A 127410-nucleotide genomic window follows, 5' to 3' on the forward strand; every position below is an offset into this window, starting at 1 on the left:
AGGATAGAGAGTGACTTGGCAGAGTGACTTGTAGCTGCATGTGTGTCTCAACGCTGCTTGCAAGAACTTTGTCAGTGGAGATGGAAGGTGATGTGAATTTATAGAGCGCTACTTTGGAAGAAAGAGAGATGTCAGTCATGTTCCATGTTCCTACTCACAAACTTCTAAGTTAAAGTTATTCTATTTAAGGCAAGGCAAGTTTATTAATTTAGCAAATTTCAAAAAACTGCTGTCATTCAAAGTGCTCTACGAATGAAAAACTTCAGTCAGAGTGTTAAAAAAAGTAAACGCAAATAGAAAAACAATCAAAACATGATTAAAACAATACATTTTAGGATCGATATATAATCAAATTAAAACCTGAATTAGATTAGGATTAAAAAAATCATCATTAGAGAGGAAAAGGGTTTAGAAATTCTAACAGTGTTTAAACTGAGCTGAAAACTGCTCAAACAGGAATGTTTTGAGCCTGGATTTAAAAGTGTCCAGTGTCGCGGCTCTTCTAATGCCCTCTGTCAAGTGGTTCCATTTAAGAGAAGCATAGTAGCCAAACACTGACTCTCAGTGCTTAGTCTTTACCTGCAGCAAGACTAACTGATTAGCTTCTAATCATCTGGAAGTTCTGCTCGGATCATATCTCTGCAACATATGAAAAAAAAATGCTGGTCCTGCACCATTGAGCAATTTCTAGACTAATGATAGTATCTTAAAGCCAGTGTAAGGATTTAACAATGGGGGGAGGGGGGTGTTTTCCTTCTTTTACTCTTAGTGCATCTCAGGCAGCTGCATTTTGAATCATCTGAAGATGTCTGATTGTTTTTTTGGGAGTCCAGTTGGGAGACCATTACAGTGATCAATACTGCTAGAAATAAAAGTGTGGAAGATGTTTCCCAAGGTCTTTTAGTCAGAGAATCTCTGATCTTGTTGATGTTCTTAAGCTGATAAAAAGCTGATTTAGTAACTGCTTTGACATGTTTTTTTAGTGATGTGCTTAAGGCGCTTACAGAGCGAGTCAAGGAGTCATTTTTCTCCATTTAACACGTTTTCCATAACCACCAAGTCAGAATCATCTACAGCCACATGCATATTTTGTGAGTGAAAACGTTCCAGGCATGAATGATTGCAGCATAGCACACATTTCAAACTAATGGCGTGGAACACGCATGGATGAATAGTGTAATCATTTCCAAATTCCCCTGACAGTCAGAGTGTAAAGGACACACACGAGACAACTGACTTGAGAAATTCAACACAGCTGACGTTGGCTTCTTGTTTGAATTTCCCATTCCACCTTAAAAGGTGCGTCTGTCACTTCCAAACATGAAGCTGTCAAATAACAAACAAATCTCAGCCTTGGAGAAGTTCAGATGTGAAACAACATTTAGAATTCAATAAAAGTAAATGTGCAGAACGCTGTGACAGTGTGAGCAGTGGTGAAGAAGCCCGATTTTGCCTGTACCTGAATCTGCACTGCAGCTTTAAAAAACAGAAACACTCCACACACTTTCACCTTCAGCTTAATGCAGTTCAGCGCACCATGGTTCAAAGGATTGTTTGTGGATGCACACACAACACCACCCCCACCACCACCATTTAGACACATTTAGACAAAACACCTGCACACACAGGTTTACTCATTTAAATAATATCTTTACCCTATTAAATTTACCCTATTCAATTGCTCACTAATAGAATGTGGGGATAACTGAGAGTTACTGATAAATGGAATGTAAGTGGTTAACTTCATTTATGCACGTTTTTATTTATTATTATTCAGAATCTCACAATCTTTTGTTTCACAAATATATTTGGGCAGCAAATCATTAATGGAACTTCCAGTCAAGGGTTGCTTTTCAGTTGGATTTCTTGTCATCACAGTAATTGATTTTGGGTTCTTAGATTAACCTTTGACTGTTTGAAAACCCTGCCACTCTGTGTCCACTGTTGATTTTTGTGCAGTATCATGACAATGTTTAAAGCTATTAATGGCATATATGTTGTTTTTTTTCCAGTCAGAATGTTTATTACAAGCTAATATGTGAAAACTAAACTTAAGCATAACTTTAAACATAAGCATAAGTAAAATATATATATATATATATATATATATATATATATATATATATTTTTTTTTTTTTTTCAACAGAGCTTAAAAAAATTCTGCTTGCATAAGTATTCAACCCTTTCAAACTAGCTCTCAGTAGAACCACCTTTTGCTTTGTCTTCAGTCTGTTAGAGTCAAATAGTATCGCTTTCGCACACTTTTTGGGAGCGACTGGTTGAATGACACTTCAAAAAGTGTGTCAAGGTCTCTCGATTGTACTAGGATCTGGACTTTGACTTGGCCACTGTTCAACCACTCCTGTGTTGATTTTGCCTTCTGCTTGGCATTACTGTCCTGCATGAAAGGTAAATTTTCTCCCAACGTTGAGTGTGTTTAGCAAACTGAAGCAAAGATTCTTATAGTATCTCCTTGTATTTTGAACCGTCCATTCTACTTTCAATTTTACCAAGATGCCCAGTCCACCACTGAGGAAAAGCATCCCCACAACAGGATGCTCCCCACCCTACACTTTATTGTTGGAATTGTGCTTGATGTGGAATGGGCTGTATTAGGTTTGAGCTTGGCATGTTAGGTAAACTTGGAGCTTCCACAGCTCAGAAGTTGAATACTTATGCAAGCACAGATTATTTTCTAACATAAAACCAAAACCAACTCACTCGCAGGTGCCCTCTGCTGTTTCGCAGTTACGTTTTTGATAAAACAAACGAAAAAAGCCAGGCTCCTCATAATGATGATGATGCTTTATTTACCACAAACTACATCTGGAAAACAGATAAGCTCATTTTGAGATATTGATGTTATTGTGGCTTAGATATGCATTTAGCTGTTTAGCTGACTAGAGAATTATACCAGCTATAAACATAACTTTGTAACTATTTTAACTTCTTTCAAGATGTTAAATCCATTTTTTTTACAACTGATTTCTAATTTCATCTGAACGTAGCAGACATTAGTTAAACAACTTGCAGTTTCGTTGCAGCTAGCTAACAGATTGGTGATAAGGAACAAGAATGCTATTCTTGTTTTCTTTGAGAAAGCAGGGAAAAAGATGGACTCACTCCTTTCTTCTTCATCATGACGTCACATTGCCTTGTGGTGCGTGGATAACAGTACATGCAAACTGTTATTGCTTTTATTACTGCTGTGGACAAGTAGCTGGTCCATGTTCCCCTACCACTTTGCTCAATGTCTAATCCCTGATGTCCATGTCTGGTAGTTGTTTACATTTATGGCATTTTGGCTGACGCTCTTATCCAGAGCGACTTACAATATGATCATTTTACATAGGTAGGCCAAGGCGGTGTTAGGAGTCTTGCCCAAGGACTCTTATTGGTATAGTGTAGGGTATTTGCCCAGGTGGGGATTGAACCCCAGTCTACAGTGTAGAAGGTGGAGGTGTTTCCCACTATACTATCCCAACCACATTGTTGTTTATTGTTTAGTGTTTGCATAGTTTGTATTTCTTGTCTGTCTGCAATTTTGCCTGCTGCTGTTCTATTTAAAAACATCTAGAGAAACCACATTTCTTTCCTCTCTCAACACATTTGTGACAATAAAGCTGACTCTGAAAAATAAATCACATTCTATCTCCTCCTGCCTACTAGTTATCTGTCTCACCTGTCTCAAGTCTGTAGCCCCGCCTTCTCAATAGCCCGAGGTACTTGTGTTCTGTGAATTTATTTATGTGGTGATATGCATAGGTTTACATATGCACTACACTTTGCACTACATTGTATAACTTATAACTTATTTTTATTTGTTTAATTTTCTCCCCAATCTACTACCAGCCAATGCAATGTAATTTTGTTCTAATGCACACTGTACGGTGTAAATTTGTACGACAATAAAGTCTGTCTAAGTCTAAGTCTATAACCCTGGTTGCTTGTCTTATGTTTGCTATATGTTTTGTTTCACAGAACAAAAGGCCTGCTTTGCTCGTTTCGTATCATTTATGCTCCCCTGACTTTTGCTTTCTTTATATTTGTGTTTAAATGAGTTTGTCTTACTCAATATGGCAATATTCCATATAAGGAAAGACAGAATGATTCAGGGTCACTATCTGTGCACATTGTGTGTTCACCAACAATAACAATCTACCCAATTGTGAGCTTTTATGCATTAGGGTGTCAATCAAAATGGTACACTGTGACACAAACAAAAACTCACAGCACTGTCAAATCATATTCTTAATGGAGAAGAGTACATTAAACGACAGAAACAGAGGTTTTATTTTGCCTTGGTATTAAAGGGTTCACTAAGAGTAATTGATAACAAGTGAGAGTGCATAGGCCAAAGCTCAAAATTGAGCTGAGAGAGACCTCTGGACATGGGGAAGGGCCTCCCCAGATGCCTTATACACAAATCTCCTTCTCCCATATGTACACACTCAAACCTTTTGAAGGAGGGTAAATATATCGCTGCTGTCGGAAGAAAACCTCGTATCTCCATTTTTCAGTTTTTGACATAATTTCAGAGGACCTGTTGTTCTTTACATTGTGGGCAAATTTCATGATGAACGGATCAAAAGAAATGACCCAAAATGAATTGGAAAGACATTTGGTTCCTTTGACTTACATCAAAACTACAGTAGGTTTTTTCTTTCTCCTGTAAAGTTAACCATTTGGAGAGGGAAAAAAACCCTTATTTTTATTGCTTATTTTTAAAGAAAGAGCATATTAGCTCTGCTCAGCTTAGCATTTATTGCAGATGGAAGGCCTATAAGGACATTTTGGTTGGTTGATTCCTTTGTCATTTCATAATTATATCTAATCTACTGTATAAGGCCTTCTGCACAGATCCTGAAGTCCTAACCAATGAGTAAGCTTGCTTGGCTGTATCGACCTAGATTCCATTATACATTTTAAGTTTGTAACCCTTATGTTTTCAAACAAAACTAAGTGAAGTAAGAATACTACTTCTACAGTACCATAAAATTCAATGATTCTGATGATTATGTGAGTTAAAAGTTAACTAAAAACAGCCTACATGTAATTTCTCAGTTCACAGAAATCATTTGGTCTCCAATGGGTTGCTTTCTGCTGTGCAGCTAATTTGACATATGTTAAAGATTTAACAGAATGCAGGAAAATCAGTGAATACATTGCTTTCAGAAAGTTTATTTAAGGGCTTTCTTCAGGTATGACATACCAGAAAGATATTATTTGATATCATATTCTTTCTCTTGAGCAAATTTGGAGGCATAGTAAAAGCAAAAGCAAAGAAAAGCTTGTGGAATATTCAGCAGAAATAATGACTCATTCAATGTCAATGGCCACATTTATGTAGTACAGCCGAAGGTGGTGAGATACTGAGCGAGTCCAGTGACACCCACATATTTCTCCCTGTAGGTTTGAGTTTGACCTTCTTCTCTTGTGGGCCAGTATTCAATCCACGTCTGCTCACCCAGGATGTACTGCAGCCTGATAACAAATATGACAACAATGAGGACCCCCACACATACATCACAGTAACAAAACACAATAACTTACATGTTCAAAACTCACACATTAGCACAGTTCTATACACAGCAACCCTCAGAAGATCCTTTAAGCTGTGCCATCACCATATATATATATATATATATATATATATATATATATATGTACACACACATATATATATATATATATATATATAGGACATACTATATATATATATTAGCCCGTATTTTAACCCCAATTTGCCCCTTTCAAAATTTTTCATAGTCTGAAGCCATTTTGCAGGTTGCAACCTTGATCAGAAGTGACAGACAGAATTAATGATCTGATAAACAAGCCAATTTTGAGCAGCAGCAAAATTAATTTAGACATCATGCGTTTTCTGAATCAAGTAAAGTTCTAACTTCTAACCTGGTCCTGTAACATGTTTAGAGGGCAGTGCTAAGTAATGTATGTTTATTTCTTTGCTATATATATATATATAACAGAATAATAAATAACTTTATTTTAAGTAGACTTATTTTAGTAGAATTCGCCAAAATTTGTTCTAAAAAGGAAATACAACAGAATATATGGTTCTATGAGTAAACAGCGACACACGCTGGTTGGAGGGAGTATTGCGTATCCTATAAAGCAGCCCCTACCGTGTCCGGCTCAGTTCGGTTCTGCCACTGAAGGGATGTGGTAGGTTCAGACGTCTCCTCCTCTCTGTTTAAGTACTATGAGTTTTACTGTTGTGCTTTCAGGAAAAGAATTGGTGCGTTGAAGTAACACAGTGTGTACATTTCAGTTTCTGTCCGTGTTGCTTTGTTGCATTGTAGGAGAAAGTCGCTAAGCACGACTTGTAACCGCTTTTCAGTCACAGCTAGTTACGCTAGCTCTGTACGCCATGTGGTCTGAATGCTATAAACTGATGCGATTCCTTTCGTGCCTTATAGCTGCTGAATTCCCTCTGACTACACTCACAGGTATGCACATTGTATTTTCTTTAGTTTCATGTAATATTTCAAGTTGTATTGTGTTCTTTTGTTTTTACTGTTTTTGTTGTACAATCAAATGAGCTGAGCTGTTTGATACTGAAAAGCTGAGTCAATGTTGTAAAGATGTATATTGCAATTGCTGTAAGTTGGGTTCGGTCCTGCCACTGAAGGGACGTGCTGTAAGATTGGAGAAGTCCGATACTGACTAGCTGCTGAATTCCCTCTGACTACACTCAAACAGGCTCCAGCAGATGAACTCCAATAAAAGCTCAGAACCAACTTGTTTGGTTGATTTACTGAAGGACCTGCAACCAGGGGGTTACAAGGGGTTTGTGTCCCGAAGGTTACAAGGGGGCCACGAATTAGGAAGTTACATATATATATATATATATATATATATATATATATATATATATATATATGTGATGTTTTTTTTTGTTTAGATGTGCTTTTTTGCTGATATTTCCACTCTTATAAGAAACATATAGCTTTGCTCGACTCTACACATAATCCTGTGTAAAAGTATATATTTATGTGAGTGTGAGTACTGATTGGACAGTACAGCCAGTCTTTGATATAGGTGTATATAGCTAGCGAGTAAGGTGGCTAATCAGTCAATTTGGCCACTTTAGGCTTGTTTTAATAGTTGCATCCAATGAAAAGGCAAATACACTGTTAATCCCAATTATTTCCATGAGAATTATCTAAAATCGAATTATTATGACAGCCCTAGTGCGTACACTCCTGTTTTGTGTCATGCTATGTTTTTACCATGTTTTTCTAAAGTATTTATGTTGAAATAAACATAAATGAAGAAGAGTAGATTCTTTTGGTACACAACTTATATCTAATGGAAGTATTCATTAGACAGCTGAATGTAAAACTTTAAATAACACTGGTTAAATACTATAACATGTGATGTTATAAAACATCGAACCACCATGTTTCTAACCACTTTGCAAGTATAATTAATGTATAATCTGCATAATATAGATAGTATTTTAAGAATGTACAGTAGAAAAGTGTTAAGAAAGAACATGCCACTAACTGTAGACGTCTTACGGTCATATTAGAGACGTATGCAAACCAAAAGCAATTCTCTTGCATGGGAAGATATTCATACATAAATGCACCAATGATACCTTCCATCTATCTTTGGTAGGTCAACGCTTCGGCCCATGATGAGGTATGTCTTGTCTTTCTCTATTCCAAAAGATTCTCTGCAGTTAGCGTGACCCATAAAGCTTCTCTCTTGTCCTTCCACGCCTGTATCAGTGCCTACATACAAAAGCATTAATAGACACCATAGTTTATATAAAGAGTACGGTACAATTGTAGGAATTGTTTCGCTGACATACTCCTCACTAGGGCCAGGAAGATATTCACTTCTCTGGCCATTTGTATAAATCAAGAGTCAACTCCAAAGCTTTGGACTTGATTCCACACTTGCATGCACAAGGAATTTGAGATACACTGAAGACATCCTGTCTGGAAAAAGTATCCTTCCACAGTACACCCACAGATTGTACATTAGACAATGTACAGTGTACAATTTGTCCTTGAGCAAGACACCTAACCCCCAATTGCTCCCCGGGCACCATGGATAGGGCTGCCCACCGGAGGTGGAATTTCCCCATTTGTGGGATTAAGAAAGTATAACTTATCCCATAATTTCTAAGGAACTGCTCCTGCATTTAACTGCCACTTCAGTCGGGAAATTCAGTGCTAACTTGTGACCACACTGTTTCTGCTATATTTCTGTTAAATGACTAAAAGTGCAGGTACAGTACTGTGCAAAGGTCCGAGACATACTTCATTTTGTCATGGGACATGTATAACAAATATTTCTAAAACCTTATAATTTCTGTACACTGCCCATGTCTTCCAATGTGTGGGGCATATGTTCATCTAAATGTCATTATATTTAATGAGGTGAAATATTGGTCCACTTTATAACTGTGTAGTTACAGGTAAGCAACATATGCAAAAACAATCTAACTACTAATGACTTAGTCACTGTTACAGATGGATTACAGAAGTGCACTTTATGTAACTACATATGTGTATCTTGATAGTTGTATCAGCCTATTCTCTCTCAGGTAATTACACAAAGGTAATATTTTTTTTTTCCCAGCAGTAAAAGGGATAATCTAACATTACTTACACTGTATCCGCCAGCTTTCCTAACATTTAGCCAGCATTTACATTGCTAGTGCTGTGACACTGTAACCAGTTTCAGCTTTAAACCAGTCTGTAATGTGTCAGAACAGCAGACGTCCCCCTTTATTAACATGTTACATTAATTAAATATGTTGCATTTCCTCCAAAGCAACGTCTATATTACCCCTCCATTACTACACAGGACCTACATAACAGCTACACAGGACCTGCCCACTTATTAACTGTAATTCTACACTAGACAGTTCCTGTGTAGAAGATAAACTTGTGTAATTACATCAAGCAAAACTGAAGTTGATACACTTGGGCTATACTTCTTTAATCCATCTGTAACCATGTCTAAATCATAAGTAGTTACAGTGCCGTGGCAGTTTGTATTAATGTGTAACTAATGTGTAGTTATTAGATACACAGTATAAGGTGAGACTGAAATATTTCATATTTTCATTTCATCAAGCACATATCTGGTTTAAGCAATGCTCAAAACGTGTTCTGTTGGCATCTCGATGTAGGTAGGGTTACATCAGGGATCAGCTTTGAGCCCCTTCTTGCTTGCAATGGTGATGGACAGGTTGACAGATGAGGTTAGGCAGGAGGCTCCATGGACCATGATGTTTGCAGATGACATTGTAATCTGTGGTGAGAGTAGAGAGCAGGTGGAAGAGAATCTGGAGAGGTGGAGGTTTGCACTGGAGAGGAGAGGAATGAAGGTCAGTAGAGACAAGATGGAATACATGTGTGTGAATGAGAGGGAGGCAGGTGGAAAGGTGAAGATGCAAGGAGTAGAGGTCGTAAAGGTGGATGACTTGGGTCAACCATCCAGAGCAATGGACAGTGTAGAAAAGAGGTGAAGAAGAGGGTGCAGGCAGGATGGAGTGGGTGGAGACAGGTGTCAGGGCTGATGTGTGACAGAAGGATAGCAGCAAGAGTGAAAGGGAAGGTTTACAAGACAGTAGTGCGTCCTGCTATGATGTATGGTTTGGAGACTGTGGCTCTGTCTAAAAGACAGGAGGCTGAGCTGGAGGTGGCGGAGATGAAGATGCTGAGATTTTCGTTGGGAGTGACAAGGATGGACAAGATTAGAAATGAGCAGATCAGAGGGACAGTGAAGGTGGAGCAGTTTGGAGATAAAGCCAGAGAGGCCAGGTTGAGATGCTTTGGACATGTGTTGAGGAGGAATAGTGGATATATGTGTTGAGGAGGAATAGTGGATATATTGGGCAAAGAATGTTGGAGATGGAGCTGGGTAGAAGGAGAAGAGGTAGATCTCAGAGAAGGTTTATGGATGTAGTGAAGGTGGACATGGAGATGGTTGGTGTAAAAGTAGAGGAGGCAATGGATAGGGCAAGATGGAGGCAGATGATCCCTGTGGCAACCCCTAAAGGGAGCAGCCGACAGAAGAAGAAGAAGAGTTCTCCAGCAGTTGTTCTCTGGTCTTATTCTGAAGACTCTTATAGAGAAGATGAGGCTAGCCTTCCTTTGCTGTGTTCATGCATTAGAACAGAAAGAGCTGTCAGAGGGAACTCGGAAGCGAGAGTGCAGACGTGAGCTGATGCTAGAGTGAGCCATCAGCCTTGCTTTCTGTACGGCATGGCTGTGGCCGATTACTCTTTGACAAAGCACAACAAATAGTGCATAAGCTGTGTTTTCTTTCCTTGTGGCAAACAATATACAATGTTTTCAGCGTATCAAAGCTCCCAGCATATCCTTGTTTTGCCAGTGTAAGGCGCACAGTGGTACACAGTGTTTCATCGACTTACAACACAGCTTTGGGTGTACACAAGCCACTTTGATGTGATTGATGGTCACACAAACTGCTAATAAACAGGCAATCAAGGAGTCATACCTTCTTTCAGAACCTGTTCAATCTTCATGGTGTAGTAGTCTGTGTATGGGGTCAGGTCAGTCTTCACAACTTTGACTCTGTAAACTGTGAAATGCACACAAAAGCACATTTCATTTGTTCAGTTATTGCACATATACAATCGTGTCATTCATTATTACAACATGATACATAAACTGAGAAGGTGTGTGGGGTGTAACTGTATGTGTGCCACAGTCAGTTCTAAGTCTTTACCGTAATCCAAGCCAGGTTCACAAGCCTTTTTCTTACGATCTTTTTCACCAATTTTCTGTTTCTTTTGGATGCTGCAGTTTTCTGTGGAGATATTGAGTGTTTAGACTTTATTTAAAATGGGAATCAGTTTGGACCACTTAAAAGTGACTGTCATTTATACGGAATAATAAATAAATATGTTAGTTCACATGGCTGAATTGCTAAATAGAAGGAATACAAAATATGTTACTGCAATTTGAATTAGCCAGATTAGTGTTGGCAGCATTGCTGTAAATGCCCATACCTTCAGCACAACGGCACAGATTCTGTTGATCATTGCACAATCTGCTCAAAGCTCCGTCTTTCTTGGTAGGGTGGTAGAACTTTGTACAGCGTTTATCTGTGATGACACAGGCATTGTTATAGAAGTGTGTTTATGTATGTGTCAGGGCCTCAGGCGCCAACTTGGGTTGTAATCTGATGACAGACATTTAATTTGAGGACACTGAAGTAAGTGCAGGAATCATGGGTGAATATTTGTAAATTATGAATTATTTATTTCATTTTTGTTATACACTTTTGTATTAAAGTACATTATGTGATAGATTTGCAGTGCTGTCATCTTGAAATATGAGCAGATCACAGACGTGGACATTTTTTTTAGCAGAGTGGTTGATTTCAGATGGTGTAAACATCTAAACATCTGTTATTATACAAATATATGTTTTTCCATGGCTGCAGTACATTTAAGGCACATAGGCACCCAGTGACTATATAAAATCCACCCACAATGCACTTTCAAACCAGACAGAAAACTGGACACTTGCATGACAGAGAAAGAACCTATAAGAGAAACATGCAGAAACATGCAGCCTTTCTGCTTGCTGTAGTTTTCCTGCAACTTAAAATCCTTATTGTTAAAGACCGCTTTAGTACAGCAGCTGTATTCAGACTGCTCTGTGCTGTTTAACTACTGTGTCTTTTTTTGAGCTTTGCGCTAAAAAGAAGGGCACTGGACCACCTTCTTATGTGACTATGGCTTTTAGTGGTCTGGTTCTAAGCTTATGTTAATGCCATAATGGAGAAATTATGAACAGCAGCGCAGAAAGTCATTGAAAAGCTGTGTAAAAATAAAAGTTCTGAGTTTTTGGACACTGGATGTTGTTTAGTATGTGGTTATGTTAGCATTGGCTTCTGCTGATTGTTAGCCAAGTGAGTGCCTCTTTCCATACTTACTAAATTTGGTGTAAATTTTGTGCACATCAGTCGAAAGAAAACTCATTTGTGTCATATTGAGTTACACTGATTTTATGGCGATCCATACAGACAGTAGGAGATGGTGGGAAGGTCTCTGGTGACATGGACCACTGCAGTGGAAACTGACTCTTAGCACATGGAATGTAACCTCCGGGCGGGGGAAGGACCCAGAGCTTGTGCAGGAGGTTGAGAGCTACCAACTAGATATGGTTCACAAGGTAGATAGATATGGTTCCAACTAGATCTTTACTAGGGGTTAATCCCTCTCCTACTCAGGAGTTGCCCAGGTTATGAGGCACTGGGCAGGTGTGGGGATACTTACAAGTCCCTGCTTGGTTGCCATGCAGTTGGTGTTTGTCCGTGTGGATGAGAGGGGTCACTTCAATATGAATTAAAATTTCAGGGAGGAAAACTGACTGTTGTGTGTGCTTATACACCAAACAACAGTTCAGCGTATTCTGATTTCTTGGAGAGAGTGGGTGGTGTTCTGGAAAGAGCCCCTACTACAGACTCTATAGTCTTGCTGGGAGACTTCAGTGCTCATGTTGGCAATGACTGGGAAACCTGGAAGAGGGTAATTGGGAAGAACAGCCTGCCCAATCGAAACTCAAATGGTGAATTGTTATTGGATTTCTGTGCGAGTCATGGATTGTCCATAACAAACACCAAGGTTGAACACAAGGACAGTAATATGTGTAAATGGTACCAAAGCTCCTCGAGTCAGAAGTCAGTGATCGATTTTGTTTTCATTTCATCTGACTTGCAACCATAAGTTCTGGACACTCAGGTGACGAGAGGTACTGATCTGTCAGCCAATTACAATCTGGTGGTGAGCTGGATCAGATGGCAGGGAAGACTGGTGGTCAGGCCTGGTAGACCCAAGTGAATAGAGAGGATGTGCTGGGAATGACTGTCAGAGGCCCCTGTTTGGAATGATTTGAACTCCCATCCCCAGGGGAACTTCTCATGTTTAGGAGTAGGTGGGGGACATAGATTCCAAAGGGACCCTGTTTAAAACCTTCATTGTGGAAGCCACCAGGCATAGCTGTGGCCAAAAGCTTGGCAGTGCCTGTCAGGACAGCAACCCAAGAACGCCCTGGTGGACACTGGTGGTGAGAAAGTCCCAGACAACTCCCAACTAGGTAAAGGTAAAAAAGACAGCAATAGAGGCAGTGGCTGAAACAAAATACAGAGCATGGGAGGAGTTTAGTGAGGCCATGGAAAAACTTATGGTTGGCTTCAAGTTTCAAGGATGTTCTGGACAAGTGGCTTCGCTGAGGCAGGGTTGGCTTCAAATGAGGATATGGTTGGTCAGTGGAATTTTGTGGATTTTGCTAAACCCAGGAGTCATGCCTCCATCTGGTCCATAGGCTTTTGGCTCCATTTCCCTGGTAGAGGTCACTGAGGTAGCTAGCAAGCTCCTCAGTGGCAAGGCACTGGGGTGGGATGAGATTAGCCCAGAAATGCTTAAGCCTCTGGATATTGTGGGGCTTTCACAGCTGACATGCCTCTGCAATGCGACATGGACCCAGGAACAGTACCGTTGGACTACCAGACTGGGATGGGGGTCTTTATTTTTAAGAAAGTGGACCGGTGAGTGTGCGCTAAAAGCTGAAAAGATGGATGAGTTTAAGTATCTTGGGGTCTTGTTCATGAGCGATGGGAGGTGGGATCATGCGATTGGCCACAGGCTGGGACAGGTGGCAGCAGTAATGAGGTCACTGTACTGCACAGTAGTGGTGAAGAGGGAGCTGAACCATATGGCAAAGCTCTCTGTTTACCAGTTGGTCTACATCCCAATGCTCACATATGATCATGAGCTTTGGGTAATGACTGAAAGAATGAGACTGATATAAATGATGGAAATGAGTTTTCTTTGCAGGGTGGTGAGCTACACTCTACTGGATAGGGTGAGGAGCTTGGTCATCTGGGATCTCATCTGGCATCCGGGATCTCAAAATACAACTGCTACTCCTCCACATTGAAATGAGCCAGTTGAGGTGGTTCGGGCATCTGACCAGGATGTCCTCTGACCACCTCCCAGTGGAGTTTTACCAGGCATGACGCTGTGGTTGTCCTAGGACCTGCTGGAGGGATTGTATCTCCAAGTTGGCCTGCCAAGTTGGCAGCTCAGGGTCCCCCGGAATAAACCGGAGGGAATTGCGCGGGACAGGGTCATCTGGGATTCTCTGCTCTTCACACTGCTACTGTGACCCTGTCTAGATTAAGTGGTTTTAAGATGATCATGATGATTTTATGGATTATAACAAGACCCATAGGGCCCACAAGCAAATTAAACCAGATACCCTGTCTGGGACATTGTTATTGCTAGCTGACCCCCATAACCTGTAACCATCCCCCATAAATAAGTTTGTGTGCCTACTATAAACTTACCTGGAGAGTAGTACTCATACACAGTGATGCCAGCAGGTTGAAGCATAGCCACTTCAGTGATCTTGTGCACTCTGAAAGCAATCCTATCTACCATCTCATGAGACACCTGGTGAGAAGCAGCAATTTTACATCCTAATGTATTTTCAATGTAGTTTAAAGTACCATGTATCAATAGTGTATAATATGTAAAATGTTTACATGACACAAAACTAAAAAATGTTGCATTATACATGCAGCAAAGTTGGCTTTAAAAGAATGCAAGGTAAAAATATGGTAAAGCACTGCTCAAAAAACAGCTGAATTTGCTGAGCAGACTTATCTGAGAACTGTTCGGGTGCGGCCTAATATTCTAATGAGCATGCCTGATTGACATCCCTTTATGCAAGACTCTTAGTTTGCTGTGCTACTCAAGCAGAAGTATAAACAATAGCACAAATAAAGAAGGGCATGTGCAAACATAGCCATGCAGATGTTGTGTTTGCTGGTGAAAGCATGCGTGTGGAAAACAGGTCATTCCACAGTGGGTTCACTAGTATTGACGGAAAGCTTTAAGTGTTTTCTTTAGGGGTGTAATGAAACATTTGGCCCACAATATGATTCTCAATTCTGGTTTAATATTTTCGCAATATTTTGAACAAAATTTGAAAGAAGAAAAATGATGTTGGATAGTTTACTAATAAAAAAACACTGGAGTGAATTGTTTATTAGTGCTGGTTGTTTGCAGATTTTGGCATTCAAAAATACACTATATTGCCAAAATTATTCACTCGTCTGCCTTCACATGCATATGAACTTGACTGACATTCTATTCTTAATCCATAGGGTTTATTATGATGTTGGCCCACCCTTTGCAGCTATAACAGCTTCAACTCTTCTAGGAAGACTTTACACAAGGTTTAGGAGTGTGTTTAGGGAAACTTTTAACCATTCGTACGGAAGCACATTTGTGAGGTCAGACACTGATGTTGGATGAGAAGGTCTGGCTCACAATCTTCACTCTAATTCATCCCAAAGGTGTTCTGTGGGGTTGAGGTCAGGACTCTGTGCAGGCCAGTCAAGTTCTTCCACACCAAACTGGCTCATCCATGTCTTTATGGACCTGCTTTGGGCACTGGTGCTCAGTCATGTTGGAACAGGAAGGGGCCGTCCCAAACTATTCCCACAGAGTTGGGAGCATGAAAATGTCCAAAATCTCTTGGTGCTGAAACGTTAAGAGTTCCTTTCACTGGAACTAACGGGCCGAGACCAGCTCCTAAAAAACAACCCCACACCATGATCCCCCCTCCACCAAATTTTACACTTGGCACAATGCAGCCAGACAAGTACTCCTGGCAACCACCAAACCCAGACTCGTCCATCAGACTGCCAGATTTGTCCCTCCAGAGAACTCGTCTCCAGTGCTCTAGAGTCCAGTGGCGGCGCTTTACACCACTGCATTCAACGCTTTGCATTGCGCTTGGTGATGTAAGGCTTGGATGCAGCTGCTCGGCCATGGAAACCCATTCCATGAAGCTCTCTATCCTGTTCTTGATCTGAGCTGAAGACCACATGAAGTTTGGAGGTCTGTAGTGATTGATTCTGCAAAAAGTTGGTGACCTCTGTGCACTATGCCCCTCAGCATCCATGGACCCCACTCTGTCATTTTACGTGGCCGACCACTTCATGGCTGAGTTGCTGTCATTCCCAATCGCTTCCACTTTATTATAATCCCACTGACAGTTGACTGTGGAATATTTAGTAGTGAGGAAATTTCAAGACTGGACTTGTTGCACAGGTGGCGTCCGATCACGGTACCACGCTGGAATTCACTGAGCTCCTGAGAGCGACCCATTCTTTCACTAATGTCTGTAGAAGCAGTTTGCAGGCCTAGGGGCTTAGTTTAATATACCTGTGGCTGTCATGGTTGGCTCCCCCCACTACTCCATGTGCTCCTCTGGTTTGGTCTTCCATGTGTGTTTTGTTTTGGTTTAAGTCCTGCCCCTTGTTTTGTAACTCTGTCCCTGATTGTTTGCACCTGTCCCTCGTTTTCCATGTGTACTTAAGCCCTGTGTTTGCCCCTTGTGTTTGCCGGTCTTTGTTCGATGTCCTTGCCTTGCTTCATGTCTTGGTCTCTGTTTGCCATGTTTGTATTCTGGTTTTGTCATGTCTGACCCTCGATCTATCCGTGTTGGCTCTATGACCCTGGACTGCCTTGACCATGAACCTGGATTTGCCCTTAATAAAAGTCGCTTACCTCCGCATATGTGTCTGCCTCCTCGCTCCCGTTACAGTGGCCATGATAGTCATGCCTGAATTCAATGATTTGGATGGGTGGGTGAATACCTTTGGCAATATAGTTTATATATATATATATATATATATATATATTATATGCATAATTAATAAAATGCCTTATCTCCCCAGTGCTTATTATATGCTACATACCTCTAGATGATCTCTGTTCAGCAGAGCATGGCATGAATGCCTTTTTCTTACAGTAATAAAACCTTCAAGGGAATAACCACATTAGGGAATATGATGCAGATGTTGCTGAATATATGGTTGATACTGCAAAAAAGGGGACCTTGTATAGACTGAGAGTTCATTTGTACATGTGCCTGCACCCAATCTCCATTGAAATCGGAGAGGTTTTGGTGAAGAACATGTAGACATTCACAAGTTATTCGTGGGACTTTTTACATGAATGTGGTGTGCCCACAAGACCAACATTAACCTAATTAGGGCACAATCACAAACTGGGGGTACAATGAGGCTGATAAAGGGTTGTCTTCACAGGTACCTTATCTAGGTAGAGGATGAGGGAGCCTCGTTCTGAAAGCTGTTTATCCATCTCAAACTTCTGAATATATTTGTCTCTCCCGGTGGTTAGCTGTTGTGAACACAAGAAAAAAGTTAAATACTTGTTTTAAATATGTGAAAGAATTACGCCAAATTCTAATAAGTATAGGATAGACTACAGAATAACGCTTGAGCACAGTTGCTGGAAATGTGTTTTTGCACAGTTTACAAGGTTTTGCACTCCAGAAGTTAACTTGTTACAATCTACACAACAAACTAGCCCTGCTCAGCAAAACTGAACTCTCTGCTGAAAATGTTCAACCTTTTCCTTAGTAGCAGTTTCAAACATTCCATTCCACTACATTTTGTTTAATTCTGTTGCATTATTATTCGTTTTGGGAATGATACGCTTAATTTTATGTTCTTACTAGGTTTTAAAATTTTAATGATGTATAATCAGCTAATTTCCTTACATCGGTGAGGTCAGTTTCATCCACCACAAATCCTGTCAAAAGGCCGATATCCAAAATAGACATAGTGGCATCTCTGGTTCGACTCTTATACCTGTGCAGATGAATAAAAACATTTAATTCATACATTTTAACAGTTCAAAAATACAATCAATGAATACATAATCTCATATTCCATATTTGCTGAATCCAAAGATAATAGTAGATACAATGAACTGTGTACACGTCAATCCATGTTGTGATATACTCACAAGGTTTCAATGGTGAGCAGATAACTTTCTTTAGCACCTGGATATGATACTGAAAGGAGAGAAAATGATTGAATTAAGTTGTTTGGTTCTGTGCCACAAGAACTAACCTTCCTCATAGAGACACAATGGGTCAAAATGAATCTTACTATGACGTTGTTTTTCCATCTTAACAGTAAGATCAAAATCTTTGCAGTCACTTTCCTTCTCAGTGGGTCTGGCATAGTAAATTGTTACTACCTATAAGAAGGATATTTATTAACAAATCAACAAATTCAACTATAAATGCAAAACCTTCAAAGACACAAGACAGTTGTAGCATGTGTGAATACTCACTTTGAGAGATCCCACACCATTTCCTTTAGCAGTAACAGTAAATTCCTGCTTGAGCTGAACCTATAGAGGCACAGACACAGAAGCCTTTCATTCAATCTAAACAATTTCATAATTAAAAGATAAAAATCATATTCATGCACAAGTTCTTTGGATAAAAATGGCATATTCAGTATTCTTATCCTTCTAAAAGGGCTTGAATTTATATTCACACCATCAATTGTGTACATTAGTCACACACCATCCATTCAAATCTCAAACACAAGGCAACTTAATACCACTGAGAAAAGTTATGTGTTGATTTTAATGTGTACATTATCTCCATATGAATAAAATCCATCAGCACAGTCTTTTCGTTTACTTAGTTTTGACAGTAATTTTGTCAATGTAATCTGATGTATAACTATGGAAACTCTGTATAGATTTGAATCGAGTTAACTTACTTTTACCAACATGCAAGGAACTAAACAATAATGATCATAGAGAAAGTACATGAAGAGCATTTTTAACCTTGTCTGAACGTGTGAGCATTGCCATGTCCTTTCTGAAAACCCATATCTTGGGTTTCCTTTGGCCACTCACAGCCACCTCCACATTCAATTCCACATTCTTAGCGCTCCTCACTTGCTTGTAGTACTCAGCCACAGATTGGAAGACCATGATAGTTGCCTGGATGACAAATAAACTAGAGTCAAACTAGAGTTCACTGTCTTTCACTTTGAAGTTTCAAGCAAGTTAAATAAAACCAAACACGTTTCAGCAACCACAATCACAGGAATTTAGTATAAATTCTTTTCCATTCAGTTGAATTCACTTCTCTCTCAGCTTGTATAATATTTAGAAGGTCATCACTTCTAGTTTTCTCCAAATGAGAGATAGTAATGATCAAAGCTCATCCCCATGTTTCATATGGTTACAGGCAAAGTCTTGCTTTGATGTGCCACTGTGTGACCAATGGAGCTTTCTTTGAATGATGACCTTGATGCACACCATGATGAAGAGCCCTCACAATGGTCTTCCTTGTAACTTAAAGTCCAGAAGTTCAGCAACAATCATCCTTGCAGAGATCCAGGGGTTGTTAATGACATTTCTGATATCTTTGATATCTTGTAATTGCAACCATAGCAGGTTTGTTCCTAAATGAATTTTTCTCCTTCTGCTTTGCGATAATGCAACATACTGCTGTTCTGTACAATGTGAAATGCTTGGAAATGGCATTATATCCATCACCTTTTGGATAGGCACCCACTACTTTCTGAGGGCCAGACTTATTTCTTTGCTTTTTTGACATGAAGAAATTATTTGTTTCAAATCATGTAGGAGTGGTGCTTCTCAATCTAGCCATCACATGCCACCAGACCTGTTCACTAAAGTCCATTTAATACAGTTCAATGCTTATTGATTGCACCAATCGAGTTAGATTGGGCTTAGATGTGGTATGAAGGCTAAATTTTTTAATTTGCTAATGAAATTTGCTTTAAAAATTCACACAGGGCCTGCACTGCATACTTTGTTAGCTCCATTTAGGATTCCCACAGGACCACCACAGAGCAGGTATCATTTGAGTGGTGGATCATTCTCAGCACTACACTGACGCTGATGTGTTATACTGGTACATTTCGGGTAGTCTTTCACAGGCATTTCACAATAAGTTGCTGGAATTTTGGTCCATTCCTCCTTACAGAACTGGTGTAACTGAATCAGGTTGGTAGGCCTCCTTCCTTGCACACGCTTCTTCAGTTCTGCCAATACATTTTCTAAGGGATGAGGGCAGGGCTTTGTGATGGCCACTCTGTTGCCTTCGCTATGTTGTCCTTAAGCTGTTTTGTCATCCCTTTTGAAGTAATGTTGGGGTCATTGTTCATTTTCAAGACCCATTTACACCCATGCTTTAATTTCATGGCTTCAGTATTTCCACAATTTTTTTCTTACTCAAAGTACCATCGATTTTGTGAAGTGCACCAGTCCCTCCTGCAGCAAAGCTATGATGCTGCCACCCCATGTCTCATGGTTGGAATGGTGTTCTTTGGCTTGCAAGCCTCCCTCTTTTTCCTTCATATTTAATGATGGTCATTGTGGGATTATTGGTTATTTCAAAAACTACTGGACATTCAGCTTTCCTGTACATACAGTAGTTGCACAAAAGTACATACAATAGCTAAATTAGCTCGTTAACTATGAAAATAAAAACTTAATCTGAAACATAGTTTTTATGTAAACAAATGCTACCAGCTTTTCCTGGAAGCCTGTTCACACATGGCTTATCTAGTGAACTTGTGTAGCACAAAATAATGAGCAGGCTTGAAGTATCTGTTTATTTTTTCCCCCCATGGTGATATTTTAGCTCTTGGTGAGCAGTACCTCAGGTTGTCAGAACGATGGCATATACTTTATTGCTACAGCTACTTCTGTGTTCACATTGCTGCAGCATTCCTCGAGGCCACAGTTAAGCCAATTAATGTATTCAGTCAATTAATTAACAATAATTGAATATCAAAATATTTGGTTTTTGCAGCCCTTTTTGTAACACTCTGTAAATAAATGTAGATGTATAAAAGTCTACAATGCTTATCCCGGTTTCTATATTCAGTGTGTGTCAATCAGCAAGAGCATCCCAGAATTCCCAAACTGGTACATCCCTGCTTTTTGGACTTGGAATTTTTTTCTAAATGTTCCTTGTGAATAGCATCACTTTTAATTTAAGATTAGCCCCTACTTGTGGTATCAGGGTATCAGAGGCATGAATAAGGCTTACCTGTGTGGTGCCGCTACTTCCATAAGGACTGGTCTGCCTGTTGAGCCAGTTCACGGCTTTCCCTGCTGTGTCAAATTCCTTCACCTTTACCAGAGCCAGCAGGGCATAGGCTGTGGCTTCCAGGGAGAAGTGGTGTCCTCTAGTGACTTCCCAATAAGCACCACCTGTTCATGAGAAAAAAAGAAGCTGTAGAGCACAACCAAGTTTGTCTGTGAACTTCTTGCAAATGATTAATTCCTTCACGTTGTTTCTTCTCAGCACTTAATTTGCAGTCTATGTAAGTGTTGCCTAAAACATTGCATTCATTTGAGCTTCACTGACCTCCAGAGGAATACCTCATCAGGAGAGCTTTGTCGAATTTGCCAGCATTGGCCATGGCATAGGAGGTCATAGCAACAGCATAAGGATTGGTCAAAGAGGGAATTCTACGTTCCAGATACTGAATGGCCTTCCACATACTCTGTGCAAGACTCTAAGTGAATAAAACAAAAGGGGACATGACAGCGATGTAGAATCCATTACCTTCTTTTATTTTTGCTCATAGCAGATTGATTATCACACATCAAATCTGACTTACAGGGACTGACTTGGCACAAAGTTCATTTCCTTCTTGCATGGCAATCAGAACGAATGCTGTCAGAGATGCGTCTGCATCCTTTCCTTGCACATCTCCCTGGAATTACACATTAAAAAATGCCTTCACTAACACACATGATTTCACTGAATAAATAGCTTCAAGGTTTAAAAGAGACACCAGTCAAGAAGACATATTCAGCCGAAAGAAAAAAGGTGATTTCAACTTACGACCATCTCCCCATGATACACAGGTGCGCTTTCTTTAAACATGCCATCTGGCATCTGTGTCTTCAGAACCAGCCACTTAATAGCACTGCAGAGAACATTCTCCTGAATGGGAATGAGGCCACTGGCCATGGCAAAGACTTTGGCCACGTACGCTGTCAGCCTTCGACACAGAGACAAACATACAGGAAATATGGATCATGATTTATATATGAATAAATGATAAGCATGGAGAAATATTGGATAATATTCGTCTATAGGGGAGTGGGCAGAGGAGGAGTGATCTTTTTACCATGTGCTGCTCGGTGTGTGTATCCAAGTGCCATAGGATCCATCCTCTTTACGGAAAGTCAGCTGTATTTTATAACCTAAAAGCAGAGAAAGAGAGGCATCAGTCTGAGTGGAATAAAACAATGATGACTACTCTTACTTATCGTCAAATTCTCAAGTCTCATGTTTTGTAGGATTACCATAAACGATCTTTTATAATCTTTTATCTTTGATTATTTTATTTTAAAAGTTTAGTTTACAAACTGATCTGAGGATACGTACAGTCTGTTACCTTTAAGATAGTCTTTGTATGTGAGTACACATCGGTACAAGATATGTGTGAACATTTCTTTATCTAACCTTAGATTTTGCATAGAGTAATTTTACATATTACAAACATCAGTTCCCATTTTCCGAAGGTTAAAAAAATGTTACTCAGGCAATGCAACAGCATCCCAGAAACCATTTGAGCAAAAGGTAAACCTTAAGCATGAAAATATCTGCTGTTCCTGAAGTTAATCCTACATTTAGTGACATATTATAGGCATAACCCTGTTTTTTACCCTGTTCTTCAATGGTCAGGACCCCCATGGACCCCTCACAGAGCAGGTACTATTTGGGTGGTGGATCATTCTCAGCACTGCTGTAACACTGATGTGGTGGTGGTGGTGTGTTAGTGTGTGTTGTGCTGGTCTGAGTGGATCAGACACAGAGTTTTTAAACACCTCAGTGTCACTGCTGGACTGAGAACAGTCCACCAACCAAAAATATCCAGCCAACAGTGTCCTGTGGGCAGCGTCCTGTTACCACTGATGAAGGACTAGAGGATGACCAACACAAACTGTGCAGCAGCAGATGAGCTGTCGTCTCTGACTTTACATCTACAAGGTGGACCGACAAGGTAGGAGTGTCTAATAGAGTGGACAGTGAGTGGACACAGTGTTTAAAAACTCCAGCAGCACTGCTGAGTCTGAACCAGCACAACACACACTAACACATCACCACCACGTCAGTGTTACTGCAGTGCTGAGAATGATCCCAAATAGTACCTACTCTTTGAGGGTCCATGGGGGTCCTGACCACTGAAGAACAGGGTAACAGAGTATCAGAGAAACAGATGGACTACAGTCTGTATCTGTAGAACTACAAAGTGCAGCTATACAGTAAGTGGAGCTGCGACAATGAGTTGGTCAGAACGTTATGCCTGATTGGTGTACATGTAAAATACATTTTGTTGTCAGCATGTCTTTTATCCTTATAAAGCCCTAAAACAGAATATTATACCCATGTCAATGAAATGCTGGGTATAACTTTTCTCACCTGTCTGGATGTGTTTGATCGCTTCAGCACGGCGATGGATGCCCACTCCCTCCCACTGCTTTGTGGTGTCCAGGTAGTGTGTGGCAATGAGGGGCAATGTCATGTGGATCATGTTCTGTTCTCCACAGCCATGAGGCTGCACAATCAGACGGCCCATGAAGTCTCCACTGATGGCCTGTTCAATTGTCTGACTCACCTCCTGACCTGAAGGAAAGCAAACAATAAATAGACATTTGACATAAATGGACAGACATACTATATGAGTACTTGGATGAATGTATAGATGTTGTTTTAGTGAAATCTTTTGTAGTTCCTTTATTAGGCTATAGTTCTTTTACTGTTTTGCTCTTCTGGACCAATTTCACTGTTTTTATATCTGGAGTCTGTTGGAGCCAGTCCTCCAGCTAATGTTTCATGGTCTTCTAGTGTCTTATCACAAATAGGACAACCTTGTTTTCAACCTTCTAAGTTCTCACTAGTTTCTTCAGTAACACTTCATTTGGATAGGTCCACTTTACACCTTTTGTAGATACTTAATTTACTTTGAAGTTACATTCAACTAAATGTCGACTAAATTGACAATAATCTTCTTTAACTTTAAACCCGGCTCTAATGCTTACTCTAACCTTAAGCTCAACCCAAAATCTTAACTCAACCCTCACCCTGGTCCAAATCCTAACCCTGATGCAAATCTTAATCCTAACCCCACCACTGTTCATAATCAACTGAGTTTCAATAGATAGTCTTAACAATTTGAACATCTGTAACTAATCTACGGTGGTCTATCCAAATAAAGTGAGACCATTTCTTCTTCAGTGCTTAGTGTTTCTCCAGATTCTGAAAGGCCTTCCTTCTGATAGATTGAGGCTCTGAGCAAGGGGGTGCCAAACTCCTCTTGGGGGTGCCAAAGTGCAATGTTGAGCCAAAAAGACAACACAGTTTATAAATGGAGGAAAGAAAAGTAGATTTTTAGATTAGTATATTCTTTCTTTTTCAGTTTTAAAAAACATTTTTGAAAATGTGTATTGCATTTTGTTACAGAAATACTTTGTATCTGTCCATACTCTTTGTGTAACGTTGGGGAGCGATGATGAGGCGGACACATGCTGAGTGAGATTTATTAGGGGCAAATCCATAATCAGGGTGAAGACAGTCCAGGGTCAAAGAGCCAACACAGGGGTACCAAGGGACAGACATTACAAAAAGGAATACAGACTAAACACAAAAACAGAGACTAGGACAAATAACAGGCCAGAAGAGACCAAACAATACAAAGACCACTAACAGGGGAAAACACAGGGCTTAAATACAAGGAAACAATGGGGGTTAACAATAAACAGGTTGATAACACAGGTGAGAACAATCAAGGGCGGAGTCAAGAAACAAGGGGGCAGGACAGGGAAGAATCAAAACAAAGAAAGCACATGGACAAGACCAAAACAAAAGCACATGGAGGACTGGGAGGGGCCAATTGTGACACTTTGGAAGTCTCAACACAGAACTGAGTAATAGGTAGCTGTCGATGAATGAAACTTTACTGAGATTGAATTTGAATCTCTTTACAATTTCTAGCTAGAAAGAATCATGCATGGGCAAAATAATAAAACATCTCAATTACTCTTACCAGACACAGTGATGTATGTATTTGCAGGAGTGTTTGGAACCTGCCCTCCTGGTATGTCACTCCTCACACGCACGACTTGCACGCCACCTTTCCACAGACAGAGAGACAAAAATAAAGTAGGACATATTTATTCATGGACCTGAATAATGAAAATCATGTTGAGTGGATAATGCTGATGTAGCATGAATGTAAAATGATATGTAGAGGCCAGTGTAGTGAAAATGACCAAAATACCCACCAGCAAATTTAGAGGGGTTGAGCTCCACATTCTTCTCTTCAATTGTAGTTAACACACCTTCAGACTGAGAAAGATTTAATGGATTTTTTTGTTGTTTTTTGTTTGTTTCATTATTGTTTTTATGTCATCTCAATAGGAAAAGTGAGCAACAAGTTTGGGGTCTGGGTAGGCAGAGGGAATTGGGTTGTACATTATGTCTGTTGACTAGCTTTCTATGTACGTTTTCCTTAAAAAACACAAAAAACTGAGCATCAAACTTGACATTAACTTCAGCTTAGGTTATCTGTCATTTTAACATTGGTGTATATTAATGATGTGAGACTAATCACGTACTACAGACTCAGCTACACCCAGCCAATAACATCAGTTCAGCCAGCTGTCCATGGCTCATGCTGATCGACATTCTCTGAACCTCTCTAAGATAAGTGCTGACACTCACCACCACCTTCAAGGCCTTCCTTACTCCGTCACTGCCTCCTAAACCAAGGACTGCAGCCTTCACCTCAATCCAGTGGTTGCCCAGCTCCATGGGAATAATAATGTATAAGATGGATCTGGAGGACTGTGCGTCGACATTAACTGTGGTACGATACCTGCCCTTCTTGCTGGCGGCACTGCAAATATGTTTCGTCTCTGTAAATTCCACACGCACCTAGTGGGGACAACAGACCAGAAACATGTTCTGAAACATGTTCTGTATATTCCCTCATAAGTAAAATGTTCATCAGTTAGAGATAAAGAGTAGACAGTGCGGATAAACTGACTTGTGGCAAAGATGATACCTTATTATAGGGCCATGTTTAAAGTCACTGAATTTGTCAGTACAACCTATTCTACTGCCAATGTTTGTATCAAGACTGCAAGGCCTCATGTGATTTCCTTGCCCTTAGAAGCAGCACTGTAAGTGAAGTTTGTAACTTGTGTTGCTGTGTATCCACTTAAAGCATAATAGAATTTCTGCCACCATATATATTCTAGATACTCAGCATTTATTTTACCCTATCCTGTGTAACTTCTTGTCACTTAAGCATTGTTCAGAAATCTTAGTTTTGGTTAACAATAACTTTTGGAATTATGTTTTTCTTTTAAAAATGTCATTTCTTTCTCTTAATGATCATGTTTCTTTTAGTGGCTCTATGTATCCGAATTGTGAAATTAGAGTATTTTTAGATATAGTAGTCTTTAAGGTCAATAGTGTCTTGCAATAGTTACTATTGAAACAGTAATGTTGTATATGGAATTAAATACTTATAATGGTCTTTTACTTAATGCTATGCATGTACGGTCACAATCTACATATGTTCATTTGCCTTGTGAGTTTGAGCAGTCTCGCAGATAAAGACATTGCATATTCAATAGAAACTGAGCATGAAAACTCATTTCCCTGCTTTAGCTCTGCCCATATAAGCACAGAATCAAATGAGAGACAGAGAGAGAGAGAAAGACAGACAACATGTAATGCCGAAGAAATAAAAAGAAGCCCTTTAAATTTGCAGATTTCAATTTCTAGTATTTTTGTTTCGTGTCTCAGTTCATCATATCTTTGTTCCATTCGTTCTGTTTTCACTCACTCGGTAACCTTGAAGAAGCATGAGTAACTGCTAGACTCGTCATACGCTGAGTAGTCTTACCAAGCTGCATTTGTTTTCAAGTTCTGTCAGTTCATTTTGAAAGTTTGATTGGCAGCTCTGTCTTGGCTGTGTTACTCTGTCCCCCATTTGTTCAAAGTTAGGTCAGTCTTATAGTAGCACTAATATTTTGTTTTGCTATAGATGAACCACTTCAAGTGTCAGTCAATTACAGTATGTATAACAGGTGAATCTCGGGTTTCTCTGCTTGTTACTTGTAAGCAAGATAAGATAAGATAAGATAAGATAAGATAAGATAAGATAAGATAATCCTTTATTAGTCCCACAGCGGGGAAATTCACAAAGGGGCCTATCTTTTAAGCCATGCCTGGAACATGGCCACTGTCCTGAAAGCCGGCATATTGGATGAAGGGCAAGTTTTTCCAATAGGAAGGTGATCTCCCTCCATAAGCTTCAGCTGGTTCAGAATGCAGCTGTCCGTATTATCACTAAAACTCCTTCATTCCATCACATTACACCTGTCCTTCAACAGCTCCACTGGCTCCCTGTTAAATATAGGATCGAATACAAAATTCTCCTCCACACATTTAAGGCCATACATAATCTTGCATACATAAAATTGCAACTTCTACCCGCTCACTCAGATCCTCCTCTTCCATCCATCTCTCTGTACCTTCTGCTTGTCTGAGTACCATGGGGAGCAGAGCTTTCAGCAGCTCTGCTCCCAAACTCTGGAACTCCCTCCCACCTGACATCCGTAACATTGACTCTTTTCCTCTTTTCAAATCCAGTCTTAAAACCCACCTGTTCAAATTAGCCTACTCTCTCTGTTGATGTGTTTTTTTTTAATATAACCCTACATTTTGTACAGTGTCCTTGAGTGTCGAGAAAGGCGCTTTTAAATTAAATGTATTATTATTATTATCATGTAGGAGATCAAAGAAGACCAGAATTGTCTCAGAAATTGATTGTTGCAGATTTGCAATATCTCTTGCGGTTCAAAAGTTATCAACACAGAAAGATGGAACAACAACTGGGAACATTGCCTGTGATGCACAGCTACATTCAACGTGTTCAATGTGCTGTCCCTGGTGCTGAACACAGAGCTGAAGTTGCAGGATCCAGTCATTATGAACCCGCAAGAGAATCTCTGGAGAAATGCTGTCCACAATGCGATGCTGAAGGTGGTGCTTGTTGCGGATTGTCTCTGTATACACAATTTGTTTGAGATGACCCCAGAAATTAAAGTCAATATTAAAATAAAAAATAAAATAAAACTGTGTCCTGTGACTTTTGAGTCACCCCTGCATTTAGTAACCATTTAGTGCTTTATCATCTTTATCAGGTTTATCAATAAATGACCCTTTATAATAACGTGTAGTTCTGTATCACAATTTGATCAAAATACATCCCTGTCCACAGGAGAACAATAACCAGAGATTAGCCTAAGTAGATGTGGAAAATAAGTGGTTTAAGGGCCTGATCCTGCTACAGCACCCTTATGGCATGTTCACTGTCATATTTTACCCTTCATAATGTGCTACGTTTTCAATAGAAGACTTGCAGGCGCACAACCTGCATTCTATGATTACACAGCCATGCTGTTTTAACATATGCAGAATGTTTCTTTCAATTTCATGTTGAAATAGGCATGTACACTATGTGGACATAAGTATTGGGAAGTCTATTCTTTATTCCTATGAGCTTTTATTGCCATATTAAATCCACAGGCATTGATATAGGGTTGGTCCTCCTCTTTGCGGCAACAACAGCTTCAACTCTTCTGGGAAGACTTTCTATAAAATTTAGAGAGTGTCTGTGGAAATTTTTGTCCATTCATCCAGAAGAGCATTTGTGAGGTCAGACACTGATGGTGGACAAGAGAGCCTGGCTTGCAATCTCCAGTCTAGTTCATCCCAAAGGTGTTTAAGGGGTCTAAGGTCAAGGCTCTGTGAGGGCCTGTCAAGGTTTGTCACACCAACCTCAGCCAGTCATGCCTTTCTGGACGTTGCTTTGTGTACTGAGGCAGTCATGCTGGAACAGAAAAGGTTCTTCCCCAAACTGTTCTCACAAAGTTGGAAGCATAGAACTGTCCAAAATGTCTTGGTATTTTGAAGCAGTCAGAATTCCCTTCACTAGAAGTTTCAGGCATGTTCCTCCCCCAAAACTCCCTTTTGTGATTTTGGACCATGCCTTCAGCATATGTTTGTATGAGTGGTGACTGATTGAGGGAGAGAACTCTGAGAATTTGGGCTGGAATTTTGAAGGGCTTCTTTTATGAGGTTGGACCCCAAAGAACTCCAAGTTATTTTCAGAACTGTTTAGGTCGTGGATTGTGTTCAGATGTTTGAGGAATATGTCTAAGGGACCTTCACATGATGAGAAAGACACATGTCCATAAGCCTCTGTCCTGGCAAAGCTCATTCTGAAGCACTGTCATGAGAACTGTAACAGCTTAGGTAGAGAACATAGTATGAGTTCATACCAGTGGGACATGAAGGAGCTAGATTCAGAATGACGGTCAATTCAACAGCTTGACAATGACATTGTAGTGGACTGTTTAACAGATGTCCAAGTCTGTTTTCTGTGACAGCAGAAAAGAAAAACTAGTGAAGAAGAAACCTTGAAAGGAACGGACTCAGATGACTCGGAAGGGGAACGCATCCTTCTCTGAAAGACACAGGATTGTGAAGATTGTGCTAAATGTGACAGGATGTCATAGAGATATGAAGACATGGTGAATAAAGGGTGAAATGAGTGTAAGGCACATTGAAGCTTCCTGAATGGATGGACATGGAGCAGGGATGACTGTTACAAAGTCTTCTTAATTTTGTTTTTAAAGGCACTTGCATATAAAATGATACCCATTTGCTTCATATAAAAATGCTCTGTTATCTTCATTGCTTCTTTTCCAAACCTTTGCAGCAACCTCAGCAGCTGTACTAACTTTTTGCATGCCATTTGCCACATGTGCCTCCAATGTCGACTGAATGAAGAACGAAGGTCTTCCACATCATGGGCAAGTCCTTAGAGATTTCCTGAATGTCCATGCAGATGATGTGTATCTTATTGCCTCTTCATAACCTCACAACTCCAGGTGTGAGTCACATATGACCTCATGACAAGATGAAATCACAAGGGTAGACTTGACAGATTAAGGAAATGTAGAGCATATTTCTGTGCTGTATTATCTCAAAGACAGAGAAACATATACAGAAACACTGAATTTGATATGCAGGCAAATTTGTGGACCACAGAATGTTTTAATGGAGGTTATTCAAAGTAAAAGCATTGGCAAGGAAACAGCTAAGGGTCGATAGAGAAGGTGAGGATTGGTTTGGTGGTGGTAGCTGAGGAGCAGGAAACCTGGACAGAGGAGGTAGGACGCAGGGGAGTAGAGGAGTAGGGGATGAAGGAGGGCCAAATGAAAGGAGTGAAGACAGGAAAAAGAGAAAGGGGATAAAGAGGGGTTGTAGGAATGTTGACTATAGAAAATTATACAATATGAAACAAAGCCATTAAATATCTCTAGCCATAAAGGTAAATAATCAGGTTCAATTAATGCTATCAACAGTACACTGAAGGTGAACAAGGTAGACAATAAATCTAAACAAGTAATTCCTCAGCAAGAAGCTAGATTAAAACTAGTGATTCAGAACTAAACTAGTGATTCAGAAAGGATTACAGCATACAACAGATAATCTGACATGAGGAGAGAGACAAAAGCAAAAGAGTGATGCTGTGGTGGCCTGGGCATGGTCCTCCCCCCAAATGTCAGTTATTCCATATTTCCAGTTGTGGATGCAGCAACAAATGACATTTATCAAAATATCCCAGATTAATTAATTAACTCTGTAAAAGCTACATTCACATGCAACATTCCATGAGCATACAAGAGACGATTTTGCAGTAACTAAATATATATATATATATATATATATATATATATATATATATATATATATATATATATACATATACATACATCCCCATTTACTACAGGATTGGTCAGTCTAACATTCTGAAAGATGGTTTATTATAAGTAGCTACCTGGGTTAATTTTGAGACCTATTCCTGGTTTAATGGTATAATGGTACTCCTGAGTACCAGTCCCATAGAGAATCTGATATACATTACAACTTAAAGAGCAAGGATCTCCAAGAATGTAAAGACTAGGACAAAGGTGAAACCCCTCCTTCACAATATCTGCAATATGGTCATGCACCCCTCTCCAAAAATACTGAATCCCAGGACAGGAACAGAGCATGTGGATTAGGGTGTCCTCCTCTGTCAGACTGCACCAACATTGTGCAGTATCCTTCAGACCCAGCCTGCATAACCAACTGGGAGCGCAACAGAATCTGTGGAAGATCATCAGTTGAACGAGCCATATTTTAACTCCTTACCAAGCCATGGGCCCGCCGATGGGCCCCAAGATTTATTATGCAGTTCTATAACCTAAGAATAACACTAACAATGGTTAGTAGTGATTTTAGAGAGGATTTTAACATTCATTGAAATTAGGTAGATAGGGTGGTAGCTGTAAAAGTCAGATGGGTTATTGCCCTTTTTTGATATCAAGTACATAAATTAACTAAGTTTGTGAAATAGTAGGGGACAATTTACCCTTGCCCGAAGCTTCACTGTACATACATACATAGCAACAGGGGAGATAGTTCTGCGTAAAAACATTTTTTAAAAAATCAGCTGTAATATTATCCATCCCAGCTGATTTACCAGGTGGCATTTTTCTATTGATTTTTTCCTCTGTTATAGGTGCACCAAGAGACTCACTTTGGTTCTCATTTTCACTTCCTGGCCACTTTATTAGCTAGTAAAAGGTTGGACCCCTTTTGTCTTCAGACCTGTCTTAATTCTTTGTGGCATACTTTCAACAAGGTGTTGGAAACGTTCCTCAGAGATTTTGGTTGGTTATTTGAGTTCCTGTTGCCTTTCTATCATCTGGAACCAGTCTGCCCATTCTCCTCTGACCTCTCACATCAACAAGGCAATTTCGTCCACACAACTGACCGCTCACTGGATATTTCCTCTTTTTCTGACCGTTCTCTGTAAACCCTAGAGATGGTTGTGCGTGAAAATCCCAGTATATCAACAGTTTCTGAAATACTCAGACCAGCCTGTCTGGCTCCAACAACCACGCCACGTTCAAAGTCCCTTAAATCCCCTTTCTTCCCCTTTCTGATGCTCGGTCTGCACTTCAGCAAGTTGTCTTGACCACCTCTACGTGCCTAAATGCAGTGAGTTGCGGCAGTGTGATTAGCTATTTGTATTAACAAGCAATTGAACACTGTTGAGACACGTTTTGGAGCTAGCAGAAAATGCGTAAAGACCATTGTAGAATTCTCTAAATATATTAATACCTGTAGCCTTTGTTAAAACGCTCCCTCTTGACTGAGCACAACAAATTGTGAAGAAAAGTAATTTGTGCTTATTGTATCTGGTCAACAGTTTGCCTACTTTAGGTTCAAAACACTTTTTTGTCAGGCCCTAAACATTCAAAACTCCACCTGAGTACTGAAGTGTGCTCATATTTATTTCAAATATCATATGCTGCTTAAAATGGTTTCTGGATTTGCACCCTTTCCACCAATAAAGACAACTGATTGCGTTTGTTTTTTCCTTTTATAAGAAGAATGTATGTCAATCCCTCTTATATAGAATTATATAATGTGTCAATAGAACACTGACTGCTACATAAACATCAGAGTATCTTTTCAACATTTACTTTAAAGCCTTTTCCTGTAAATGTTTAGAATTAATTCTCCATATGAATGTTCGTTTGCGTTAATGTCCCAACCATTGGCTGGAGCGACAATACCGAGCATCTGTGGCAGAATACTTTGTAAAAGTCATATGATACCATTGTTCTCGCTGCCCTTTGGTACACTGACAAAGCGGAGGTTGTTTCTAAGCCGCTTCTCCCTCAGGGTCCTGCTTCTCCCAGCGGTCATTGGGCAGAAGGCAGAATGACAAAGTGAAAAAAGTTTGTTTGTTTTGCAAACTTACTAAAAATAAACACACAAAAAAATTACATGTACATAAGTATTCATAGCCTTTGCTCAATAATAACAAGCTTCAAACCTTCACCCCAGTCTGAGGTCCAGAGCACTCTGGAGCAGGTTTTCTTCAAGAATGTCTCTGTACATTGCTGCATTCATCTTTCCCTCAACCCTGACTAGTCTCCCAGTACCTGCTGCTGAAAAACAACCCCACAGCATGATGCTGCCACCACCATGCTTCACTGTAGGGATGGTATTGGCCAGGTGATGAGCAGAGCCTGGTTTCCTCCAGACATGATGCTTGGCATTCAGGCCAAAGAGTTCAATCTTTGTTTTATCAGACCAGAGAATTTTGTTTCTCATGGTCTGAGAGTCCTTCAGGTGCCTTTTGGAAAACCCCAAGCGGACTGTCTCATGCCTTTTACTGAGGAGTGGCTTCCGTCTGGCCACTCTACCATACAGGCCTGATTGGTGGAGTGCTGCAGAAATGGTTGTCCTTCTGGAAGGTTCTCCTCTCTCCATAGAGCAATGCTGAAGCTCTGTCAGAGTGACCCTTGGGTTCTTGGACTAAGGCCCTTCTACCCTGATCACTCAGATTGGCCAGGCGGCCAGCTCTAGGAAGAGCCCTGGTGGTTCCAAACTTCTTCCATTTCTGGATAATTAAGGCCACTGTGCTCATTGGGACCTTCAATGCTGCAGAAATGTTTCTGTACCCGTCCCCAGATCTGAGCCTCGATACAATCCTGTCTCAGAGGTCTACAGACAATTCCTTGGAATTCATGGCTTGGTTTGTGCTCTGACATGTACTGTCACCTATGGGACCATATGTAGACAGGTGTGTGCCTTTCCAAATCATGTCCAATCAACTGGATTTACCACAGATGGACTCCAGTCAAGTTGTCAAAACAACTGAAGGATGATCAGTGGAAACAGGATGCACGTGAGCTCAATTTTTGAGTGTTTTGTTTTATGTTTTTAATAAATTTGCAAAACATTGAAACGAACGTACCTGTCCAGGGTGTATCCTGCCTTCCGCCCAATGACCGCTGGGAGAAGCAGGACCCTGAGGGGAAAATGTGTGTGTGTGTGTGTGTGTGTGTGTGTGTGTGTGTGTGTGTGTGTGTGTGTGTGTGTGTGTGCGTGCGTGTGAAACAAACTTTTTTCACTTTGTCATTATGGGGTATTGTGTGTAGAATTTTGAGGGAAAAAGTGAATATAATCCATTTTGGAATAAGGATGTAACATAACCAAATGTGGAAATAGTGAAGCACTATGAATACTTTCCAGATGCACTGTAAAAAAAATGTGCACCACCACCTGTCAGTATTTCCACTTTCACACTTAAGAAAGCTTAAGAAATGTACCTTCTGGTTCTTATTGGAGAAATTGTGCAGAATGGCCTTGATTTCTAATTGCTCATTGCGCACTGCTGAGTAGGGCAACTTCAGGTCCACAAAGAAATTCTTTTTAACAATAATTTCCAAAGGATCAGCCACACAGATACCTACAAATACAAAGAATGAAAGAGGAACATCATATTCTACAATCACCAGCCATTGAAAGTGTCATTCATGTTTGCCATAGCACACTAATCCTTGTAGCGGTTGTAAAACTTAAGAGGTAATTTATTATCACCATTTACAAAAGTACATTTTTTGGAAGATCAAATGTGAGAACTGTGTAAAACTGGACACTGACCATGGGTCTTAGACAGGCTGATAGCTAGGATCTGCCAGGTAGTGATGGAGTCTTTTAAATGGTAATTGTCCATGTTGAGGGTTGTTGTAACACTGGAAGAACAGAGAAATGCACCAGTTGAATGAATCTAAAGATTAGATGAATCTAAAATAATTTCTTTATTTCTAAATGAATCTAAGATAATTTCATTATATACCATTTAAACACAGTAGTAAAAAAAATCATATATATTTTGCATGTACCATTGGCCTCCTTGGCAGTTTGGCAGCACCTTGTCCACCCACAGCCAGCTCTCAGGGAACTGTGTACGTGAGGTAATGTCATCAAAGTTGTCATCATAATTTTCTTCTTCACCTATGTGAGCATGTAAAAACACACACACACACAAAAGCAATGTTACAAGCAGATGAAGGGAAGGAGCTTGGCAAGGTTTAAAAAATGAATGGAAATGACTTATTCAGCTTTATCCTATGAGTGACTTACTGATATAAATAAATGGAAACTCTTTGATTGTAGCTGTTTACATTTAGTGAAAATACATTTTATTAGAGAATTGGATTCAGTGTTTTGAGCTTATTTGAAGACCTCATAGAACTCAAACAAAGACTCAGAGCAAAGTGGGTTCATACTGCGAGCCAGCAGCATTTCCTCCTCGGCATTCTCCAGTCTGAGTGCCACCATCTCCTTGCAGCAGTGCAAGAAGGCTTTGACACATTCTGCACCATCGGTGATGAACGTAGCTCTCCGTTCACATGTGTAGCCCAGCCGATTCTTCTTCAGTCCATCTGAGCAACATTTCTTTTGATCACCACTGTATTTTCCAGCTGGAGGAAAAAAAAGGTAATTAGATCAATGCTGGGCAAGGAAAAAACAGTTATCTGAAGAAGATCTGTGACACAGGCATATCTCACAAAACATGATGGCATTTAAAGTTTATTTCTGCAACTAAACTTAGTTCTTCAAATACAGAATACATACTCAGTGTGTTGGTGATTTGTAGAACAGTTGCAGCTCTCTGTTTCCTATTTGGTTGTGTGGGGCAGTCAGTTGCTATACAAGAAAAAATCTCCATTACATTTGGTTGCACTCTTGATGTGCAAAATATATCAAACCCTGCAAGGTTCCACACTTAAATGAATGCTGTTTCAGTGTAATGTCAGAATAAATCATTATCATTTTGACAAACTAATAGAGAACCATTTAAAATCATGTTTTACATTGTACTTTGCATGTTTATCACATCATTAGTTGGAAAAAGCAAAATATCTACTTGTTCTAGAGTCGGTGCCTCCTGCTTTGTCGGACTCAAACAGCAGACCAGCATCATAGAAAACCCCCATACTGTCTTTACCACTGCCCGCTGTACAGCCAGTGTCATGCTTCTCAATGAGGTCCCAGATCTATTGTTGGAAATGTCGACAACTATTTAGACAAGAGTACATGCAATAATACATGCAATAGAACTACAGTTTATCTTAGACAATTATAGTATAATTATTAGTTCTGCTGGTAACCACTTACTTTGTCCTGTGTGAGTCTGTTCTTGTTGAGGACAAAGACGCCCTTGTCCACAGCAACAAGACCAACTTTGGCACCAGGATCTCCAGTAATTCTGAGATCAAACCGCTCCCCAGTGTCATATGATGCCTTAGGTTCCTTTAACTTCACTTGCAGCTGGGGTGGAAAGCAGGTCAGTATAATTGATTCCCCAGTATAAAGACAACAGCATGAAGTGAAAGATTCACTCTAGAACACAACTTTTAGGGCTTTTGAAAAAGGCCTTTGGAAGACTGCTATGGTAATATTGTGATGATAGGTACAATTGAATACAATTTTCAATTTCAATTGGGTAAATTCCTGACAGTTGTGACTTCCTGATGTTTCAAACATTTTTGTTATTATGATGAAATTGTGGGAGAGTGGTATAGGCACTCTCGGTGTGTTCCACTTGAACCTGCTATTTCTCTCAGAATATCTTGTTCTCTTTGTGCTTCCTTTTGATGTAATATCATAGTTATGAGTTTCTGAAACAGTCAACCTGTGAGATGGCATATTCAATCAATGGACATTGAATGGACATTCCTCCCAAGCATATGTCCCCAAACTCAGAATCTTCACTGGGCATACACTAAAATCTAATAATTGGCGAATCAGCTAGGAGCAGCTTCATTCTTCAGATTCCCAGTTTTTAAGAGCCCCTAAAACTTGTAGTCTGAACAATATCCATGCTAGCATTACTTTCAAGAATCAGTTGCAAAACTGCTAAACTAGGGATGCCTAAACTTTTGGAACTCAAGGCCAACAAAACTCACCTCATAAATGTCAAAGAGAAAATGTTACCAATCCAACTGTGTAAAATCTAAGCAAATCTAAGCACAGCATATGGAAATAGCAGAGATGCCACCCTCCAGCCTCCACTCATAATGCCCTCCTGACCTAGGCTATGCCTCAACGCCCTGTCTATGAATATCATGAACAAGAGTGGATACAAGGCACAACCTTGGTGGAGTACAACGTATACAAACTCAACTCTCACTCCTGGAGTACAGAGATTGAATGGCCTGGAGTAATAGTCCCCTCACCCCATACTCCCGGAGGATCTCCTGTAAGATATTTTGGGGGAACGTTGTTGCAAACCTTCTACAAGTACTCAAAACCCATGTAGTCTGGGTTGGCAAACTCCCATGCCCCCTCAGCAACCTGTGAAAAGCTGGTCCATTGTTCCACGGCCGGGACAGAATCTGCATTGTTCCTCCTCAGTCTGAAGTTTGACTATCGGTCGGAGTCTCCTTTCCAGCACTTTGGCATAAACTTTCCCAGGGAGGCTGAGCAGTGTGATACCCCGATAATTGGCACACAACCTCCAGTCCCCTTTTTTAAAAATAGGGACCACCACTCCAGTCTGCCAGTCCAAGGCTACAGTTTCTGAGGTCCATGCAACATATCAGAGGTGTGTCAGCCATCACAGCCCCACAGCATCCAGATACTTAAGCAGTTTCGCATGAATCTCATCCACTCCCATTGCCTTGCTATTGAGGGGCATGCCAACTACCTCAGTGACCTCCATTAGGGAAATGGAACCTGACATGCCAGGTTTGGCTGTGGCTCCCATGAGGGAGGCATGTCTCTCCTGAGTCGCCGGGCAGTTGTCCAGAATATTTTTCAGGCCGACTGAAAGTCTTTTTAAATGGCCTTGTGAAACTCCTATGCCCTAGATTTAGCTTCTGCCACTGTTGCTGGTGCCACCTTTTTTGCCTATCAGTACCTATCTGCTGAGTCAGGAGTCCTCTGGGCCATCCAGTTCCTAAAGGCCTCCCTCATCACCGGTGTCCACGAGGGGGTTCTTGGATTACCACCCTGACAGTCACCAATAAGCTTTTGGCCACAGCAACACCTGACAGTTTCCACAATGGAGGTATTGAACAGGATCCATTCAGACTCCAGGTCCCCTATCTCCTCCAGAACATGAGGAAAGCTGTCCTGGAGGTGAGAGTTAAAATCATCCAAACAGGGGCCTCTGATAGTCATTCCCAGCAGACCCTCACTACTTGCTTAGGCCTACCGGTCTGACCATCTGTATTCCCTGCCATCTGATCCAACTCACCACCAGATGGTGATCAGTTGACAGATCAGCACCTCTCTTCACCCTAGTGTCCAGAACATATGGTCCCAAGTCAGACGAAACAACAACAAAGTCGATCATTGACCTTTGACCCAAGGAGCTCTGGTACCATGTACACTTATAAACATCCTTGTGTTTGAACTTAGTGTTCGTTATGGACAATCCATGCCTGGCACAGAAGTCCAATAACAATTCACCATTCAGGTTTAGATCTGGCAGGCCATTCTTCCCAATCATGCCTCTCCAGGTCTCCCAGTCATTGCCCACATGAGCATTGAAATCTCAGCAAAAACTATGGAAGCTTTAGGTGTGACCTTTCCAGAACCCCACCCACTCGCTCCAAGAATGCTGAATACTCCAACCTGTTGTTTGATGCATAAGCACACACAATAGTCAGAGTTTCCTCTCCTACTGCACAGCAGCCAACTGGGGACTTGTGAGTATCCCCACACCTGCCCGAAGCATCTCAATGCATCCCAATGCTACTCCTGAGTAGGAGATGAGCCAACCCCTATCAAGGAGTTTGAGCCCAATTGTATCTAGTTGGTACCTCTCAGCCTCCTGCACAAGCTCCAGCTCCTACCGCCGCAGTGAGCTAACATTCCACATACCAAGAGCCAGCTTCTGCCGCAGGGGCCTATGCTGCCAAGAGCCACCCTGCCATCTCCCACTGTCTATATGGCACTACACTCATCCTCCATGATGTACCTTGTGGGTGGTGGGCCCACATAGTCCCCCCGCATTGCCTTTTCGGGCTGAGCCCATCCAGGTTACATCAGCTGTCATCAGGTGCTTGCTGAGGAACACTACCCCCAGGCCTCCAGGGGTAGGTCCCGGTAACCTTTTCCAGGGCAGGGTACATGATTTTCTGCATCCCTTTGTCATGGAGGGTTTTTGGAACAAGTGAAGCCTAGCTCTAGGTGCTCACTGTTGAATTTTTCCTTATCATTAATGCTTTTTTCTCAGTTTTTTCAGACTGGGGCATGGTGTTTGCTACACTATTAGATGTGATCTGTCTTTTTGAAAAATCCAATTTAAAACTGACACAATACGAGAGAAACGGTTCACACAGACTTGCACTAATATTAACTAATTACCTAGTCCACCAGCTAGCTATATCAGTTCACAGTGGCATACTTTGCAAGACCAATCAAAAAGCTTGACCCAAATTTAATGTTTTATTTAAACATTAAAAATAAAAATAAGTAGCACAATAAAGTAAAAAAGTCTATTTTGGCCATAAAGTCAAAAGGTTTTGAGCCAACGGCCCCTTAGCAATACCACTGCAGCACACTATGCCTGTCACACATCCTCACAGCTCTGGCATTCATAAGGACTCCATTCCTCAGACCTCTCTGGAAGATCACATGACCGCTGAGCTTCTGTAATCCACCAATCATCGTTCCAGTTTATCTGAATACTAACCTGCTTCACCTGTGATGTATGTAATTTCACTAGATTTAGATTAGTATATAAGCCCAGGCTTCAGCATAGGATCTTTGTGAGGTAGTGCTTTCCTCTGTGGAGATACCATGCATTTCTGTTTCCTGACTGTTTTCTTTGCATCACAAATACTGTCAAGACTCCTTCAAGTAAATTCCTTTCTTGATTTTTTTTTTTGTTTTTTTTTACTACAAGTATCTGGCTGGTCCTGTTCCGTTACAATGGCACAGGTTTAAAACCATAGTGCTAAATTATTATTAACACTCTGACTTTGCAGCCAGCTATGAAATCCACTATAACCTCTAAAGGGTTTTTCTTTAATATAAAATTCCGTCAGTTGTGAGCTTTTCATGAGAATGCTGCAGATGACCTACCGTTCCCATACAAGTGTCCTTTAGATCAACCCAAACCGAGTCAGCCACGACCTCAGAAGATCCCATGTGGTAATATGCCACCACACGGAAGGAAGGAAGCAAGTCCTTGGTGATAAATACAGGTAGAGTCACTAGGGACTGTCCTTGCCTCTTAAACCTGTTTGCGCTGACAATCTGTCCTTTACTAAGTATCTGAGAGAAGACAAAGCAGAAAAGATTTGTGAAACGTGAGAACTCACCAAGCCATAATTCCTCGTATTGTACAACATTGTCACAACATATGTGGCAAAATAAAATGATTCTGAGTCTTTACACATGATGCTAGTCCTGAGCAACCGCTTAGGTTTAGTGTAGTTGTTTTAAATGTGTCCAGAATGTTCAGTGGACACATAAGCTGTAGTCTCACAGCTAATGGGAATTTACTACACTGTCAATGTTATTTATGAAAGATTTATCTGTGTCAACCCTGTCTCACTCTCTCTCTGAGTTTTGTAGGATTCCCGGATACCAAAAGCTCCAACCTCTGTCTCGTTTCAGTCTAGCATAGTTAGTTTGGTTGGTCTTCTTCAACCTCATGTCAAATAAGCCTTGAAAGTATGCATGCTCCTGTAATAAAACCCTGTAAAATGATTCTACCTTGAAAGTTCACATAGTTCTTTGTCTTTGTTCTGCCAAATTATGACTTCAAATAGCATTTTCAGTTATTTACACATAGAAACAACCAAAAGCGCAAATGTAATCTGTGGCATTCATATGCCTGCCTGATGGATTCTGTATCCTTCAGCTTTTCAACAAATGCAAATGTACAGCTTTCCATGAGGAGGCACAAAGTGTAATTTGCATTTACGACAGTGGTGTAAAAGTGAAATGCATGCTGCAACTGTAGGGGGACCCCAAGAGCAAGAAACACCACTTCTCATGTAATGCTACTTTAAATGAATAAATTATTATTGGCAAATGATTTTCCATTTCCACTTCATAGATCCACTAACAAATCAGTAAAAACAGGACCCAGTTTCATTTCTTGATCATTTCGTGTGTGTGTGTGCATGTGTGTGTTCTGGAAGAGTACCAACCAGGTAAGTAAAATCTTGATTTTGGACACCAGACCTTCTAATGAAGTTTAGATTCATTTTCATATTATCACCAACTTTCAGTTCTTCAGCGCCAATGCCAATGTGAAGGTAATTGCTGGAGCCTCCTTTAGTAGTGTAGGCTTGGGCAGTCATTTGCTTCGCATCCTGTCTGTTCTTTGATATGGTTGGGTCATTGGTTTTCACCTGTGAGACACAAAACCATTATAGTTAAAAGTAAAGATGAGATCAGAATTTCCAAACATTAGAACAGTCATGATAGAAAAAAAAGAAAGGAAAAAGAAATGAAGCATTTTGATATTAACTTTTAACTTTTATCTCATTTTTTTGTTAACGAGCTGTGAGATGTCTTCACTCTGTGCTCAATCAGAGGGCACTCTGGAGCCTGCACATTACATTATCCTAGGGTTTCAGTCATGTGATTTTTCAGTTTTGGCCGCCGTATTTGAGACCAAATTTCTGGCTTCGCTGATCCGCACAAACGTAACTAAAGGTGAAATATGGCTAAAATCACTCTCCTTACTTTGGAAGAGAAAAAACGTTGACAAAGTTGATAAAATAGGCTGCAGTTCTTATGCATTTTACTTCTACTCCCCTACTTCAGAAAAACTATGAAATTTGTGTTTTCCTGATATATAATCTCATACATAACCCCTCTCTCTCTTCATGTCATAAAGGACCCCATGGTGTTGCATAAAGAGGAAAAAAAAAGGTCAATATATGAGGGTGACGACATCAGCTAATTAACACAGATGTGAACAATGCCAGCTGTGCTAACTGATGCTAATATTAAAAACCGAGAGATAAGCAGTCGTCCCCTAGACAGAGCTAAAAAACAGCCAGATATAACTTTACTCTGTTTCTGGAGATTTAAATGATGTTTGAATGGAGAAATATAAACGTTAATTGTGAGACTGAATGTTGTCTGGGTCGGCAGGGCCAGTGGAACCGAGGTGGTGAGCAGGCATTCGACTACTTTTTGAGATCGGCACCAGCAGACAGAGTAATCCTGAGCAACAGAGCCAATCAGAGTCTAGTTCAGCTGGGAGGTGTTTTCCGACCTGCCTTTGATGGTGTGGACCTGTCCAACCTTTTCTTTAGTTCAGTTTTGACATGTGACGTGTTAATTCACGAGGGAATTGGAACACCAGAGCACATTTTTTTCCACTGCACATCATCTCTGTAGCGTAGGCATCTGCTGCTTTAACACACATGAGAGTTTGTTTATTGGTTAGAAGTTTTGTAGCACTGGTTCCTGCACTGTAAGCTGCTGTAAATAACAAAAGACGAGCAATAAAACAATGATATGCGTTTGATTGTTGATTTTTGGCCAAGCTTCAGCAACCATCAGTAATTTTAATGAGTGGCCTAATTGCATTGCATCACTCAGCCCTCAGCCAACTGTTTTTTTGTTTGTTTGCTTGCTTTTTAAACAATATGTGGGTCAGAAATCTATGTTGTGGTTAGACAGACATGATTTTGTAACTTTGCTAGTGCAGTTCGAGTTCCCAGCTTCAGACCTGCAACCCCTGCACTGCATAAACGTGGTTTCCCTGGTTGACATACCTGATATTGTTAGCTAATGAATCCCTTCTTGAGCTGACCGAGGTGTAAACAGCAGACAGAAACACTGAACTATACAGCGCAGCGGCTTCAAGCCTGGAGTCTGAAACAATGAATTAAAGGTCTGTGTGTCTTTGTCTCTCGGCTTCTGTCGCATCTTGCAGGGCAGTCGTTCACAAAGCACAGCAAATTGAAGGCATCACGCCAGTGCAGTCACTCCCTGATTCTGTCCTCAAAACAGCGGCCGCCACACAGTGTGACGTTATGCAAAATGTTAGAATAGTCTAAAGAAGGATGACTCCTGAATATGTCAGGATGTGGGGAACTGATTTTAAAGGCCTAATGAAAGGACATATAATCTCCATATTCGTCATATTCTTGTGTTATAAGACAAAAAACACCAACTAGGGCTGCAACAACTTATCAAAATGATCATCTACATTGATATTAAAAAGTTACTGGCAATGAAACAATATCAATCTCCTCTGTGTATTGTGTTAATGGTTGTTATTTGTACTGGGTTTCACAGATGAACAAATTAATGTCCCCATCATTTACTGATTTAGAAAACTCGTTTAAGGCTCCCATATTGTCGATGTAACATTTATGATCTGGTTGACAAATAGTACAGGACTCGCCATAATTTGAAGATTCTTGATTCCTGCTCGAGTGTTGAGTGTGACCTTCGCCTGGCCATTGGCCTTGGTGTGACCCCGCCCACCTCCAGGACTGACCACAACCTCAACATTTCCAGCAGGTGTATGGTCTGGATTGGTCACATAAACCTGTGCAAATCACAAATCCTGATTAGATTCATGTTTCAAATGAAGCTAATTATTCAATGTCAGTAATCTCTGAATAAGAAAACATTTCCGCTATTTCCATTTGCAGGAGTCAGCCCCCAATAAACACTGGTAAGGACATTTTCTTAATTTTGGCAAAAGGGAACTAATACTCTGAACATTGTAGTAAAATTGTCTCATCAGATGATTGTTGATTGCTTTTGGAAGAATTGTTTTGAAAGAATTTCTGTATAGTTTTTTATAAGACAATCATTTATTACAGTTTCACTATACACCGATCAGGCATAACATCATGACCACCTCCTTGTTTCTACCCTCATTGTCCATCTTATCAGCTCCACTTACTGTATAGCTGCACTTTGTAGTTCTACAGTTACAAACTGTAGTCCATCTGTTTCTCTGATACTCTGTTACCCTGTTCTTCAGTGGTCAGGACCCCTTGGACCCTCACAGAGCAAGTTGGGTGGTGGATCATTCTCAGCACTGCAGTAACACTGACGTGGTGGTGTGTTAGTGTGTGTTGCGCTGGTCTGAGTGGATACACTCAGGCATAAGTGTACAAACATATACAACCTGGTAGCTCCACCTTGGTGATATACATGAGGCTTTCACCCATCTGCTGAAACATATTTTGCAGTAGCCACACAAACTGTCTATCACAATTGTAGCCACACAGGCATTCTTAGCTGGATTTTTTTTATTCGCTCCTAACTAAGTAGTGACAATGACTTACACTGAATTACATAAAACAAACACTGTCTACCACTAAAATAATATCTAGTCAGCAATGGTCATTTGGCCAAAACTGACCAGTAGTAAATGACCTAAGGCTCAGTGCTGGTACGCAAAATCCGTCTATTCTGGTTGTATTAGATCTTAGTCCAGTTTTGTTTGTTTTTTGTTTTGTTTGTTGACCACAAGATTTTAATTCAATGTCTTGAATGCTGGGTTGGCCTCTCGGGCACAGTTTTAGAATGGTTTAAATCATATTTAGGTAATAGAAAATTCAGGGTTTCAATGGGAAATCATTCATCAAAAAGATTGGGCTTTCAGGGCGTGTGGAAGTCAAGTGTCGAGAAGGTTCTCTGTACTGGAACCCAGGTGGTGGAATGAACTCCCACTGGCTGTCGGTACAACAGAGTCTCTTGCTGTCTTAAAACGCAGACTGAAGACACGTCTCTTTACACAGAGCTTAAATGAGCACTGAATTAAGTACTGATTGCAATATATTGTGCTGCACTTACATATTATATTTTATTGTATTGCACTGTGTATTGTAGTTTATTGTATTACATGGTACTGCACAGAGCTGTGCTCAACGCTGTTCCTTTTCTCTCTGTATCTACAGTGACTTTTGTTTCTAGCAGTATCTGAGCTCAGGACTGTCTTTCTCTCTATTGGTAACTAGAAAAGATACTTTCTCTAGATAGACAAAGCACTTCTTGTAAGTCACTCTGGATAAGAGCATCTGCTAAATGCTGTAAATGTAAATGTAAAAAAATACTTTGCAAGGAAATACTGATCATTGGTAGAATTTATGAGAAACCTGGTTCAGCTTCATATATGAAACCTGCAGTACGAAACCTGAGCCTTTTTAAGGCTCTAATGACCTTAAAGCGCCGCTTACATTACAGAGTGTCTGTTTAGGTTCCATCATGTGATCTTACATCTGCTAATACTGGCCTTCTGCAAACAATCATTTAGTTATGTTTCTGTGGAACTCAATTCCACCTTTTATCAGACAGTCAAGCTCAGTATTCACCTTTAAGAAGCATCTAAAACATCTCTTTAACTTAGCATTTAATTAAAACTCTGTCTCATGTATTTATATTTTAATTTTATCTATTTCATTGTCTTATATAATTCTAAATGAATACTTGTTAAACCTGTCTGTAAAGCACGTTGAGCTGCCAGGGTCAATGAGGTAAGGGGCTGATACATTGCGCAGCCACAAATTTGCTACAGTCTGTAATTGCTCACCTATGTAGAAGAGCCCCGGGTGTAATATATTTGTTCTGAGACAGTAAACTGTATTGTTCCCGAAGGGAAAATTTCCAGAAAGAAGAATCAAAGAACACTTAGGCAACTGATGTTTTGCATGTCATTGAAAGCCAGAGCTCATCTGAGGTTTGAACCCAGGGCCTCTTGCATAAGTGAGAATCATACCCCTAGACCAACAAGCCTATGGGCAAGTTTCCTTTGGGAACTGTCTATCTTGTCTATAGTCTGTCTGTCTATCTGTCTTGCCCACTGCCTGTCTGTCTATCTATCTATCTATCTATCTATCTATCTATCTATCTATCTATCTATCTATCTATCTATCTATCTTCAAATAAAGTGACTGATGAGTGGCAGTACAAGGTCAGTGTTCAAATAAAGTGTCCAGTGCCTGCACACAGATGATAAATGTTTCTAATAAAATGGACAGTGACTGGAAGCAGAAGGTACGTGTTCTAATAACATCTGTGAATATATATATATATATATATATATATAGTTTGAAGGATGCCTTCAAAGGACTACATGTTTCAGCTCCTTCCAGATGTTCAATAGGATTTAGATCAGGGCTCATGCAAGGTCACATCAGGCTAGTCTAATGCTTTGCTCTTAGCCATTCTTGGATGTTTTTAGCTGTGTGTTTTGGGTAATTTTGCTCCAGAATGCCTTGATAGTCTTGAGATTTCATTGTGCCCTGCTCAGATTCAAAACGCACAACACTGTGCCAGGTGCAGCAAAGCAGCCCCAAAACATAACCAAGCCTCCTCCATAGTACACAGAGCTGATGTGACTTGCCAAAAAGCTCCAGTTTTGGTTTCCTCCTCAGTCATCTTCCATTTCCACTTTGGCTAAAACGGCGATGGATGGTGCAATCTGACTGTGAAATACTTTGACCTTGGAGTTCACCTCTAATCTCTTTGCAAGTTGTTCTGGGCTCTTTGTTTATGATTTTTATTATCCGTCTCCTCAATTTGTCATTGATCTTCCTCTTGCGGCCATGTCCAGGGCGGTTGGCTACAGTTCCATAGACCTTAAACTTCTGAATAATATTTGCAACTGTAGTAACGGGAACATCAAGCTGCTTGGAGATGGTCTTATATGGTACCCTTTAATATGTTTGTCTAACATTTTCTGTCTAATCTCCTGAGAAACTCTCCTTAGCAGTCTCATTAGTTTGTTTTGTTGAACCAAAACTCAAAAGCAATGCCTGAGTTTCATTTTTTTTCCAGGAAATTTTGATTGATTATTACTTTTGTCAGTTTCAAGTTGTTTCAGTGACCAGGTTTCAGGTTTTTCTTTCTTTAATGGTAGGGTACCAACAATTTTGTCCACGTGTATATATAGATGTGTATGTTTCATACCGTCACATCAAAGGGCATTCCAGGTTTGAAAAATTTAGGTGTTCTTTTGAAGTGGATGGTATACGGTGATGTCACAATCTGAATTCTCCTCCTCTGGGCTTCCACCATTTCACTACCTAAAACACAAATATTTGTATTTGTGAATAAATCTTTTACAGTAATGACCTCATTTGTTCAAAAAAGGCTAACATTCGAAATTTGACAGAAGCTACTTTGCAGAACACAATGATTAAATGCCAGTAGACCTGCTCACAGCATGTCCACTGGCATGCAACCATGTAATGAACACTATCTGGACTCTGCTTCAAGCTGAGTGTTTACTCATCTTATCACCAACCCAAGAATTGAGTTTTTAGCTCCAGAGAGTCTGGAGTTAGGAGCATAAATCTGTCACAGGAACACTTCCAAAGCCTGAGCTAAGCCAAACACCTCTCTTGACCCAGGGGGCAATATAACACCATGCCTGGAATTCAGCCACATGGCTGACCAGTTTTCTAGGGTTTTTTCTTAGAGTGACAGAAAATGCATTTTTAAAGTAAATATCAACTCCAAACTACAACCATTCTCTGGGGCTTGTTTCAACAAAATGAAATATATATATATAAAAAAAAACTGATATGACAATCTGGACCGAAATTTGACCTCTCTGGATTCCATGAAGGTTTCAAGTATTGCTCATAAAGGACTCTAGAAAACTTGTTCATCTGCATACACAACAACCAACATTATATAATCTGTAAGTGATACTACTTGTATTTTGTATAGAGGAGGCAGTGGATAGGGCAAGATGGAGGCAGATGATCCACTGTGGTGACCCCTAAAGGGAGCAGCTGAAAGAAGAAGAAGAAGATTTCTGTTTTCTTGTTAGATGCTAGGAATGTGTATTATAACATGTTCATAAGGTAGTGACTTTAGTTTCATTCATCTCCTTTTATCTACTTATTTACTTACTCTTTTTGTGAAGAGCATACTGTGTTTAAATTTATTCATAAGAAAATGACACCTAGAGATGACCTACAAGGTTGGTTCTCTCTTTAACATTGTTGTTTTCAGGTCACGTGGGTAAAGCCATATAGTGATACACACACAAATTTGCTCTTTTGTGGGTTTTGGAAACTTAAATGAATAACCTGAACCATTTTTGTTATATTAGAATTCATTTTCTTTTCAGACCTAGTTGGAACAAAGGAAGGAGTGTCCATAGCACTACAAATCAGAGCCAAAAACAATTAATTAATAATTAACCGTTAGGTGAACCGTTAGGCTCTGCCTCTACAAGGAAGGGCCAACAGTCAAACAAGACCTGAGTGCACGAGGGTTCAAGAGCAGTCAGCATTCCAGAGAAGAAGAGAAAGTCCTTTAGTCTGTACTAAAATTTTAGAATGCTTAAATCAGATCTGACATTATTGTTTGTCTGTCAGTTTACTTTTAAGTTAAACCCAACCTTAGAGAGGAAAGTGAAGAATTCCTTCAGGTTTTCAGCTTGGATGGACAGAAGTAGCTTGATTGCACCCACAACCGCTGCCTTTGGGTTGAGATAGTTTACCAATGCAGAGGTCCAGAATCCTATCCAGGGCCATGGCTCAATCTGCTCGCAGATTGGCCATGGAAAGACTACTGAGGCTCCAAGCTTCTGGTTACTGACTATGGCATGTCGCCTGTACGGCAACTTCCACCAAGCCTCCAGTACCAGTGAAGAAAAACCCAATGCATGAGCTACAGCCATTCCCAAGAAGGACCTGAAATCAGCTCCCTTGACTTCAAAGTAAGGCTGGCTATCTTTTCATTTTTGGAGTCAAGGTTCGACACCAATTTATTCAAAAAGAAATCCCTTTTAGATATAATGTATCTGCTTAGCTTAATTTTCTAGAGGCTCTTTTACACCTAAGTTTCTAGCTGCTTTCCCAAGGAGTGCCCTAAACCAAATTATCTCATACTATTTTAAAGTATGAACATCACATGGTGCATCACATTACCTCAGTTATCTGTTTCTTTTGTTTTATTTTTTTTTTCTTTTGTTTATCACTGAAAGTAATTCAAGACTTTAAAATAATCCAGGTTACTCTGACTTCTTATTTTAGGTTAAAGCAATAATAATAACATTACTAGTTCATTGATTCTTACCAGTTTCTGTTAAAACACTGACTGAAATATACAAAGAGCTTCCCACAAGCTGGTTGATGTCTGGAAAAGTCTTCTGGATCATCTCTTTAGTCAGCGTTGCATGTCCTGCTCCATCCGAGATCTACATAAAAAGTAAAATACTTTAGAGAAAATAATTTTCTTTAAAAATAAGAAAAAAAAACATTCAGCAAGTTGAGGAAACGAAGGCATTCGAATGTGTTAAAAGTGGACTTGTGATATAACGTCTCACAGTGTTAAAAACTTTGTAAAGCTCACCGTCACTCTTCTTAAAGAGGCTGGCAGGCTGGTCTTGCTGTCACCTTGCATCACACCAAACACCACGAATGCATTTCCTTCCACTTTGTTCCCGAACAGATACCTTCACAAAGTTCACACTGGTTATATTATATCCTCATGTCGTCCCCTAGTCATGGATTGTCATTATCTATTCCATTTGTAGTAAAATGCTTGAAATATTGTTCAAGCTGACATTTTTTCAGGAAAGTTGTAAAATATTCTAGTTTTGGGTTGTACTTAAAGTCATATTCTTCTTACTTGGCAGTGATGTCCACTTGAAGGCGATCATCATCAACATAGAAGAAAGACCTTGATGGTGTTAAGGTGACCTCAAAGGTTGGCAGCACTGTAAAGCAAGACATAAATTAGTGTGTGGAAACACAGCAGGCAGGTTTTTGTTGTCTGAATATAAGAATCTCACCATATTCTTTCACTTCGAACTCAGCGGTGAAGTTCTTCTGAGGGATGTTCTTGTGTCGTGCTGCTACAGTCCATATCCCAGAGCTTGAGAGAAGAACAAATACCATTTCAAATAAGAACATACACAAAATGCCATTTGTGGGATCATACAGACAAATAAGTCACTCAGATGTGATGTCTATATCAAGACCCGCAAAAAATGGCCACATCATGTAGTTACATCTGATGTTACTAAATTGGACTCACCTGGCAAGTTCAGGGATATCAAACTTCCCAGTCAGAATCCCTTGTTTAGAGGAGAGCGTGTCACTATGAATTGTGATTCCTTGAGGATTCTTGAAAAATAAAGATAGAATTATTTTTTATGATAACAGTAATGCTCAAACACCCAAACACAGTGACATCCTTTTTAACTCAGATGTATCCCATTTGCAAATGCCTCCTTAAACCTAAACACACTTTTCTTAGGGTGTTTTTACACTTCCAGAATAGTTGAGTCTGCACCCAAGACAGACAACCTTCAGGCATACTATGGACTACATCATAGTACACTTGAAGTGAACCCTGATTTTCAAGAAGACTAGTAATCATGTCATCAGACATCCACCAGTCTTGAAAATAAAAATTCAAGCATTCTTAAACTTGATTGTCCTGCAGATGGTGCTACTTCATGCTAATACAACACAACCCTAATGTCAAAATATCGTTACACTTAAATCTTCCATATTCAGATATACTCAAATTAAAACTATTTTCCACATATCCCAACTGTAGTCAATCAGCCATGACATGTTTGGTGTATTAATTTTCCTTCTTCAGTTTTGCACTTGAGCTAACAAGGATTGTGAACTTATACTCCACCAAAGAGCACTATGCAAACTGCATTCCTAAGTCCCTGCACACTTCCTTCAAACCATGTTGCTGTGTTAAGTATGGAGTGAATTAAGTTTGTAGCCAACGCTGTAGCCCACCTATGACTCTACTCTCATTTAAAATGCATGTCTTTGAATATTTACAATTAAGCAAGTTCTAAACACATGTGGAGCAAAAATGAGCAAACGCAGGAGAAATCAACTGAGAAGTGTTGATGATTCAGCTGTTATTGCTGAACTGATATGCTGATTCAGAGGATAAAAGCCAGGCTGAGGTGATAGATGGAAATGCTTCCAGCTACAGTGCCACTAATCTTCAACTGTGTCTTACAAATGATACTGTAGTGTGGAGGTGCATAGAAGAAGCTTAGACAAGTCAAAGTTCCTGGCCAAAGCAAAGCTTTATTTAGAGTTCACTCAGCAGCCACAACACAAAAGAAAAAAATATCACTATTATTTCCAAAAGATGGAAATATGCTCCAATAATCTCTAGAACAGCCATAGCCTGCTACAGAATCTTACAAGGGCCGTGAATCAGGACCCAAACCTGATAATGGTCATTAACTCTCACAAAAAAAGCACCTACCCAAACTACTCAAGCATTCATAAAACCTGTAAACAATTACAACTGGAAACATAAACATGAGCAACTTGAAAATGCAACCAAAAGCCTTTACTTAATGTTGTAAGAACTAAATCCAGCCCAACCAAACAGCCAAAGTAGGCTCTGACACTACAATTCTCTCTGCTATGATAAGTGCAAGTTAATACTTTTTAATTCTTCACTATTCTTCTTAAAAATGTTAGTTTAAATTTTAACACAAATAACATACGTAATGAACACTACCAACTGGTTGAACCAAAGTCACTCCTGTTTACAAAAACTCTTCATTTTACCTGAACTAAAAGCTTTGGCTCCACAATATCTGAGGTAAAAGCCATAAAAAGCATTAATTTGTCTAAGAAGTTTGACAGCTTAAAAGGAAGTTACCCTGGGACCAAGCATGGACACTGTGGGAGGTTATCAACCTTTTGTCCCAAAAGTTACACCAGGGAGCCATAAATTCCTGCTTGGAATCCAGCGACAGATTACTACCAAGACTCTAACTAAACTTTTGGATTACAGATTGGATTAGTTTTTTGAGTAAAAATAAAATAATCCTTCTTTGCAGTCAAATAAAGCTCTGCTGATCATTCTAAAAAACGTTTTAATAATAGATGGTCTTAAAGTCTGCTAATTTAGCAACTATAACCCTGAAGGTTGGCATACAGACTGCTGGACACATTGCAAAGCAGACAGTCTCGCCTAGCTAGTAGCTAATGAAAAGGCAAAGAGAAAGATATAAGACAAACATTTGGAGATGAATGGACATATTTGCATTCATAAGCACTGCAGTTGGTTTTCTGGTAAGTTAAATCTGTAATTAGAAACTATCAAACACTAAAAAGCTTCAAATTTTCCCATTTGAACAAGAAGCTTGTGAATGAGAAGCGACTTCAGCATTGTAAAACAGTCAAGAGAGAGTTGAGAGAAATTTTACAAGAAACTATTCTACTTTTGAGGAAAAGTTTCCTGCCAGAGATGGGAGAAAAGTGACTAAAGCTTAAAGCAGAGCAAAGTAAGTCTGCATTTTCTTTTATAGTTTTTAGCCTACACCAGGACATTATCCCATATTGAGACATATTGGACATTGGCTCCCTTGGGCTCCCAAGGTGGCGTGATTTTTGTTGAAAGGACAAAATGTCTCTTAATAACATTTGGGTTGTCGACTCTTGACCTAACCTGGCTTTTAATACAGAGGGTACCAGCCAGATTTCTCACTCATCCATTTGTGTTTTTGTAATGTTGTGTCACAGACTGTCCAGGCACTGTAGTTCTGCACTTCCCAGTTCCACCTTTTGCATTCGTTCAACATTACATTATCAATTACAATGTATTAAATCTATTTTTAACATTTGTGAATGGATTCAGAATTGTCCATGCCCACATTGCAATGCATCTAAGAATGGACCCCCCCCACCTTATTGGGCAAATAGTGCAACAATTCAAGAATAATATTTCTGAATGTAAAATAGCAAAGAACATGGAGTTCATCATCTATGGTGCATAATATTGGTCAAAGATCCAGAGAATCCAGAGAAATCTTTGTATGGAAAAGACAAACCAGTATTGGCTAGCAATGATCTTTTGGCCCTCAGGTGGCACTGCATTAAAACAGACATGATTCTGTAGTGAAAATCACAGCAGGGGCTCAGAAACACTTCTGAAAAACACTGTCTGTGAACACAGTTTGTTGCTGCATCTACAAATGCAATTAAAAACTCCACCATGCAAAGGATCCGGAAACACCGCTACCTTCTCTGGGCCTAACCTCATTTAAGATGAACTGAGGTGAAGTGAAAAAGTGTCCTGGGGTCTAACAAATGAAATGTGAAATTCTTTTTGGAAATTATGGATGCTGTGTCCTTAGAGCTAAAGACCATCTGGCTTTCTATCAGCACACAGTTCAAAAGCCGGAATCCCTGATGGTATAGGGGTGCATTAGTGTACATGGCATGACTGGCACATCTTTGAAGGCACCACTAATGCTGAGTGACATATACAGGATTTGGCAAGATATGCTGCCATCCTGATGACATCTTTTTCAGGGAAGGCTTTTCTTATTTCAGCAAGACAATGCCAAACCACATTCTGCATGAATTACAGCAGCATGGCTCTGTAGTAAAAGAGTCCTGGTGCTAAACTGGCCTACCTGCAGTTCAGACTTGTCACCCATTGAAAATATCTTTTATGAAACAAAAAATATGATAAAGGAGACCCTTAATGTTAAGCAGCTGAAATCCTACATCAAGCAAGAACAGGAAAACATTTCACTTTCATAACTACAGCAGTGTCTCTTCAGTTCCCAAATGCTGTGGTAATTATGCCCCTGTCCCAAATGCATTAAATTCAAAAAGGGCATTAATTTTTCTAAAAACAATTAAATATATACAGTGCCCTCCATAATTATTGGCACCCCTGGTTAAGATGTGTTCTTTAGCTTCTAATAAATTGAGGGTTTTTTTAAATAATATAGGACCACGATGGAAAAAAGAGCAAAATCCAACCTTTATCTCAAGTGCATTTATTCAGTAGGAAAAAAAATCCCACATTAAGAAATAATTGTTTAACATCAAATAATGTGTGCCACAATTATTAGCACCCCTGATGTTAATACTTTGTACAACCCCCCTTTGCCAACAAAACAGCACCTAATCTTCTCCTATAATGTTTCACAAGATGGGAGAACACAGAAAGAGGTATCTTCGACCATTCCTCTTTGCACAATCTCTCTAAATCATCCAGCGACCTGGGTCCTCTCCTCTGCACTCTCCTCTTCAGCTCACCCCACAGGTTTTCAATGGGGTTAAGGTCTGGGGACTGAGATGGCCATGGGAGGAGCTTGATTCTGTGTGTGGTCAACCATTTCTGTGTAGATCTTGCCATATGTTTAGGGTCATTATCTTGCTGAAAGACCCAGTGACGACCCATCTTCAGCTTTCGGGCAGAAGCCACCAGATTTTGTTTTAAAATGTCCTGGTATTTCAAAGCATTCATGATGCCATGCACCCTAACAAGGTTCCCTGGGCCTTTGGAAGAAAAGCAGGCCCACAGCATCACTGATCCTCCCCCGTATTTCACAGTGGGCATGAGGTGCTTTTCTGCATACTCAGCTCTTGTGTTACGCCAGACCCACTTACAGCATTTGTTGCCAAAAAGCTCTATCTTTGTTTCATCTGACCAAAGCACACGGTCCCAGTTGAAGTCCCAGTACTGCTTAGCAAACTCCAAACGTTTACGTTTATGATTGTGAGTGAGAAAAGGTTTTTTCCGTGCATGCCTCCCAAACAGCTTGTTGGCGTGTAGATAGCGTCTGATGGTTGTTTTGGAGACTTCGTGACCCCAAGATGCTACCATTTGTTGCAGTTCCGTAACAGTGAGCTTTGGAGAACTTTTTATTTCTCTTATCATCCTCCTCACTGTGCGTGGTGGCAAAATAAACTTGCGTCCTCGTCCAGACTTGTTTACCACTGTTCCAGTTGTTTTAAACTTCTTAATAATTCCTCTGACAGTAGATACGGACAGGTGTAGGTGAGTGGCTATTTTCTTGTAGCCATTGCCTGACCTGTGAAGGTCAACACACATCTGCCTTACTTGAATGCTATGTTCCTTTGTCTTTCCCATGTTGAAGAGAAATGGCCTCTGTGTCACGTCATAATTATACCCCAGGGAAACAGGAAGTTGTGAATTGCTAATTAAATGTTCCTACATACTTTGATTAACTTCGTAAACTACTGTAGAAGTGACAGAAATTCTTTAATTACATTTATTTCCTAAGAATTGTTAGGGGTGCCAATAATTGTGGAACAGGTGATTTTATGAAGAAAAATTATTTCTTAGTCAGGGATTTTATTTTCCCCCTAAAACTCTACTTGAGTTAAAGGTTACATTTTTCTACAATTTTCAGTGTGACAGTATGTTTCCACAATAAAAACTGAATTTATTTTAAGGCTTTTGACACATCTTAACCAGGGGTGCCAATAATTATGGAGGGCACTGTATATATATATATATATATATTACATTTTGCACAGCATCTCACTTTATTATTATTATTTTGATTTTATTTTTATTTATTTATTTATTTATTTATTTTGAAAAGGGGTTGTGAAGTTGCACTTTATTTTATAGAATAAGCTCTTCAGTGTTTCTCTGGTCAACCTCCAAGTGCCCATCATCAATGTGTATTTCTTAGATACTAACAAGATCATTCAAGTTCATCACCAGTTTGTTGGCCCAGATCCTTGAAAGAAAAAAAAATGAATGGAGATTTTAAATGTTTTCACTTTCACAATGTTTGTTGCAATGTCTTGTAAATGGTGTATGATGGTAAAATTACACCTTTCAACTTAGTCATTGCTAACTTAGCTAAGGCTAACTCAGGAGGATGTTACTGTTAGTCTAAACAGAACTTCATCCAGACAAAATGTCAGAGCAAACTTTCATGATTTGACCATTTTAGTGTCTATTTCTCACCTCATTTTTATAAGTGGATGTAACTACATTATTATCTCAAAATAACTGAACTTATAGATGTGGGTCTGATCCACATTTACCTGCCAGTTGTGATGAAGGCAGTAAATGATAGGATTCAGGATTGAGCTCATTCTTTTTTAATGCACACCTAATCATGTAGAAAATACAAAATAAAAATAAGACATGTACAAATGAAACGAAGGAAGAAATTAAAGCAGCTCAGACAGACAGATGGCATACTGGTATCTAAATTCAGCCATAAGAAGGCAATTACTTTTTTCTAGATATGCAGTGAACTATTGTCCATTTCAGTAATTTAAATAATTATTAAATAATTTCAAAATTGACTGGGATGAATTTGGGATGCAGTTTGAACAGCATTGACAGGTGGTGTACAAGCCTTACTTTACTTGTTAGAAATAAGAGCCTTGTAGCTCCAGGCCAAAACAAAAGTAAACTTTAGATGCCAAACATGTCTTAGCTTATCAACTACGTTTGGTGTAAGGTGGATATTGTGGAAAGTTGATTTAACTATTTCTTTAATTATTCACAAAAATGAAAGAAAATAAACCCCCAATACTTCTTATAGCATCTTGAAAAACACTGTAAGCAGGGATTAATAGTATACAATGACATTATTCAAGGTCATTTAACACTTTAAAACATTTCTAACCCTTTATCAAAAATGATTCATTTGGGAGCCAAAAGTGGTTCTTCTATGAGACTTGGTGAAATTTTTACAGAGTTTAGAGTTGCAAATTGAGTGCTTACCATGATTTCAACAGAGATTGCACTCTGGTCAAGCGGCTGCAGATCAGGAGTCACTGAGAAGACCCTGTATTTAACTGGAGAGGATGGAGTAGGCGAAGGTTTAAACACACATACAGGCTGGTTTTGTTTATCAAGTTAAAAGCAATAAATCAAAACCCAAATTAATAATATGACAAATTCTGATTTTCACCAGCCGAGACTGAATAGAATCTGATTAAGGTGATTGCATGTTGCACAATGCACAGTACCGCCTCTGCCAAATAAGTGGCATAAGCGGCTGCTTAAGGCCCCGTGACCTCTGGGTTATTACTGTAAAATGATGTAAACTTGCAGGTGGTGAAGCACTTGCCCCTTTACCCCTTGATGACTAAAGATTCAAAGCATGAGCGTCGCTACAATGATGATAAACTCTTCATTAATGACTCTCGCATGTTTAACTGCCCTGTTCTTTGATAGACTCACAATCCTTGCCTCATTTTCTTGGCTGTCCAATCACTGCTTAGCATTACCTGTTCAGCCAACATGCCACATTTTTAGTGTGACACTCCAGATGTGGTGATAATGTGTCTATCCAAGACAGCCTGAGGGATTGAAGCTAAAGATTAAGTTTTCGAGCCCTTTCCAAAGACAACTCAGAAATAAAAAAAACCTCTTTGGATCAAGTTATGTGGTAAACCTCACCTTCAGCTGAACATACATAACGACAGCACTGACTCACAAAAAGTGGGTCATTTCATTTGCTGGTTAGCTGAGAATATGAGCTAGTTTGACTGAATGGTAATCGGTGTGTACGTTAATACTGTAAAAAGTCTGTTGCAGATTTTCTAGTGTGATTTTATGGTAAATAACTTAACGTTTTAATCACTAGCAGTGCAGATACTTTATTAAGCACACTGTCGTGGTCCAAAGAAAACCATGTATCCCCACTTTTGTTTTATTATTATTTTATTTATGTTATTTCAACACTGTCCTTTATATTTCATGATGATTGGACCAATAAATATGCTCTAAAATCTCTTCACGTTAATTTACATCGAAAGGTAAGAGGGTTTTTGCCCTATCCCATGAAGTTACTATTTTGCAGATACTTGTTTTTCTTTGGACACAGATGATGTGAAATCAATCAGTCAATCAATCAACCTTTATTTTGACTCGGAAGTACATTGAGGGCAACCCTCGTTTTCAATGTAACCGAGCATTTACAAAAACAGGGACTGACATGACAAAGAAAATAATAACTACATTTAATCATTTTAAATTAAAAGAAAAAAATTAAAATAACAGTGAATAAAAGATAAAAGTAGATAAAAATAGAACTTGAGATTTAAATGGTAAGAAATTAAGATCAAAATTAGATAAGAAATTAGTAAGGTAATAGTACAATATCACAAATTAAAAAAACCTAATGATAAAAAAAACCTTAAAAATAAAATGAGAGGAAATAAATAAATAAAAAGAGATAAAGAACTAAGGAGAACTAACACAAAAATAAAAGTTACAAATAAATATGATTAAGTAAAACAGGTACAGGCTGTCTGAAGGTGGTTTGATATTAAAAGTTTAAAATGACTGAGTGACACCAGTGAGCTGAGTTTTAGTGTTTCCTGTAGTGAATTCCAGCTGGTGCTGTCATTAAAAGCAGATTTTCCCAGTTCAGTAAAAACTCTTGGTACCTGGCAGCTGATCCAGTTACTAGAGCGAGTGTGATAATTACTGTTATTTGTATTCATCAATGAAGTGATATATTGTGGCAAATGACCGGAGAGTGTCTTATAAATAAAAATGAACCAGTGTGTTTCCCTTCGTACCGTTAAAGAGGGCCACCCAACTTTGGCATACAGCTCACAGTGGTGAGTTCTGTACGGATCTCCAGTGATGACCCTCAGGGCAGAGTGATGCACTGGGTCCAGTAATTTGAGAGAGCTGGAGGGAGCATATTTATAGATAACGTCACCATAGTCCAGCACTGATAGTAAAGTTGCTTCAACTAGTCTTTTTCTGGCATGCATGGGGTAACAGGACTTATGTCTATAAAAATAACCCAGCTTCTGTCGGCATTTACTGACTAGTTTATTTATGTGTGGTTTAAAACTGAGTTTATTGTCCAGCCATATGCCAAGGTATTTATATTCCGTGACTCTCTCAATAGTGGATCCTGCCAGGGTAGTAATATTTAATATTAAAAGATCTGGAAAACAGCATGAACTTAGTTTTCGTGGCATTTAAAACTAGTTTCTGCTTATATAGCGCCACCTGCAGAGCATTAAATGAGCTCTGTAATTTTCTTGTTGCAGCATGAATAGAATCAGCTGAGCAATATAAAATCGTGTCATCTGCATAAAGGTGAATTTTGCAGTCTGAGGTTGAAGCAGAGGTAGCAATATCATTTATGTAGATAGTAAATAAGACTGGACCCAAAACTGAACCTTGTGGTACATATTTAGATACAGATACCAACTCTGATTTATAATTATTCCATGTCATGCATTGATTTCTGTCAGTGAGGTAGTTTTGGGTCCAGTCCAGCGCAGTTGCATCAAAGCCTTCTAATCTTTTCCAAGTTCCGTAAAAGAAGAGTGTGATCAACTGTGTCGAAAGCTTTTGTTAAGTCAATAAAAACAGCTGCACAATGTTTCTTCTTGTCTATGTCTGAATAAAGATTGTTTAAAACCAGTGTCGTGGCAGATATAGTGCTGTGACCTTCTCTGAAACCAGACTGATATTTAGATAAAACAGAATTTTCATGAAGAAATTATTTCAATTGCTGGTTTACTAGAGATTCTAACATTTTTGCTAAACACAACAGTTTTGAGATTGGCCTATATTTATTCAGATCTGTTGTCTCACCACCTTTATGCAGAGGAATTACATGAGCTGTTTTCCAGACCCTGGGAATTCTGCAAGATAAAACTAAAAGATTAAAAATGTATAAAATGTATTCTAAAATAATCGGGGCTGCGAAATGCAATAAAAAAGGGGTCCAGCCCATCTTCTCCAGTGGCTTTTCGTGGATTAATTTTAGCCAGGGCATTAGCAACTAAGTATGGAGAAAAGGGCTGGAGTGAGAAGAGACCATGCATTTTAGAAACAGTAGAGCTGAGATCAGTTTTATTCAATGGGTTTGTGCTATCCTTATCAAAAATGTGGCCAGCTGCAGCAAAATGTGAGTTAAAAGCTTGACATATTTCCTTCTGGGCAGAAATCAGCTGATCGTCAACTAAAACACTTGTTGGAAAAGGGGGGGAATTATTTTTTAGAGAATTTACTATTTTCCAGAAGTTTTGAGGGTTTCTAGTGCTGGTGATTAAGCTAAAGTAATATTCTGATTTAGCTTTTCTAACAGCAGAAGTACATTTTATTTCTCAGCTGTCTAAAGGTAAGCCAATGGTCTCTCTCCCCTGAGCGTCTAGCAGTTGACCAGGCTTTATTTTTTGCCTTAAACAATGAGGAAACCTCACACGTAAACCAGGGACTTGATCTGTCTCTGATTCTTGACTTTTTGAATGGGGCATGTTTGTTTACCACAAAGTTTTACTAAAGTGGTTTAGTGCCCCATCAACATCTGAGATTTCTAGGACCAGCAATTCAGAAGCACTAAATTTGGATAAAAGATCCGCTAATTCCTCGACTGCAGAGTGTGGGGCAGAGGGAGGCCGGTATATCCCAATTAAAACAAAATAGTTATTTTTTCCGAGTGAAACCTGGAGGGCTAAGAACTCATAACATTTTTCTTTGGATACTGCACATAAAACATTAGCTTGTAAATTTACACTGTTATAAATAGCAACTCCCCCTACCCTTGAAACTCTGTCTTTACTATGGAGGATAAAATGATTTAAAGCTATATCTTCATCATTGGTACAGTGTCTAAGCCAGGTTTCTGTTATAACGATTATATCAGGATCAGATTGTGCAGCCAGGATTTTAAGATGATCCATCATCTTATTGTAGTAGGATTCTAATATTCAGATGGATTATACCTAAACCTTTTCTTTTCTTAAAACAGCCAACAAGATGCAGGTTCCCCCTCCAAAAAATCCAGCTTAGGCATCCCAAAAAGATGAACCGGGCCATGACAAATCATGTTCAGTATTGCCACAATTTGATTTCATGTGCATCGGTGCACTTTAGAGTTTGGCCACACTGGGGCGCCATTTCATTGGTGAGTTCAGTGTTGTACCTGCACTGCTGGGTGTGTAGATGCTCTTGTCTGTCTGGATGAATATGTAGCCTGACTGGAAGGAGACCATGACCACCTTCTCCAGCACAGCAGAGGGAAAGCGGGCCTGCAGGTAAACATACTGCTTCTCTAAGGGGTCATCGCTGAAGACATCCTTGTTTTCAGGAATCTGAACCACAGAAAAAAGACCTGCTCATTTGTGGGACTGCAAAACATATTTAATAGGCCACCGTGATTTATTTATTGGACCTCTAAGCCTAATATAGCTAACAAGAATAGCTTATATGTTGGCATCAGACTACCCTGCTGAAAAAGGGCCAATTAAAAACCATCAGGATTAAAACCTAATGGAAAATGGCTTAATGGTTTCTAGTTTTCTGTAGAATATCTTCAGGTCCCATTTGGAATCCATGTGATGCATTTAGAAATAGCCATTTGTCACATGTTAAACCACTGGGGTCCTTTATTTTATGTCACCATATTAAAAAGCAAAACACATAGTAAAACCATTAGGAACCAACAGAAACACTTACTGTTTTCCATGGGTTTTTTCAGCAGGGTAGCCACACACAGTGGTTAAGTAGTCTCTAATAGACATGAATATGTGGATACTGACACTGTATAACCATATATAATCTAATTATATTATAATCTATATATATACACACACACACTCACCGGTCACTTTATTAGGTACCCTTTATTAGGTACTGTTCAGTTGCCTGTTAAAACAAATGGCTAATCAGCCAATCACACGGCTACAACTCACTGCCTTCAGGCGTGTAGAGGTGGTCAAGACAACTTGCTGAAGTGCAGACTGAGCATCAGAACGGGGAAGAAAGGGGATTTAAGGGACTTTGAACATGGCGTGGTTGTTGGTGCCAGACGGGCTGGTCTGAGTATTTCAGAAACTGCTGATCTACTGGGATTTTCACACACAACCATCTCTAGGGTTTACAGTGAACAGTACGAAAAAGAGGAAATATCCAGTGAGCGGTCAGTTGTGTGGAGGAAAATGCCTTGTTGATGTGAGAGGTCAGAGGAGAATGAGCAGACTGGTTCCAGATGATAGAAAGGCAGCAGTAATACCATCTCTGAATGCTCAACACGTCAAACCTTGAAGAAGATGGGCTACAGCAAAAGGGACCCAACCTTTTACTAGCAAGGTGTACCTAAAAAGTGGCCAGTGAGTGTTTGTGTGTATATATATATATATATATATATATATATATATATATATATATGCTAGTCTTTGATGATTACCATCAAACATATATTTGTAGACGACTGTGTGTCATAAAGTGTCAGAAACCACCTAAACAAGTCTATCAGAGATTACTTCATTAATTCATGTGAACCTCATCACTGGAAGGAAGAGTGGATGTTTGTAAAGTAGTTCAGTGATCAGTTTGGGATCTGTTTATTTCCACACTGCAAAATGTCTGTTGGCAAAAAGTTTTTGGCCTGCAGTCAAACAGCACTGACCTTTATGGCTACAAGTGCCTGGTAGTTGTTTGCAGCGCTGAGGACCACCGATTCAGATGCCAGCTCTCTGTTTTTCTGTGGATGATTCCTCACAACGATCCTCACATTTAGCGCACTTCCAGCGTAATCCTGAGCCTCCACGAAAACGTTCTCTCGGCTGCCCACCCTCAGCATGTTCGGAGCAGACAGAACGTTGCTGGCAAATATAAAGTTTTTTTAATTGTAATTAATTCTGTTTTGTTGTATATTAAAAGTGACTATTCTGTATAAAAGTAATTACATAATTATAAACTCCAATTTTGCTTGAAAGCTCCTTAAGAACCCATTCATTTTGAGCTCACTCAAAGCTCCCTCTAGCGTCCAGATAACCTGGAAGACATTAAAGAGTTTCAATCCTGCTCAATAGAAATTATCTGGTTACACCACTGATGGGGTCTTACCAGCCCATGTTGCCCTATTCTCTGGCACATACAACATAAACTGAGCCCAGATGAGCATTGTCCTTTTTATGTACTCAAGTACACAGTATTAGCAGTTACAATAACTGTAATATTGTAATATTGTAATATTGAATTGTAATAACCATAATATGCTCTAGTTATTCAGTCTTTTTGATGGCTATTTTTACTTCTTCTACTTTTTACAGTGTCAAAGTGTGTGTGATATACTCACAGTGGGTCACACAGTGTGAGCAGTGGTGAAGACAGAAGAGCAGCAGTGATCCACAGCAGGTCCACCTGCACCATCCTGCTTGTCTGATACTGCCTGTGTCTGAATAAATGCTTGTTACTGAGCAGAACTATAGCTGTAATACACACAGATCTCACACACACCCCTCTCTTCTGAGGGTCCGCCTACAGGACAGGACTTCCCCCAACTCCCTACCTCCACCTCTTCCCATCAATGTAAAATATTTTTATGTACAAACTGTTTAATATGCAAACTGAAAATATGTTGACATGAAATAAATGAACTGTGCTGTCTTTAAATGCCATCAAGTCGTGAGTGTTTCTTCAGAATATCCTGTCTTCTGTTTGGGACTTCAGGTTTTTGAATGCCTTGTCCATGATTCCTACGATGGTGTCTATCCACGTCGTTGTTGATTCTTCTCTTTTACCTTCATTTTCCTGTTCCAAGCATAACAGTCTTTCTCAACGATATTCCAGTAGTTATTCTCAAAGTATGTGCAAAAAATAAGAGCTCCAGTTCGGTTATCTGGGCTTTGAGTGAGAGGCTCTCAAAAGTCCTCACCAACACCACAGTTTAAAGGCATCAATATTTGTCCTATCTTGCTTGTTTACTGTCACGCTTTCACTTTCATAAGGAACCACAGAGAAGACCACCGCCTGGACAGTTCTGACAACCCTTCATCATTATTCTGAGTGTCAATCCGTGTTGTATTCTTCGAGTGTTGGAACCTTTGTTATTGATCATTTTGATGAAAAAGGAATACACTTTTTCAGTTAGATGTAAGAAATGATCTTTGCTGTAGATAAAGCATGATGTCCTTGACATTGTTTTAGTGCCGTAAAAGGATTTTCTAAAGGGTGAAAAAATGATTGAGGTAATTTTGTCAGTTTCAAGATTAATTCAGGATGCAAAAGTGATTAAAAAGCAACATTATATTAGAACATTGATTCAATAAATTAAATCTTGCTACTGGGGCAGTTTTGGGCAGGAGTTTGGGGAACCAGCCTTTCTGGTTCAAACCCCTGAGCTGACAGTGCGTGACTGAGGTGCCCTTAAGCAAGACACCTAACCCCAACTGCTCCCTGCACTCTCAGTAAAAAAGGTATGAGACTGTCACTGGGGCAGTACCCTTTTTTGTCACGATGGTGGTACCCTCAGGGGTACATCTCAGCACCATTAGTCAGGGAACATAACTGACCCAGAATCCACTGAAATTATATTTTCTAAGTTGTAATGACTCTACACCCCCGCCTCACCTCCAGACTTTTATTTTATTGCTGTGTTATAAACATTAATTTATAAGAAGGCACAAATATCTACAACTTATAGATACTTATAGGTACAACTTATTTAAGGTACACAATTGGACTTAAAACCATTGTTGCACCTTTGAGGGTACAGTTACATTGTTTGTACCTTGATGAACTAATCATGTACCTGCATGGTATCTTTATTTCTAACAGTGTGGACGCTGTGGATGGAGCTGCCCATCGCTCTGTATGTGGTGTTTCACTGCATGGATGGGTTAGACTGCGGAGGTGAAATTTCCCCATTGTGGGACTAATAAGGGTCACTTCATTTTAATCTAATCTTAATGTAGATATAACTTTGTCCCAGTGATTGAATGTTTTCTAGGTATGTATGAAAAATACACATGATTAGTGTTATTTAAGCTAAGTAGCTGTGTCATTTATAACGTCTTTTCTGAGAGACATAAAGAATTAACTTTCATGAATATTGCTTTTATCACAGTGGCAGGACCGGTGAGTTGAGATGCATGTGCCTTAAAGACTGAGGTGTGTAAATGAGCTCTGTTTGGCTGCCCGGTATTGTGCCACATGCTAACAGATGGAAGTTGCGGATAAATCTATAAGTGCTAGTTTTGTTGGAATACAAATTAATTATTTCTTAAATATAGTGACCAATCTTCATGAATGTGTGTTTTTCATGATCTCAAAGACATTCTGGTCTAGATGTTTGTGATTAAATGCTTGATTTTGGTCTCAGAGACCAATAAAAAAAAAAAAAACAGAAGTTGATGCTTGTGTTTGAAGTTAATTCCATATCAAGCATTTCAAAAAATTGATATATAATTTTGTGAAATGCCCTCCAACCAGTAGTTCATGTGATGTACGTTCTTCAGTCTTATTGAAAAGTCATCTCAGATGGCTCTTCATGAAGCTTCTTGAGGGCACTCCAAGAGAGTGTAAAGCGGCATCAACAAAAGGCAAAGCAAAGCAGAAAGAAGGAGTTGACCGAAGAATCTAAAACAGAAGATATTTTGGATTTTACAGGGTTTTGGATTATGTTCACTGAATAAATAACTGTTTTTTATCAGTTCTGATGTCCACTACTGTACACCATTGATCTAGAACTGGATTTCAAAATCATGTTTCCTCAATAGGACTATAAGCAGTTGCCACATCCTAAAACAGAAGCTGAAACTACATACTCATCTTATGTCTAACTGCCTCTTGCAAGACTTTGAGAAGATAAGATTATTTCAAAGTGTGTGTCATGCTGGAAAGGTTGTGTGAAATTGACCTCACTCCAAGGTCAATGAAAAAGCTTTCTCACCCACATTTATATTGCTATGATAAAAAATATAACAGTTATCAGTTATATACAAGGTTTTGTTCTAACAGGAACAATGTATTCACAACATGAAGTCATGGATGGGAATGAACTTTTTAAAACTGAATGCTAGCAAAACTGAGATGCTTTTAATCTTCCCAAAAGCACTGATGTCTAGTTCATTTGGCTGTAGTATCAATATTGATGAGATTTTGGCAATACTTTAGCAGAAGGTACCAAAATGCTTTGACATTCACATCCATACTATCTAGACCACTCCTAGCTGCCCCCTATCAAAGCCCTCAGTATGTTACAGTATGTATAGAATGTTGCTAGATCTTGCTTAAACAAACATCCCTGGTGTGTACAAGGCTGAGCCCCCACTATGGCTACTCAGGCCACATCTCTGTGATACTCACTCCAGTACAGGCCGCTCATCAGACCAAATCTTTGCTTGCCAAATCTTTGCTCTTCAGGACTGTTTTGAGCACACCAACTGGGAGATGTTCAGAGAAGCAACTTCAGGTGACTCCATTGACCTGGAGGAGTACACAGAATCAGTGACTGGCTACATCAGCAAGGGTGTTGATGATTGACACCCCAACCAGAAACCATGGATGACTGCAGAGGTGCGCACGCTGCTGAGAACCCATGATGAGGCCTTCAAGTCAGGGGATAAAGCAAGCCTCAGAATAGCAAGAGCCAAGCTCTCCTGGGCCATCAAAGAGGCTAAGCATGCCTACTCAAAGAAAATCCACGATCATTTTCAAGGCACTGCTGACACACAGCGCATGTGTCAGGGCATCCAGGCCATCACCAACTACAAATCACCTCCACCTGCTTGTGACAGTGATGCCTCCCTTCCAGACACACTAAATAACTTCTATGCTCAGTTTGAAGCACAGAACTGCACTCAAGAGAGCATTTGCCTTTGAATTACAGGTGCCATGACGATATGAGATACTGGACTGGAAGCATGAGAAAAACAAGGACTGACTTGTCTAGGGTTTAAATGTTTTGCTGAACTAAGACTTTTATTTTATTTTATTTTTATTTTTTATGCCCACCACCACCTCCCCGCACTGGGTCTAGAGGAGTCCCTTGGACCGAGCCGGCCCTCCGGATCAGTTTGTCCAGTTTCTTCCTGTCTGCAGTGGAGATGCTGCCGCCCCAGCAGACCACTCCATAGAAGATGGCTGATGCCACCACTGTGTCGAAAAAGGTCCTCAGGAGTGGCCCCTGCACTCCAAATGACCTCAGTCTCCTGAGCAGGTAGAGTCTGCTCTGTCCCTTCTTGTAAAGTGCAGCTGTGTTGTCTGACCAGTCCAGTTTACAGTTAAGGTGCACACCCAGGTACTTATAGGAGTCCACTCTTTTTCAATGTCCGTTCACCACCAGTTTTTTGGTCTTCCCTGCATTGATCTGTAGGTGATTCCGCAGACACCAGTCCACAAAGTCCTGAATCAGTTCTCTGTAGTCTCTGTCGTCCTCATTTGTGATCGCTGAGTCATCAGAGAACTTCTGTAGGTGGCAGTTGGGTGAGTTGTACATGAAGTCTGCAGTGTACAGGGTGAAGAGGAACGGTGCTAACACCGTCCCCTGTGGGGCCCCTGTGTTACAGACCACCATGTCGGACACACAGTCCCTTGTCCTCACATACTGTGGACAGTTGGTGAGGTAGTCCAGGATCCAGTGTGTTAGGTGATGGTCCACCCCTGTCTGTTCCAGCTTGTCCTTCAGGAGCCCAGGCTGTATGGTGTTGAAAGCACTGGAGAAATCAAAGAACATGATTCTCACAGTGCACCCAGGCTTCTCCAGGTGAGAAAGAGCTCCATGCAGCAGGTAGATGATGGCATCATCCACCCCGATGCCAGGCTGGTAGGCAAACTGAAGTGGGTGAGCTCACCATAGGGCGGAGTTGTCTAAGGACCAGCCTCTCCAGTGTCTTCATCAGGTGTGACGTCAGTGCCACCGGCCTGTAGCTGCTGAGGTCCTTTGGGTGCTGTGTTTTTGGCAATGGCACCACACAAGATGTTTTCCACAGTTGTGGTACTCTCCCCAGCTTCAGGCTTGTGTTAAAAATGTGCTCCACTATCCCGCACAGCTGATCTGCGCAGGACTTGAGGAGCCTGGCACTGATGCCATCCGGCCCTGTAGCCTTCCTCGCCTTGATCTTCCTGAGCTCATTTCTCACCTGGGCCATTGTGAAGGTCAGACTGGAGCAGGGGGGGTGCTGAGTGTTGAAATGTGCGAACGGGGTGTTACGACAACCAGCAGAACCAGTGGGGGGTGGGTGTGAGCTGAAAGTTGTTGTGCTGGGGGTGGTTGTGAGAGGGGGGGTAGAGCAGCATGTTGGAAGTGCCAGACAGGAGGGTTTCAGCAGAGATGTCTGTGTAGTGGGAGGGGCGGGTGAGTGATCAAACCTGTTGAAAAACAGATTGAGATCGTTCACCCACTTTTGGTCCCCTACTGCTTGAGAGTCGGACTTCTTGTGGCAAGAGATTGCTTTAAGGCCTTTCCAGACTCCTGGAGCTCCATCTTCCTCCTGTAGCTAGCTTTGCCCTCCCGGATCTTCCTCCTCAGCTCCTTCTGCACCGCTTTCTTATCTTTCTTATCTTATCTTTCTTACCTCCTTATCCCCTAATCTAAAGGCCCTCTTCTCCTTCAGGAGAGCCTTTATGTCAGGGTTAATCCACGGCTTGCTGTTAGAGACACACCGTACAGTCCTGGTGGGTACAGTGTTCTCCACGCAGAAGTTCACATAGTCTGTTACACAGTGCGTGAGGCTGTCTATGTCCTCCTCCTCATGATCACACAGCACTTCCCACACCGTTGTATTAAAACAGTCCTTCAGAGCCTCTTCAGTTTCCTCAGACCATTTCTTTACTGTGCGGGTGACTGCTGGTTCCCTCTGTACAAGAGGTTTGTACACAGGCAGGAGATGAACCAGGTTGTGATCAGATCTTCCCAGGGGAGGGAGGGGTGATGACCTATATGCCTCCTTTGTGTTGGCATAAAACAGGTCCAGGATTTTATTGTCTCTGGTGTGGCAGGTTACATACTGGGTGAAGGTGGGCAGAGTGGAGGACGGGGAAGCGTGGTTGAAGTCGCCGGAGATGAGAAGGAGGGCTTGAGGGTGCTGTGTCTGCAGTCTGCTCACAGATGAGTGCAGGATCTCACAGGCAGTCTCAGCGTTGGCGGAGGGGGGGACATACGTAGTTACCGCGATTACATGCGAATATTCCCTGGGCAAGTACAGGGGCCTCATGGTCACGGCTAACAGCTCGATGTTATTTATGTAAAAATACATAAATAAACAAATAAATGAGTTAAGATATTCAAAATTCTTGTGGTCAATTAGCACTAAGAGCTGGTGAGCAGCACCTTCCAACCAGTGATGACACTCCTCTAGGGTGAGTTTTACTCTAAGGAGCTCACAATCTCCCATGCTGTAGTTCCATTCCTCAGGACCTAGAACGCAACAGGGTACAACTTTTCAGGGTCACCATTATGCTGACTATGATGTGTCATAGTCTGGAGAAAAGATCGAGATATCATCAACGTAAGTGATCATGAATCTCCCTATCATGTTTCAGTGGACATCGTTGATGAATGATTGGAAGACAGTGGGGGTATTACAGAGCCCAAAAGGCATGACCAAGTACTGAAAAGTGCCCCCTTGTGGTGACGAATGCAGTTTTCCATTCATCTCCTTCCTTAATACGAATCAAGTTGTAGGCACTATGCAGATCTAATTTGGTGAAAAATCATGCTCCACAAAGATGTTCAAGGACTACAGGGATAAGTGGCAAGGTATAGGCAAATTGTTTGATGTTATTGACATCAACGTCAATATAAGGCCTAAGACCTCCATCCTTCTTCTTAACAAAAAAGAACCCTGAAGTGGCTAGGGACATGGACAGACTGATAAACTTCAGCTGGTGCCTCACTATGAGGCACTCACCATCAATGTACTCCCCTCCCCCCCATTGTTTTCTCCACTTCTTGTGTTAGCAGATACACATTGGACAGTGAGGGGGAAGCTTAGTGGCGTTCTTTTTATTGAAAACTAGTAGGTTGGAATATTCAGGGGGAATGTATATATTGAGAGTGGTTTCTGGACTTTCAATGTTGGTAGAACGTATCCTGAGTGCAGGGAATGTGAGACAATTAGAGTAACAATAGTCTGACCAAACGGTTACTTCACGGAAGGACCATGAGATCTACGGGTTATGTTTTTGCAGCCAGGGAAGACCTAAGATCATGGCAAACTGGGAAAAATCTATAAGTAGAAAGGGCAAGTACTGCCATACTTCGAACCCAACCCCTTTGTGGGAACACTCACCACATTAGCGTGTGGATTTTAAATAATTTTATGGAGCAGAGTGACTGATGTGATCTGTCTGGAAACAGGAATGCCTGAATAATGTCCTTGCTGCTCTGCTCTGCAGCACAAACACTGTATGTCTGAAAGGCCAGCAGGTTCAAGCTGTGTCAGTCATGATGCCACACTGCTCACACCATGCAGAAGCAGTATGTGTGAATAAGGCCTTATCTAGATTTCCACCTTTCAGGTCAAACATGTTTTCCTGCCCAGTCCATCAGGACCCCAGTAACATCCGCTTTACAAACCCACTGAGAGTCCCCATCCACTTTAAGCTGTAGTGTTGTGTTGTGTGTCATAAGTTAAAGCAAGCTCAGAATTCTGAGACAGGAGGATTTTTCAAATAATTATGAAAAATTTATATATGATTAAATTTGACATTGTGGACATTTTTGAACCCTCCAGGCCCCTAATAACTGTGATATTGTGATCATAGTAATACAAATGTGGGTGAGAAAGCTTTTTCACTGACCATGGAGGTGCAGTGAGGTCAATTTCATACAATCGTATAAAGCATAACAATCAGCATGACACATTTCACCAAACAATCTTATCTTTTAAAGGTTTCGCAAGAAACAGTAGGACATGACCTGGAGCATGAATATTCAGCTTCTGTTTTATGATGTGCTTACAGTCCTATTGAGAATGCACATTTTAAAAACCCAGTTTTAGATCTATTTGTGAAGTTACTGAATATGACATCTGTATTTACATTGTATTGCAGGGGACGTCAGAACTATGAAATAACATGTACTGTGTTTTCTGATTAAGAATGCATTTGTTGTGGTAAACTGGATGTCTATCAATTTGCTTGTGACATGATTTTGGCTTCTTATTTGCCAGCTTATTTTTCCAAGATTCGTTCAATGTATAATCAGCCCTTCTAGCGCCATGGATGCAGTCTGTGCTGGTCAAAGTAGCTTCACTGCAGCAGCAGGACAGACAGATGGTCCACAGTGATGACAGGAAGCTACAAAACTTGCCTATTATCAGGGAGGGAGAGACACCTCCTGAATGGCAAGCCTCCTCAGTGAGTGTATTGGTTGGCTGCTGGCACAGCTAGTGAGGCTTTAAGGCTCTTGGGTCTTCCTAAGGCACAGCAGGGTGAGGGTTCTGAGTACGCTTAGGTTATGAGAATGCGTGACTCTACCTCTAAACTAATTAGCTCATGGGTGTTAAGATAGGAAAAATGTACTGTTGTGGCCATACAGCAGACTTCTTCAACTCCCTCTTAGGGTAGCTTGGGCAGTCTAACATCTAACATAAAAACAAATGAAACAAACATGTAGATAAGCAATAGACAAGGTTGGCACTCTGAGCTTTTGCAGCTTCCTAACTTTGCTTTCTGTTATTCCTTCTGCCTTAAAATGACTTTTTGTTCCTATTTTTGTTTGGCTTTTTAACTATTCACAGTCCCCAATTCTGATAGGTGATACATGGATTATGAGCTATTCTCCACAAAGAGATTCCTCATTATGCAGGTCATTTCATGGCCAAGAAAAGATAGGAGTGATGCTGATGTTAGAATAAGGCTGAATTTTAACCAGCAGTCTGCGCCCTAATCTTCAGGGTTAAAGGGTGGTGAATTAGCAGTGCATAAGAATGAACTCCATTTCTTGTTGGACTGTTTTAAATTGTGTGTAAGAATGCTCAGCAAAGCTTTATTTTACTGCAAACGAGGATTATTTTATTTTTACTTAAAAAGCGAAGTTTTCATGGTCAGGCTGTTCACCTATGTTTGTAACCCCTCCTAGTAATTACAGCCCTGCTCTGTTCCTCTTTCCAGTTCTGAGAATTTGTATGCCTTGTGTTGTAACCGTCATGGTCATATGATCATGGTTTTTCTGCTATATTATTATTATTATTGTTGCTGGCATTTCCACCTACAGCCTCAGGGGGAGCTTTAATCTATACTAACTCCTTGAGGCAGGTTCAGGAAATAAAAGGGCAGGCAAAGAGGAAGCAGAAGGGAGTTGTTTGCACACATGTGCTCTCTTCTTGTGCTATTTGTCTCCTGTACTGGGAAACTTGTAGTGACAGCAAAACGAGGCTTCATGAACCATGGGGCTTTCAAACCCAAATGTTCGCCAAAAGGTTCATTATCTGAAGCCTCACTGAATCGTTTTCAATAGTGACACCTGCTGTGCAAAGGGATGTATGACAGACTAAATGAATCCTGAGCCAGAGCGTCCTGGAATTATTTTTGCCACTCTGTCTCAATGAATATTAAAGTGTGTGTTTGCATGGAAATATTATTAGTTGAGTATATATATATATATATATATATATATATATATATATATATATATCACTGTTGTCTGACAAAAACATCATCTTCAAAATGGTAACTTTACAGGAGAAGGAAAAAAAACATACTTTACTTTTAATATAAGTCAGTGGAACCAAACGTATTTTCCAGTCATTTTGGGCCGTTTATTTGAGTCTGTTCATCATGAAATTTACACACAATGTAAACAACAACAGGTCTTTTCAAATTAAGTCAAAAATGGACATACAAGGTTATTAGGAGGAGCCTTTATGCCACCCTACAGTCCCACTGTTGGTGTAAGGATTACCATTCACAATAGAGGACTTTTCACTAAAACCCCAGGAACTTTCCACTGGACTGTCCAAACACACGAGCCATCGTCCACCTTCAAGATATCCATGTTCCTCAAGTATTTGCCCCATCAATTACAACCCTGGTGAGATTGTTCCTATCGCCATTGCACAGTAAAACCTGGACTCAGTGACTTCATGTGTTGAAGCTGAAGGACTGAGCAAGTGTATATTGATGTTGGTTGTTCTTGTTTGGGTAGTGGCACGGTGGCGCGGTGGGTAGCGCTGTCACCTCACAGCAAGGAGGGCCTGGGTTTGATTCCCCTGGGTGACTGGGGTCCTCTCTGTGTGGAGTTTGCATGTTCTCCCCGTGTCTGTGTGGGTTTCCTCTGGGTTCGCCAGTTTCCTCCCACAGTCTGAAGACATGCAGCCAGGCCAATTGGATGTGCTACATTGCCCCTAGACATGAGTGTCTGTCTGTCCTGCAATGGACTGGTGACCTGTCCAGGGTGTATCCTGTCTTCCAGCCAATGACTGTTGGGATAAGCTCCCGCAACCCTGAGGGAGAAGTTGCTTAGAAAATGGATGGATGGATGTTCTTGTTTGGTTATATATAGGATTTGGAGGTGGACTCAATACATTTTGAGGGTTTGTGTTGACATGTTTTCTGATCTCAGTTATTATTTTTGCATTTCCCTCTGACACTCTCCTATACATCTTCCTCCATGGCACGGTAGATGCAGGTTACCCATAATTTCGAAATGTTTCTGTGTGAGCCTATTTTAAGTAGCCGGTTACAGTGTTGCCTTTTTTGATGGTTTAGTGTTTCTGTGTTTTGTCATGTTTCTCTTAGTTTCACTTGCTTCAGTTTTTTCCTGGGCATGTGTTCTGTTTCCCTCAATGTTGTTAATGGAATTCCATCTGGCTCGAAGAATTTAGCTACTCCTTTGGTGACCCAGACACCAGTTAACCACTAACAAACTCATGAGTGCATCCCTCACCTCGACTGTCTCAATGACGTATCAAACCTTCGGAGGCTTCTGGAACAGAGAGGCTTTTGTAAGTGAGGTAACTGCAGGTAATAATGTACAAGACACAAACCAGTGACCCTCTTCGACACTCCTGTTGTCTTCAAATTTACTAAATTATTTTAATCCCTGGGGTCAATTTGACCCCAGGAATTTAGACCTCCAGAAAGTGACTATAATTAAAATTGTTACCCAAGCTTGTCAGGCACTTCAAGATTCTTTGTTGATTACCTTCTTTACCCCTAATGAGCAACAAAGCCCTCCCTTTACGGGTCATATTTCTACAGTACAAACAAAGTCCTCAGCCACCATAAGTGCTAAGGAGCGACCTTGTCCTTGAGCTCTCATGGGTGCACTGTCCTGCTCTGCCCTTGCCTGGCAGCTGAACAAGAGCTCTGTCAGATCAGAGACACTGGATGCGGTGGAACTTCTTGAGGCTGATGCAGTGAGGAAGTATTCCAATGCCAGATCGTCCTGCACCCTTCTGAAATGCTGTGTATGCCTGCCGAACCATAGTGCTTAGTTAGATCTGTCTGGTCATCCATACCACCAGTGCCTGCCCGAAGCATTGCTGGAGGGCCATGATCAATGCCGCTAGGCCGTCGTGTTGGCACAGCATGATTGCTCCTTGTCTATGTTGTGTGAACTATCAGTGTCCTCACAGGAACATTGTGTGTGAAATGTCAAAGTGAGCTTTTAGTGATTCTTGCACTACTGCAGGTAGAGTTAAAATTCCATGGTAAATCATCCAAAACAACCACGACAGACGACAGAAACAAATGTGTGTAAAGTGTTGATATGTATTGATTTTATACAGCTAAAACAGCCTGGGGTCAAAGTGACCGCAACAAACACCAATGATTCATACAAAATGGGTACAAGACATTAAAAACTTATCCTCATGTTAATTTGATGTTTGTCAAATTGTCCCTATTAGTTTAGGAATAGTCATTAAATGTGAAGCAAAGCATGCAAGTCCTTTATTTAGAGATATTAAACACTGACTGGCGTCCAGTTGACCCCAAAGATAATTTGAGGGTTAAAAGGAAGTTCAGAGTCAGCAGGAAGAATAAACGGTCACACCAGATGACTTCTTATAGCTGAACCATCATTCTCAGGCTTGTCCTCAGAAGTTAGGCATATTACGTACTTTAGTGTGATGATAGGATGGTCGTAGGAACCAGAGGCCATGATGCCTACAACACAAATATATCCATTCTATTTATTATCCAACACCAACAGCATACCTACATGTGCCTTTTTGATAGTTGGATGGATGAATGGATAGATTTGTTTTAAAAAATTATATGTAATGATAATTGTGGTAAAATAGAGGGAAATCTGGTGTTTTCTTTGGGGACTATTGCCTTACACCACTCTGCATGTATCTCATGCATACATTTTAGGCTTTGGATTATATGGCATGGCGGTGCAGTAGGTAGTGCTGTTGCTTCACAGCAAGAAGGGCTTGGGTTGGATTCCCTTTCTGTATGGAACTTGCATGTTCTCCTTGTGTCTGTTTCATCCTACAGTCCAACGACACACAGTCAGGCCAATTGGAGGTTCTAAATTGTCTCTAGGTGTGAGTGAATGTGTATGCCTTGTGATGCACTGGCAACCGGTCCAACGAATAGACTTCAGCAGCACCCAGGATGATAAGCGGATAACTTATGCAGAAACCTATCAATTGTCTTTAATGATGCTTTATTGATCTGATAGAACTGCTGTGATAATGCTAATTTCCACTCAAGGGGATTCCAGTGCCAAGCTAACATTAGTTTGCATGTTGTGCTTTCACAGTGACTCCCACAGTTAAAAAAACTAAACTGATTTCCTGAATATTAACACTAGTCCTCCTGAGATTTCAAGATCCTCAGGACATCACCCCTCCTTCTTGCCAGCAATTAGAAGGACCATACATCACCCTTTATTATGTTAATTCACAGAGGAGGACTGAGACAGCAGCTCTGTGTGTGAACCTTGTTTGCTGGCAAGTTCACTTCGACCTTGCCAACAGTATGAACGACTGACTGAACAAACTAACGAAACGAAATTAAACTCGTACAAGGAAATGTTGAAATTATGTTAAACTGAAACAAGGAAATACTAGGAGTGTGTTTTATTTACACAATGAACAACGGAAATGCACAAGCAATTTCACCAAGTAAACGCCAAGAAATGGGTTGCAGTTTGTCTTTTGACGTAAATGGGTAAAAATAGCTGTCAATCAAAACAGGATTCAGCCTTTCGTCTGATCCTTCGTCTTCATCCTTGAATTATAACTTTTGAAACACGATTCTACAGATTCTCCGTCGCGCTGTCGGATCGGTAACATATACACTCGGGTTGTAACTTGAAGTTCACCTTCAAGTTGTGTCATGTTAGGTGCTTTGGGAGCTGTAGGAGCTTTCTGTGGGCATGGGGGGTTTCCACTTCCACCGCACTCCATATCATTACCAAGACAATGGGCGTTAATCGCTTCACAGCAGGGGAGTGGGCTACATGGTCGCTGGTTTCCCTTACGAAAATTTTCGTAGCTCACGGAAGATTAGTGTTAAATGAAAGAGCCTGTTATTTATGCTCAGCTAAGAAAACAAAAATCCAGGCAGAAGGCCTATAAGGACATCCACTATTGGGAATTAAAACATAATTGGTTGATTCCTTTGTCACTTCATAATTGTGTTAATCTACTCTAAAGCCTTCTGCCCAGCTCCTGAAATCCTAACCAACTGGTGAGCTTGCTTGGCTGCATCTACCTAGATACCACAGGGAAGAAAAATCCCGATTGGTCAATTTTCTCCTTTTACAATTGCAAGATCCTTCTTGCAGTACATGTAGAGATGAAATAGGACTAATATGCTACATGCATATCATTTTTAGAAATCATTTGGCTCCAAAAGACCCCCATATGTTAAAAATGTAACAGAATGCAAGCATGCCAACAAATACATTGCTTTTGGAAAGTTTATTTGATTTTCTTCAGCTATCACGCACTGAGTTTATACACTTTTTAGAATAAATGTTTCCGTTTAGTAAATCTGGAGGCACAAGAATGGTATAAGCAGAACTAAGCTGGTGGAATATGCATTAGAAAAAAACAACTTATTAAATGTCACTGGCATCAGTATCAGCATCCAAATTTCACGAGGTTCTGAGCGAGTCCAGTGATGCCGACGTATTTATCTCTGTATTCAGGAGTTTGGCCTTCTTCATATGTGGGCCAGTATTCAATCCACGTCTGGTCGTCCAGGACGTACTGCAGCCTGATAACGAATAGAACAATGAGTATACACACACATACCATCAGCACCACACATAACCTGCACACCTGGGAAGGCACCATTAATGATGAAAGGTACATGCAGGTTTTGGAGCAACATCTGCTGCCTTCCAAGCAGCGTCTTTTTCAGGGACGTCCTGCTTATTTCAGCAAGACAATGCCAAGCCACATTCTGCACGTCTTACAACAGCGTTGCTTCGTAGTAAAAGAGTGCGGGTACTAGACTGGCCTGCCTGCAGTCCAGACCTGTCTCCCATTGAAAATGTGTGGCGCATTATGAAGCTCAAAATACGACAACGGAGACCCCGGACTGTTGAGCAACTGAAGTTGTACATCAAGCAAGAATGGGAAAGAATTCCACCTACAACGCTTCAACAATTAGTGTCCTCAGTTCCCAAACACTTATTGAGTGTAGTTAAAAGGAAAGGTGATGTAACACAGTGGTAAACATGCCCCTGTCCCAACTTCTTTGGAACGTGTTGCAGGCATCAAATTCATAATGAGTGAATATTTGCAAAAAACAATAAAGTTTATCTGTTTGAACATTAAATATTTTGTGTTTGTAGTGTATTCAATTGAATATAGTTTGAAAAGGATTTGCAAATCATCGTATTCTGTTTTTATTTATGTTTTGCACAACGTCCCAACTTCATTGGAATTGGGGTTGTACAATAACCCCATAGGCTGGGCTGACTACACCCTTTAGCCTGATGTCAACCCCAAATGTTCCCCTTTCAACAAATTTTCACAGTATGGTGCCACTTTCTTTAGGTTGGAAACTCGATCAGATGTGACCGACTGAATCTTGTGACAAATGAGCAAAAATAGAGGAAATTTGGTGTGGGGCAAATACTTTTTCACAGCAACTTTAGCTAGCAAGTAAGGTGCTTAACCAGTCAGTTTGGCCACTTTAGATTTAAAAGTTGCATATAATGAAGAGAAGACAACTTAATCACACTTATTCATATGATAGTGAATTATTAGTTACAATGTAATGATTGTAATAGCCCTAGTATGTACACTGCTGCCTCGTCATACTATGTTTTTATAATTTATTCATTTATAGTCAGATTTCAGAGTAGACTCAAGCCTGTCAGCACACAATGTAAATATTCATTAGACAACTGACTGTAATTAGAGATGTTGAGCACATTTAAACATATTTTACATAGGCACTTCTAAGGTTATATGACTTCAGTCATCTTAGGGACATTAAGATTAAGATACTCTTATTAGTCCCACAACAGGGAAATTCCATCTCCGCATTTAACCCATCTGTGAAGCGAAACACCACATACACTCTAGTGAGCACACACACACTAGGGGGCAGTGAGCACACTTACCCAGAGCAGTGGGCAGTCCAATCCGCAGCACCCAGGCAGCAGTTGGGGGTTAGGTGTCTTGCTCAAAGACACCTCAGTCATGTGCTGTCGGCTCTGGGGATCGAACCGGCAACCTTCCGGTCACTAGGCTGGTTCCCTAACCTCCAGCCCATGACATTTACAAACCAAAAGCAAATCCTTGCATGGGAAGACATTTATACATACCTTCCATCTGTCTTTGGTAGATCACGACTTTGACCCATGATGAGGTACACTTTGCCTTCCACAAATCCGTAAGATTCTCTGCAGTTAGTATGACCTCTGAAGCTTCTCACTTGTCCTTGCTCCAAATAATCACCTACAAAAAAAATAAACATTAGTGCGACCACCATTAATCTGCTAAAACATGCTATAGACTTGTAGGAGATGCATCACTGATATATTCCTGACTAGGGCCGGGAACTGATCCGATAATTAATTTGTTTTCTGGGCATTTTTATGAAGAGTAGACTCCAAAGCTTTGGACTTGATTCCAGACATGCATGCATATGGATTGTGTAAGACACTGTGTAGACAGCCTGTCTGGAAAAAAGTATCCTTCCACAATGCATGTATAGATTGGCTCTATTTTACTTACTTAGACGATGTATATTGTAAAATTAGCCACAAAAAGTGGCTTACAAATATGTAAATCTACACTTGTATATCATATGTTTTAATATGTAGTGCAAACAAAATGTGCAGGACACATTTTGCCACTTCTCTCAAGCAGTGTACCACTAAATTTGTTCAAAAAAATCTAAAAACACCACACTGTAAAAACTTCTTTCCACTTTCTACTTTCACACCAATCATCTCCATGTCCACCTTCACTACATCCATAAACCTTCTCTGAGGTCTACCTCTTCTCCTTCTGCCCGGCAGCTCCATCTCCAACATTCTTTGACCAATATATCCACTATTCCTCCTCAACACATGTCCAAACCATTCCCATTTACTTACTGTTGAGCTGCTAAAAATGCATGTACAATATTTTGCAAAGGTTAGAGACGACATTCACTTTGTTATGAATAATGAATATTTCTAAGATCTTATCATTTCTGTAGACACTGATGTGCCAGATTTCATGTCTTCCAATTCGTGGTGCATCTAGTCAATTGTCTGCTCTAAATTGTGTGGTCCTTGCAGTTACGGACCTCTTGAAGTTCAAGAAACCTAGCGAAATATACAGGGTTCGAAACTTGGTGTGTGCAGTTCGCCAATGTTACAGAAGGCTGCAGCGTCTTGATTCACAGGGCTTACTTAGTGACTGTTTTCTAGCTTTCTGAAGGACACTGAGCACATTTACGTGTACTTCATAATCAGATAACTGCAGAAATTCAGGTTTTGTCAGTAATTAGTTAAATGCGTTCCATGTACTTCAGTAATGAGATATAATGGGAAAACTCTGGGTCTGCACAAATTAGAGAATCAGATTTCTGTCTTGCAGCATTAAAATAAACCACAGAATATGATGTGATGTAAATGGGGTGTAAAACTCATGCCACTTTTTTTTTTGTAAAAAATCAGTCACTTTACCAGAAAATATAAAAAAATTGTTGGTTTAAGCATCACTCAAAAAAATAACTTTTTTCGCATTTTTGGAGTTTTTAGATCTTAGAGTCATTGATCAATACTGCTTACACAGAGGAATTTGACTGCCGCATTTATCACATGTGTGCAGTGAAATGCCCAGTTATACAGACAAACACACACTAGCGGGCAGTAAGCAAACCCAAAGCATTGGGCAGCTCTATCCTCGGCATCCAGGAAGCCGCTGGAAGATGGGTGCTTTGCACAAGGGCACTTAAGTCGTGTCCGGTCGGCTCAAGGGATCGAACTGGCGACCTTCCGGTCACAAGGCTGGAAGCCAGCCCACAACTGTTTAAATGCTGCTTGCAGTGAGTAAATTCATATTTAACTAGTGACTCAAATTTAGTTAATGTAGCCGGTAGTTCCCCTCCAGTCCGCTGGGTGGCGCTTTGCCCCAGCCGGTAGTGTTTGGTCGCACGGGGAGCACAGCCTTAGTGCTCTGTTATGCCGTGTGAAGGTAGGATGTACAATTAAGCATCCAGTTAAAATAATTGTTTTATTAAGCCATCCGTGTTCAGACTGCGCATGAAAATACTTTTAAACGTGTTTTAGTCCAGTAGTAAAGATTATTTTGTTGGTTCGGAGACTGTTTATATATTATTTTTAGCGTTTTATGTTAAAAGTGTAGCTATGGCGGCAGTCACATGTATAGGCATGGATTTAATGCGCTGAGCTCTGTTATTTATGTTCTGAGGCTAAAATACGGTTGTATTAGTTGTTTTATTTCCAGTAATTCATATTTTTGTACAGTATTTCAGTGTTTTATGTGCAGCCAGTGACGATAAGCAGTCAGTAACTGTCCAGGTAATTTGTGTAGTAAAACTAAGTGCTCTGTTATGCCGTGTGAAGGTGACCAAGAGCTGCAGTGCTGTGCTGTGTGATGGAGAGAACTACGTGCTTGCTGAGAGTCAACCTGGTTCTGTTGAGTTAAGCGCTGTGAGAGAGACCCTGTCACTGATTAAACTGCTGCTGCTGCTGAGTCGTGATCAAAACGAACATTGCCGGTGTCCAGTCTCCCTCTTTCCCCAAACCAAAAAAAAAAAAAAACCACAACGCAGAGGAAAAGGTACCATCAGAGGTGGACTGGGTGAGTGGATGGGAAATCACATGACACCCCGGGTTACATTAACATTTTAATCAGTCTTCGTAAACAGATACCAGTTTATAATGTACATCTAATGGCCGAAGACTGCTGGGATAGGCTCCAGCACCCCCCCACCCCCCCGCGACCCTGACGGAAAAGCGACTTAGAAAATGGATGGATGGATGGATGGATGGATCTAATGGCTCTTTCAGTTTTGGGTCCAACACATTGCAGTTTGTGTGAGAGATGGTTTCATGTCAATTTTCGGTTATTGTTCTCCAGCAGTCGTTCTCTGGTCTTATTCTGAAGACCGTTCTGGTGAAGATGAGGCTAGCCTTCCTTTCCTGTGTTTATGCCGTCAAACAGGAAGATCAGTGAGTGGGAGCTTGGAAGCGAAAGTGCAGACAAGACCTAATGCTAGAGGGGGCCGTGAGCCAAAGTCTTGCTTTCTGTACGATGTGGCTGTTTCCAATTATAGTCTTTGATAAAGCAAAACAAACGGTATATAAGCCACAATTTCCTTTTACCATATCAAACTTCCTTATATTTGTTTTGCTGATAGTGTTTCATCTACTCACAACACAGCTTAAGAAATTCGCAAGGCACTTTGTTGTGGTAACACCATTAGTTGTACCTTTCAGAACCTGTTCAATCGTCATGGTGTGGTGGTCGGTGTATGGGCTCCGGTCAGTCTTCATAACTTTGACTCTGTAAACTGTAGAATGCAAGTTTTAACTTCACAACATGAAACATGAACGAAGGCGACGGTGTGTGTGGTGAAACCAGATGTGTCATGAGTTCTTACCGTAATCGATGTTACTTTGACAAGCAACTTTTTCCCGATCTTTTTCTTCAATTTTCTGTTTCTTTTGGATGCTGCAGTTTTCTGTGAAGATATTGAATGTTTAGGCTTTGGGTACAATGATAATTAGTTTGGACCATTTAAAAGTGCTGGTCATTGATGTGGCATGACAATACCAACAAAATTGGTTCACATGCTAAATAAGAAGAAATATAAAACGTTATTTAATTGTGAATTTGCCAGCTGTGTTGGCAGCGTAGCTGTGAATGCCCGTACCTTCCGCACATTCGCACACACCCTCCTGTTCATTGCACAGTTTGTTCAGAGCTCCATCTTTCTTTGTAGGATGGTAGAACTTTGTACAGCGTTTCTCTGTGAAGACAAGCATTTATGGCTATATGTAAATTATTAATTGTGTATTCACTTTTGTTATACACATTTGTGTAAAGGGTCAGCCTGTGCTGATGGCTGCTAGCAGAGGGTGATGGCGGTGATGCACTGTTACTCCGGAAGACTCAAAATCCCACAAGGCTGAGTATATGTAACAAAAGTATATAACAGAAATAATCAGTGCCAACCAGGCACAGATACATTAACATTTAAGGCTGTGGCTCACCCTTGTCACACCTTTGTAGAAGAGTTACCGGTGTGGTACTTGGCCCAGGTGAGAATGAAAGAAGGGTAAAGGAGACAAAAACGAAGCACAACTCTAAGCTAAGTGACCGAGGAATAAAGGGAAAGAAGGAGAAAAACATTGTTTTGATTTAAGACGAGGAGCACAAACTAGTGAGAGAGAAAAGTAAAGGCTGAAATATAGCCGGGGGGGGGGGGGGGTGTAATTCCACCGTAACACTGTGCCACTGGGTAGCACAAGTGATAGCGCACTGGGCTTGCAAGGCCAGGGTCGCTACTTTGAATGCAGCTGGTATTACTTCCTTTCAGTAATACACAACATACTCATTATGCCTGCATCATTATTTATTACAATCCATCCCACTATAGGTCTACCAAGAGGGTAAATAAATAAATCTTTTGTATTTGTCAATTTTAAGATCTGTCCTTATGGGTTTACCCTCTGTGCTTGGTTCTGCTCCCTGACCATCCTGTGACAGGAAAGGTGTGACCAACCATGAACCCAGTAACGATGGATCAATTCAAGGCAGCCCTCCTAAATCAGGGTGCTACCATTGGGAGCCATGACCAGCAGCTGCAAGAGATGATGCAGCGGTGCTTGAGGCCTTCAAACCTAGTGCTTGCACACCTCCCACCCCACCTGTTGTGGTAGCCTCCACAGAAGCTCCTCTCCCTGCTCTCCCCAGTACAAGGGGATTTTCATGTGGCTAATCCTGAGTGGTAAGCTTGGGATGCGGAGGGCTGCAGAGGGTTCATTGTACAATGGTCAATGGTATTTCAGCAGCAGCCCTCCTAGTTTCCCAAAGATTCAATGTGGCCTAAATGATCTCATTGCTGCCTGGGTGAGCATTTGCCTCAGCTACAGCCCTACAGCTCCCCACAGGGGCAAAGTTTGTGGAGGCCATGCGGCAAACCCTGTTGGGACAGAGAAGTCGCATCTCGCATGGTCACTCTTTCCCAGGGCTGTTATTCACACTTTCACCCCCTGGGGCACTCAGCCATGGATGCTAGCATATGTGAGCCATTAGAACTGGGCTTTATTTGCCCATTTTCTTCTCTTGTGGGTGAACTATTTCTTTGTGGGCAAGAAGGATGGAGGCGTTTGTGCCTATATGGATTTTCAGGGACTAAACTCACTATCAAGGCCACCACCATTTGCTGCTGGTGTCTACAGTGTCTGTCTACAGTGTCCTGTCTGGGACATAATGATTACTAGCTGGCCCCCACAACCTGTGATCAGGCCCCCTGTAAATTGAAATTGGCACATGTGTATATGTGTGTGTCTATGAACTTACCTGGAGAGTAATACTCATACACGGTGATGCCAGCAGGTTGAAGCATAGCCACTTCACTGATCTTGTGCACTCCGAAAGCAATCCTGTCTATGATCCCATGAGACACCTGGTGAGAAGCAGCAGTTTTAGACACCATGTATTTTCAATGCAGTTTAAAGTACCATGCAGCAATATAGTCTATAATTTGTAAAATGTTAAATTACACAAAGCAAATTTTTACATTATGCATGCAGCAAAGTTTGGGTCCTGTTATTGTCACAATAACAAAAACTTCATGGGAATAACCACATTACAGGGTGTGTAATGCAGATGATGCTGGATTTTCGGTTGATATTGCAGCAAAAGGGTCCTCTAGAAATAAAGCTGGACTGAACCACAAGCTCCATTTCCATGGCAAAACTGAGCATTGCAAAAGCTATAGCAGATTGGCCATTTAAAACAATTACTGTACATGCCAACCAAGAGGGCACTTGTATAGACTGAGGGTTTATCTGTGCAATCGGAGAGATTTTGGCAAAGAACACGTAGACGTTAAAGTTATTCATGGGATTTATGTGCATGTGGTGTGCCCACAAGACAACATTAACTTAACTACCAAACAATCACAAACTTGTACATGGGATGAAAATGGTCTGATGAAGGCTCGTCTTCATATGTACCTTATCTAGATAGAGAATGAGGGAGCCTCGTTCTGAAAGCTGTTTATCCATCTCGAACTTCTGAATATATCTGTCGCTCCCAGTGATCAGCTGTTGTGAACATAAAAAAAAATGTTTAATGTTAATCCTTTAAATGGTCAGGGCTATTATGTATTATACAGCCATTTGCACTATAGACCCTGTAGTTACTGAATGATGAGCCTCAGTATGTAATAAGCTGGGGGTTTTAAGTTAAATTATTATTTGCATTTTTTAAATATTGCAATACTGAAGCATAGGATAAACTACAATCAGACAAATGTTTGAGCACACTTGCTGTTTTTACTTAATTTGCAAAGTTTTGCACTCTTCGTGTTTATAGAAAATAATTAAAAACAAACTTGTTACAATATGCCCAACAAACCATGAAGAACTCTAATGCTATGTCCAGAAAAAAACATAACTTGCGCCTAAATTACAATTTAAACACAATTCACATCATCTGCTGAAATTGAATGGAATTAGTGCTGATAGATATTTTTATCATTTAAAACATGACAAATTACATTGCAGTGAGTGCACTCAAACATTTTAATAATAAATCAACAATTTCTGCAGGTAAAAATCATTTAATTCATTATTTCCATTAGATCATTATGAGTTTGTGGTAATATAATTAGCTTAATTGTATGTTCCTACTAGGTTTTAAAATATTAATCATATCATCTCCTAGATGTTCCCCTACATCGCTGAGATCTTTTTCATCCACCACAAATCCTGTCAGCAGGCCGATATCCAAAATGGACATGGTGGCATCTCTGGTTGGACTCTTATACCTGTGCGGATGAATAAAAATCACAACATTTCTATTAAAACGTTACAATAGTTCTAAAATACACAAAAAGGGGGGGGTGGTGGTGCTGGAGCCTATCCCAGCAGTCTTCGGGCAAAAGGCAGGATACACCCTGGACAGGTCGCCAGTGCATCGCAGGGCAGACAGACAGACAAAGACAGTCACTCACACACTCACACCTAGGGGCAATTTAGCACGTCCAATTGGCCTGGCTGCATGTCTTTGGACTGTGGGAGGAAACCCACACAGACACAGTGGGAACATGCGAACTCCACACAGAGAGGACCCCGGTCACCCGGCCGGGGAATCAAACCCAGGCCCTCCTCGCTGTGAGGCAACAGCGCCCGATTTGCCAAGCTTATAGACCCATAATTTATTCACAATAGAGCATAGAACACATCAGATGTTGAAAGTGAGACATTTTACCATTTCATTTAGAAATTGAAGGCAGCAACGCGTCTCAAAGTTGGAACAGTCTACCATTACGTAGCATCCCCTCTCCTAACAACAGCCCATGAAAGTGAGGAGACCAATTAGTGGAGTTTTGGAAAAGGAATGTTGTCCCATTCTTGTCTGATGTAGGATTCTAACAGTTCCTGGGTCTTTTTTTGCCAGATTTTTCATTTCAGGATGTGTCAAATGTTTTCTATTGGTGAAAGGTCTGGACTGCAGGCAGGCCAGTTCAGCACCCGGACTCTTCTTCTGTGAAGCCATGCTGTTGTGATGGATGCAGTTTGTGGTTTAGCACTGTCTGGCTGAAATATGTAAGACTTTCCCTGAAAGAGACGTTGTCTGCATGGGAGCAGATGTTGTTCTAAGACCTCCTATGTATTGTTCAGCATTGATGGTGCCTTTCCTGATGTGTAAGCTACAAACACCACAGGCACTAATGCAACCCCATACCATCAGAGATGCAGGCTTTTGAACTGTGCGCTGATAACAAGCTCCAAATTTTGATTCATCTGACCACAGAACAGTTTTCCATTTTGCCTCAGTCCATTTTAAATGAGCTTTGGCCCAGAGAAGACAACAGTATTTCTTGTTTGTGTTGACGTATGGCTTCTTCTTTGCAAGATACAGCTTTAACTTGCATTTGTGGATTGCATGGTGAACTGTGTTCACAGACAAAGATTCTGGAAGTGTTCCTGAGCCCATGCAGTGACGTAATAATATATTTACATTAAAGAACATTTTTCTAAAATTGTTAAATTTTTAGATTAAGTTTTTCGCATTTGGTGAACCTCTGCCCATCTTTGGTTTTGAGCGATTCAGCCTCTCTAAAATGTTCTTTTTATACCCAGGTTTAGTTGCAAATTGCTTGTTTTGTATTAGTACCACTTACTTTTGCAGCTTTTTGTTGCCCCGTCCTAACTTTTTTGAGATTTGTTGCTGCCAACAAGTTCTAAATGAGTTAATGTTTTGCATTGACATGGTAAAATGTCTCACTTTCAACATCTGATATGTGTTCAATGTTCTATTGTAAATAAAATATGGGTCTGTGAGATTTGCAAATCATTGCATTGTTTTTATTTACACCCATCCTAACTTTTATGGAATTGGGGTTGTACTACCAATGAATACATATTCTAAACCATCATATTTGCTGAACCTAAAGAACAAAATCGAGAATGAATTGAAATGCAATGAATTGTGTATGCATACAATCCAAATTGTGATATACTCACAAGGTCTCAATGGTGAGCAGATAACTTTCTTGAGCTCCTGGATATTTAACTGAAATGAGCAGACATTATCATTTTACAATAAAATATGAGACGTTGCTTGGTTCTGTCCCACAACTACTACTAAAGTTACACACTTTTGGGTCGCAATGAATCTTACCTTCACGTTGTCTTTCCATCTTTATAGTAAGATCAAAATCTCTGCAGTCACTTTCCTTCTCAGTGGGACTAGCATAGTAGAGTGTTACTACCTATAAGGAGGATATTTATTAACAATCAGTAAATCCAACTAGAAGTACAAAATCTTCAGGCACATGTAATGTGTGTATACTCACTTTGAGAGATCCCACACCATGTCCCTTAGCTGTAACAGTAAATTCCTGATTGAGGTTAACCTATGGACACACAGAGGTCTTTCGATTAGTCTTAAAAATTTCATGATTAAAAAAAAAGCATATGCATGCAGAAGTATATTCAGTAATATTGAGTATTCTTACCCTTCTAAAGGGGCTTAAAAGGGAATTAATATTGACACAGTCACAAATCAAATGAAATCTCATTCAGTTTAATACCGCTGAAAAAAGGCATGCATTAAATGTACCCAATTTAAATGTGTACATTTCTATATGTATTAAATACATAAGATCAGTTTTGTCTTTAAGTTCACTTTTGACAATAACTGTGTTTATGGAATCTACTTATTTATTACTATGAAAATGACATACAAATTTGAGTCAAGTAGACATACTTTTTCCCATTGTGAAAGGAACAAAACAACAAGCATGTTTAACCTTTTCTGAATATGTAAGGTGTGAAGTTTCCCTTTTGAAAATCCATCTGATAGAGTCAGGTCGGCCCCTCACAGACACCTCCACATCCAGTTCACCACTCTGATATCCACTCGCTCGCTTGTAATACTCGGCTACAGACTGGAAGACCATGATAGTTGCCTAGGTGCCAAACAATAGTTTATTTTCTTTCTGTAATCTTTGAAGTTTCAAATCAGTTTTAGTAAATGACAGAGACCACAGGATTTAGTATAAACTCCAAGCAGTTGAATTCAGTTCTGTCTTACACTGGTGGAGGCTATCCCACTTTTGACACCAGTGTAGCATCAGCAGAGTAGAAGATGTAGGAAACATTCCTGTTTAAGGATGAATAACATTTTAATGAACAGGGGGCAAGGGAGAACCACTGCTCAGTGCTAACCAAACAGCTCAGAATAGCAACCACATGTAACTTAAACAATGAACAATAAAGTTTCTTTTACATGAGTGCAGCCCCTTTGCAAGGCTGTGTTGCATCTCTATGCCTCCTGTGCATCCATATTGTACAACCCCAATTCCAATGAAGTTGGGACGTTGTGTGAAACATAAATAAAAACAGAATACGCTGATTTGCAAATCCTTTTCAACCTATATGCAATTGAATACACTACAAAGACAAGATATTTAATGTTCAAATGGATAAACTTTATTGTTTTTTGCAAATATTCACACATTTTGAATTTGATGCCTGCATCACATTCCAAAGAAGTTGGGACAGGGGCTACAAAAGACAAAGTTGAGGAATGCTCAAAAAACACCTGTTTGGAACATTCCACAGGTGAACAGGTTAATTGGAAACAGGTGAGTGTCATGATTGGGTATAAAGGGAGCATCCCTGAAAGGCTCAGTCATTCACAAGCAAGGACGGGGCGAGGTTCATCACTTTGTGAACAACTGCGTGAGCAAATAGTCCAACAGTTTAAGAACGTTTCTCAACGTGCAATTACAAGGAATTTAGGGATTTCATCATCTACAGTCCATAATATCATCAAAAGATTCAGAGAATCTGGAGAAATCTCTGCAAGTAAGCGGCAAGGCAGAAAATCAACATTGAATGCCCGTGACCTTCGATCCCTCAGGCGGCACTGCATTAAAAACCCACATCAATCTGTAATGGATATTCCCACATGGGCTCAGGAACGCTTCAGAAAACCACTGTCAGTGAACACAGTTCGTCGCTCCATCTACAAGTGCAAGTTAAAACTCTGCCATGCAAAGCGACGCCACATATCAACAACACCCAGAAACGCCGCCGGCTTCTCTGGGCCCGAGCTCATCTGAGATGGACTGATGCAGAGTGGAAAAGTGTCCTGTGGTCTGACGAGTCCACATTTCAAACTGTTTTTGGAAATCATGGATGTCGTGTCCTCCGGGCCAAAGAGGAAAAGGACGGTCTGGATTGTTATCAGTGCCAAGTTCAAAAGCCAGCATCTCTGATGGTGTGGGGGTGTGTTAGTGCCCATGGCAGGGGTAACTTGCACATCTGTGAAGGCCCCATTAATGCTGAAAGGTACATACAGGTTTTGGAGCAACATTGGCAACTTTGGAGCTGCCATCCAAGCAACGTTTTTTCAGGGACGTCCTGCTTATTTCAGCAAGACGATGCCAAGCCATATTCTGCACGTGTTACAACAGCGTGGCTTCATAGTAAAAGAGTGCGGGTACTAGACTGGCCTGCCTGCAGTCCAGACCTGTCTCCCATTGAAAATGTGTGGTGCATTATGAAGCTCAAAATACGACAGCGGAGACCCAGGACTGCTGAGCAACTGAAGTTGTACATCAAGTAAGAATGGGAAAGAATTCCACCTACAAAGCTTCAACAATTAGTGTCCTCAGTTCCCAAATGCTTATTGAGTGTTGTTAAAAGGAAAGGTGATGTAACACAGTGGTAAACACGCCCCTGTCCCAACTTCTTTGGAACGTGTTGCAGGCATCAAATTCAAAATGAGTGAATATTTGCAAAAAACAAAGTTTATCTGTTTGAACATTAAATATCTTGTCTTTGTAGTGTATTCAATTGAATATAGGTTGAAAAGGATTTGCAAATCATCGTATTCTGTTTTTATTTATGTTTTACACAACGTCCCAACTTCATTGAACTTGGGGTTGTACATATTTCACAATATTTCAAACTCATATTTGATGATGTGTTTATTGATCCCTAGAATTGGGGATAAATATTTCTGTGTCAAGGTGACAACACTTCTGGTGTTCACTTTTGCTGTATGAGCAGACATAGAACCTAAAAAATGAACAATTTTGGCTGAAACTCAAAAAGGTTGTGGGGAAAGGACCCTCCCAGAGAGAAAGCGTGAGAGAGAGAGGACAGCCCTCCTGATCTCATGTCCACAGAGGTGAAAATGAAGAATAAAGTAGTCACATACAACATATGCAAGTCTGACTTAGTATTCCACAGAATCACAATGTCACCTTCCACCACTGGAAAAGAAAAAAATGCTGGTCTTGGTTTTGAAGCAGCAGTACATGGATGCTGAAGTTCTATGTACGGGTGCCAGAATGTAACTGCTGCACCATTTAAGGCGACATTGAGAATTTGTAATAAGAAGGCAACTGCAAACTTGTAGTAAACAGCAGCTTTTGCTTCATGCTCCCTGATGTGCAGTTTACACTGTAAGTAATTCTGCCAGAATGAACTAACATTCCCCTTAAAAACATCACTAAAGCTCAGCCTGATACATTGGTAACATTAGTCACTGGAATATTCTAAGCTGTGCCAGTTTCTGTAAATTGTTTTAGCAGCTGCTTCAAATCTACTGAATACTCAATTCGCCTGTCATGGACATTACATACATTAGCTAGTTAACAGCTGCTTAATGCACTTAAAAACAATTTAAAACAATTCTCATTTTTAAAAAGCCATCAGATCTTCTTGGAAATCTGTTCTCACACAGCTCATCTAGTGAACTTTCAATAGTCAAAATAATGAGCATAACTTGCCTTAAACTAAGCAGTTAAGATATTTTTTTTCTTTCATAATGATTTTTTAGCTCTTTAGCAGTACAGCTTTTCCCATGTAAAAGCCACATTTAAGCCAAATAATCTAGTCAGTTGATTAAGTAACATAAATAACTCTACAAATAAATTTATATATATGAATGTTTACAATTCTAATTCAGGTAGAGCTGATCCCCGTTTCTACATTGTGTGTGTATTAGCATCAACAACAGCATGCACATATAGACATGTTTAGGTCTGAGTGACACTATTTTCAATTTAAGAAAAATCACTACATGTGGTATCAAGGACTCAGTGGCATGAGCATGGCCTACCTGTGTGGTGCCGCTACTTCCATAAGGACTGGTCTGCCTGTTGAGCCAGTTCACGGCTTTCCCTGCTTCCTCAAGCTGCTTTGCCTTTACCAGAGCCAGCAGGGCATAGGCTGTGGCTTCCAGGGAAAAGTGGTGTCCACTAGTGACTTCCCAATAAGCACCATCTGTTCATGAGAAAAAAAGAAGCTGTAGAGCACAACCAAGTTTGTCTGTGAACTTCTTGCAAATGATTAATTCCTTCATGTTGTTTCTTCTCAGCACTTAATTTGCAGTCTATATAAGTGTTGCCTAAAACATTTCATTCATTTGAGCTTCACTGACCTCCAGAGGAATACCTCATCAGGAGAGCTTTGTCGAATTTGCCAGCATTGGCCATGGCATAGGAGGTCATAGCAACAGCATAAGGATTGGTCAAAGAGGGAATTCTACGTTCCAGATACTGAATGGCCTTCCACATACTCTGTGCAAGACTCTAAGTGAATAAAACAAAAGGGGACATGACAGCGATGTAGAATCCATTACCTTCTTTTATTTTTGCTCATAGCAGATTGATTATCACACATCAAATTTGACTTACAGGGACTGACTTGGCACAAAGTTCATTTCCTTCTTGCATGGCAATCAGAACGAATGCTGTCAGAGATGCGTCTGCATCCTTTCCTCGCACATCTCCCTGGAATTACACAGAAAAAATGCCTTCACTAAAACACTGCGTTTAGATTTGACATTTAAGAGAACCATTCAAGATGATTATTAAGCCAAAAGCCAAAGCTGATTTCAACTTACCACCATCCCCCCATGACTCACAGGAGCTTTTTCTATGAAAATGCCATCTGGCATCTGTGCATTTAGTACCAGCCACTGAAGAGCGCTACAGACAACATTCTCCTGAATTGGAACAAGGCCACTAGCCATGGCGAAGACTTTGGCCACGTACGCCGTCAGCCTTCAACACAGAGACAAACATACAGGAAATATGGACTAAGAATTATGAACACATTAGTGATGAGCATGGAGGAATATGGGAAAATTATTCAGAGAGCAGAGGGGGAGTGGTTCTCATGCATCTGTCTTTTTACCATGTGCTGCTCGCTCTGCTTATCCAAGCGGCATAGGAGCCATCCGCTTTACGGTAAGCCAGCTCATTTTGATAACCTAAGAGCAGAAACAGAGGCATCAGTCTCAGTGGCTTAAAAAATTATGACTGCTCTTACCTATCTTCAGATCCTTCAGAGTTTCTTACCATAACCATACATTTTAATTTCCATTTTACTAGTTTGTAAACTTTAAAAATGTCAGTATTTTGCTATGTAAATATTTAAACCATATAAAACATGCTTTTTTTTCCTTTTTCTAAACCAAACAATCTTAAACCGCAGGCAAACTAACCTTCTGCACTGCGTGAGCAACCTTTCCAGAACAATTTTTGTAAGTATTTAATCTAATTCCAGATTTGGCATAGGACAAAGGAAATCCAGCCATGCTTGGGTATAAAATGAACATTTAGAGCTTTAAGAGCAAGGATGAGTCAAAGCCACTCTGCCAAAAAAAAAATGAGTCGGCGTATAATCCCACAATTTAAGAACAATGTTAAGAACAATGTTTTTCCCTCTGCAGTGCATAATTACATCAAAAGATGACCGCATGGGCTCGGAAATACTTCTGAATACAAACCGTAATTAAACACTTCATCACTGCATCCACAAATGCAAGTTAAGTTTGTGCTATGCACAGTGGAAGCCAAATGTCAACAACTTCCAAAAACCTTTCTGGGCTTGAACTACTTGAAATACTTGCATGCACAGTGGAAACCTGTACTGGGTCCAACGAGTCAGCCTTTCAGATTATTTAAGGAAATAAAGTACATTGTGTTTTCCAGGCCTAATAAGTAAAGGACCATCCAGGTTATTACCAGCATAAAGGTCTGTCACAGTATTGGGGGTTGGAGGGGGCTCTTAGTGGGTAACTGATACACCTGTGAAAGTACCATTAATGCTGAAAACTATACATGTATTGTAGAGCAACATATGTTACTTTCTAAACAGCTTTTTAAGGCACATCTCTGCTTATTTGTACATGACACTATAAGATCACTATCTACAGCATGGCTGTATAATTAGTCTTCGAGCAGCTGAGAACCTGAATCTACCACTTAAAATATGCTGTTATGAACGAGTGAGAATTGAAGTCAAGACCCTTATATTCATAGTCAGGAGCTCTAAGGGACAAGCCACCTGGAAGACAATAGGGGATGGGTTCAAGTGCAGAGCAACAAAGGGTCATTGAAAAGCTAAACTTTAAAAAGTGAAAAGGGGCGGAGACCAGGAAACCAAGTTGGAGAAGGAAAAAAATGAAACGGCACACGAGGAAAACAAAGAAAGTAACTGGTCACAGGAACCAGGGACCAAACCCTCAATCACCGTGATCCCAAAACTGAACTCAAAACTCTCCCTTCTTTAATCTCTTCCTTACTTCTCCCTAAATGCAGGGGGTGAGAGAACACTCAAAAGAGAACTTTTTAAACACTTACATGAGGAATCAACTAGAGGAAAAGCAAACGGCTTGAAACTCGAGAGCGATACCAAAACTACAAAGCAACCTGCACATAGCTAAGAAGACTCAAGACTGAGCACTGAGTGGCGTGTGAGAACCTTAAGTAGGGTTCCCATAGCTGCTACCGCTCAGCTCCCTCCTAGTGGCTGGAAGTGGCCTAGCAGGCTGCATGGATGTTATATGTGTGGTACATTTATAAAGTGCAAATTTGACAATAAATGCCCCATATGGTGTCCTGAAATATTCATTAAGTGCTATTCAAAGGAAAGTTGATGCAACAAAGTAAAACATTCTCTATTCCCAACTTTGAAATACAATTTTAATGAGCACATATTAGGAAAAAACGTTAATACAGTAAAACATAAAATATTGTATTTTGTAATGCAGGTCAAAAAGGAATATATTAATCAATGCTTTTCTATTTTAACTTATCAGTTTCCAAATCAATGTTTTAATTAGTCTTTTACGTAAGGTGCCACATTTTTTGGAATTTCAGTATTGACGTTTGAACAATACCAATTTTTGAAAAGTGTTTCAGAAAAAAAAGTGACTAAAATTAGTCCTGTTTAACTAGATTTTGTTCAGCAAAGTGTGTGAAATGTTGAATGAAAATCACTGCACATGTATGCTTTGATGGCATTTTTTGAAGATGGTACTTGTTCCAATTTAAGAAACACCAGAAAAATGTACTATCATGATACATATTGTATCATAAAAATGTTTACAAGTACTGTGATATTGTATTGTTGCCATGATGTACACGCAAGAATCTTAGATAGTCTTTAATGAAATAGCATTTTTTAAACATTTTTTTACCATCACTTATTTAGAGTATTCCCAATCTTTGACACCATTTGAGCAAAATGTAAGCACTATGCAGGCAAAGTATCTTCTGTTCTGAGGTTATTTCAACACTTAGTGACTTACATTTGAATAATGCTCCACTGCTGAGGAAATACCATATAATACATTTTGCAGCCAGCACATGTTTTATCCCTGCAAAACCCAAACACAGAACATCACATCCCTGTCATTGAAGTGATAACTTTTCTCACCTTTCTGGATGTGTCTGATAGCTTCAGCACGGCGATGGATGCCCACCCTCTCCCACTGCTTGGTGGTGTCCAGGTAGTATGTGGCAATGAGGGGCAGGGTCATGTAGACCATGTTCTGCTCTCCACAGCCACCAGGCTGCACAATCAGACGCCCCATGAAGTCACCACTGATGGCCTGCTGAACTGTTATACTCAGCTCCTGACCTGAAGGAAAGCAAACATGAGCGCAAATGGATAGGGAGGTGAGTGGTTGGAAGAATTTATAGATGTTTTTGTTTCAACTGAACTTTACTTTACTCTACTTGTAAATAGACAATATGTATTATTGTGCTCTTCTAGACTGAAATCTTGAGGGTCATGATTTTTAGCGCTTTTATCACCAAGGGGACGATCTTGTTTTGCAGTCATCACTAGTTTATTTCTTCAATCCTTAGTTTTTCTTCAGGTTCTGACAGGCTTTCCTTTAGATACCTGTTTAGAATTACTACATACACTCACTGGCCACTTTAATTGCTTGTTAACAACTCACTGCATTTAGGCATGTAGAGGTGGTCAAGACAACTTGCTGAAGTGCAGGCCGAGCATCAGAATGGGGAAGAAAGGGGATTTAAGGGACTTTGAACATGGCGTGGTTGTTGGTGCCAGACGGGCTGGTCTGAGTATTTCAGAAACTGCTGATCTACTGGGGTTTTCACACACAACCATCTCTAGGGTTTACAGAGAACGGTCCGAAAAAGAGGAAATATCCAGTGAGCGGTCAGTTATGTGGACGAAAATGCCCTGTTGATGTGAGAGGTCAGAGGAGAATGGGCAGACTGGTTCCAGATGATAGAAAGGCAACAGGAGCTCAAATAATCACTTGTTACAACCAAGGAATGCAGAACACGATCTCTGAACACACAACAAATCGAACCTTGAAGAAAATGGTCTAAGCAAAAAGGGTCCAACCTTTTACTAGCAAGGTAAAATGAAGTGTATATGTTTGTACTCCAGAAAAAGAAAATGAAGAGAAAACACAGGGGCAGCCATGATTCTACTGCGAGACATGCTGTTTTTAAACACGCTAGCAGAAGGAGGTCATCACCAGCCACATGCTTTACCCTGATGGTGACAAACCCCTGTGCAGTAGCAGCACGCTACACAGCTCCCCCATCAAAGGTTAGCCGGACTCCGGCAACCTACTTGCTCGAGACAAGTGGGCACCCGCAAGAAGCCTGTAGCTGCAGGAACAAACAGGAATACACTTGATTCCACTTGTTCACTCGATTGGTTTTATTCTTATATACAGTATAAAAATATGTCTGTTTGCTCATAAAGTGAAGGAATGGGTGGGGGGGTAACATTCTGGTGGGCCAAATTACTTGTTTACCTATTTATATTCAATCCAGGCAACTTGGTCTACTTAATCTTGCAATCTTGATGAATGATGCTATCTACCTGTACCTCTTGGAAGTCTCCAACACAGAATTGACATGTAGTGAATGTATGACTGATTTTTTTATTTAGATGCAGTCCCTTTTACAATATAAACCTAGAATGGATTGTGGGCAAAAAAAAATGAAATGGCTACATTTCTCTTACCAGACACAGTGATGTATGTATGTGCAGGAGTGTTGGGAATCTGTCTTTCTGGTATGGCACTCTTCATACGCACGACTTGCACGCCACCTTTTCACAGGCAGACAGAGAGGAAAGGACAGTAAGAGTTTATTCATGCACCTGAATACTGATGAGCATTCTGAGTGATTTGTTTTGATATAGCGAAACAACAAGTAAAGATCAATATAGTGAACATGTCTAAAATACCCACTAGGAAGTTTAGTGGGGTTGAGCTCCACATTCTTCTCCTCAACTGTAGTTAACACACCTTCAGACTGAGGAAGGGAAACACAATATAATGGATTTGTTTATGCATTTATATGCGTCATGACTGTTTTTATGTCATCACCATGGAAAATCTTAGCATTGAACTTCAGCTTAGGTTACCTGTAATTTTACTTTGGTGTGTATTATTGATGTGAGACTAATGCTGTGTCATAGATTCAGCTACACTGAACCAATAACATCAGTTCAGCCTGCTGTCCATGGCTCATGCTGAATGACATTCTCTGAACCTCCCTGAGAAGAGTGTTGACACTCCTCAACTGACACTTACCACCACCTTCAAGGTCTTCCTTACTCCGTCAGTGAGTGTTGACTCATACACTGCAGCCTTCACCTCAATCGAGTGGTTGCCCAGCTCCATGGGAACAATAATGTAGGAGACGGATCTGGAGGACTGTGCGCCAACATTAACTATGGTCCGATACCTGCCCTTCTTGCTGGCTGCGCTGCAAACATTTTCTGTCCCTATGAAATCCACACGCACCTAGTGGGGACAGGAAGATGGAAACGTTATTAATTGCAAAAACGAACCTTGAAGAAGATGGGCTACAGCAAAAGCGGGTCCAACCTTTTACTACCTAATAAAGTGGCCGGTGAGTGTAAGAGAAAACTGAGAGAACTTGGGCTGGAGTTTAGAAGTTCCATTGGAGATTTATTGAGCAAAGGGGCATATTTGACTGTTGATTAGTTTCATTAATGTATATCTGTAGAACATTCTTACACAAATGCTGTGTATGTGAGTGATGAGCGAGCTGTAACTGTCAGAATGTTAGAGCACAGTTTGATTAGGAGCAAACTATACAGATAAATACATGCGATCGATGCCTAATCTACAAATTTACTAGAGGAATTGATCATCAATAACAATTTGAACAATCTGAAAACTGCAAAAATCCGGTTATAATCAGATAGTTAAATGCATGTATACACACTCATTGACTAATGAAGAGGCAGCTTTGGCAGAGGGCAGCTAAAGCTTAGTTACCCAGGTTTAAACAGCATCAATGTCATATCAGTGCAATTTAAAGTGTTTAAGTAAATATATAAACTCTTTAAGTCCAAACAATAACATGGCCAATTGGCATGCATTATTTATCAATAATATAGATTTTTTTTGGTTTGTGTCACATATTATATTTTTGAAAATATAAATACTTCCATATACAATGTAGCCAATACATTTAATACTCTTATAACAAATTGTTTAATTGTTTAAGTGCTTTCCGATCAAATGTCATTGAATAAACATCTTTTATACATATAGGAAATATTATAACTCATAGAAAGCTCCAATGCAGCTACATTATACTCTGAGCATTTTGAACATGCACGTTCTGTAAATTCTCTGGCAGCAGATTTATTTTTGCTGTAATTGCCAAATTCTCAGAATGGATCACCAACAAGACACTCTGTTCAGTTAATTGCTGTACATGATTGTATTAAAACAAACAAACAAAAAACAACTGTGAACTTTGAATCATTTGTGACTAATATTTTGTATCTCAGGTATTTTGACATGGTACAATCTGGTCCACTTTATGCTATCTTTGTAAAGATATGTAGTTATTCAATGTTGTTTAATGTAATGCCAGGGAGAGAGGATGAGGCGGACGCATATGCGAAGAGAAGCGAGATTTATTAGGGGCAAATCCAGAATCAGGGGCAAAATGGTCCAGGGTCAGACAGCCAACATGGACAGAAGGAGGGACAGACATAACAAAAAGGAAAACAGGCTAAACACAAAACAGAGATTAGGACAAATAAGGCCAGAAGATACTACACCAAACAACACAATACAATACCAGGCAATATAGTATAAAGACCAGCAACATAACAGAGGAAAACACAGGGCTTAAATAAAGGAACAGGTAACAAGACACAGGTGGTTAACAAGAGTACAAGAGTCTAGAAACAAGGGGGCAGGACCGGGAAGAAACAAAACAAAGAAGCACATGGACAAGACCATAAGGTAAACACAAGCACATGGAAGACTGGGAGGGGCCAATTGTGACATTTAAGCATTGTGGTAATTGTCACGTAAATTTTCACGATGACGACACATACTTGATCGACAAGTACACCATTTACAGTTTTCCGACTAATTCATAGAAGGTTTGAATAGATGGATGTGTACCATTATCTGTCAGCATCTATGCTTTCACACTTAAAAAAGCTTCAGAAATGTACCTTCTGGTTCTTATTGGAGAAGTTGTGCAGAACTGCCTTGATTTCTAATTGCTCATTGCGCACTGCTGAGTAGGGCAACTTCAGGTCCAAAAAGAAATCCTTTTTAACAACCATTTCATAAGGATCAGCCACACAGATACCTGGAGAGAGAAAAAGATTGAGAGAGAATTGTCATATTCTATAGTCAGCAGCCACTGTAAATGTCATTCATGTTTGTCATGGCACATTAAGCCTTGTAGGGGTTGTAAAATCTGAGTTAACATGATTACATTGTTTAACTTCTACAAGAGTTATTTTTTCGATCAAATCTGAGACCAGTGTGAGACTAGACACTGACCATGGGTCTGAGACAGGCTGATGGCTAGGATCTGCCAGGTAGTGATGGAGTCTTTCAGCTGAATATTGTCCATGTTGAGGGTTGTTATAGCACTGGAAGAAGTAAGAAAATCACCAGTTAAAATATTAATATAAATCAATCGCTTTTTACATTGTCTAGCATTTACCATTCCCTGTTTTCAGTTACCCTTCCTGGATTGGGGCCTTGTCGTGGCAGAAGGGCTTGTGTGGTCTAGGGATCTTCAGAGCTAAGTCGTTGGGAGCAATATGCTCCTGGTAGGGTCTCTCAGGGCGAACAGGTCTGGAGTGAAGACCCAGACTAACGCGATCCAAACTTCTCCATGCATATTCCCAGGCAGGGTACACAAAAAATCGTGTACCCTGCCTGGGAAAGGGTCACCGGGACCTACCCCTGGAGCCAGGCCTGGGGGTAGTGTTCCACAGCGAGTGCCTGGTGGCCGGGCAGCCTACATAACCCGGCCAGGCTTACTCATGAGTCCCTGGCTGGTGACCATGCAGTTGGAGTTTGTCCCGGTGGATGAGAGGGTCACCTTCAGCCTTCTTGGAGCGAGTGGGTGGGGTTCTGGAAAGGGTCCCGCCTGCAGACTCCATAGTCCTACTGGGAGACTTCAAAGCTCATGTTGGCAATGACTGGGAGACCTGGAGAGGCGTGATTGGGAAGAACGGCCTGCCCGATCTAAAACCGAATGGTGAATTGTTATTGGACTTCTGTGCCAGGCATGGATTGTCCATAACGAACACCAAGTTCGAACACAAAGGTGTTCATAAGTGTACATGGTACCAGAGCTCCTTGGGTCAAAGGTCAATGATCGACTTTGTTGTCGTTTCATCTGACTTGGGACCATATGTTCTGGACACTAGGGTGAAGAGTGGTGCTGAGCTGTCAACTGATCACCATCTGGTGGTGAGTTGGATCAGATGGCAGGGAAGACTGATGGTCAGATCCGGTAGGCCCAAGCGAATAGTGAGGGTGTGCTGGGAACAACTGTTGGAGGCCCCTGTTCGGAAAGATTTCAACTCCCACCTACGGGAGAGCTTTTCTCATGTCCCGGAGGAGGTAGGGGACATGGAGTCTGAATGGACCTTGTTCAAAACCTCCATTGTGTAAGCTGCCAGTAGTTGCTGTTGCCAAAAGCTTGTGGGTGCCTGTCGGGGCGGTAACCCAAGAACCTCCTGGTGGACACCAGTGGTGAGGGAGGCCGTCAAGCTGAAGAAAGAGACCTTTAGGGACTGGTTGGCTCGAAGGACTCCCGATTCAGCAGATGGGTACCGACAGGTTAAAAAAGTGGCAGCTGCAACGGTGGCAGAAGCAAAATGCAGGGCATGGGAGGAGTTTGGTGAGGCCATGTAAAAAGACTTTCGTTCGGCCTCAAAGAGGTTCTGGACAACTATCTGGCAACTCAGGAGAGGTCGGGGTGACTACGCCCAAGCTGTATTTGGCAAGGGTGGAGAAACTCTGACTTCGAATGAGGATATTGTCGGTCGGTGGAAGCAGCACTTTGAGGAACTTCTTAATCTGGGAGACGTGCCTCCCTCACGGGAGTCAGGGCCAGAGGCTCCTGGGGTGTCAAGTTCCATTTCCCTGGTGGAAGTCACTGAAGTAGTTGGTAAGCTCCTCAGTGGCAAGGCACCGGGGGTGGATGAGATTCGTCCAGAAATGCTTAAGGCTCTGGATATTGTGGGGCTGTGATGGCTAACATGCCTCTGCAATATTGCATGGACCTCAGAAACAGTACCCATGGACTGGCAGACTGGGGTGGGGGTCCCTATTTTTAAAAAGGAGGACCGGAGGGTGTGTACCAATTATTGGGGTATCACACTGCTCAGTCTCCCTGGGAAAGTCTATGCAAAGGTCCTGGAAAGGAGACTCCGACCAATAGTTGAACCTCAGATTGAGGAGGAACAATGTGGATTCCGGCCCGGCCCGGCCGTGGAACAATGGACCAGCTTTTCACCCTCTCACAGATTGTTGAGGGGGCATGGGAGTTTGCCAACCCAGTCTACTTGTGTATTGTGGACTTGGAAAAGGCTTATGACCGTGTTCCTCGAGATATCTTGTGGGAAGTCCTGGGCTACTACTCCGGGCCATCCAATCTCTGTACTCCCGGAGTGAGAGCTGTGTCCATATACTCGGCATTAAGTCAGACTCTTTCAGTGTTAGCGTTGGACTCCGCCACGGTTGTGCCCTGTCTCCACTCTTGTTCGTGATATTCATGGACAGAGTGTCAGGGCGTAGCCAGGGTCATCAGGGCATTATGTGTGGAGGTGGGAGGGTGGCGTCTCTGCTATTTGCAAAAGGCAAAGCTCTCTGTTTACCGGTTGATCTACATCCCAACCCTCACCTATGGTCATGAGCTGTGGTTAATGACCGAAAGCACGAGATTGTGAATACAAGTCGGGTGGCGGGCTACATGCTATGCGATAGAATGAGGAGCACGGTCATCCGGGAGTAGAGCCGCTACTCCTCCGCATTGAGAGGAGCCAGCTGAGGGGGTTCGGGCATCTGATCCGGATGCCCCCTGGATGCCTCCCGATGGGGGTTTTGCAGGCACGGCCTACCGGGACAAGACCCCAGGGTCATCCTAGGATCCGCTGGAGGGATTATGTCTCCAAGTTGGCCTGGGAGCGGCTTGGGGTCCCTGGGAATGAGCTGGAGGAAGTTGCAGGGGACAGGATCATCGGGGATTCTCTGCTCTCCCTACTGCTACCGCGACCCTGTCTGGTGACGATGATGGATGGATGGATGTTTTCAGTTAACGACTAAGCACTATAGTCAGAAAAAAGGCATATATTTTGCATTTACCATTGGCCTCTTTGGCAGCCTGGCAGCACCCTGTCCTCCCACAGCCAGCTTTCAGGGAACTGCGTACGTGAGGTAATTTCATCGGCGCTTGTATAACCTTCTTCTTCTTCACCTGTGTGAGGAAAATGCAAATACCATTGTAACAAGCAGAGGAAGGAAAGGAGCTTGGCAAAATTTTAAAAACTTAGTGAGAATTAGTTATTCAGCTTCAGTTTAAGATTGACTGACTGATTTGAATGATACATTTAGAGATAATTCATTTAACTGAGGGACCACAGTCAATGTTTTAATCTGATACAACTCAAATAAGGATACAGAACAAAATGAGTTCATACTGCGAGCCAGTAGCATTTGCTCCTCTACATTCTTATTCTTGACTTTCTGGATCTCCTTGCAGCAGGTCAGGAAGGCTTGTATACATTCCTGACCATCAATGATGAATGTAGCTCTTCGTTCACATGTGTAGCCCAGCTTATTCGGCCTCAGTCCATCTGCACAACATTTCTTTTGATCACCTCTGTAATTTCCAACTGGACAAAAGGTAGAGAGATCAGTACTGGGATGGCAAGGGCAAAACTGTATAATTCCATGAAGATCTACAGTTATCTGTAGAAGATCTGTGATAAAGGCATTTCATAAAATATTACTGCATTTTACATTTTTTTACAGGTTTCTACAGTTGTGCAATATTAGTCCAGATGCTTACTCAGTGTTTGGGTGACCTCGAAAATAGTTGCAGCTCTCCGTTTTCTCTTTGGTGAAGTGGGACAGTCAGTTGCTATACAGAAAAAACATGTCCATTATTTTTTGTTTCACACTTGAAATTTCAGACGAAATCATTGCTACCATTTTGGCAAACTAATTGAGAACCATTTAAAACCATGTTGTACATTGTAATTGGCATCTTTATCACATTACTTGTTGGAAAAAGCAAAATATCTACTGTACTTGTTCTAGAGCCGGTGCCTCCTGCTTTGTCAGACTGAAACAGCAGACCAGCATCATAGAAAACCCCCATACTGTCTTTACCACTGCCAGCTGTACAGCCAGTGTCTTCCTTCTCAATGATGTCCCAAATCTATTGTTGGAAAAAAATAAACATCTGTTTGGATAACTGGATTACAAAACATGCCATAATCCTACAGATTGTCAAGGACAATTATCAGTTCTGCTGGTAACCACTTACCTTCTCCTGTGTGAGTCTGTTCTTGTTGAGGACAAAGACACCCTTGTCCACAGCGACAAGACCAACTGTGGCAGCGGAATCTCCAGTAATTTTAAGACCAAACCGCTCCCCAGGTTCATATGATTTCTTGGGTTCTTTTACCTCCACTCGCAACTAGGGTGGAGAACAGATCAATGCGCTTAATTCTTCAGTCTGAAGATGACACATCCAGGTAAAGGTTCCTTCTAGAACACAGCTTTCAGGGGTTCTAAGAAATTGCTGCGTAACACTACTTTGATAGTACTTGATGATATTTAGGTAGGGTGTCCATATAAAATTTTAATTTTAACTGGGTAAGTTACTGACATTCATGACTTTCAATTCCTTCTGATGTTTCAAACACACACACACACACACACACACACACACATTTTCTAAGCCGCTTCATGTTTCAAACACTCCATTTAAAAGAAAAAGTTTTGATTATTATAAAGAAGTTGTGGGAGAGTGGTTAAACTTACTCTAGGTGCCATGTGGGCACTGCATTTCACTCAATGTCTTGTTCTCTTTATGTTTCTTTTTTGGTGAAACAACATAGGTGTGCATTTTTCAAGTAGTCAACCTGTTAACATCTCTGTGACAAGGGATATTCAATAAATACATGTTTCACTCCAAAGCATCTTTCTTCAAACTGAAAAACCTCACCGGGTATACTTTAAAATCGAACAATTGGCGAGTCAGCCAGGAGCTTAGTTCTACAGATTCCAGGTTCTTAAGAGCCATAAGTCAACTGCCTGACAATCCCTTACTGTATGAGAAAAGCACTTAGAAAAGATAAAAAAAACTTCTAGTCTGTCCAATACCCATATTGACATTTTTAAAAAAACATGTTGTAGAACTGCTAAACCAGGGGTACCCAAAGCAATTCATGACCACATGACCCACCACAAAACCTTCCAGGGCCCTCAAGAAGATTTGGCCTAACTGTGTAAAATCTAAGAAAACATAATGTAATAATCAATGCGGACTACCAAATTTAGCTTGACTGTATAATCATGGAATAGTGCCAAATAATATACACCACTCTGACTAACCTAATAAGATGGCTGATGTTGTTTGCCAGCTTCCAAGTGTTGGCTGTCAGGCTGAATAGTGAGGTCTGGCTCATCTTTAAGCCTATTCGTGTATTGGGTCTTGAGTGTTTAAATTGCTTTGGCAGTTGTCTTGGTGGGTAAAGGGTGAAGTGTCTTCAGATATTTCATGGTTATGTTTATACCTCACAAATGCAAAGAGGTTTCTAAAATTCGCCATACTGGTAGATTTAACCAACTGTATCCCATAAGAGCAACTTACTATCACTCTTTTTGAGCTGCTGGCTTACATGTCTTTGTGTGTGTTACCAGATAGTGATATTAAATTCAACAGTTTGTGGCCTTTTTCTCTGAGCTTCATACCTCTTTCACAGATAATCAAATTATAATCAAATTCTTTTCCAACATTTCAGTCTTTGTAATAAAATGTGCAACACGGTAGGATGCCTGAACAGTTTTCCGTTCCTGAGCAAGCCATTTCAAGAGTATTTTTCTTGAGTATTTGACAATCTTTTAAGAATATTTTGTATTCTTTAAGTTTGTTGTCAAAAAGTTCTGTATCTAGTCTCCAAGTAACAACATAATTGCTCAGCTTTAAAAGCTTCATTTGACAAGACATCTCAGCACACAACACAGAGAGGTAGCAGCTCGTATTCAGCTCCCGCACACGAAGCCTGGCTCCAGATGCTCACTGCTGTATTTTCTTCCTTTCAATTTAGAATTCCTTTCTCAGTTTCCTCACTCTGGGACATGGGGCCAGCTCTTTTTTTCTATGATGGATAATACTGATACAATACGAGAATAGAGTTGTTTTCCAGAATTATTTGCCAAAATATTAAAAGAACCACATCTGTACAACTTGATAACTTTCCAGTCTGAGTTTTTGTGAGAATGCAGCAGGTGACCTACCTTTCCCATACATGTGTCCTTTACATCAACCCAGACCGAATCAGCCACGACCTCAGAAGATCCCACATGGTAATATGCGACCACACGGAAGGAAGGAAGCATGTCTTTGGTGACTGGAACAGACAGAGTGACTAGAGAATGTCCTTGTCTCTTGAACCTGTTTGCCTGGACAATCAGTCCCTTACTGAGGATCTAAGAGAAAAAGAGGCAGAAAAGGCTTGTGAAATGTCATATACAGTGGTGCTTAAAATATTTTGAACCCTTTCTACATTTGTGCATAGTTGTGATGCAAAACTTTGTCTGATTTTCACCCAAGTCCCAATAGTAGGTGAAGAGAACCAAATTAAACAAATAGTTATTTATTCATTGAGGAAAATATAACATTACATATCCGTGAGTGGCAAAAGTATTTGAATCTTTAGGATTAGCAGACAATTTGAAAGTGACACTGCAGATGAATCTGCAGAATGAAAACTATGTCATCTGTAATAATGTAATAATTAATATTTATAGTGCTTCTTAATTGTTAAATATTTGTCAAATCTCATGGTGGATATGAATGATGAAAAAATGATGACCGATAGATACAGCCTATTAATTATGATTGTATTTTCCAAAATACTTTAAAATATACATTATTTAAACTTAAACATATTAATGACAAGTGATTTTTTTTGTTTTCATTTTGTAAATCCACAAACAAATCAGTAAAATAGTCATTTATTGATCATTTTGTGTGTGCATGTATGTGTGTGTTCTGGAACCAGGTACCAACCAGGTAAGTGAAATCTTGATTTTTGACACCATCGCTTCTGACGAAGTGCAGACTAACTTTCATATTATCACCAACTTTCAGTTCTTCAACATCAATGCCAATGTGAAGGTAATTGCTGGAGCCTCCTTTAGTAGTGTAGACTAGGGCGGTCATTTGCTTCTCATCCTGTCTGTTGTTTGGTATGCCTGGGTCATTGGTTTTCACCTGGGAGACACAAAAACATAATTGGTTTTGGACATTGTGCTTTGTCCACTTCATGCATCTGTTGTGCAGTATTCTGTTTTCCAATAAAGAAGGTTAATAACTTTTTAATGTAATAATATTAGTCACATAATGACTTATATAATTGAATATAGAACTTGAATCTCCCACAACCAAATTAAAAGGTATGTGATGTCTATGTTTTATCATATACTTGTATTCTAAGACAAAATCTAAACTCGGTCTGCAACAATAATCAACTTTATTGATTATGTTGCTAATGAAAAAAATCTTGGCAATGAATCAGGTTATCACTCTATTTTGTGTATTGTGTTAAAGGTTTCTATTTCTATGGGCTTCCAAAGATGAACTGGAATTTGTCCCCATCCTTCACTGATTCAGAAAAAAAAAATTAAGGTTCTCATATTGTTAACGTAACGTTTCCAGCAAGACTTACCTTAATTTCTAGAGTCTTGGCTCCTGCATGAGTGTTGACTGTGACCTTTGCCATGCCATTGACCTTGGTCCGACTCTGCCCACCTCCAGGGCTGACCACAACATCAACATTTTCAGCAGGTGTCTGGTCTGGATTCGTCACATAAACCTACTCAGATCACAAACCCTGATTAGATTCATGTTTCAAATGAAAAATTATTCAATTTAAGTAATCTCTGGATAAAAAAGGAAAACATTATTTCACTATAGATGGAATGCAAGTATTTGCATTAACAGGAGTCAGTCCCCAATAAACACTGGTGAGAAGGTTTTTCTTAATTTCAGCAGAAGGGAATGTAGCGAATACTGTGGCTGAGACGCTGCTTCAAGCTGAGTGTTTACTTATCTTATCAACAACCCAAAAGTTAAGAGATTTTGGAGTTAAAGAGTGTAAATCTGTCGTCTTAACACTCCCAACCCCAAACTCCATGAAGTCACATGGTGCTCCAAAGTCCTGTGGACAACTTTTTCTTTAAGTAATAGAAAGCACATTTCTAAGGTATATATCCTCTCCAAACTGTAACCACTCATCAGAGCTCTTTTTCATGAAACGATACCAAGAATGAAACAGATACGACAATCCGGACCAAAAGTCAAACTTCCCTCAGCGTCTCGAGCATGGACCCATAGCACCCCCAAGGGGTGAAAACGAGAATTACCCTATCACCACCGTAAGGACTGTTTCTCACAAAGGACCCCAGGAAAACTCATTTATATGTATGCTTGGCAATCAACCTTGTCTAATTTGCAAGTGATGATGCTTATATTTGTGTACTCAGTTACTTAAAATGTCTATTCTTTTTCCTTTTGCTACACACTAGCGATGTGTAGGATAACCTTTCAACAAGTTACTGAAGTAACTGTCGTCGCTTGACACTTGTTCGAATACAAATCCTAGGCATTATTTATGGTTGGTAAAATGAGACAATTTTAACGGTTTGTTGAAGGAAAATAAAAGAATCAAACGAACTAAAAAATGCGAGAAGACTCTTTGGATTTCAGAAGTGCAGGTCATTTATTCTTCTTGAGCATGGAGAATGTTCCCCAAATGCCTTCGGACAACACTCACACAGATACAGGGTTTGTACACGTAATTTATACCCTCAGTAAGGATGGGGTGGTGTCACCCCACCCCTTTTTTGTTATCTCCTAATCTCATTATATCACCATTATGTCCAAATTGTTGCCCATACGTCTAACGTATGGAATCATTATGTCCAATTATGGAACCATGTGGAAACCATTATCTCCAAGTCCGATCTGTATCATTTTAAAAAAAGACATTGTACCAGGCACACCCTAGCACACCCTAGCACGATTGCTGGTGTTTTTCCATTTTGGCCATTCGGCCTTGAGAAGTTCATAATTTCACTCGCCTCCTAAAAAGAGTTTTTCTTCCCTCTTACGTCCTACTAAGGAAGCTTGTTTTAAGGCACTTGTTCCAATATGCTAGGCCATATTGTACTTTATGTTTTATCCTGCATAATACAAGATATTTTAATTTTGGGAATCATTAATTTACATCATAACCATTTAAAGTAGTGACCTTAGAACACTAAGTACACACCTAAGCTTTCTTTTCACTTGCTTTATTTAGCCTTCTATTTTACTCTTCTTGTTTACTTGATTTTGTTCTTCTCAAATAATGGTTTTACTGTGTTGAAATTCCCTGCAATGAAAAGACTCCCAAAGGATTACCTATAGGGGTGTTTCTGTCTTTACCATAGTTGTTTTCAGGTAATGTGGGTAAAACTACACATTGACACATGAATGTTCATCTGTTGTGGATTTGGGAACTTAATTGAATAATCTGAAACTGCTTTTTCTAATTGAATTAAAAGTTTTGAGACCTAGAGGGAACAAAGAAGGGAGTTTCCCTGGGAAGGCACTTAAAAGTGAAAGCACTACCAATCAGAATTGACAACTAGGAATAGCTAATTACCCCTTAGGCGCGAGAACCAATCAACACCTTGGCTCCTCTCCCAAAGGGAAGGGCCAAAACCAGAGAGCACGCAAGTTCCAGAGTTTGAGCTCGCATTCCAGAGAAGAAAACATCTGTGCCAACTCCGGTTAGAAAGTTTAGAATTCTTAGATCAGATCTGAACAATGTCTTTTTGTTTGTACATTTAAGTTTAACCCAACCTTAGAGAAGAAAGTGAAGATTCTTTACATGGCCAAGTGAGGAAGTTTCTGCTCTGACAAAGATAGGTAGTCATCTTAGGTTAGCAGTTTTGAAGTTTGACTGCACCCACCACCACCACCTGTTAGTCAAAGTAGCCCCAGGGTCCCAAGACCTGGAATCTTCTTCAAGCCACACCTCAATCTGCAGGCAGATTTACCACGAAGGACTGCCAAGCTGCAAGCTCTATCCTCAAGCAGCCCCAAGAAAGAACCCAGAGATCCTTCATCTCATCCAGAGCCACATCGAGCCGATTCATAACAGAAAGACTGCCCAGGCTCCAAGCTCGATCCACGAGTAGCAAAAGCTGGTCAGTGACTGTGGCACATTGCCCGTGCCAGGACTCCACCAAGCCCCCATGACCAGTGAAGGAAATTCAGTACGTGAGCTCCAGCCAGATCCAAAATGACAGATCCTGGAGGACTCAAAATCTGCCTCTTTGACTCAAAAGTAAGGCTGGCTATGTTTAATTTGTGCAGTCAAGGGTCGACACTATTTCATTCAATAAGCATTCTCTTTTAGATGTATTAGTTCAGGGAAAGTTTCCCTACTGACCCTTTTACCCTTTTGTGAGTCACTTTCCCCAGGTACGTCCTTGTACAACCACAAATTTGCTACAATTTGTAACTATACACCTTTGCAGAAGAGCCCTATGTGTTATATATTTGTTTTTGTGATAAAGTGGCTGGTAAGTGGAAGTACAATGTGAGGATTCTAAAAAAGTGGCCAAAGTCTGGGTATAGAAGGTAAATGTTTCTAAAAAATGGAGAGTACGAGGACGTAGAAGGTAGGTATTTCAAATAAGAAAGGGGAATTTGAGTGGAAGTAGAAGGTAGATGTTCTAATAACATGGGAGGCTAATGGAAGTAGTAGGTTGATGTTTCTAGTAAAGTGGCTTTTGAGTGGAAATACAAGTTGAGGGAGTGTCTAATGTTTCTAATAAAGTAGAAATGTGGGTGTATATATGTCTTTCATACCATAACATCAAAGGGCATTCCAGGTTTGAAGAATTTAGGAGTTCTTTTGAAGTAGATGGTATACGGTGATGTTACAATGTAAATGCCCCTCCTTTGAGCTTCCACCATTTCACTACCTGAAACACAAACATTTATATTTGGGCATAACTGCTATATTGGCCTAATTTGTTCAATAAGGCTAAGATTTGCAATTATAATTAATTTTGACAGGTGCTATTTTGCCGGATATAATGAGTGGATGCCTATGGACTCTTACCAGTTTCTGTTAAAACACTGACAGAAATATACAAAGAGTTTCCAATCAGCTGTTTGATGTCTGGAAAAGTCTTCTGGATCATCTCTTTAGTCAGTGTTGCACGTCCTGCTCCATCCCTGATCTACATAATAAATATAATAATTTTTGAAAGAAAATTATTTTACTTTAAAACAGTTGTATGAAAGAAAAGGCATTCAGCAAGTTGAGGAAACGAAGGCACTCAAATTTGTTAAAAGTGGATGTATCTTGTGATGATATTAAGAGCTTACGTTCTCTCTTCTTAAAGAGGCTGGCAGGCTGGTCCTGCTGTCACCTTGCATCACACCAAACACCACAAATGCACTTCCTTCCACTTTGTTCCCGAACAGATACCTTCACAAAGTTCACGCTGGTTACATTATATCCTCATGTTGTCCCCTAGTCATGGATAGTCATTATCTATTCCACTCTTCTGTGACTGAAATGACCAAAATGTTCCTCAAGCTACCATATTTTTTTTCAGTTTAATATTTTTAGGTCACTTTATTAGGTACACCTTGCTAGTAAAAGGTTGGACCCCTTTTGTCTTCAGAACTGCCTTAATTCTTCGTGGCAGTCTTTCATCAAGGTGTTGGAAACGTTCCTCAGAGATTTTGGTTGGTTATTTGAGTTCCTGTTGCCTTTCTATCATCTGGAACCAGTCTGCCCATTCTCCTCTGACCTCTCACATCAACAAGGCATTTTCGTCCACACAACTGACCGCTCACTGGATATTTTCTCTTTTTTAGACCGTTCTCTGTAAACCCTAGAGATGGTTGTGTGTGAAAATCCCAGTAGATCAGCAGTTTCTGAAATACTCAGACCAGCCCGTCTGGCACCAACAACCACGCCACGTTCAAAGTCCCTTAAATCCCCTTTCTTCCCCGTTCTGATGCTCGGTCTGCACTTCAGCAAGTCGTCTTGTTCACCTCTACATGCCTAAATGCATTGTGTTGCAGCCGTGTGATTGGCTGACACAACTGAACTGTACCTAATCTCTGTAACTCACCTAAAGTGGCCGGTGAGTGTACTTCTACAAAAGGTTTTATGTTATAAGTCTTATTCCTCTTACTTGGCAGTGATGTCCACTTGAAGGCGATCATCATCAATGTAGAAGAAAGACTTTGATGGATTTAAGGTGACCTCAAAGGTTGGCAGGACTGCAAAACGAGACGTAAGTCAGTACATGTGTGGAGACACAGCAGGTTTTTGTTGTCTGAATATATGAATCTCACCATATTCTTTCACTTCAAACTCCGCAGTGAAGTTCTTCTGAGGGGCGTACTTGTATCGTGCTGCTACAGTCCATATTCCAGGGCTTGAGAGAATAACAAGTAACATTTCAAGTTGGAACATGCAAAAAATGCCATTTGTGGGATCATACAGACAAATTAGTCAACCAGACATGATGTCTACATCAAGACCCACAGATATGTAAAAAAATGCCAATGATGTTGTAATTAGTATAGCGTACATCCTATTAAAATGTGTTAAGTTCAGTGGACTAACCTGGCAATTTCAGGGATTTCATACTTCATAGTCAGAGTCCCTTGTTTAGAGAGGAATGTTTCTCTAACAAGTACGATGCCTTGTTGATTCTTGAAAAAGTAAAGTTAGAATTATTATTAATGAAATATGACAAGCAAATGCTCAAAAAACCTAAACCCCTTTTCAGGGTGTTTTTACACTTGTCCTGAATAGTTAAGTATGCAATCAGAACCAGCAGCCTTCAGGCACACTACTGACCACACCAATGTACACTTAAAGTCAACCCTAGATGCCGTTCACGACAATAACGTTTCTGGACCACTCCCTTGATTGCCCTGTAGGTGGTACTATATTCTTTAATATCCTGAAATTTACACCATTTCCACCCAATATGGTCAATTGGCCACGACATGTTCTATATATAATATATATTATATATATATATTAAGATATAATCTTAAAGAACATTGTAAGCAGGGTTTATCATTATACTAGTTTTTTGATGTAGACATTTTACATTACTTGAGGGTAAAAAACGTTTCTTACACTTGCAAATCTTTTTATCAAATATGAAATCGTCTATGGCATCACTCAAAGAACACTTGGTGATTTTTTTTTATTTTTATTTTTGAGAGTTGCAATGTGACCACTTACTATGATTTCAACTGAGATTTCATTCTGGTCAAGCGGCTGCAGATCAGGAGTAACTGAGAAGACTCTGCATCGAACTGGAGAGGATGGAATGGGTTGATTTAAACACACAAATAGGCCATAATCATCTAACTTATGATTTTTACCAGCCAAGACTGAATAGAATTATATTCACTCTTTGGCTGATTCCATTTTACAATGCATGTTCGGTATTGGTGCAATATGTTTTCATTTGAATCAGTGCATTTTAGAGTTTGGCCACACTGGGGCGCCATTTCATTGGTGAGTTCAGAGTGTTGTACCTGTACTGTTGGGTGTGTAGATGCTCTTGTCTGTCTGGATGAATATGTAGCCTGACTGGAAGGAGACCAAGACCTCCTTCTCCAGCACTCCAGAAGGAAAGTGGGCCTGCAGGTATACGTACTGCTTGCCTAGGGGGCCACTGTTGAAGACCTCCTTGTTTTCAGGAATCTGAAACAGAATAAATATCTGCTTATTTGTGGGATACAATCGTTTTAAGACCTATTTGTGACAAGTCAAATGTGCACATTTTATCTTATGCCAAACATAGTGGTTTGGGTGTTTTATGTTGTACTTGAAGTATGAGGCCAATATAGCTCAGAAGAATGGAAGCTTATATGCTGCCATGAGATTAGCCTCATACAGAGCTGATCCTGATCTCACTGGGGCAATAAGCAAAATTCTGCTAGGGTTCCTCCTACCTGCCCCTTGCACCATGTAAACCACTGTGTAAACTGCATCGGCTCTGGCCTCATGCAAACTTGGTTGGTAAGTCATTTGTAATAGAGTTGATTATGTGGTTTCTGACTGTTATCTAAATATTTACCCATTAGTCCATGCATGACGTTAATAGTCTTACTTGTTATCAATGCTTTAGACCCAATGTGTCAAAGACAAATAGGCCTGTGAAACGATTTTGATTTTCTATTATTATTAGCATGTTTCAACCTGAGCCGCACTACAGTCCCCAGCATGCACCGCAACACAGAGTATGTTTTGATCCCCTAATCCAATAACAATCAGTGGTTACACAAAAAGAAAAGATGCCTGGTTTCTAGCTCAAGAAAATAGGCAGGTTTAGAAAATCTACCTAAATTTTAAAAAATAAATAAAACAACAACAATTTATTTATAATTATTTTTGAATACGTATTCATTTTGCAGTTATAGTTTTGGTATATTCTGAATAAACATTACAATTTGAGTCATGGAAAAATGTTAAGTAAAAATGAAATAGAAGCACAGCTGGTCCACCAATTTCTTGAGATTTTTTAATACGACCCATTTAGTGGTTGAGCTTGACACCCCTGCTTTAGATCATATGTAGAAACAACTGTATGTCATCTAGTGTCAGAAATCACATAAACAAGTTTAACAGAGATCCAAGATCCAAGAGTGAGATGATTTACTTTTAATGTAAGTCAATGGAACCAGACTTTTTTCCAAGTCATTTTGGGCCATTTGTTTTAGTTCATTCGTGATGACATTTACATACAGTATAAAGGGGCGGCAGGCATTTTCAAATCATGTCAAACACTGAAAAATGTCAAAAATGGAGATGCAAGGTTTTTAACCTGCTTTATTCTAGTAGCTTCAGTACAAAAACCTATGTAGAAAACTTTCATTAGTCAGTCATTAGTAGCAAATGTTGTTGACTTCAATAATGAATAATCTCTCAGTTCACAATGTATTGATAACACAGTGTCAATTTCCATCTCGCTGAATCTGGACTTCTGCACAGGATTTGGAATACTGTGAATTCATATGATCCTCATCACTGGAAGGAAGAGTGGATGTTTGTAAAGTAGATCAGGGTTCAGTTTCAGATCTGTTCATTTCCCCACTACAAAATAACTGGAGACTAAAAATTTATACCATATGTTTTTGGCCTGCAGTCAAACAGCACTGACCTTTATGGCTGCAAGTGCCTGGTAGTTGCTTGCAGCACTGAGGACCACCGATTCAGATGCCAGCTCTCTGTTTTTCTGTGGATGATTCTTCACGACGATCCTCACATTTAGCGGTCCCCCAGCGTAATCCTGAGCCTCCACGAACACGTTTTCTGAGTTGCCCACCCTCAGTATGTTCGGGGCGGACAGAATGTTGCTGGCAAATATGAAGTTTTTTTAATTGTAATTAATTCTATATGTTCTTATGTCGACCTGTCCAGGGTGTATCCTGCCTTCCGCCTGAGGACTGCTGGAATAGGCTCCAGCACCCCCCCCACCCCCCCCCCCGACGGAGAAATGGATGGTGGGATGTTCTTATGTGTATTAATAATGACTTTTCTGTATAAAGGTAATTAAGCATTTACAAATGACAACTTTGCTCAAAAGCTCCATAGGAACCCATGTATTTTGAGTTCACTCTCCAACGTCTAGAAAACCCAGAAGACATTATTGTGTTTCAGTCCTGCTCACTGAACTTCTCTGGTTACACCACTGATTGGGGTCTTACCAGCCTGTGTTGTCCTATTCAGCAGGATGTCAAACATAAACTGATCCCAGATCAGCAGTTTAACTCTTATTGTGTACTAAGGTACTTAGTGCTAGCGTTGAAAACGGTCCATTTGAATCATCATAATCATAATATCTTCTTGTTATTCAGTCTTTTTGGTCGCTACTTTTACTTTTTCTACTTTACAGTGACAAAGTGTGTGTGATATACTCACAGTGGTTGACACAGTGTGAGCAGTGGTGAAGACAGAAGAGCAGCAGTGATCCACAGCAGGTCCACCTGCCCCATCCTGCCGGTCTGATCCTGCCAGTGTCTGAATAAATGCTTGTTACTGAGCAGAACTACAGCTTTAGTACAACAGATCTCACACACCCATCTCTTCTGAGGGTCCGCCTACAGGACAGGACTTCCCCCAGCTCCCTACCTCCACCTCTTCCCATCAATGTAAAATATTTTTATGTACAAACTGTTTAATATGCAAACTGAAAATATGTTGACATGAAATAAATGAACTGTGCTGTCTTTAAATGCCATCAAGTCGTGAGTGTTTCTTCAGAATATCCTGTCTTCTGTTTGGGACTTCAGGTTGTTAAATGCCTTGTTCATGATTTCTACGATGGTGTCTATCCACGACGTTGTTGATTCTTCTCTTTTACCTTCATTTTCCTGTTCCAAGCATAACAGTCTTTCTCAACGATATTCCAGTAGCTATTCTCAAAGTATGTGCAAAAAATAAGAGCTCCAGTTCGGTTATCTGGGCTTTGAGTGAGAGGCTCTCAAAAGTCCTCACCAACACCACAGTTTAAAGGCATCAATATTTGTCCTATCTTGCTTGATTACTGTCACGCTTTCACTTTCATAAGGAACCACAGAGAAGACCACCGCCTGGACAGTTCTGACAACCCTTCATCATTATTCTGCTGAGTGTCAATCCGTGTTGTATTCTTCGAGTGTTGGAACCTTTGTTATTGATCATTTTGATGAAAAAGGAATACACTTTTTCAGTTAGATTTAAGAAATGATCTTTGCTGTAGATAAAGCATGATGTCCTTGACATTGTTTTAGTGCAGTAAAAGGATTTTCTAAAGGGTGAACAAATGATTGAGGTAATTTTGTCAGTTTCAAGATTAATTCAGGATGCAAAAGTGATTAAAAAGCAACATTATATTAGAACATTGATTCAATAAAGTAAATCTTGCTGCTGGGGCAGTTTTGGGCAGGAGTTTGGGGAACCAGCCATGCGACCAGAAGGTTGCTGGTTCAAACCCCTGAGCTGACAGTGCGTGACTGAGGTGCCCTAAAGCAAGACACCTAACCCCAACTGCTCCCTGCACTCTCAGTAAAAAAGGTATGAGACTGTCACGTGACCTTTTTGTCACGGTGGTGGTACCCTCAGGGGTACATCTCAGCACCTTTAGTCAGGGAACATAACTGGCCCAGAATCCACTGAAATTATATCTTCTAAGTTGTATTGACTCCACACCCCCGTCTCATCTCCAGGCTTTTATTTTATTGCTGTGTTATAAACATTAGTTTATAAGAAGGCACAAATATCTACAACTTATAGATACTTATAGGTACAACTTATATAAGGTACACAATTGGACCACTGTTGCACCTTTGAGGGCACACTTACATTGTTTGTACCTTGATGAACGAATCATGTACCTGCATGGTATCTTTATTTCTAACAGTGTGGACGCTGTGGATGGAGCTGCCCATCGCTCTGTATGTGGTGTTTCACTGCATGGATGGGTTAGACTGCGGAGGTGAAATTTCCACATTGTGGGACTAATAAGGGTCACTTCATTTTAATCTAATCTTAATGTAGATATAACTTTGTCCCAGTGATTGAATGTTTTCTAGGTATGTATGAAAAATACACATGATTAGTGTTATTTAAGCTAAGTAGCTGTGTCATTTATAACGTCTTTTCTGAGAGACATAAAGAATTAACTTTCATGAATATTGCTTTTATCACAGTGGCAGGACCGGTGAGTTGAGATGCATGTGCCTTAAAGACTGAGGTGTGTAAATGAGCTCTGTTTGGCTGCCCGGTATTGTGCCACATGCTAACAGATGGAAGTTGCGGATAAATCTATAAGTGCTAGTTTTGTTGGAATACAAATTAATTATTTATTAAATATAGTGACCAATCTTCATGAATGTGTGTTTTTCATGATCTCAAAGACATTCTGGTCTAGATGTTTGTGCTTAAATGCTTGATTTTGGTCTCAGAGACCAATAAAAAAAAAAAAACAGAAGTTGATGCTTGTGTTTGAAGTTAATTCCATGTCAATCATTTTGAAAATTGATATATAATTTTGTGAAATGCCCTCCAACCAGTAGTTCATGTGATGTACGTTCTTCAGTCTTAATGAAAAATCATCTCAGATGGCTCTTCATGAAGCTTCTTGAGGGCACTCCAAGAGAGTGTAAAGCGGCATCAACAAAAGGCAAAGCAAAGCAAAAAGAAGGAGTTGACCGAAGAATCTAAAACAGAAGATATTTTGGATTTTACAGGGTTTTGGATTATGTTCACTGAATAAATAACTGTTTTTTATCAGTTCTGATGTCCACTACTGTACACCATTGATCTAGAACTGGATTTCAAAATCATGTTTCCTCAATAGGACTATAAGCAGTTGCCACATCCTAAAACAGAAGCTGAAACTACATACTCATCTTATGTCTAACTGCCTCTTGCAAGACTTTGAGAAGATAAGATTATTTCAAAGTGTGTGTCATGCTGGAAAGGTTGCGTGAAATTGACCTCACCCTGTGTCCAAGGTTAATGAAAAAGCTTTCTCACCCACATTTATATTGCTATGATAAAAAAATATAACAGTTATCAGTTATATACAAGGTTTTGTTCTAACAGGAACAATGTATTCACAACATGAAGTCATGGATGGGAATGAACTTTTTAAAACTGAATGCTAGCAAAACTGAGATGCTTTTAATCTTCCCGAAAGCACTGATGTCTAGTTCATTTACCTGTGGTATCAATATTGATGAGATTTTGGCAGTACTTTAGCAGAAGGTACCATTCTCAAATGCTTTGACATTCACATCCATACTATCTAGACCTATCAAAGCCCTCAGTATGTTACAGTATGTATAGAATGTTGCTAGATCTTGTTTAAACAAACATCCCTGGTGTGTACAAGGCTGAGCCCCCACTATGGCTACTCAGGCCACATCTCTGTGATACTCACTCCAGTACAGGCCGCTCATCAGACGTGCCAAACTGGATGTGCCAAATCTTTGCTCTTCAGGACTGTTTTGAACACACCCACTGGGAGATGTTCAGAGAAGCAACTTCAGGTGACTCCATTGACCTGGAGGAGTACACAGAATCAGTGACTGGCTACATCGGCAAGGGTGTTGATGGTGTTACTGTCTCCAAACTCAGCACAGTTCACCCCAACCAGAAACCATGGATGACTGCAGAGGTGCGCATGGTGCTGAGAACCCATGATGAGGCCTTCAAGTCAGGGGATAAAGCAAGCCTCCGAATAGCAAGAGCCAAGCTCTCCTGGGCCATCAAAGAGGCTAAGCGTGCCTACTCAAAGAAAATTCACAATCATTTTCAAGGCACTGCTGACACACAGCGCATGTGGCAGGGCATCCAGACCATCACCAACTACAAGTCACCTCCACCTGCTTGTGACAGTGATGCCTCCCTTCCAGACATGCTTAATAACTTCTATGCTCGGTTTGAAGCACAGAACTGCACAACGATGAGGAAAACCACACCTCCTCCAAGTGAACAGGTACTGTGTCTGTCCGCTGCTGATGTGCGGAGAACTCTGCACAGAGTCAACCCACGGAAAAGCACCAGGATCCGACAGCATACCAGGCAGAATGCACCGAACAGCTGGCTGATGTTCTCATGGACATATTCAACATTTCTCTGAGCACTGCAGTCATTTCAACGTGCTTCAACTCCACCATCATCATCCCTGTGCCGAAGAAGTCTCCAGTTTCCTCAAGACTGTAGAATTACATATTTTTGTTGTTTTTATCTCCATTTTTGTCAGTTTTGACTTGGTAATTAGTCATTTGAAAATGTCAGTCCATTTGTTTGGTCTGTGTTAAACATTATGATGTTGGACCAATAGAAATGGTCCAAATTTACTTTGAAATAATACTGTTACATTAGCTTCAATTACAAGTTGACAAGTTTTTTTGTTCCTTCATTTGTAAAGATATCACTCTGGAGATACATGGTTTCAAATGGTGACAATCTACAGAACTCATTAGTTTGTCAAGTCAAGAATTACAGTGGTGTGAAAAAGTGTTTGCCCCCTTCCTCATTTCCTGTTTTTTTGCATGTTTGTCACACTTAAGTGTTTCGGAACATCAAACCAATTTAAACAATAGTCAAGGACAACACAAGTAAACACAAAATGCAATTTGTAAATGAAGGTGTTTATTATTAAAGGAGAAAAAAATTCCAAACCATCATGGCCCTGTGTGAAAAAGTGATTGCCCCCTAAACCTAATAACTGGTTGGGCCACCCTTAGCAGCAACAACTGCAACCAAGCGTTTGCGATAACTTGCAATCAGTCTTTTACAGCGTTCTGGAGGAATTTTGGCCCACTCATCTTTGCAGAATTGTTCTAATTCAGTTACATTAGAGGGTTTTCCAGCATGAACGGCCTTTTTAAGGTCATACCACAACATCTCAATAGGATTCAGGTCAGGACTTTGGCTAGGCCACTCCAAAGTCTTCATTTTGTTTTTCTTCAGCCATTCAGTGGTGGACTTGCTGGTGTGTTTAGGATCATTGTCCTGCTGCAGAACCCAAGTTCGTTTCAGCTTGAGTTCACGAACAGATGGTCGGACATTCTCCTTCAGGATCTTTTGGTAGACAGCAGAATTCATAGTTCCATTTATCACAGCAAGTCTTCCAGGTCCTGACGCAGCAAAACAGCCCCAGACCATCACACTACCACCACCATATTTTACTGTTGGTATAATGTTCTTTTACTGAAATGCAGTGTTCCTTTTACGCCAGATGTAATGGGACACACACCTTCCAAAGAGTTCCACTTTTGTCTCATCGGTCCACAGAATGTTTCCCCAAAAGTGTTGGGGATCATCAAGATCTGTTTTGGAAAAATTGAGACGAGCTTTAATGTTCTTTTTGCTCAGCAGTTGTTTTCTTCTTGGAACTCTGCCATGCAGGCCATTTTTGCCCAGTCTTTTTCTGATGGTGGAGGCATGAACGCTGACCTTAACTGAGGCAAGGGAGGCCTGCAGTTCTTTGGACGTTGTTGTGGGGTCTTTTGTGACCTCTTGGATGAGTCGTCGCTGCGCTCTTGGGGTAATTTTGGGCGGCCGGCCACTCCTGGGAAGGTTCATCACTGTTCCATGTCTTCGCCATTTGTGGATAATGGCTCTCACTGTGGTTCGCTGGATTCCCAAAGCTTTAGAAATGGCTTTATAACCCTTTCCATACTGATAGATCTCAATTACTTTATTTCTCAATTGTTCCTGAATTTCTTTGGATCTCGGCATGATGTGTAGCTTTTAAGGATCTTTTGGTGGACTTTACTGTGTCAGGCAGCTCCTATTTAAGTGATGTCTTGATTGAGAACAGGTGTGGCAATAATCAGGCCTGGGTGTGGCTAGAGAAATTGAACTCAGGTGTTAAAAACCACAGTTATAGTATGTTTTAACGAGGGGGGGCAATCACTTTTTCACACAGGGCCATGATGGTTTGGATTTTTTTTCTCCTTTAATAATAAACACCTTCATTTACAAATTGCATTTTGTGTTTACTTGTGTTGTCCTTGACTATTGTTTAAATTGGTTTGATGTTCCGAAACACTTAAGTGTGACAAACATGCAAAAAAACAGGAAGTGAGGAAGGGGGCAAACACTTTTTCACACCACTGTATGTATTAGCACTTTTTACAATGGCCATTATCACAAAGCAGCTTTACAAAAATAAATCAGGTACGAGCCCCAAATGAATATCATATGAGAATACCACATTCCTTCTTTTATTTTTTTTTTAAAGCTGGACAATAATCAGGGACATTCACTTTTTCAAGTGTTCTGGATTTCTTGTCATATATAGGCTCAGGCTCAGGAGGACTCTTTCTCTCTAAGTTGCTCTGGTGAATTCAAGAGAGCATTTGCCTTTGAATTACAGGTGCCAGGATGATATGAGATACTGGACAGGAAGCATGAGAAAAACAAGGACTGACTTGTCTAGGGTTTAGATGTTTTGCTGAACTAAGACTTTTATTTTATTATATTTTTATTTTTTATGCCCACCATCCCCTCTTCAGAGGACCAATTTTTATTTATTACTGGTATTACAAATTTCTTTTAGTATATGCTGTCATCATGTAGAGGGAGGACAGCAAACTGCAAACATACAAGCAAACAAAAGTTACAAGGGGGAATAAAGAAGAAAAAAAATGGTAGAAATAATAACAATAATAAAAAAAACATGTAAAACATAAAAAAGAGAAAAAGAAGAAAAAAGAAAACAGAATTATAACATTTGTACCCTCAGAGAATGAATAGAGCTACAGCTATGTATAATACCTGCCATTTATATTTATATGTGTGTGTGTGTGTGTATTAATATGGACCAGGAACATTTGGGTAGAGGCAACACAGTTAGATATAAAAGCCGATGAGAAAATGCTTAGACTTTTCCCATTGTTATGCATTCGATATTATAAATATATAAATAAACAAATAAATGAGTTAAGATATTCAAAATTCTTGTGGTCAGCACTAAATGCTGGTGAGCAGCACCTTCCAACCAGTGATGACACTCCTCTAGGGTGAGTTTTACTCTAAGGAGCTCACAATCTCCCATGCTGTAGTTCCGTTCCTTGGGACTTAGAATGCAACAGGGTACAACTTTTCGGGGTCACCATTATGCTGAGGCAAGACTGCACCAACTCTGATCTCTAAAGCATATACCTCTACTGTGTATGTTTTGGATGAGTCTGGATGTTTAAGAATGGGCGCTGAGGTGAAAGGAAGTTTTAGATCCTGAAAGGCTTTCTCTGCTGCCGGACACCAAGTTAACTTTTTACTCTCCCTTAAGAAGAACTGTGAGAGGTGCGGTGATTGAGCTGAACTTAGGGATGAACCTTCTGTAGAAATTGACGAAACCTAGGAATCTTTGTAATTCTTTTAAATCCGTGGGAGTAGGCCAGTTTACTACTGCGTCAACTTTTTTGTCATCTGTCATTTACATTTCTCTTCTTTGAGAACAGGTTGTAAAATGGACTTGTTGGACATGTGTGTCATAGTCTGGAGAAAAGATCGAGATATCATCAACGTAAGTGATCATGAATCTCCCTATCATGTTTCAGTGAACATCATTGATGAATGATTGGAAGACAGTGGGGGTTAGAGAGCCCAAAAGGCATGACCAAGTACTGAAAAGTGCCCCCTTGTGGTGACGAATGCAGTTTTCCATTCATCTCCTTCCTTAATACGAATCAAGTTGTAGGCACTATGCAGATCTAATTTGGTGAAAAATCATGCTCCACAAAGATGTTCAAGGACTACAGGGATAAGTGGCAAGGTATAGGCAAATTGTTTGATGTCGTTGACATCAACGTCAATATAAGGCCTAAGACCTCCCTCCTTCTTCTTAACAAAAAAGAACCGTGAAGTGGCTAGGGACATGGACAGACTGATAAACTTCAGCTAGTGCCTCACTATGAGGCACTCACCATCAATGTACCCCCAGCCCCCCCATTGTTTTCTCCACTTCTTGTGTTAGCAGATACACATGGGACAGTGAGGGGGAAGCTTAGTGGCATTCTTTTTATTGAAAACTAGTAGGTTGGAATATTCAGGGGGAATTATATTATTAATTCAATTATATATTGAGAGTGGTTTCTGGACTTTCAGTGTTGGTAGAACGTATCCTGAGTGCAGGGAATGTGAGACAATTAGAGTAACAATAGTCTGACCAAACGGTTACTTCACGGCAGGACCATGAGATCTATGCGTTATGTTTTTGCATCCAGGGAAGACCTAAGATCATGGCAAACTGGGAAAAATCTATAAGTAGAAAGGGCAAGTACTGCCATACTTCGAACCCAACCCCTTTGTGGGAACGCTCACCACATTAGCATGTGGATTTTAAATACTTTTATGGAGCAGAGTGACTGATGTGATCTGTCTGGAAACAGGAATGCCTGAATAATGTCCTTGCTGCTCTGCTCTGCAGTACAAACACTGTATGTCTGAAAGGCCAGCATGTTCAAGCTGTGTCCGTCATGATGCCACACTGCTCACACCATGCAGAAGCAGTATGTGTGAATAAGGCCTTACAGATTATCTAGATTTCCACCTTTCAGGTCAAACATGTTTACAAACCCACTGAGAGTCCCCATCCATTTTAAGCTGTAGTGTTGTGTTGTGTGTGATAAGTTAAAGCAAGCTCAGAATTCTGAGACAGGAGGATTTTTCAAATAATTATGAAAAATTTATATATGATTAAATTTGACATTGTGGACATTTTTGAACCCTCCAGGCCCCTAATAACTGTGATATTGTGATCATAGTAATACAAATGTGGGTGAGAAAGCTTTTTCACTGACCATGGAGGTGCAGTGAGGTCAATTTCATACAATCGTATAAAGCATAACAATCAGCATGACACATTTCACCAAACAATCTTATCTTTTAAAGGTTTCGCAAGAAACAGTAGGACATGACCTGGAGCATGAATATTCAGCTTCTGTTTTATGATGTGCTTACAGTCCTATTGAGAATGCACATTTTAAAAACCCAGTTTTAGATCTATTTGTGAAGTTACTGAATATGACATCTGTATTTACATTGTATTGCAGGGGACGTCAGAACTATGAAATAACATGTACTGTGTTTTCTGATTAAGAATGCATTTGTTGTGGTAAACTGGATGTCTATCAATTTTCTTGTGACATGATTTTGGCTTCTTATTTGCCAGCTTATTTTTCCAAGATTCATTCAATGTATAATCAGCCCTTCTAGCACCATGGATGCAGTCTGTGCTGGTCAAAGTAGCTTCACTGCAGCAGCAGGACAGACAGATGGTCCACAGTGATGACAGGAAGCTACAAAACTTGCCTACTATCAGCGGCAGCAGGGCAGTTACCACAAAGAAGGGAGACACCTCCTGAGTGACAAGCCTCCTCAGTGAGTGCATTGGTTGGCTGCTGGCACTGTTGCTGGCACAGCTAGTGAGGCTTTAAGGCTCTTGGGTCTTCCTAAGGCACAGCAGGGTGAGGGTTCTGAGTACGCTTAGGTTATGAGAATGCGTGACTCTACCTCTAAACTAATTAGCTCATGGGTGTTAAGATAGGAAAAATGTACTGTTGTGGCCATACAGCAGACTTCTTCAACTCTCTCTTAGGGTAGCTTGGGCAGACTTACATCTAACATAAAAACAAATGAAACAAACATGTAGATAAGCAATAGACAAGGTTGGCACTCTGAGCTTTTGCAGCTTCCTAACTCTGCTTTCTGTTATTTCTTCTGCCTTAAAATTACTTTTTGTTCCTATTTTTGTTTGGCTTTTTAACTATTCACAGTCCCCAATTCTGATAGGTGATACATGGATTATGAGCTATTCTCCACAAAGAGATTCCTCATTATGCAGGTCATTTCATGGCCAAGAAAAGATAGGAGTGATGCTGATGTTAGAATAAGGCTGGATTTTGACCAGCAGTCTGCGCCCTAATCTTCAGGGTTAAAGGGTGGTGAATTAGCAGTGCATAAGAATGAACTCCATTTCTTGTTGGACTGTTTTAAATTGTGTGTAAGAATGCTCAGCAAAGTTTTATTTTACTGCAAACGAGGATTATTTTATTTTTACTTAAACTTTCATGGTCAGGCTGTTCACCTGTGTTTGTAACCCCTCCTAGTAATTACAGCCCTGCTCTGTTCCTCTTTCCAGTTCTGAGAATTTGTATGCCTTGTGTTGTAACCGTCATGGTCATATGATCATGGTTTTTCTGCTATATTATTATTATTGTTGCTGGCATTTCCACCTACAGCCTCAGGGGGAGCTGTAGTCTATACTAACTCCTTGAGGCAGGTTCAGGAAATAAAAGGGCAGGCAAAGAGGAAGCAGAAGGGAGTTGTTTGCACACATGTGCTCTCTTCTTGTGCTATTTGTCTCCTGTACTGGGAAACTTGTAGTGACAGCAAAACGAGGCTTCATGAACCATAGGGCTTTCAAACCCAAAGGTTCGCCAAAAGGTTCATTATCTGAAGCCTCACTGATTCGTTCTCACTAGTGACACCTGCTGTGCAAAGGGATGTATGACAGACTAAATGAATCCTGAGCCAGAGCGTCCTGGAATTATTTTTGCCACTCTGTCTCAATGAATATTAAAGTGTGTGTTTGCATGGAACTATTATTAGTTGAGTATATATATATCACTGTTGTCTGACAAAAACATCATCTCCAAAATGGTAACTTTACAGGAGAAGGAAAAAAAACTTACTTTACTTTTAATGTAGAACCAAACGTATTTCCCAGTCATTTTGGGCCGTTTATTTGAGTCTGTTCATCATGAAATTTACACACAATGTAAACAACAACAGGTCTTTTCAAATTAAGTCAAAAATGGACATACAAGGTTATTAGGAGGAGCCTTTATGCCACCCTACAGTCCCACTGTTGGTGTAAGGATTACCATTCACAATAGTGGACATTTCACTAAGACCCCAGGAACTTTCCACTGGACTGTCCACACACACAAGCCATCGTCCACCTTCAAGATATCCATGTTCCTCAAGTATTTGCCCCATCAATTACAAATCTGGTGAGATTGTTCCTGTCTTCACTGTACAGTAAAACCTGGACTCAGTGACTTCATGTGTTGAAGCTGAAGGACTGAGCAAGTGTATATTGATGTTGGTTGTTCTTGTTTGGGTAGTGGCACGGTGGGTAGTGCTGTCACCTCACAGCAAGGAGGGCCTGGGTTCGATTCCCCGGCTGGGTGACTGGGGTCCTCTCTGTGTGGAGTTTGCATGTTCTCATCGTGTCTGCGTGGGTTTCCTCTGGGTTCTCCAGTTTCCTCCCACAGTCTGAAGACATGCAGCCAGGCCAATTGGACTTGCTACATTGCCCCAAGGCATGAGTGTCTGTCTGTCTGCAATGGACTGGTGACCTGTCCAGGGTGTATCCTGTCTTCCGGCCAATGACCGTTGGGATAGGCTCCCGCAACCCTGAGGGAGAAGTTGTTTAGAAAATGGATGTTTGGTTATATATAGGATTTGGAGGTGGACTCAATACATTTTGAGGGTTTGTGTTGACATGTTTTCTGATCTCAGTTATTATTTTTGCATTTCCCTCTGACACTCTCCTATACATCTTCCTCCATGGCACGGTAGATGCAGGTTACCCATATTTTCGAAATGTTTCTGTGTGAGCCTATTTTAAGTAGCCGGTTACAGTGTTGCCTTTAGAATTTAGCTACTCCTTTGGTGACCCAGACACCAGTTAACCACTAACAAACTCATGAGTGCATCCCTCACCTCGACTGTCTCAATGACGTATCAAACTTTCGGAGGCTTCTGGAACAGAGAGGCTTCTGTAAGTGAGGTAAGTGCAGGTAATAAAGTGCAAGACACAAACCAGTGACCCTCTTCAACACTCCTGTTGTCTTCAAATTTACTAAATTATTTTAATCCTTGGGGTCAATTTGACCCCAGCAATTTAGACCTCCAGAAAGTGACTATAATTAAAATTGTTACCCAAGCTTGTCAGGCACTTCAAGATTCTTTGTTGATTACCTTCTTTACCCCTAATGAGCAACAAAGCCCTCCCTTTACGGGTCATATTTCTACAGTACAAACAAAGTCCTCAGCCACCATAAGTGCTATGGAGCGACCTTGTCCTTGAGCTCTCATGGGTGCACTGTCCTGCTCTGCCCTTGCCTGGCAGCTGAACAAGAGCTCTGTGAGCATCCTTTCCCTCTGTCTACCAGATCAGAGACACTGGATGCGGTGGAACTTCTTGTGGCTGATGCAGTGAGGAAGTATTCCAATGCCAGATCGTCCTGCACCCTTCTGAAATGCTGTGTATGCCTGCCGAACCATAGTGCTTAGTTAGATCTGTCTGGTCATCCATACCACCAGTGCCTGCCCGAAGCATTGCTGGAGGGCCATGATCAATGCCGCTAGGCCATCGTGTTGGCACAGCATGATTGCTCCTTGTCTATGTTGTGTGAACTATCAGTGTCCTCACAGGAACATTGTGTGTGAAATGTCAAAGTGAGCTTTTAGTGATTCTTGCACTACTGCATGTAGAGTTAAAATTCCATGGTAAATCATCCAAAACAACCACGACAGACGACAGAAACAAATGTGTGTAAAGTGTTGATATGTATTGATTTTATACAGCTAAAACAGCCTGGGGTCAAAGTGACCGCAACAAACACCAATGATTCATACAAAATGGGTACAAGACATTAAAAACTTATCCTCATGTTAATTTGATGTTTGTCAAATTGTCCCTATTAGTTTAGGAATAGTCATTAAATGTGAAGCAAAGCATGCAAGTCCTTTATTTAGAGATATTAAACACTGACTGGCGTCCAGTTGACCCCAAAGATAATTTGAGGGTTAAAAGGAAGTTCAGAGTCAGCAGGAAGAATAAACGGTCACACCAGATGACTTCTTATAGCTGAACCATCATTCTCAGGCTTGTCCTCAGAAGTTAGGCATATTACGTACTTTAGTGTGATGATAGGATGGTCGTAGGAACCAGGGGCCATGATGCCTACAACACAAATATATCCATTCTATTTATTATCCAACACCAACAGCATACCTACATGTGCCTTCTTGATAGTTGGATGGATGAATGGATAGATTTTTTTTTATTTTTAATTAATATGTAATGCTAATTGTGGTAAAATAGAGGGAAATCTGGTGTTTTCTTTGGGGACTATTGCCTTACACCACTCTGCATGTATCTCATGCATACATTTTAGGCTTTGGATTATATGGCATGATAGTGCAGTAGGTAGTGCTGTTGCTTCACAGCAAGAAGGGCTTGGGTTGGATTCCCTTTCTGTATGGAACTTGCATGTTCTCCTTGTGTCTGTTTCATCCTACAGTCCAACGGCACACAGTCAGGCCAATTGGAGGTTCTAAATTGTCTCTAGGTGTGAGTGAATGTGTATGCCTTGTGATGCACTGGCAACCGGTCCAACGAATAGACTTCAGCAGCACCCAGGATGATAAGCGGAGTAACTTATGCAGAAACCTTTCAATTGTCTTTAATGATGCTTTATTGATCTGATAGAACTGCTGTGATAATGCTAATTT

General features: G+C 40.4%; 2 protein-coding genes and 1 long non-coding RNA gene across 3 annotated transcripts; 1 reads left to right on the forward strand and 2 right to left on the reverse strand.

The window, feature by feature from the left end:
* Positions 1 to 5161: 5161 nt before the first annotated feature.
* LOC108411291 (complement C3-like) lies at positions 5162 to 62949 on the reverse strand. Its single transcript, XM_037543229.1, has 41 exons — positions 62668 to 62949; positions 61996 to 62191; positions 60511 to 60679; positions 56331 to 56404; positions 49857 to 49945; positions 49612 to 49694; positions 49449 to 49536; positions 49170 to 49272; positions 48894 to 49014; positions 46770 to 46885; positions 43246 to 43392; positions 41027 to 41230; positions 39951 to 40142; positions 36033 to 36185; positions 35782 to 35911; positions 35490 to 35561; positions 35141 to 35335; positions 34754 to 34865; positions 34512 to 34603; positions 34178 to 34317; positions 25644 to 25856; positions 25205 to 25268; positions 24967 to 25053; positions 23343 to 23546; positions 22045 to 22120; positions 21756 to 21915; positions 21529 to 21624; positions 21273 to 21423; positions 20952 to 21115; positions 18707 to 18865; positions 18200 to 18259; positions 18013 to 18103; positions 17867 to 17915; positions 17619 to 17709; positions 17147 to 17236; positions 14368 to 14473; positions 11021 to 11116; positions 10738 to 10818; positions 10507 to 10590; positions 7625 to 7760; positions 5162 to 5484 (listed from the first exon to the last, which is right to left on the reverse strand). Exons 1-41 carry the CDS (start codon positions 62739 to 62741, stop codon positions 5343 to 5345), a joined length of 4950 nt encoding a protein of 1649 aa, XP_037399126.1. The 5' UTR covers positions 62742 to 62949; the 3' UTR covers positions 5162 to 5342.
* Positions 62950 to 76176: 13227 nt separating this feature from the next.
* On the reverse strand, positions 76177 to 114424 carry LOC108411292 (complement C3-like). Its single transcript, XM_037543228.1, has 41 exons — positions 114304 to 114424; positions 113543 to 113738; positions 111915 to 112083; positions 111616 to 111689; positions 110983 to 111071; positions 110709 to 110791; positions 110546 to 110633; positions 109725 to 109827; positions 109456 to 109576; positions 109200 to 109315; positions 106006 to 106152; positions 105348 to 105551; positions 104573 to 104764; positions 102594 to 102746; positions 102356 to 102485; positions 102114 to 102185; positions 101743 to 101937; positions 101408 to 101519; positions 98585 to 98676; positions 98248 to 98387; positions 96332 to 96544; positions 95987 to 96050; positions 95758 to 95844; positions 94177 to 94380; positions 91648 to 91723; positions 91355 to 91514; positions 91146 to 91241; positions 90890 to 91040; positions 90569 to 90732; positions 87243 to 87401; positions 86787 to 86846; positions 86612 to 86702; positions 86455 to 86503; positions 84662 to 84752; positions 83938 to 84027; positions 83279 to 83384; positions 81627 to 81722; positions 81354 to 81434; positions 81183 to 81263; positions 78058 to 78190; positions 76177 to 76493 (listed from the first exon to the last, which is right to left on the reverse strand). Exons 1-41 carry the CDS (start codon positions 114375 to 114377, stop codon positions 76358 to 76360), a joined length of 4938 nt encoding a protein of 1645 aa, XP_037399125.1. The 5' UTR covers positions 114378 to 114424; the 3' UTR covers positions 76177 to 76357.
* On the forward strand, positions 91509 to 96354 carry LOC119264629. The gene is made up of 3 exons (XR_005131154.1): positions 91509 to 91700; positions 94198 to 94418; positions 96217 to 96354. It is a non-coding gene; the product is annotated as an uncharacterized LOC119264629 (long non-coding RNA).
* Positions 114425 to 127410: the final 12986 nt, after the last annotated feature.

The sequence above is a fragment of the Pygocentrus nattereri genome, chromosome 12 (genome assembly GCF_015220715.1).
Source record: "Pygocentrus nattereri isolate fPygNat1 chromosome 12, fPygNat1.pri, whole genome shotgun sequence".
Taxonomy (NCBI): Eukaryota; Metazoa; Chordata; class Actinopteri; order Characiformes; family Serrasalmidae; genus Pygocentrus; species Pygocentrus nattereri.

What these genes read in the sequence shown, in the direction of transcription:
- LOC108411291 (XM_037543229.1), bottom strand. Translation starts at nt 62,741, where the DNA reads ATGGTGCAGGTGGACCTGCTGTGGATCACTGCTGCTCTTCTGTCTTCA. An exon ending in CAGTGTTTTAACAGAAACTG is followed by an intron (nt 46,886 to 48,893) that starts GTAAGAATCAAT and finishes TTTGTGTTTTAG; the next exon opens with GTAGTGAAATGGTGGAAGCC. An exon ending in CACACACCGAGCAGCACATG is followed by an intron (nt 21,916 to 22,044) that starts GTAAAAAGATCA and finishes TCTGTGTCGAAG; the next exon opens with GCTGACAGCGTACGTGGCCA.
- LOC108411292 (XM_037543228.1), bottom strand. Translation starts at nt 114,377, where the DNA reads ATGGGGCAGGTGGACCTGCTGTGGATCACTGCTGCTCTTCTGTCTTCA. An exon ending in AGGACACATGTATGGGAAAG is followed by an intron (nt 102,747 to 104,572) that starts GTAGGTCACCTG and finishes TCTCCACCCTAG; the next exon opens with TTGCGAGTGGAGGTAAAAGA. An exon ending in TATCAGACACATCCAGAAAG is followed by an intron (nt 91,724 to 94,176) that starts GTGAGAAAAGTT and finishes TTCTGCTCTTAG; the next exon opens with GTTATCAAAATGAGCTGGCT.